The 125,794-nt window shown below is 55.6% G+C and overlaps 1 protein-coding gene across 7 annotated transcripts; it reads right to left on the minus strand.

The window, feature by feature from the left end:
- Positions 1-11,421: 11,421 nt before the first annotated feature.
- Positions 11,422-101,119, minus strand: SCN5A (sodium voltage-gated channel alpha subunit 5). Of its 7 annotated transcripts, none has more exons than XM_036267567.1 (29): positions 100,979-101,119; positions 98,289-98,298; positions 84,000-84,325; positions 81,686-81,804; positions 74,170-74,259; positions 72,662-72,790; positions 65,950-66,041; positions 62,623-62,853; positions 61,145-61,208; positions 59,829-59,970; positions 59,118-59,315; positions 57,999-58,178; positions 57,055-57,426; positions 51,887-52,016; positions 50,773-51,011; positions 44,011-44,184; positions 41,894-42,247; positions 37,489-37,926; positions 35,979-36,137; positions 32,932-33,052; positions 32,022-32,176; positions 23,910-24,083; positions 21,010-21,132; positions 20,284-20,565; positions 17,327-17,380; positions 16,616-16,753; positions 15,907-16,011; positions 14,526-14,796; positions 11,422-13,103 (listed from the first exon to the last, which is right to left on the minus strand). In XM_036267567.1, exons 3-29 carry the CDS (start codon positions 84,270-84,272, stop codon positions 11,881-11,883), a joined length of 6,030 nt encoding a protein of 2,009 aa, XP_036123460.1. In that variant the 5' UTR covers positions 84,273-84,325; positions 98,289-98,298; positions 100,979-101,119; the 3' UTR covers positions 11,422-11,880. The 7 variants fall into 7 exon arrangements, with proteins under 7 accessions (XP_036123460.1, XP_036123458.1, XP_036123463.1 ...); XM_036267565.1 differs by having other exon boundaries at positions 35,979-36,140; XM_036267570.1 differs by lacking the exon at positions 65,950-66,041 and adding an exon at positions 66,165-66,256 and having other exon boundaries at positions 14,622-14,796.
- Between the last annotated feature and the right edge of the window lie 24,675 nt (positions 101,120-125,794).

A 125,794-nucleotide genomic window follows, 5' to 3' on the forward strand; every position in this document is an offset into this window, starting at 1 on the left:
GCCCTTCCCCCATGGGGCAAGGAGACGGGCACCCTATCTGGGTCTCCAGCAACCTGGTTCACACTGTTTGTCCCACCCCGGTGATTCCCTGAGGCCCTCCCCTACCCAGCTTTCAGGCCCACCCAAGCTGTTTCCAGTGGCTTTACCATAGAATTGGCCTGTCTTGGCTCCTGCTTCAGATTTTCCCAAATTCTCTCAAACAAGCAGCATCTGGCCACAGCGAGCCCCATACTTCTAGTTAACTGGCCCCGGGCCTGGCACTAGAAGCATCCAGCCTTGGTTCATAGCTTGGCTTTGCCTGGGCACCTCGAAGCCCAGCACATGAAGCAGACATCTGCAAATCGCTTTATAACTTATGCCTGGTGGCCCCGGGTAGAACACAGGCAGTGGCTGACCTTGCCCTAGAGCTAGCATACCCAGTGGACAGCTTCAGGCCACAGCTAAACACCACCACCCAACCACCTCCACAAATGACACACTCAAGGAGTGAACTCAGTGGGTACCAGAGCCCTGCTGAAGTAAGTCTTGCTCTGTGTGGTGGGCCCTGCACAGCTGATCTCAAAAGGTAGTCTGAGGTTAGTGGTCAGTGAGCACAGCCAGTCCTTGCAGCTGATCAGCCAGTAAATCCCTCCCATTGATGTGCCAGCAGGATTCACAATTCAATTATAACAGAAGGGAGGACAATCCACACAAGGGGTGCACCTTGAGGGCCCAGCTGGGGTGACTAGGGAGGCTGTGCCAGTGTATCCTACAGGACACCTACTATAATAGGCCCCCCTAGGAAGCCCAGGAGACATAGCAACTCTACCTAACACATAGAAACAAACACAGGGAGGCATCCAAAATGAGGAGACAACGAAACATGTCCCAAATGCAAGAACAGAACAAAACTCTGAGAAAAGAACTATATGAAATGGAGATAAGCAGTCTAACAGATACAGAGTTCAAGACACTGGTTATAAGGATGCTCAAGAAACTTAGTGAGAATTTCAAGGAACTTAGAACATCAAGGAACTTAGTGAGGACCTGAAGAGCATAAAAAAGGACCAGCCAGAAATGAAGGATGCACTAATTGAAATAAAGAGTAATTTACAGGGAATCAATAGTAGAGTAGGTGAAGCCAAGAAGCAAATCATCAATTTGGAATATAAGGAAGCAAAAAATACCCAATGGGAACAAAGAATCCAAAAAAAAAAAAGAGAATAGTGTAAGGAGCCTGTGGGACAACTTTAAGCATACCAGCATTCACATCATGGGGGTGCGAGAGGAGAAGAAAGAGAGCAAGAAATTGAAAACCTAGTAGAAAAAATAATGACAGAAAACTTTCCTAACTTGGTGAAGGAAACAGATATACAAGTGTAGGAAGCACAGAGAGTTCCAAACAAGGTGAACCCAAAGAGGTCCACACCAATTCACATCAATTGAAATTTAAAAGGTTAAAGACAAAGAGAGAATCTTAAAAGCAGCAAGAGAAAAACAGTTAGGTACCTACAAGGGAGCTCCCATAAGACTGTCAGTCGATTTATCAAAACTTTGCAGGCCAGAAAGGAGTGGCAAGAGATATTCAAAGTGATGAAAAGTAATGACCTACAACCAAGATTACTCTATCCTGAAAAGCTATCATTTAGACTTGATGGACCATATAAAGAGTTTCCCAGACAAGAAAAAACTAAAAGAGTTCATCACCACCAAATCAGGATTATATAAAATGTTGAAGGGTCTTCTTGAAAAAGAACAAAAATATGAACAATAAAGTGGCAATAAATACAGATTTATTAACAATGGAATCTGCAAACAAAATGAGCAAGCAGAACAGAAACAGACTTATAGATACAGAAAACTTTTTGTTGGTTGCTAGATGGGAGGGGGTTAGAAGGATGGGTGAAAAAGGTGAAGGAATTAAGAAGTACATATTGGTTGTTAGACTAAAGAACCTCAAGGGAAAGGGGGAGGGGAGGTGGGAAGACATAAACCAAAGAATTTATATGCATATATGCATAACCAATGGCATTAGTGTGAGAAAAGCAGGAGGGGCCTCTCTTCTTGGTCAAGCCTCCCTACTCCCCACTGCCCTTCAGCTCCTCCCCCAGCCTTGCACATAGAAGCAGCCTGGTTTCTGACCTTCCAGGAAAAGGGGGTACCGCCTGAGAGGGGGACACTTGTAATATATTCAACAATAAAGATAAGTTTTAAAAATAACTAATCAAATCATGCATTTAAAAAGGGTGAATTTTAATTTATGTAAATGATATCTCACTGAACCTGCTTTAAGTATAGAAACAGTGGGCTGGAGAGGGTAGAAAATAGGATGGTCATGACTGTCTCATTGCCAAGGTGACATTTGAGCAAAGCCTTGAAAGAGAAAAGAGATGCGATCTCTGGGGGAAGAACATGGCAAGCAAAGGGAATCGCGGGTGCCGAAGTCCTAAGGCGGGCGGTGCTCAGCCTGGGCGGGGACCAGCGAAGAGCTGGTGGGGCTGAAGTGGAGTAGAACATGGCCGTAGAGGGGCGTGGTCAGGCACCGGGGACGGGGGCAGATCGTGGGGCTGCGTAGGGCTCCAAGTGCAGTGGGGACCTCTGGGAGTTCAGAGCATAGCTGTGACATGACCCCTTTGCCCTTGAACAGACCGCTGGCTGCTGTGTTGGAAACGGTCTGGGGCAGGACTCATTAGGAGGCCTTTGCAAGAATCCAGGCAAGAGGTGAAGGTGGCTCAGACCAGCAAGAGGCAGCAGAAGTGCTGAGAAGTGGCTGGACTTGGAATATATTTCGAAGGCAGAGCCAACAGGATTTCCTGCCGGATTGGATGTGGGGTGTGAGAGAGAGAGAGAGAAGAGGCAGGGATGACGCCAAGGTTTTTGGCCTGAGCCACTGGAAATGCAGCCAGGCACCCCTGAGGGGGCCGTGGACCAGTTTTCACTGTCCCCAGGGGCCTGTGGCTGAAGTCAAGGCAGAGTCAGAAGGGAGGGGCTCCTGTCTCTGGGGTTCAGGGAGTGGGCTGCACACACTGGTTATTCCATTACCCTTTATTTATTGGCCTTATTGGCTTTTGTCATTTCCTCATTGTCTCCTGTCCGGAGAGAAGACTATAAATGTGATGGATTGACACAGGATACAGGAGGCCCAATTATTGCTGTTAAGCCGGACTCTCTTCTTGGTCAAGCCTCCCCACTCCCCACTGTCCTTGAGCTCCTGCCCCAGCCTTGCCCGTAGAAGCAGCCTCATTCCTGGCCTTCCAGGAAGAGGGGGTGCCACCTGAGAGGGTGAGTGGCACACAGATGGTCCCCCAGAAGACACAGCTCCAAGGACCACTCATGGAGGCAAGCTCAGACCCCCGGCCGGTCACACCTAAAATCCCAGCACCTGTTCCTTGGGCTCAGGCCAGAGGCTGGGCGGGGAGCAGGGTGGGAGATAGGACATACTACCTGCTGGTCAGCCCACCCGGAGGGGGTTCTGCTTCAACCTGTACTGTGAACTTCTGGATCCCAGCTGGCCCGTCTCTTCACAGAGGCTGGGATGATGGGGCTTTTCTCTCCAGCAGCAGGTGCCTGGCAGCTGCCCGAGGATGCCAACCCTGTGAGCTGGCATGGGAGGAAATGCTTGTCAGGGTGGTCATTACACGTGCTGGGCTCAGGCTGGCCAGGCCCCACCTTGACTTGGGACACCACAGGGGAGTGGTACCCCCAGCAGGGCTCCCAGGGTCCCTCTGATAGGGATAGCCCTCCCCCCAGAGCTTGGCAGCTGCCACCCTTTGAGCGTCAATTCTGAATGAGGTCCCCTCTGGCCTGTCTGCCTGCCTCTGTCCCTGGGAATGTCCTGAGGCCCCTGGTCCAAGTGGGTTGGGACAGGAAGCTTGAGGTGGTTCCTGGGATTTCAGGCAACTCCTTCTGGTACCGCCCCTCCCCCTCCCTAAAGGGACTTTCATGACTGAGCCTTGAGCGTTTCTATGCAGATGAGGAAAGGGGCGGGGCCTCAGAGGACAGGAAGGATGCAGATAGAGAGAATCCAGGTGAATTCGGTGGACCAGGAACTTGACTGGGTTGTCTCTTCCGCAAACATTTCTGGCTCCTAATCTGTGCCCCGCACTGGGGTGTGTGGGGAGCGTGGCTCAGTGGCCCAGCTCTCGATGCGAGGGCCCGCCGTGCATGCCGTGGGCTCTGAGCCCTCGAGGTGTGGACGTGTGCTGAGCACAGCCGGCCCGAGAGGCACGGGGGCAGCAGACGCGCTCCTGGCTCCGAGCCCTCGGCGTGGCCTGGCGGCTCTGTGCTCCCCGCTGCTGCCGGTCCTGGTTCGGCCTGTGGGAGCGCCCGTGCTCCGTGCCCTGCCCCTGGGGCCGCTGTCAGGGCTGGCAGGCGGAGGAGCTGCTGGCACGGGGCAGGGAGCTGCCAGTGCTGCGGCCCCAGGGTGACAGCTGACGTCTGTCCAGGAGCATTTCTCCCTGCCAAGGGCTGAGCTCCCCGGGCCACATGCCTTCCCGCTGACACCAGAGCCGATGTCCGTCCCTCACAGAGCTGCCCGCCGCCTGGACCCCGGCCTCACCCCAGAGTGGCCAGTGACAGCTGCGGCGTCACTCTGAGCACAAAGTCCGGCTTCTGTCTCCCTCCAGACGAGCCCGCCACGGGGGCCACCCCAGACTTCTTTGGCTCCTGGAACAATGGGGAAGCCGCCAGGCTGGCCCAGCCTGTCCTGGAGCTTGTGAGAGAGGAGGCTGACCCTTCCCCTGCCTCCTGTGGGTGCAGCCTCCCCTGCCCCCCCCCCCTGCAATGTCACTGAATCGCCACCCATTGTCCCAGCTTTAGTGGTTAGTAGAGCACACAGACCGTCCCCACGTGCTTTCATCCTTTTCCCGATTTCTAGTAAGAAATGTATTTCCCGACACGATCCAGGTGCATCCAACCAGGATTTAAGTGCAGCCGAAACAACAGTTCCACAGAACAGCATGCCCCCTCCCCACGTAGGATACCCATCTATTTTATTTTATTTTTATTATTCTTATTTTATTTATTTATTTTTTTGGTACGTGCCCCTAGCGGGAACCGAACCCGGGACTCTCTGGTCCGCAGGCCGATGCTCCAACCGCTGAGCCAAACCAGCCAGGGCTATTATTCTTATTTTTTAAAGTTACTTAAAAAAATTTTTTTCTTTATTGATTTTAGATAGAGACGAAGGGAGAGAAAGAGAGAGATGGAAACATCGATGAGAGAGGACATCGATTGGCCTCCTCCTGCATGCCCCCCACTTGGGGATTTGGCCCACAACCTGAGCATGTGCCCTGACTGGGAATCAAACCTGCGACCTCCTGGTGCATGGGTTGACACTCAACCACTGAGCCGCACCGGCCAGACCAACCCAGCTATTTTAAATTCTGATATTCTTTTAAAAAAAGCTGGCCTTGGCCCACTGCACCCAGTGTGGCCCCTCGAAGAGCCCGGGTCTGGTTGGGAAAAGACGGCTAAACAAGCGTCACAGGAGGTTAAAATGGACGGCCCCTGCCCCGCTTCTTTGGTTAATTCTCACCTGAGGATATTTTTCCATTGATTTTTAGATAGAGTGAGAGGAAGGATGGAGAGAGAGAAAGAGAAACACTGGTGTGAAAGAGATACTCGATTGGTGGCCCCCACAGGACCCCGGGGCTGGGAACCTACAACCAAGGTAGATGCCCTTGACTGGGAATCAAACCCGCGACTCTTAGGTTCATGGGCTGATGTTCTAACCACGGAGCCAAACAGGCCAGGGCGTTTTGATGGATTTTTGAAGAGAGTGGAAGGGAGGAAAGGAAGGGGAGAGAGAGACACACATCGATTGGTTGCCTCCTGCACCTGCAACCCTTTGGTGCAAAGGCCGATGCTCTATCCATGGAGCCACACCAGCCAAGGCCCTGCCCTGGTTTTGACCAAAGGACTAAAACCTCAGGTTTCAGGACACCAAACAACAAGTCCCTCCTACACAGATTGCTTATAAGGGAAACGGCATCAGACATGGGCCTGAAGTCACATCAAGTCACGTGTACTACGGAGTTGGAGAGAGCAGAGCGCCTAGGAATCTGTTGGTTGGTTTCTTTGTAGAAAACTGTCCAGGCCCTGGCCGGTTTGGCTCAGCGGTTAGAGCGTCAGCCTGCGGTCCGGAGAGACCCGGGTTCGGTTCCCGCTAAGGGCACGTACTTCGGTGGCAGTGTGTCCCCGGCCCTGGTTGGTCGTGCGGGTGGCAGCCACTCGATGTGTCCCTTCACGTCGATGTTTCTCTCTCTCTCTCTCTCTCTCTCTCTCTCTCTTCCTCTCTCTCCCTCCCACTCTATCTGTACAAAAAATGGAAAAATAATCTCGGGTGAGGATAAAAAAAAAGAAAACTGTCCAGAGTCCAGGGCCTGTGGACTCCCTTGGGGAAGGGCCTGCAGGTGGGGCGGTGGAGAGAGCAGGCCGGCCAAGGGGGCTCCCGGGGGCTCCCAGGGCCTCCCAGGAGAGCTTTGGCACGCGGGCGAGCTGGAGGACTGGGCCTCACTCGGCCTAAAACAGCTCGGGTGGACAGGGGACGGGGTCCTGGCTCCGGCTCTGGGACTGGAGAGAGGGTCTCGGGGCAGACGCTCTGCTGGGGACGGGGACAAGTGCTCTGGGTACTTCCGTGGACCCGATCTGGCAGGCCGAGGGCTGGCGTGTGCCACAACCGGGCCACTTGCAGGACTGAGGGCCTCGGCAGGAAGAGACTGGGGTGCCCAGAGGCAAAGGAAGAGGTCCCAGGGGTACCCGGAAAAGAGTGCATCTCCTGGGCTGAAGGATCTGTAGGGGGGATGCCCAGAAGGGAGTCTCCCCAAAGCCCACAGGTGCCTGTATGAGAGTCTCCTCTGGCCCATGTGGCCTGGGAGGAGTTGCTGCCTGGCCACCCTAGCCCCCCTGGTCAGAGGCTGGATGCCCAAGGGCAAGGGGGCTGGGTCTATTTACAAGGTAGCGCGAGTGTCCTTTTTACCCAAGACTGAGCCAAACAGCCACCGGATCAGCCGGGTTCTCATCCAGGGCCAGCGGAGATTATCTGCTCTGAGTAAAGCCAAGAGGCACAGGGAAAGACAAAAATAAAGGTTGGGTTCGATGACACCAGGGGTCATGTTTGCTTACACATGGGCTTTGCAGGTGTTTGCAGCGGGAAGTGACACGCACTGTGAGGAGGGAAGTCCAAGGGTGGGGCGATCGATGGGGGGTGGTCAGGGAGGGCCCCGGAGGGGGGCAGTAGGATGAGGCCTGCAGGCTGGGCGGGAAGGAGAAGTGTTCTGGGAGGCTGAGGGGGAGAGCCTGGCCCTCCGAGGGGTTAGAGAGATGTGGGTACAAGGTGCTGGGCTGGGGGCCCTGGGAGGGGTGTGCCTTGATCCCGAGGCAACAGGGCTTCATCCAGGAGGCAAGGACCTTGGATGGAAACATTCTGGTAGCTGAGTCGTTTGGGATGGCTGAGGTTGGAGGAAGGGAAGCCACGAGGCAAGGCCTCGGCCAGGGAGCAGCAGCAGGCTGCCAGTGAGGGGTTTGAAGACGCCGAGAAGGTAGTGCCAACGGGCATGGACCGAGCCAGCAGGCGAGGGAAGCTGGCACTGTGGGGGACCTTCACCGGCAGGCTTGGGGGCGATACGGATGAGCTCAGTGTTGGAGGAGTTGGAGGTGTCGCTTGAGGGCAGCCGATGGGCTCCGGATGGATTCAGGACTCTCCTCTAAAGCATGGCCGGGGCGGGAGCCTGTTTCCCGCTCTCTTCCCTGCCCGGGGCCTGTGAAAGCTCCGTCACTCAGACACTGGACAGTGTGCCCCACAGAGGCAGTCCGAGAGCCCCAGGAACCCTGGAGAGGAAGAGAGGCTTCCAGAAGCCGGCTGTCCACGGAGTTAACTGTGGGTGGACGGGACCACGAGACGGCTCGGCCGCAGGAGGCTTCTGGTGGGGCCCAGGCAACAGCGAGGCAAGGGGCTGAGGGCTGGGGGGAGGGGAGGGCCCGGAAGCCAGCAGCAGGGGGTCAGGTGTCACAGGCCCCAGCTTGGGACACAGGTGCCACCACCTGGCTGTTCTCCATGACAGCTGCCCCTTCCCACAGCCCCCTTTCCCAACCCTTCCCATGGTGTGAGCCCCAGATCGCAGTCACCCCCTCTGCCGTGCCCCGGACCAGAGTCTGGAAGGCCCGGCCGGTGTGCTCTCGCGGGTGCAGACGGCTTGCCCAGGCCGCACTTTCCCGGCCATTTCCCTGGGAAGAGGGTGCCAGTCCCGCGTGGTCCTCAGGCCCTCACCCCGCCCTCCCAACGCCCCCGCTGTCCAGGTGGCAGAGCGGGGCTCCCCACAGGCTCCCCGGGCCTCGGCAGTCTCAGCACACGAACAGAGCCCAGGCCAGGTCAGGAAGCCGTTTATTGGTTTGTTTTAAAAATATGTATCTTATTTACACACGCGGTGTGGTGAGAAGTGCTCAGTTAGTTCAGACAGCAGCTGGCCCTGGACATTGGCCCCTCCCTCCTTCTGTCCCCTCCTGCTGGTCATTGTGCAGTTCTAGAAAAAAAATGAGCCACACTAAAAGCTGAGGCGTCAGGTCTAGCCTACCCCTGCCCTCGACCACACCGTCCACAGCCACTGGTGTGGTCAGCGGCCAGCCCGGGCACCTGTCTCAAGGCTCTGGGGGCTGTCCACACAAAACCAGTCCCTTCCGGCCAGCTGGGCTGGCAGCCCCACCGCCTCCGAAGCCGCATTCCTGCCCACGCAGGGAGGGTACACGCTTCGCCAAGCCCGGAGAGCAAAGCACAGAGATCTACAAAAATAAGATTTCCACTCGGAGCAGTGTCACTGGGACAGTTAAAATCATGTCCCCCGCTGGGCTCACAGGGAACACGGAAGCAGAGGAATCGCTGGGGGTGGGGTGGGGCTGGGACTGCCACCCGGGAACCCGGGGTGACAAAAACTGTAATACTTGACTCACTGGCCCTGCCACGAGCTCAGAACGTCCAGCCCTCTGACGGCTCGGAGAGGTAGGTTGGGAGCAGCCAGTTCCCGTCCCGGCTGCCCCGGGAGGGGCCTGTGAGGTTGGGGGCCTGCTGGAGGGCGGCCTTGCTGAGCTGGAACTGGGCAGCCGAGCTCCTGCAGGCTCCGCCAGCCAACACTGTCACTCAGGGTGACAGTTCTCCACATCAAAAGATTTGCATATGTTAAACAGGATTGTCAGCAGCTGAGGAGGCCCCCGGGGTAATTAGACTGGAAAAAGTCTTTTTCCCTGGAAAAAAAACCTTCTCACAAGACCTGTGGGACAGCCTGGACCCCCCCGCCAGTCGGTCCTGCGTGTGGGTGCCACCAGGACCCCAAGCTGAGCCAGAGGGGCTGGTCCAAGGCCACACTACTCCTTCCCAGGAGTCCACGGTCCATTCCCCCAGGGCACAGGACCAGCGTGACCACCCCGAGGCCCCTTCCCTGCACAGGACCCAAGCTCCCCTCCCTGCTCCCATGTGGCTGCATCTGGAGAGGCGCGAGGGCCACACAGAAATCCCCTCGCCCCCACGTTCAGAGGCAGAAAGGTCTGGAGAACCCTGGCAAAGATAGCAGGTTCCCTTCTTCAGGTGGGCTGAGGACGGTCCGACTTCTTAGCCCCCACCCCGCGGTGCTCGGCCTCTTCCTGGCCTGCGGGGCAGGGTCTGCCAGGTTCCAGAGACGCTGGGTGCCAGGGTGCGAGCGGCTGCCCCTCGGCCCCTCGGTCTCACGCCACAGGCTTACAGAAGGCCAAGCCGCCTGGCAGAGGAGGCAACGGCAGTGCCTGGGACCAGCCCGAGACCCAGATCCGCTTCTGGGAGCCTTTCCTTCCCGTGGAACTGAGCCTCGGAGGGCCTGCCTGAGGACACAGGGGGAAACAGGACCCTGGGGCGGTGGGAGGCCAGAGTGAGCCCTGCTGGCGAGACCCCACCTGCGGGGCTGGGAGGAAAGGGGTCTCCTTCAGGCTGGGGCAGCCGCGGCTACCTGCACCCACCTGCGGGCAGCTGGCCTCTGGCCTGTGTGTGCGAGAAGAGGGGTCAGCCCTCCTGGCCCCTCAGCCCAAGCGGCTGGGGACCCTCTTTCCACCCCGGGCAGTGCAGGCCCGGGGCAGCCGCCCTGATCCCGCAGTGCAGGCCGGGGACAGCCGCCCTGCTCCCGCAGTGCAGGCCGGGGAAGTCACCCTGCTCCCGCAGTGCAGGCCGGGGGCAGCCGCCCTGCTCCCGCAGTGCAGGCCGGGGGCAGCCGCCCTGCTCCCGCAGTGCAGGCCGGGGAAGTCGCCCTGCTCCCGCAGTGCAGGCCCGGGGCAGCCGCCCTGCTCCGGCAGTGCAGGCCGGGGGCAGCCGCCCTGCTCCCGCAGTGCAGGCCGGGGGCAGCCGCCCTGCTCCCGCAGTGCAGGCCCGGGGCAGCCGCCCTGCTCCCGCAGTGCAGGCCGGGGGCAGCCGCCCTGCTCCCGCAGTGCAGGCCGGGGAAGTCGCCCTGATCCCGCAGTGCAGGCCGGGGAAGTCGCCCTGATCCCGCAGTGCAGGCCCGGGGCAGCCGCCCTGCTCCCGCAGTGCAGGCCGGGGAAGTCGCCCTGATCCCGCAGTGCAGGCCGGGGGAAGTCGCCCTGATCCCGCAGTGCAGGCCCGGGGCAGCCGCCCTGCTCCCGCAGTGCAGGCCCGGGGCAGCCGCCCTGCTCCCGCAGTGCAGGCCGGGGAAGTCGCCCTGATCCCGCAGTGCAGGCCCGGGGCAGCCGCCCTGCTCCCGCAGTGCAGGCCCGGGGCAGCCGCCCTGCTCCCGCAGTGCAGGCCGGGGAAGTCGCCCTGATCCCGCAGTGCAGGCCGGGGGCAGCCGCCCTGCTCCCGCAGTGCAGGCCCGGGGCAGCCGCCCTGATCCCGCAGTGCAGGCCCGGGGAAGTCGCCCTGCTCCCGCAGTGCAGGCCGGGGAAGTCGCCCTGATCCCGCAGTGCAGGCCCGGGGCAGCCGCCCTGCTCCCGCAGTGCAGGCCGGGGGCAGCCGCCCTGCTCCCGCAGTGCAGGCCGGGGAAGTCGCCCTGATCCCGCAGTGCAGGCCGGGGGCAGCCGCCCTGCTCCCGCAGTGCAGGCCCGGGGCAGCCGCCCTGCTCCCGCAGTGCAGGCCCGGGGAAGTCGCCCTGATCCCGCAGTGCAGGCCGGGGGCAGCCGCCCTGATCCCGCAGTGCAGGCCGGGGAAGTCGCCCTGCTCCCGCAGTGCAGGCCGGGGAAGTCGCCCTGATCCCGCAGTGCAGGCCGGGGCAGCCGCCCTGCTCCCGCAGTGCAGGCCGGGGAAGTCGCCCTGATCCCGCAGTGCAGGCCGGGGGAAGTCGCCCTGATCCCGCAGTGCAGGCCGGGGGAAGTCGCCCTGATCCCGCAGTGCAGGCCGGGGGCAGCCGCCCTGATCCCGCAGTGCAGGCCGGGGCAGCCGCCCTGCTCCCGCAGTGCAGGCCCGGGGCAGCCACCGATTCCGCTTCTGCTTTGAGAATGCACTTCCAGCAGCCACGTGCACACCCTTGTTCAGCGTTCAGAAGAGGCAAGTGTGAGGTGCTGCCAACATCCACGGGAAAAACGTTAGTTCTTTGCGCAAGTAAAAAAATATCAAATATAATAAATGTATGAAAGCCCATTCACAACACATACAGTCTCAGTTTCCTATTCCATCTCAGCAGCTGCTCGCCAGAGCCCCGGGCCAGGCCACTGGGGTGGTGGGGCCTCCCGGGAGGGACAGGCGTCCTGAGCGGCCGGCTGGGCCAGTGGCTCCGGACCCTCAACACGGGTGCCCTGGAACTCGGCCTTGCTGACCCACGGGGCTGAGCCTCCTCTCTCTCCTGAAGCTCAGAGCGAGGGAGGCCCAGCAGACGCTGGCTTGGGTTTGCCTCAAGGCAACGGCTGCCTCTCCGTGTCCTGGCCAGTGGGCGAGGCTCACACGATAGACTCCCGGCCCCCGTCGGGGGTCGCAGGACCTTCGCTGTGGCTGTAGTCGGACACCCGCGCCTGGGCGTTATCGCTGGTGGCCCGGGTGACACTGTCATAGGAAGGTGGGAAGGACGTGGAGGAGACGGAGGAGCTGGAGAGTGGGCCCAGGCTCCGGGAGAAGTTCGCATTCATCTTGCAGGCGATGAGGCCCTCCCGCTCAGGCGCGTCCTCCTCGGACAGGCCGCCGCCCTGCTGGCGGAAGAGGAAGGAGGCGTGCTTCAGGGAGCGCTGCAGCAGGTGCCTCCGGAAGGCCCGCTGGATGACGGTGGCCGACACCTCCTCGTGCTTACGCCGGAGTGTGGTGGTGATGGGCTCGTAGGAGATCTTGGATGGGTTGGCCGCCATGAACTTCTCCTCCATCTGGATCTTCAGGGCGTCCATCTCCCCAGACTCCCCTAGGACCCTCTTGGTGAAGGCAAAGAGGATGTCCATGCAGTGGATGCGGTCCCCGCTCACCATGGGCAGGTCCATGTTGATGAGGTTTATCTGGTTGGGCTTGGCGATGCGGAGAGGCTCAGACAGGGCGTCGGCGAAGTCCGACAGGGCCGAGTACTCGATGAACTGGGTGGCCTCCGGGTCGAACTTCTCCCAGATCTCGTAGAACATGTCGAAGTCGTCCTCGCTCAGGGGCTCGGTGCTCTCCTCCGTGGCCACGCTGAAGTTCTCCAGGATGATGGCGATGTACATGTTGACCACGATGAGGAAGGAGATGATGATGTAGGTGGTGAAGAAGAGGATGCCCACGGCTGGGCTCCCACAGTTTCCCCGGGAGCCATTGCTGTTGAGCAGATCGGGGTCGCAGTAGGGGGGCCCCGTGTTGAGGATGGGGCTGAGGAGACCATCCCAGCCAGCCGACGTGGTGATCTGGAAGAGGCACAGCATGCTGTTGGCGAAGGTCTGGAAGTTGAACATGTCGTCGATGCCAGCTTCCCACTTGACGTAAGCGAAGTTGGCCATGCCGAAGATGGAGTAGATGAACATGACGAGGAAGAGCAGCAGCCCGATGTTGAAGAGGGCAGGCAGGGACATCATGAGGGCAAAGAGCAGCGTGCGGATCCCCTTGGCCCCGCGGATCAGCCTGAGGATGCGGCCGATGCGGGCCAGGCGGATGACTCGGAAGAGCGTCGGGGAGAAGAAATACTTCTGGATGATGTCCGAGAGCACAGTGCCTGTGGGAAACAACAGAGACTGTGGCGACCCATGGCATCCCCGCCCCTCCAGCCCAGCGCTGCTGGGTGGGGTCTCTGTACCGTACGGAGCCAGGAAGAGGAGGCCCTTCCAGGAGGACCGGTTAACTGTAAGGTCCTGCTCCCCCCGCCTCTCTGAAGCTCCATTTCTGCTTGTGATTCAGAAAATGAGGACCCACATCTTTTGCAAAGTGCCTTCTGTTCGTTGGTCTTTTGAGAACACTGCACAACAGGGGTGAACCTGGCCCATCTTCCAGATCCTGGGGTCTGAGGCCTGAGGGGACTTTGGCGGCCGTCTTAGACCAGAACTCAGGGCTTTGCCTCCTTGCTACTCAAAGTGCGGTGTGAGGACCAGCTGCCCTGGGATCTCCTGGGCACCTATCAGAAGTGTAGAACCTCAGCTCGCATTTGCACAAGCCCAGGTGGTCGGAGGTTCACGTGCAGTCAGTGCACTCTCCACGCCACGCCCGCCTTGCCACGCCCCCGGCCCCACAGGCGCACCTCAGCCGTCGCGAGATGGCTCCTGTCACCCTCTCCTCTGTTAGCTTCCAGGGCTGACTTACCCTTTGGTCTCTATTGACTGCTCTGGGATTTCTAAGGAGCAGGGATACATTGTACAGCAGAGAGAGTGAAATTAACTTGACTCATGTTGGCCCAAGTGATCTTTCCAGACTCCTCACATAATAATGCCGCCGGCTGCCATGTGTCCAGTGTTTACTGTCAATCAACACTGAGCTGAGCACTTTGTGTCATCCATTAAGCTCTCCTAGTCACCCTAGGAAGTAAGCTGATCCCATCATCCTCATTTTCCAGAAGAGGAAATTGAGAGGTGAGGTAACTGACCCAAGCGGCCCTCTAGTCAGTGAGAAGCTGGAATTTGACGCAGACACTCTGGCTCCAAGTAGAGCCATTAACCGTGCTCTGGTGTGGCCGAGCACTGGGAACAGGAGGTGTCCTGCGGCACACGCTGCACCTCCCGAGGCCTTGGAGACCGCCTGTCAACAGCCCCGTTCCTGCTGCCGATACCCCGCATCCTCTAGTCCCAGGGGGCGCACCCCAGCCCTCGCCCCTGCCCGGGACCTCACTGAGCGTGTCCTGCTGCTGCCCCCACTTCCAACCATCTGCCTGTCACCGCAGCTGCAGCAGCCCTGCCTTAGGCCCTGCATCTCCCTCCGAGTTCACCAAAGCCAGGGGCTGTACACGCGGAAATGTGGACGTCAGTCGCTCCGAGGCAGAGGGGGCAGGGTCAAGAGCTGAAGGGGGTGTGTGGTGTGGGATGGAGAAGTGAGGAGTGCGGAGAAAAGCATGAAGGAGACTGTGTGCTTGGCGTTAAGTAGCAACGCCGGGCTGGAGAAGACACCCGGCCTGGGGAGGGCATCTCGTCCAGACGACTGGTATACCCACCCACGATGGAGAGGATGACCACCACGAAGTCGAAGATGTTCCAGCTGTTGGTGAAGTAGTAGTGCCGCAGGGCAGCCATCTTGATGATGCACTCGCCCGTGAAGATGGCTACGAAGAGCAGGTTGATCTTGGTCAAGATGTTGACCTTCTCGGAGCTCTGGTCGTCCGTCTCCACCATCATGGTCACCATGTTCAAGCAGATGAGAAACATGATGGAGACATCGAAGGCCTGCTTGGTCACAATGTCGAATATGAAGCCCTGGTACTTGTTCTGGAAGAAGGGGCAAAGGCTGGCTCAGCAGGGGCCTGAGCAGCCCCGAAGGCCCCTGCTGTACCTTTCTGCCCAGATCACCCACCCTCTTCGCTGCTGTCTGGTGAGGCCAACACCCACCAGGCGGTCACGCTGAGGGGAAGAGGTCAGGAGCTGAGAGGCAGCCTGGCTGTCCAGCCGAAGAGCTCCCTGGGCTTCAAGGCCCAGCCCCGAGGCTCCCTCTTGACCCAGAGGCCTCCTCTGATGGGCCTTCAGGAGGAATTTCTCCTCCTCTGCGTTTCCTTCGCGGACATTCATTTTGCTTCCCCTTTTGTTCCCACCGTCTGGAGGTTAAATTTCAAGCTCAACCCTAGTAATTACATTGGCCCCCAAGTTATAAATGTCCTCCACTCTTTTCAAGGAATTGATTGTATTTATTCTACTAACTACATTTATATGTGTCTTTAACTGTGAGCCACCCCAGACTATTCTGGGGGAAGAGAGAAGGTTGTAAATAAGTGAAAACATCTACACGCACAGAACAGAGTATGGCGACCAGGACAGGATCCGGTGAAATTGATGAACTGAATTAAAAAACCAGGGCTGCCACTAACCAGCTAGTGATTTGTGTTGTCACCTAAATACTCTGAGTAATTATTGGCCCCACCCCGCTCCAACACACACGTGTAGAAAACGGCTTCATCAGGCAAGGGGGGCAGCTTGGCAGAGGACTCAACACCCCTCTTCGCCGCACGCACCAGGGGCTCTACCATTCAGGGGGTTGCAAGGATGAGGCAATGCAGGGGGTAGGTAGAGGCTGTGAAGACCGTCCTGCTCCCCTGGGGAAACCTGGGCCCTTGCAGGGGAGGAGGGGCTCACTAAGAAGCAGATGGGTTTCTGTGGGAGGGGTGTGCCCTGGTTGCCACGGCCTTCTCGTGCCTTCCTTCCTGTCTCTATGAGCCTGCGTCCTCTGTGAGTGGCCAGACTCCTAAGATGCCCCTCCTTTCCTGGACGGGCTGGGGGCCTCCGGCTGGGCCCAAAGACCCTGGAGAAGCCAGGATAGTTGATTGTGTGGCTCCCCCTGCCCCAGCCGATCCTTCCCACTCTTGCTGAATTGGGAGCTATGCTCACCAGGGGCCGGGGGATGGGCTTCTGGGGCTTCTTGGAGCCCAGCTTCTTCATGGCATTGTAGTACTTCTTCTGCTCCTCTGTCATGAAGATGTCCTGGCCCCCTAAGTGCAGAGAGACAGGAACCAGACTCATTTTGGGGTTCTTAGAGGCGCCAGCATGGATGGCACAGGGACCCTGCATCAATAATGAAGGTGCCAGGGCCAGCCCCCTCCTCACCTCCTCTCCTGGAAGAGCAGAGCGTTTCCTATCCTGTGCCACAGGGTCCTCCCCAAACCTGCTTTCCAGGGTCCCTGTCCCCATTCACCCGAGATCTCTCTGGCTTTGTGCCCTGCGCCCACTGTCTCCCCTGCCCAACGTAGCCAGGTTGGAGGTCCTCCCTACCTACTTAGTTTACCTGCAGACCAATCGCGGCCCCTCTGATGGAGCTCCAGGAAGACCCTGGCCCCTGCACAGGTTCTACCCACTGGCCCTGATCAGGGACCAGGTACCGAGTCTCCAGCCTCATCCAGCTTCTCTCAGGAGCCTCGTCTCTCAGGCAGACCAGGGCAGGCCTGGGCATGTTACATCATGGGCACACCCCTCTGCCCCCCACTCCATCCAGCAGAAGCACGCGGAGGACCATCCTCAACAGAAAGCCAAAGTGGGTGCAGGAGCCAGAACCCTTGGCACCCAGCCCTGCCGGCCCAGGGGGAGCCTGCGCTCTACGTATCTTTTTCTTCTGTTGGTTGAAGTTGTCAATGATGACACCGATGAAAAGGTTCAGGGTGAAGAAAGACCCAAAGATGATGAACACGACAAAGTAGATGTACATGTAGAGGTTGTATTCCCACTGGGGCTGCTCTTCATACTGAGGGGAGAAATCAGACGGAGATCAGACAGGCAAGCAGCGGGCTGGCCGGGGTGTCTGTTCTGTGGGAGAGGGGCACCCAGGGGAAGGTCATCAGCACAGGTGTGGGTGGGTGGGGTGAACATGGGAAGTGGATGGTGACAGGTGAGGACAGCAGGCCGGCTGGGCGCAGGGCAGGCCCTGTGCCACCACATGGCTTCTTTCCCTGGGCCATTGGGATGTCTGAGAATATGGGGCATCTCTCAGTCTCCTGTGACCTGTCAGTGAGGACGGGTCGGTACGAGGACAAAGAAGAAGCTTGATCTGTATCTCCGTTGCTTCCACCCTATCCTCCTGGGGTAAGACTAAGATTCAAGTAAACTACAGTGAATTCCATGAGAAAGGTGTTTGAGAATTCTGGGGACTCCTTGGGCGATCCAGGCCAGGCCTGGGCATTCCAGGGGGGTTCAACTGCAGGTTGATGCAAGCGACCCGGCCCTCGTAGGGTGGCCTTGCAGATGTGCACCCTGATTCTCCAGTGGCCAGGCAGCTGGGAGCCTTCAGCGCCTGACTTGGCGGAAGAGGCCAACCTACCCCTCTGGAGTCCACAGCTGCATACATAATGTCCATCCAGCCTTTAAATGTTGCCTGAGAGGAAAAGACAAGAGTAAGAAAATCATTGAGCTCTGCATCGACTGAGCAACTAGGGCTCCTGTCGGGACAGGTAAGGCCAGGAAGGAGCCTCCTTCAAGGAGCCAGCAGCCCACCCCGCCCCTAGAGCAGTGACCAAATGGCCAGGTGGTCCGGCAAAGGCCTTGTCCAGGGCTGGGCGTGCGGGGAAGCCAGCTGAGCAGACGCCCCACGAAGGCCACGCAGTGTAGGAATAGCCTCTCGGTGTTGGCCGAGGGACGAGCGGAGCCGGGCGGACGACGGCCCTCCAGATCCACACTCATGTCAGACTCTAAAACAACACGGTTCTGCGGCGGTGGTAGAGACACGAGGTGGGGCTTGAGCCCTCCGTTCCAGCCTAAGGTGGACCCCGGTGCTGACCTGGTCCCTTGTCACGCACCTCGGAGAACCTTGTGGCTTCCGCTCCACAACCTTTCAAAGGAAGTCCCTAAAGAATCCCAACCTCCCCTTGGACTTAAGGTGGGGTCCCTTGCCAGGGGTCCCTTGTCAGGGGTCTGTGAGTAAATGGTGCCGACGTAGAAAAAAGAAAAAAAAAGCCCCGAGTGTTGGGTTCACCGATTTCCCTGTGTAAATCCTCCCTCCACGGCCGATTCCAGTTGCCGACGTGCGGCCACTGAACACGGGCACGGAGTCCATGGGGAGCTGGGCCAGGAGCAGAGCACGAGAGGGCTTCCACGGTTCGGGCATAATAGAGGTATTAACCTCAAGAGCACAGATGATACTAAACGGTTTCATTTGGTTTTAATATGATTCAGTTAATTATATGTTTATAAAATACAATTTTTTTTTCTTAATCCTCACCCAAGGACATTTTTCTATTTCTCTTCAGACAGAGAGGGAGGAAGAGAGAGAGAGAAACATCGATGTGAGAGGGGCACATCGACTGGTTGCCGCCTGCATGAGCCTGACCAGGGCTGGAGACGAACTGCAACCGAGGGACGTGCCCTTGGCTGGAATCGAACCCACGACTCTTAGGTCTGTGGGCCGACGCTCTAACCGCTGAGCCAAACCGTCCAGGGCTAAAATGTAATTTTTTTTTTTTTTTTTTATCCTCACCCGAGGACATTTTTCCATTTTTTTGTTCAGATAGAGCGAGAGGGAGAGAGAGGAAGAGAGAGAGAGAGTAACATCGACGTGAAAGGGACACATCGAGTGGCTGCCACCCGCACGACCAACCAGGGCCGGGAACAAACTGCAACCGAGGTATGTGCCCTTAGCGGGAACCGAACCCGGGTCTCTCTGTACCGCAGGCCGACGCTCCAACCGCTGAGCCAAACCGGCCAGGGCTAAAATGTAATTTTTAATAATAGCTTGCAAAATATCTGGCTTGAGCACACCATGGCCATGAGACAGGGCCCTGGTGCCGGCCGCACTGTCGGCCCCTGTCTGGGCAGCCATGAAGCTTCAGGGTCCGAAAGACAGGCTCCGTGCTGAGATCAACTGCCCCGCGGGGCTCACCGGTGTCCTAGGCCAAACCCAATCCCACGCCCAGCTTCCTGTCAGGGAGCAAGCTGCTCCACACAAATGTTGCATTTCTGAGAGTTTTTAAGAGGCAGGCAGGGCAGATGGGGAAACTGAGGCTGCTGCACCGAAGGCAAGCCATTTCAGCCCCGAATGCCACACGGCCCTCACTGTGCAGGGGCCTGGAAATGCCTTGGAAGCTTCTGAGGACCACCCAGGGCTATGAGATGCCGCAGCTAAATTCCTCCCCGCCACTGTGTGGTTCTGTCTGGAATGGAAGGCAGTTCTGGCTACAAAAGGGGTCTTTCCCCACAAGTCCTGACATTGAGCGGGCCAGGCCCAGGGACCGGAGCTCTGTGGGTGTGGCTCTAATCCTGTTCTCCATGAGGTAGTCCAGGAGCGTCTTTGGAGACGGCTGCTCCTGGGACCTCGGGAGCGGGTGGACACGGGAGTGCACGCGCTTGGTTCTCAAGTGAGAGTCCCGCTGAGTTTTCCTCTGGGGACTAGAGGCAGGTGTCTGAGCTGAGGCCTGGGATAGCAGGAGAAGCAGGCTGCAGCTTCATGAGTTGTGGTTCTGTGTGCGGTTCTGCTGTTAGGGCTATTCGTCAGTTGATTTTATGGCACGGCTCTGGCTGGTGTGACTCAGCGGTTACAGCGTTGGCCCGTGGACCGATGAGTCTCGGGTGCGATTCCGGTCAAGGGCTTGTACCTCGGTTGTGGTTCATCCCCGGCCCTGGTTGGGGTCGTGCAGGAGGCAACCGGTTGATGTGTCCCTCTCACGTCGATGTTTCTCTCTCTCTTCCCCTCCCTCTCACTCTACCTGAAGATAAAATGGAAAATATCCTTGGGTGAGGATTAAAAAAAAATGATGGCATGATATTCACTAACGGCACCGTCCTCACCAACCAGTGAGAACTTTGGAAAGACTGGGCAAGCTGGGTGAGTTTAAACATCACGCACCTTGCACATCAGAGATGGAAGAAAATCTTTTTTTACACAACACAGGGGATACCACTTGTAACAGAGGGATGGCCAGAGCCACAGTTTTGCTAACAGTTCAGGGTGTCTACGGTCTTCCACTTCTAACCTGCGCCAAACTGACCGCGTGAGGTCAACCTGACTGCTGGCTGGGACGTTGGTTCTGTCATGTGCTGAACCCCAACATTATGGGTCTTGGAGAACATGGCGTCTGCTCCAGAAAGGGAGATCTGGGGACGTCCCAAGGAGCCCTTGGCCCGCAGCCAAGTCTCTGGAGAACCTTGGCCCCCTTTGGGCAATGTGACCCTCCTTTAATAATTCAGTGGCCCCAGTGGCCCTGCTCCCCACTCACATCATGGGTGAAGGAGCCTGTTGCGAGAGAACCAGTGGGAGGAAGGAAGTCCCTCCTCTCTGAGACTTACCACCTGCAGGAGGGCCAGGTACCCAGCCCCCACGTTGTCAAAGTTGACTTTCACCTTGGTCCAGTACAATTCGCCGGTCATGTTGAAGGACTCACAGTCGCTCTTGTTGTTCACGATGCTGTAGTTTAAAGGCAGGTCCCCCTCGGTCTGGTTGATGCACCTCCCAAACTTCCCCGCGAAGAGGTTCACGCCCATGATGCTGAAGATGAGCCAGAAGATGAGGCAGACGAGGAGGACGTTCATGATGGACGGGATGGCACCCACCAGGGCATTGACTACAACCTCAAGTGGACAGAGAAGAGACTCAGCTCCCGGGGGTGTCCAGAGACTATGCCCTATTCAAGACACTCCCCAGCCCCAACCTGCTGACTCCCTCGCCACAGGTCCTTGTGGGGAGGAGGTGCAGACCACTTCCTGTCCCCAGGGAAGGGCGACCCACAGGTCCTTGTGGGGAGGAGAATGACAAAGAAACACACACCGTTCTCTTTGCACCCCAAGTCTGATGCAGCTGCAGCACATCTGCCTTTCTCTTCTTGGCCCTGCCTGAATCCAGGACTTTGAAACTTAATTTTCACCAGGGTAGTTGAATATGCCAGGGACGGATGGGAATGGGCCCTGGAGACACATTCTCTGAGCTAAGTTTCTGGTTTATCTGCGGGTGGCTGCTACTGGGTTGGGGGTGTTCTCCCCTAAAGTGTGCCCCGGGAAGGCAGCCGGTCCTCTTACCCTCATGCCCTCAAACCGTGACAGGGCTCGCAGGGGCCGGAGGGCCCGCAACGTCCGCAGCGACTTGATGGGGCCCATCTCGGAGAAGCCCAGCGTGTTGGCCACCAGGCTGATCAGCGAGACCTGTGGGAGGCACGGGGAAAGTTCTGCACAGAGACAGGCCTTGGCCCACCCGAAACGGCGGGGAGTGAGGGCCGGCAGGCCTTCCCCGCCTCCAGTCCCCACGGGCCCGTCTCCACAGCCACAGGCCAGCCGTCCGGGCCCGACACTGGGGCAGGCGCCGTGTCCTGGCCGAGACACACCTTGACTGAGCCTCCAAACCACCTTTGGTGTGGACGAGCAGGGACGCAAGGCCCGTGTGTTTTCCTTTAAGTCAAATTCTTGGGCCTCTTTTGGGGGAGGAAGGACTGTCCTGGGTTTGAGTCTGAGCAGACAGGCTCTCTCGGGGCATTTCCCTAAGGCCAGGCCTGGCAGCCTCCGGACACCTTCAAGAAGGGAGGCTTCCGTGGAGATCCTGAGGCAAGGGGATCCCTCTGCCCCCTCTGCCCCACTCCCGCATGGCATTTCCTTCCCGAGGGCTTCGTTCTAAGGCTCCACGGGCATCCAGTCCCTCTTTCCTCACTGCTGGCCGGGAACACGGCTTCGATGGCCTCCCGCCTGACCGCGCATGCAGTCACCACTGAGAGCACCTTGGCGCTCAGGGCAGCCTGGGGGGGCGAGGAGCACGGGCAAGGGCCTGACTGCCACAGCCCCCGCCCCGGCTGGGAGCACCTGCAGGAGGGGGCTGGGCAGAGGGGCACCCCTCGAGGATGCCCAGCTCCCGGTCCCCATTCCCCGAGAGGTAGAGGGGCCTCTCCCAGGGGCCAGTGAGCCTGCCTGGCTCCCAGCAGGCCACTCCCGACGTCTGCTCTTCCCCACCTGCCCCGCCCAGAGTCCCCCCAACTCGGCGACTGCAACGCCATCCCTCCAGCTGCTCAGGCCACAGCCTTGGCGTCATCCCTGCCTCCTCTCTGTGTCTCACGCCTCACATGCCACCCATCAGGATTTCCTGTTGGCTCTGTCTTCAAAACACATGCGAAGTTCAGCTATTTCACACCACCTTCATGGCCACCGCGGTGGCCGGGCCACCGCCACCTCTCCTCTGGATTCCGCCACGGCTCCAGCTCGTCGTCCTGCTGCCACTCGGGCCACCCCTCCCACCCACGGGCGATCTTTTCATAACATGAGTCAGTTCATGTCGTCCTCCTGTCCCAAGCCCTGCACCGTCTCCCCATTTCATTCTAAATAGCCCTGTGTTCCAAAGGCTGCGCCTTCTGCCCCATGCATCTGGTCTCATCCTGCACCTGCCGTCCTGACTCACGCTGCTCCAGCTGCTGGCCTCCCTGTAGCTCAAGGGTGCCAGGCACACTGACCACAGGACCTTGGCACTGCCGTTCCAACTTCTGCTTGGAATGTTCTGCAGACATCTTCCTGGCTCACCACAACGTCCTTCAAATCTGCTCAAATGTCCCCTCAGCGGGCCCTGCCAGCCCATTTAAAGTTGTGACCTACTTCCCCTCCCCTCCCCCTGCCCCCTGGCCTCCCAAACCTCCTGGCTTCCTTTTGCTTCATGGTTCACATCAGCTTCTCACGTAATATAAAATCGGCTTCCTTAGTGTTTTATTGTTCCTCTACACTGGCAGGGTTTTCGTCTGTTTTGTTCCCCAAGATACCCAGCGCCCTGTCCATAGATGCTCACTAGTGTTTATTAAAAAAAAAAAAAAGCATGAATTGTCCTGAAAACATTGTTCTCCAGACCTGAGGCCTGAAGACACCCTTTCCCACGAGGCTGGGCTGGGGGTTGGGGGCAGCATGGCCAGCGTCAGAAAAGCTGGATTCCAACACTCACTTCCTCCTGCTGACCTTGGCGAGGTCCCTCCCTGCTGTGGGCCTCGGTTTCCTTCTCCACAAGCTGCCTGTCCAGTCTTGGGCCTGGCCTTAGCTGAGTCCCCAGGTGGCAGGGGCGGGTGTGGGTGGGCCTAACCAGAAGTCTCCACGGACTCCCTGGGGCCTGCCCTGGGACAGTCCCTCAGGCCTCTGAGTGGGGGGCTGGGGTGGGGCCTCGGGAGTCCCCTCCCTCCCTCTCTACTACCCCCGCACCCCTCACCAGAGCATTGGCATCCTTTCAGCCACTGGGGTGACAGAGAGAGGCTGCCCACAGGCCCAGTGGCCTGATGTCCCCACGCACACTCCCATCCAAGGAGTGTCTCCCGCCACAGCCGCTTGAGGTTTGACCTCTGCCCTGCCTGGACCTTGGCCAGGCTACTGGGCACTCTGAGTAGGGTGTGGGACACAGCAGGTGGGACGACCTCCTGAGCCTGCCCAGTAGCTCTTCACCAACCCGTCCCCCCTGGCCTTCGGCTCACGCTGTCCCCGGTGCAGACAGCCTCCTCCAGGCTCTTATCTGGCCACGTGTCCAGCGCCTGACAGACATTTCACGATACGCTGTGGTCTGTGCATGGTGCAGGCTTGTCTGCCCCGTTCTGGGGGGCTCCACTCCGGCCCTGGCTCACCCCCCGCCTGTGATGCTCTTCATGGCTGCACAGGTGGGTCTAGTCTCCCCCAGAAGCCAGGGCTCCTGAGCACATGGTCTAGGTCTCCCTAAATTGGGGGTTCTGATGGCAGGGCCCAGGACTCATGGTTCTCCTCTTCCTCCCAGACTGGGGACCTTGAGAGCAGGATCCGGGTCTCCCTGTGGCCGCAGAATCCGGCCTCCTCTCCCTCCGCCCACCGCACGGCACAGACGAGTGTCTCTATTCAGCCCAACTCCTGCCCGCCTGTCACCCTGTCCCCCTGTTGTTTCAACCCCACTCACAGCAGCCATGGCCTCCCCTGCCCCTGCCCCTCGGGGCGGCACTCACGTCCACGATGAGGAAGTCCAGCCAGCACCAGGCGTTGGTGAAGTACTTCTTGAAACCGTAGGCCACCCACTTGAGCAGCATCTCCAGCACAAAGACGTAGGTGAACAGCTTGTCGGCATATTCCAGCAGAACCTTGATGGTCTTCCGCTCCTCCAGGTAGATGTCCTCGAAGGCCTGCGGGCCAGGTCGGACAGGTGGACATGACCTCCTGGGCACGGCCATCCCACCCTGCTAACTGGGAGGGCGGGGGACAGAGCGAGACGCCTAGTGGAGGGGACTCCTCCCTCCAAGGCGAGCGGGGGACGCCGCCCCAGGCTCTCCAAGGGCGTGTGCCGTCGGTGGGCCAGCAAACGACCTCACTCGGTGTGCGGACAGTGTGCAGTGAGAACTTCTGCCTTTACACTGAAGAACAAGTCTCAGTTCTGGGCTAGGGCACCTTAAAGACCTTTCTAGAACTTGCGGATCTCCCATTTTAACAAGGAGGGAGGGTGTTCTGGCTCGGCTCACAGCCTTCTGCAGGAAACAACATCAACCTGTTTTTTTATTCTCCTTTAAGCAGTTACCTACTTTTCATAAGAAATAATATTGGTTTCCAGTTGCCATAATCATTAGATGTTTTCCTTTATAGTAAGTTTATTTAACCAAACACAGTGAGAGTTGATCTAAGGCAGAGCCTCAGAGAAATGACAGTGAAGGCAGCGTGGCTGTGGGGGTCAGGAGACACAGGAGCAGACACAGGCACACCTCCGGCAACCCTCAGAATCGAGGCGTCAACGTTTCTAAAATGCTAGAAGCTTTCTCCACCTCCTCACTCCTGCCTCAGCCCAAATTCCTGGGCCAACGGCTTTCTTCCACCTCCAGCCTTCTGATCGTACCTGCCCCGCCCAGGCACTGCTCTGCCCAGCATGTGCTCCCGCCCAGGCCCTGCTCCCGCCCAGGCCCTGCTCCCGCCCAGACCCTGCTCCCGCCCAGGCACTGCTGGTGCCCAGCATGTGCTCCCACCCAGGCGCTGCTCCCGCCCAGGCGCTGCTCCCACCCAATGTGTGCTCCCGCCCAGGCCCTGCTCCCGCCCAGGCCCTGCTCCCGCCCAGGTACTACTCCCACCCAGGCCCTGCTCCCGCCCAGGCCCTGCTCCCGCCCAGTGTGTGCTCTGAGCCTCCCCATGTAGACAAAAACCTGTCACAGAGCCCTGGAGGCGGCCTCCACCTGTGGCTCTGGGCTCCCTGTCCGACCGCAGGGCCACTTGAGCTGCAGTGGCCCAGGTGGACAGTGCTGTCCCCAGCGCCCGAGCACACTGCCGAGGCGTACACATGGCTAGTCTGCTCAGTGTACACGGGACAAGAGGGTAACTCAGGTCCCAGCATGGATGTGGGGAGTTGCTCAAGAGAAGCAGTAGGTGCCCCAGCCGGGTAATTCAGTTGGTCAGAGAGTCGTCCCAATACATCAAGGTTGCGGGTTCGATCCCCGGTCAGGGCATGTATAGGAATCAACCAATGACTGCATAAATGAGTGGAACAAAAAATTTGTTTCTCTCTCTCTCTTTCTCTAAAAAAAAAAAAAAAGAGGTGTTTTTTTTTTCTGGTTATAAAAATGTGTGCTTTTTATAAAAAAATAAATGATATAGAAAATAAAAGGCACCTCCAATGTCACGACATTCCAGTAACCACTGCTAACATTCAGCAAACATTCTTTTCGACACCCTGTGTGTGTATGTGAGCGTATACTTTCATAAGATACACTAAATATTCTGCTTTGAAATTTTTTCCACTAAACAATCTTTTGTGAACAAGTACTGACTCAATGATGTGATTACATGAATCTCATTCTTTTTAAAGGCTGCGTAATATTTCATTATTTGCATATACTACTGTTGATCTAGCCAATAACCCAGGCAATGACCATTTCTGTTGTTTCCAATTCAGCCCTAGTAGAAACAACAGTGCACATCGGGTCTGGTCATCTGCTAAGGATGCATTTCTAGAATTGGGGTGAAGATCAAAGGTGTACTTTGGTGTGATGGGGAGAAGGGCCTCGGAAGGGGTCACCTAGAGACACTCCCTCCACAGTGCGTGGAGGCGCCTCTCTCCTCACCACCCCAACCTCACTGGTGGTAATTCTTCGTCCCTCTTCCCAGCCCGACGGATAAAAACTGTACTTTGTTCCATTTTAAATTATTTTTTTACTAGTGACTGACATAGTTTCCTGGGATATTTGTTGTAATGTTCATCTTCTTTGCTTATTTTTTTACTTGAGTGTCTGGTGTATTTGGGGACATTCTCTCTTTATTTGATACACTTTACCCTGGTCGTGTGTCTTTCCATCTCATTCCCTCTTGTTTACCCTACTGAAGTTCTACACTTCATCTTCACTTGTTATACAATTTACATAATTATATCATGTGTTATGATTTCCACCTAGGAAAACCTTTAGCATCATGTTAAGAAAACCCTTGCTACCCTGGCTGGTTTGGCTCAACGGTTAGAGCATTGGCCTGCGGTCGAGAGAGACCCGGGTTCGGTTCCCACTGAGGGCATGTACCTCGGTTGCAGTTTGTCCCCGGCCCTGGTTGGGTTGTGCGGGAGGCGGCCACTCGATGTGTCCCTTTCATGTCGATGTTTCTCTCTCTCTCGCTCCCTCCTACTCTATCTGAACAAAAATGGAAAGATGTCCTTAGGTGAGGATAAAAACAAGAAAAGAAGGGTCTTTTTTTTTGTAGCCTTGGAATAAGCAAGGGCTTTCTTTCTTTCTTTCTTTCTTTTTTTTTTATCCTCACCCGAGGACATTTTTGCATGTGTCTTCACATAAAGCAGGAGGGAGAGAGGGAGGAAGAGAGAGAGAGAAACATCGATGTGAGAGAGACACATTGAGTGGTTGCCAGCCACATGACCCCAAGTGGGGCCGGGGACAAATTGCAACCAAGGTACGTGCCCTTAGTGGGAACCGAACCCGGGACTCTCCAGTCCACGGGCCGACACTCTAAAAAACCTTCTGGTTTCATTCTTTTATATTACACTTTTAAAAATCTAATTTTGGTAAAGAGCAAATATTTTAATTTTTTCTTCAGAGTGACTGGTCAACTGTCCTAACACTTTATTTAAGAATCCACTTCAAATCCACAGATTAGAAGTCAACTTTTCATATACTACCCTTCGTGTCAGACCTCTCCCTACAAGGTTCTAATTCTCTCTATTCCTGAATTAGTACTATATAAATTTTCCTGGCCATTTTTAGTAATTTTCAAGATACAATTTGGCAATGTTTTGTCTAGTTCCCTCAAAGATGTTGGAAATTTGTTGCTATTGCATTAAGTTTATTAACTGTTTTAGGAATTAATACACAGCCTTCATACCCAAGACGGGCGTGTATTTATAGGATATTTACCTATTTGTCTCCTACATTCCTTAGCAAAGTTTGATAGTTTTCCTCATGTACCTCTTATTCATATGTTATATTATTCCCACTTATTTTGTTCACATGCCTGGCATATAAGGAATATTTGAGAAATGTTACTGTGACTAAGGTTTCTGTTAGTATTAAACAACAGCAGCAATAATTCTTTGTATATTTTATGACTGGCCATAGAGTGTTTTTAATACGTTTAAAAATTTTTTTAGACAACCATTATCAAGTAATGATATATTTCTATTGTTATTAGCTCTTGTTTTATACTTGACTATATTAACTTGAATTCTTCTGTTTTGCATAGTTTTACTGTATGTTTAATTTTCTTCATTAATTGCACTGGCTAGTACTTCAAGGTTATTGTTAAGTAAGGAACAACAGCTCAAAAGTTAAATCATCCTTTTTCTTATTTTTGACTTTAATAAAAATGTTTAGGTGTTTTACTACTAATGATGATAAGTTAGTTTGAAAGTAAGTTTTTAAAAATAAATGTTTTTATTTATATTTTTACTGAGAGAGGAAGGGAGAGAGAGACAGAAACATTGATGTGAGAGAGAAACATTGATTGGCTGCCTCCTGTATGTCCCCTACTGAGGATGTGCCCTGACTGGGAATCAAACCAAGACCTCTCAGTCTGTGGGGCAACATTCAATCCACTGGGCCACACTGGCCAGGCTTGAAAGTAAGTTTTTAACTAAATTAAGGAAATATATCTTATTTCTATTCTTACCAGTTTTAAAAATCAGGAATCTGTTGAGATAATTTTTTATCTTTGTCCTATTTGTGTAAATAGATTTTCTAATATGGCATCATTTTGATATATATATTTAGCTATGACTTTTAAAATCTCTTAAATATATTGCTGGTGCCCTGGCTGGTTTGGCTTAGTAGTTGCAGCATTGGCCTGCATACCAAGGAGTTTCAGGTTCGACTCCCAGTCAAGGGCATATACCTTGGTTGCAGGTTCAATCCCTGGCCCTGGTAGGGGTTGTGCAGGAGGCAACCAATCAGCATGTCTCTCTCACATCAGTGTCTCTCTCTCCCTCTCCCTCCCTCCTACTCTATCTAAAAAATCAATGAAAAAATATCCGCAGGTGAGAATTAAAAAAAAAATTATATATATATATATTCCTGGATCCTATTTGCATATATTTTAATATTTTTGTGTCACTATTCATAAGTACGGAATATGAAAAATGGTCTATAGCTTTCCTTTTTCTATTCTTAAGGTTTTAAAAATAAGCCGTATTTAGTTTTCATAAAAAGAATTTGTAGACTTTCTATTTGTTTTCATACACTAGAATATTTTAAATAGGACTGGAATTATTTTCCTTCTTAAGAATGTGAAAGATTCTACCCTTGGAAATGGGAGTTTTTCTATTTGATTGTTTTACTCTGAAATTATATCAGTTTTACTATTTACTTTCTAATTCATTAATTGATGTTTTTATTTTATTAATTACTTCCTTTGCTTTCCTTAAGATTATTTTGTTGTTATATTTCTAATTTATTGAATGAAATAATTAGTTTACATTGTTTCTATTTAATAATAAAATTGTTTAAGTCTATGAATTTTATTCTCATTATAGCTTTGGCTGCATGTCACATGCAATATTCTCAATATTCTTATTTTCTAGTCCCCCACCCCCTCTCTAGTCATAGTTTCCTTCTCTACCTCTATTTTTCATTTCTTATTTTTCCAGATTTTAGGTGGACATAACTGGTTGAGTCATAATGTTTGATTTACAACACACTGTCAACTTTGATCCATGTATAGTCTCTTTATTTAATTTATTTATTTACTTATTAATGTAATGAGTACCCATGAACCTACCAGCAAACTATTTTTTGTTTGATCCAAGGTTTATTTAAAAATGACTTTTACATTTCTAAGGTTTTGTTTTTAATCTTTCTACTTTTGCTATATCTAGCTGTTTCCTTATCTATGAAATAGGCTTAATAATAATACCTACCTTATAGTCTTATTATGAGAATTAACTAAATTAATGTTTGTAATGTGTCTACAACAGGGTCTGACACACAGTGAGTGCTGTTTAAATGTTAACTATTATTTTTATTAACTTAGATCAATTATACACACACACACACATAGATTTAGATTTCTCATTGTCTTGTTCTTTCTATTTGATTTGTTAAGAAGTAATGGGAGAACTGGCAGGTGTGACTCAGTTGGCTGGGCATCATCCCATGCCTGTCCAATTCTGGGTCAGGGCACAGGCCTGGTTGTGGGCTCAGTCCCCATTAGGGGGTATGCAGGAGGCAGTCAACAGATGTTTTGCTCTCACATCAATTTTTTTTCTCTTCTTCTCCTTTCCTCTCTCTCTAAAAATCAATTAAAAATCTAAAAATGTGAAATTCTGCCCGGCTGGTGTGGCTCAGTGGTTGAGCGTCAACCCATGCACCAGGAGGTTGCTGGTTCGATTCCTGGTCAGGGCACATGCCCAGGTTGTGGGCCCGATCCCCAGTAGGGGGTCTGCAGGAGGTGGTCAATTGATGTTCTCTGTCATCAATGTTTCTATCTCTCTCTCCCTTCCTCTCTCTCTAAAATCAATAAAGGAAAAAAATATTTTAAAAACATGAAGTTCTCCTTACTCTCTCATCATTCACCTTGGGCTCTTTTAAAAAATAATTAATAGAAGTGACAAAATGTCCCTGTACTATTGCACTGCTGCCACACTCCCTCAATGGTTCTTGCTTTACATAAGTGGTATGCAATCCTAAGCAAATATATTCATAATAGTTATGTTTTTATATAGATGGAAACCTCTCTGTTTTATCTCAAGCTTTTACCTTGAATTCAACCTTGTTAAATATTAACAAACAAAAGGACTCTGGTTTTTGTTGTCATTGTTTTCATTTGCCTGATATATCTTATTATTTCACTTTTAATATTTCTGAGTCACAGTGTTCTAGGTTTGTCATTTGAGAGCAATAGCTAATATTTTTTTAAAAATCCATTCAGAGTCCTTTTCTTTTAAAAGATAAATTTTTTCCAGTTACATTTATTATTAAAACACATGTTTGGTCTTGCCTCTGCCATATTATTTTCAGTTTCCTGACTTAATGCTTCCTTGTTGTTTATTTTTCCTTGTATCTTTTCTTGTAAGATTTTTTTTTTTTTTAAATTCCCTTCAGTAGTTTGGAAGGGATATATAATCTGCTTTCTGTTAAACAAGTTTATAACTTTAAATAACACTCTGAGACTTCTTTTTCTCAATATATCATTGACTCTTTTTTTTTTTAACAGTGCTTGGCTGTCTACCCTGATTAGATTCATCTTTGCTTGCCAAGACTCCTCCTCACTTATGTGAGGCTGAGCTTTTCCTCCACAGCCCAGACTAAATGGCTCTGGCTGCCCTTGTTTGCGGTTGTTTAAAAACAAAACTCGTTAACATATTGTCAAATCATCCTTCTCTGAAGTCTGCAGAGATTCTGCTCCAGCTGCCAATGGTAAAGCAGCATGCAGTCTGCAAAGCATGACTCCGGGCCAACTCCAGAGCAGGAGCGGGGCAGTGCCGGGAGGACTGGGCGGCCCAGAGGGTTAGAAGTGGCAGCCACAGAGCCTCCCCGTGGCCTGCCCCTCAGGAGGCACAGTCTTGGGTCAAAGTAGCCTCTCCTACTGTGCAGTCCAAAGCATGCCTTGTTAGTTACTCATTCCCCAGCAATATTAGGTGCTTGCTCCCCCGAGTCTGGAGTTTCTGTTTCTTCTGCCTTCTTGATCATCCCTCTCCCTGCTCACCAGCCCTTTCCAGAACCCTCTCCAGGGCTGTTCCATTCCTTCCAAGAGGGATCTGAGAGATCAGAGCTGGGTGCTTGGGAGCCATATGAGGGCATTCCTGGAAGGCCTCACTGCTTCCTTTGGCTCAACAAACTTCCCTGTCCTCCACAGTCCAGTTCCATCTGCTTCCTCCAGGAAGCCTTCCTGATTGCTCCAGTTTCCCTGACCTCACATCATTCTGAGTCATCTACTCCATTTTTGTTCAACTTTCTTGAGCTGATCTCTGACTCTCACACTTGCTGAGTCTGACTTCCCCAACTAGATGGGGAACCCCTGATGCCAGGGCCAAGGTCTCTTCCTTCTATTGCTCCCCCATGGCTCACAGAAGTAGATACAAGGAGAGCTTGGAAGAGATCTATTGAACAAATGCAAGGTCAAGACAGAGATCTGGAATCCGATACTGCTGCTTATGGGTGGTGGGGCCTTGGGCAGGTTACTTAACATCTCTACAAAAGGTGGTGGGATGAAACGTCATCATGTGTGAGCTGTGCAGCTTGATCTCTAGCCCTGGAAAACCCGGAGTAGGTGGAGCCACCACTACCGTCTCAGCCAGCATCGTGAATTGCACTGGCTCAGCCTGATGGAGCTCCTGAGTGGTGCTCAGGGGTGTGTCACCGAGCTCAGGTGTGGGAGGCTGGTGACCTGTGACCTATACCAGCTACGCTCTGTGATCTGGGGAGAATCACTGCCCTTTCGTGAAACAAGGGGGCCTGGGCAGACGGCCTCTGTGAGCGCTTCCTTCTCTGTGCTATGGATGTAGAGAGTTTGTGAGATGATTGCTGACCTGGGGCCTGGGAAAGTGCATTTTCAGCAGAGGTTCTGCCCCAGCTGCTGACCTGGCTTTTCACCTGGAGACTTGTCTTCCCCCCACCCCTCCTCTTCCATCCCTCCCTGCAGCCCCCCGAGGGTACCAGAGCTCCGCTGCTGAGCAGGATCATGAAGATGATGAATGTCTCGAACCAGCTGTGCTCCACGATGTGGTAGCAGGTCTTGCGCAGTCGCCACCAGACCTTCCCTGGGGCCTGCGTGGTGTCCACAGTGCAGCAGGGACAGCGCCGAACACAGCCTGTGGGGAACGGGTCGGGGTCAGGCCCGGCGCAGAGCCTGCGAATGCCCACGTCTGATGGCCGAAGGGCTGGTGGTGGAAGGAATGACTGAGACAGAGGGTACAAGGACGGGTGACGAGCAGGGCAGCCGCGGGGCGGGGTCGTGGGGGATAAGGACTGTGGTGCTGTCCTGGGGGCCCACACTGTGCAAAGGCCAGATGGAGCGAGCCCCCAGGGCATGGGAGGAGTGGGCAGGGCAAGGCTGGGGTTGGATGGGCTCTAGCTTGTCCTCTGCTCATCTGGAGACCCTCCTCTTGCTGGAATGTCCCAGAATTCCCTGGGCCGCGCTGTCCCTGGGCCTTCTCCATGTTTGCAGTTTCTGAGCCTTGGGAAGGGTGGCCAATCCCTCATTTTATCCCCAGCCACCTTCCAAAGATACCACCAATTCACCATAACAACTCCTGATGCCCGTCACCATGGCAGGGCCTGCGGGCACCGGGGTGGGTTGGACTCAGTCCCTCCTGCCGCGGGCACACAGTCATGTCACAGCCCAGCGCAGTGCCACTAGTTCTTGGTGCAGCTGACCCACAGCTGCCCAGCCCAGGGACTGCTGGCAGACTGGCCGTGACTGAGGAGCCCCTAGGGTCCCGATGGATGGGGAGACAGGGCAGGCAGCTGGGCCCGAGTGGGTATAATATGAGCCCCATGGGGATGCTGGTCCCGCTGGCCCTCCAGCCTGGGCTGAGGCAGGGGCAAAGGGCCACCAGGGAAGGACCTTCGGTGAAGCAGTCCTCTGGGTCCTTGTCGTCCTCGCCGAGGTCGGGGATCTGCTCCAGGAGGTCAGCGGTGTTGGTCATGTCCGCCGTGCTCCCCTCAGAGTAACTGTCCTCGTGGGCCTGTGGGCGGGAGCGTGGGGCAGGGTGGCAAGAACATGAGTGTGGACACGCAGCAGCCTCCAGTCTTCAGCCCAGAGTCTGGGGGAGCCTCGGGTTCCTGAAGGGGAGGTGCCCAGACCACCCTCCACTGCACGGCCGGGAAACCTGAGCCCAGGAAGGATGAGAACCTGCCCCAGAGGTCAATAGGGCTGGTAGGAGCTGAGCTGAGGCCGGACCTGGGGGCTTCTGGGTCTATGGTTCTGGTCTGCTGGGGCCTAGGGCTGGGGTGCAGGGATGTGAAGGCATCTGGGAAAATGCTGGGAATAAGGCATTCGTCCAGCTGGAAACAAAGCAGATATGGGGTGGCAACGCGGACACACGCTGGGACATGGACAGAGTGGCCGCTTGGCACAGGCGGAGGACACAGGCATGCCACACCCAGATCAGGGTCAAGACCAGCACCACGGGCACACGTAAGCACAAGGTCCGACATGCAGAGAACAGGTCAACATCCATCCGTGCTTCTCGCCCAATCCGTGTGTGCGCTGGTGTGAGGCGCAGAGCCTGGAGTAGGAGCCAGAAGGTGCTGGAACACTGCCTGCCCGGCCACGCAGGGCTCTGCTGCCTTGAACTCGCTTCACCTGACTGTGGAGTGTGCACACAGTGTGCCCTGTGAGTGTCCGTGTGTGCACGCGGTGTGCCCTGTGAGTGTCTGTGTGTGCACTGTGTGTCCGTGTGTGCCCTGTGAGTGTCCGTGTGTGCACGCGGTGTGCCGTGAGTGTCCGTGTGTGCACGCGGTGTGCCCTGTGAGTGTCCGTGTGTGTACGTGGTGTGCCCTGTGAGTGTTCGTGTGTGCACGTGGTGTGCCCTGTGAGTGTCCGTGTGTGCCCTGTGAGTGTCCGTGTGTACACGCGGTGTGCCCTGTGGGTGTCCGTGTGTGCACGCGGTGTGCCCTGTGAGTGTCCGTGTGTGCACTGTGGGTGTCCGTGTGTGCACGCGGTGTGCCCTGTGAGTGTCCGTGTGTGCACTGTGAGTGTAGCGCATCGGGGGCCGCAGTCCAGTGCTGGCGCTCTGCCCGGTTCCCTCCGTGAGGTCAGAGCACCCATGTCACCCACAGTGACACTGGCTCCCTCTCCGGAGAACTGACTCTAGCTAGGACGCTGCCATTTCTGGAAACTGCATGGGGGTTACAACTAAAGCCAGGGCGGCGGACACCCGGTGACTGATGGATACGGAAGGAAGCGAGCTGAGGCTGGACGCCAGCCGCCACGCCTGTCTGAGCTGTCACCTCCACCTGGTCCTGAGAGCAGCCCCTCAGTAAACCCTCTGCCCAGCAAGCCCGCGGCAGGCTCTGCCTCTAGAAGCCCACCTCAGGCCAAGGGTGGTGGGGCGGCGCTTCTGTGAAGGAAGGGGAGCCTCATCGGCCTCAGACCCTGTCTGAACCCCCAAAGCCTCAGCCCAGGTGGCCCGCCTTGTTGCTCAGGCCCAGCCTCCACTCCGAGGTGTGCTGGTCTGAGGTCTCGTCTCTGCTCCCCAATCTGCCTTCTTTCCTCCTCCTTCCGTGACCCACTGTCCCCAAGTCCTCTTTGAGATGCAGCTTTAACACTGAGCTTTGCGAGGGGACGCGCCGAGTCTCGGGAAGGGAGTGCGTGCTCCTTGGTGCAGGGTGAAGCCACGGCCAGGGTGGGGCTCCGCTCGGTGGTCCCCGTGGCCTGTGAGTCCCCCCCCCCCGCTTTGTTGTGGGGCACTGAGCTGGAACGGCCCAGCAGGGGGTCTTCGCCCAGCTTTTCTTTTCAGACAGAGCAGCTGCCGGAAGGATGCGGGCTGGTCTCGGGAGGACACGCTCTCACGATCCACTGCAGTGCGATGACAGGGTCCTTCTCCCAGGACAGCCCAGCCCACCTCCCTCTCCCTTTTATGGGGTCCAACACGAACTGATGTGAAGGGAGGAAGGTCACAAAACTTGTCCAAAGGTCAACATTCCAGCAGGAACGCCCCCCTCTCCACGCCGTCCTGCCCTCGTGTCTTCCTGTTCCCACGTCTTCACGCTGCTCTCAGGGTGATGGCCCCACCGGGCCCTCACTCCAGCCCTGGCCTGGACCCCCGCAGCCCCAGGGCCCCTCCCAGGACGCCGACAAGGCAGAGGAGGAATGTTCTCCCGGGCACGTCTCAGCTGCTGCCCCGAGGGCTGAGGTCGGGCTGCAGGACACTGGCCCCCACGCGGCCTCCGAAGGGGCCCCCACCTTCCACGGGGTTGGGCGTGAGTGGGAGCGGGGACGGGGCGTCGCAGCGGTGCCACAGTCTGTTAGCTCAGGGGTCACACACACGAATGCTTGTGGGGGCCAGGCAGGTAGTGAAGTCAGGCAGGGGGCCCAGAAGCCAACCAGAGAGCTCCAGCCGGAGGGCCGTGGCCACTTGTCCCCAGCAGGGCGCTCTTCCAATTTCTTTAAGAGAAGCCAGATTTTTTTTTTTTTTTACATAAAAGCGCCCAGGTTTTAAATGTTGGCAGCCAGTTCCAATTAAAATCCTTTTTGTGGTCAGAACAAACCCTCCCGCGGCCTCCCACCTGCGGCCCCTGCGAGAGTCCCGGTAAGAAGCAGCTGGTGGCCAGGGTACCAAGAAGCCAAGACCTTGTTTCCAGAGCTCCCCAAAGTCCCCTGGGACGGGGCCATTCACGGGACAGACATTTGCCAAACAGGACCAAAGCACAGGGACTGGGTGAGGAGGGGGAACACGTGGAGGTTGGGTTAGTCCTGCGTCACGGTCCTGGGATGCCTCCTCTAGAATCTCCCCTTGGCTCTGGGCCCCACGCCGTCCCATCCCTCCCTGCGTGGTCCCCTCTGCACACAGGTCTCCCACTGCCCGGGACAGCCGCTGGGGGTCCCATCAGCCTGGCTCCAGCAGGGGGCAGTGCCCTGCTGGCTTCGGGGACCAAGGTGTGCGTTACCTCACTGCACCCTGGGGCCCGGGGCTCTGCTGTCCGCTGCTGACGCCAGTCTGCCCGAGCCGCACTGGCCTGGGCCTCGGAGGAGCCGGTCTCTGACACCCGGCTGCAGGCCCTGGGCTCTGGAAGGGCCTCTGGGCCGCCGGACACAGGCTGGGGTTCCTGCTGAAGAGACCTCAGCCCGTGAGCCCCCGGCCCAAGTGTTTCCAGGGCCCTAGCCCTGCCTCGGGCCTCACCCATGCCTCCTGCCCGCTCACGGGGCCCATTTCACTGAAGATCCTCCCTCAGAAGCCCCGAGTGGGTGGCTGGGAGGCTCCTGGCAGGTCCAGGTAAAGGGCCGATAGCCAGACAAAGCCTCTGGGCAGCCTGGCATCCATCTCCCCCTCTTCCCACTCCCCGGAAGGGTGCAGTTGGGCCGCCATGCCCAGCTCCCATGTGTGGTGACTCCACTTTGAAAGGACATGATAATTTTTCCTATGCGTTCCCAACTTGCTTGCACACGCACATGTGTGCACATATCCCTGTACACACACACACGCGTGCACACACACAGGCCCCAGGGAGCCAGAGCCCACAGGTCAAGAGAAGCCAAGGAGAGGGAAAAGGAGGGGCAGTCAGTCGGAACTCCACCGTGTGCTGGAGCACCCTGGACATAGCTGGAAGCTGTGGTCTTGACACCAACGCCCCCTCCCCCCGCGGGCACCGTCACTGTCCCACAGCCTGACCGAAGGGCTGACGCTGGCCTCTGGGACCATAGGAGGCAGGAGGCTGTGGAACCAAGTCTGAAGCCTCAGATCGAATGCCACGCGGGGGAGCAGCCGCTCTTCACAGCCGGGCCCACCGGGCACAGGCCCAAGGAAGCGGCCAGAACGAGCCCAACTGAACCAAGAGAACCGCCCTCATTGCTGGACCTAAAGACCAAGAAGAAGCCTCTGAGCCTGGCTCGGGCCACGGGGAAGCTGAGGGAGCGGCAGGAGGGACTGTCTCTTTGGTCCGGACTCTGGTCCGAAGTGTTAAAAATAACAGGTTGGGAGATAAGATAGTGTTGTCTCTGACACCTGCCATCTTCGGGAGGCTTATTTTTAAATCTCAGAATTAGCCCTGGGCCTGGGAGGAGGGGAAGGGGCAGTCAGAGGTCAGGAGACTACACTCTTCCCGCACTAAGACATTCGTCCTTGGTCGTCCTGGAGGGGGACAATGGTCAGAGTGGGGTCAGGGGCCAGGCGTCCTGGCTGTCGCAGATGCATGAGCATCTCCTAGCAAGCTTCTCTTGCTGTGCCTCAGTTTCCCTTCCTATACAAATAGCTGCCCATGACCAGCCAGGGGTTAGATCATGGATCCTGTCCTGGGCCGGGTGGGGCGCTGGTCTCAGCTTCTGTCAGCTGGGGGACTGCTGTGGCCGTCTGGCGGGGGCTGCTGCTCTGAGTGAGGCGGGGTGCCCTGGGCAGCAGGGCCCTGAGCCCCACAGCAGTAGGTGCCGCACACGAGTCGGGGAAGGGGGTGGGGCGCTCACCTGCTTGCTGGACTCCTCCTCTGTGCCCAGGCTATTCTCCTCGTCCTCCTCCTGGTCATCTGTGTCTGACTCAGCCACGGCAATGGGCACACACACGGGCTCGGGATCCCCAGGGGTGCCCTGGCCCGGCCGACTGCCTTCCTCGAACCGTGTCTCCTTGCGGGCCGGAGCTGCCTGCTCTGCCTCTGCGGGCGGCGGGGGGCTGGAGGTGGCGATGCAGCTGGGCAGCTGGCCCCGGGCGGCCAGGGCGGCGGGCTTCTGGGGCCGCTGCAGGAGCCCACAGCAGAAGTCCCAGGTGGTCCGCTTGACGAAGCGCAGGCCCCGCTGGATCCGCGCCAGGGCCAGCTGCAAGTTGTTCATCTCCCCGTCCTCGTCCGGGGCCGTGAGGTTGTCTGCACTGAAGGAGCTGAGCAGCAAGGCTAGGAAGAGGTTCAGGACCTGTGGGGACAACGGGGCAGGCTCACGCCACAGGTGCTCAGCCTGGGTCCATGATGGGGAAACTGAGGCCCATGGACCTGAAGGACAGCCGCAGGCAAACAGCCCTAGTCGGAACCTGGGCCCTGGCCCTAACCCCCATTCCCCTGAATAGAGAGTCTGGCTGTGGGAGGAAAGACACCTAACCCTTCCTGCCAAGGTCTCAGCGTGAGCTGTGGCGACACACAGACCCAGGCCTTTTGTGTCCTGGCCCAGGTTCAACAGGAGGATCACGGGTCATCCAGTGTCAAAGCCTTCAGATGGGGCCTTCTGCCATGGGAGTCACCGGGTCAGTGGGGTCAGGGTGAGCACGGGCTGCTCTTGGGGGTCACCGGGGACAAGACAGAACCCCACCCAGAGAGGGTGGGGCTTTCCTGGGGAGGGGTGGTGCTGTGCCTGAGTTTCCCACTGAGGCCGGCTTACCACTCAAACATCTGGGGCTCCTGCTGTGGGCCTGAGGGTGCTGACCCCACCCGGCCTGGGCTGCCCGGGCCTGGGTAAGGCAGGCGGGAGGAGAAAGCAGCCTGTGTCTCCAGATCTGACTGCGCTTTCCAGGTGAGCCCCAGGGCGCCCTGAGCACAGAGGGGCAAGGGCCGGACAAGAGCCCAGGCAGACGTGCTCAGGCATCTGGGACTCACTGCCGGGCCGGGCTACTGAGCCGTGGTTGTGGCCAGGTGGTGAGGGGACGTGGATGGGTGCTGTGTGGGACCAGACAACTGGAACAGGGTGAAGGGACGTGGGGCTGGTGCCAAGGGCCAGCCTGGATCCAAGGCCACAGTGTTTCAGGGAGTCAGGGGAGGGGCCGAGGTCTCAGACAGGCTAGAAGGCATCGACTAGGGGTTAAGGCTTTGAGACCCCTTGGGGAGGTTTGCATAATCCCTCTGTCCTTTTTAAAATGTATATTATTGTTGAGAGTATTACAGATACCCCCCACGGACCCCCAATAATCCCTCTGTCTTCGAGAAGTCTGGATTACTCCTGGGTAAACCATCTTGCAAGTGTGACGTGGCAGCTTTTGTTAAAAACGAAAACTTCTGCTGAGTGACAAGGGGCTTAGTTCCATCTCCCAGTCTCCTGAGGGTTCAGTGAAGATGGTGCTGGGCTCCTTCCCACATGGGTCAGACCGGCTCAGAGCATCACCAACACGCCAGAGACACCCGCCGCATTGGGCATGGAGTCTCCTCCTCCCAGAAGGGAGTTGGGTTGAATGGGGCCCCTACAGCAGGGTGGTGTGGAGGGGGGTGCACAGTTCTCACTGGAAATGCGCTCTGGCTCTGACCGCGCTCAGACACACCTGTCGCAAGCTGGGCAGGAGCATTGGGCCGAAAGCAGTGGGTAAGGTCGGAGTGCAGGCCTCAGAAACTGGCCTTTGGTTTAAAGAGCAGCACACATGCACGCGGACAGTATGGAAGGGTTAAGAAGCAGGACTTTCGGATCCTATTTCTATGGAGAAACGATCACAGTTGACACCTGGCAGCTCTTTTGTGGTCGCTGGGGGCCATGTGGTATGATTCAGAGCCGCTGTCTGCACTCTGGCCTGGCCTGCCTCTTCCTGGTTGCCCACCTGCATCCTCCCCCACTGCCCTCCCCCACACCTGGCCCACCTCCCCGACTCCAGGCGTCTGGGGCCGAGGCTGGGGCAGGGCAGGGGCACCTGGTTGGCCTCATCTACCCACACAGGACACTCGGGCCTCCCTTGTCACCAGCTTCAGAAGTTTGTCTTCTTCCAGCGCTTTCCCTGTCAATCACGCTGCTGTTCCGCAGCCCCTGCCTGATCATCACTTCCCATTTTAATGGCAATTGCTTCCTCCCACGCCCGGCAGCAGCCCAATTCCTGAGGCAGCCAGGGCAGGGGAGGGGGGCTGCGTGGGCCGATGCTTCCCTCCCCCAGCAGCCTCTAATCTTCTCGTCCCAGACAGATCCGCTTGGAAGCAGGGCTGCGTGTGAGGACAGCTGGGCCTGGCCCCGGGCTGAGGGCCCTGTGCCCTTGCACCCTCCTCGGAACCCAGAGTCTGGTGGCCCCAGGGCTCGGCCAGGGGCTGGTGGGCAGCCGATTTGAGGAGCTGGAAGGGGGTTGTGAGGCCAGCCAAAGAGCTGGGTTCCAGTAGCTCTGTGCGCAGAAGCCCTGCTTCCGCTCTGGGCTCCTCCACCGGGGGAGCTGAGGGAGGCTGACCCCACCGCGGCCTGGGCCTGCCCTGGCCTGGTTAAGGCACATGGAGGAGAAAACAGGCCGGTCTGGGGAAGGGTGCTAGAATCTGCAGTCCACAGTACTCTCACCACCTAACACCCCTCCATGAGCCGGTGTGCCCCTCGGCGGCCCGCACTCTTGGGAGCCAGGCCATACAAGTGTGATGTCTGAGCATGTGGGCCACCTGTATACCCAGGAAGGTGGCTCCATGTCCACTGTGGACACCGACTTCTCCCTGAACCACTGCCTTGCCTCAACCTTGACTTTTCCAAAGGCCCTTCTTTGGCATGTAAATATTGATCTCTCTCAGCTCCGGAATTTCCCACATTGTAAAGGCACATTGCACTGGCCCTTAACGGACAGGTGGGCCTGGAAGCAGTGGTCTGGGTCCCTCCCGACAGGACAGCAGGACTCCCTCCACAGCTCCCCAGGGGACACATACGGCTTTCACAGGCCCCTGCTCACCTGGACCACAACCTACTTGCACCTGTGTTTTGCTCACCCTGCTCCTTTCCTCTCTGGCATCACCTGTCTGATCAGGTCTCTAAATGCTCCTCCAGGAAGCCTTCCTTGATTTCTAGTTGGAGGGACTCAGCACCCACGAGCTCCCGTTAATGGCTCTGATCATTCTGACCAGTTTGAGAGTTATCGCATGCCTTTTTGAACTCCCCACTTCCAGGCTGGTGAGCCACGTCGAGGCTAGTCACCTCTGTATGCCCAACAGTGTCTGGTACAATATTTTGCATGCAACAGGGCTCAGCAAATGTCTGTTAAGTTGAATTGAAAAACCATGTGATAAATAATTGCCAGTGAATGACTAATAAAATAATGGGTAGATGAGTAAAGAAATTGGTGAATATAAAATGAGTAAATAATGAATAAGCAGGCAAATAAGTGGGTGAATTAATGAATGAACAGATGAGTGATATGAAGGGGGGGGTCAATAAGTGAGTGAGCAGACAGGTGGATGGATAAATGAATAGATGAATGGAACTGGTGAGTGAATGAATGAGTGGGTTGACAGATGGATGTGGGTGGATGAATGAGTGGAGAAATACATGAATAAGTGGAAAGATGGGTGCTAGATGAATGGATGAATGGGTGGGTATGCAAGTGAATGGGTGGGTAGATAAATGAGTGGATAAGTAGGTACTTATGTATGAATGAATGGGGTGATGGAATGGATCAGGGTGGCTGGTGTATAGATAAATGGTTGGGCGATGAATGAATAGACTGATAGAAAGTGAATGAGTAGATGAGGATTGATGGATGGATGGCTGTGTGAGCAAATGAATAAATGGATATACAGTTTTGTAACTGAGTAGATAGATTAATGGAGAGGTGGACAGGTGGATGGGTGAGTTGGTGGGTAATCTATGAGTGGATGGATGGCTGAACAGGTAGATGTTTGGATGAATAGAGAGAGAAGAATAAATGGTAAGGGAATGGATGAAATGATGAAAAGGCTAAGTGGGTACATTGGAGGTAGATGAATGGATGGATGAGTAGATAGATGGAAGGATGAGTAAATGAGTAGATGAATGGATGGATGGGTAAATAGATGGATAGATGAGAGATTGATGGGTGAATGGCTGGTTTGACAGACAGATGGCTGAATGAATGAGTGGATGGATGGAAGAACAGGCAAGTAAATGAAGAGATTGATGATTAGGTGAATGGGCAGCTGGTGGATGAACGGATGAGTAGATGAATGTGTGTGTGTGAGGCCATTGGCCAACTTACCACAAGGTTGCCAATGACCATAACAAGCAAGAAGACCAGCAGGCACAGTGACTGCCCAGACACCTCCATGCAGTCCCACATGGTCTCGATCCACTCGCCACAGAGGATGCGGAAGATGATGAGAAAGGCATGGAAGAAGTCCATCATGTGCCAGCGGGGCAGGCCTGAGTCACTGATGCGGTACCTCAGCTCTGAGTAGTTCTTGCCAAAGAGCTGCATGCCCACCACAGCGAAGATGAACACGATGATGGCCAGCACAAGCGTCAGGTTCCCCAGTGCCCCCACTGAGTTCCCGATGATCTTGATGAGTGTGTTCAGGGTGGGCCATGATTTGGCCAGCTTGAAGACCCGCAGCTAGAGAGGGAGGGGTCCTTGTGATAGGCTCTGGCTTCTACTGCCCAGGGACAGTCTTACCTCACCCCTCCAGCTCTTGCCTGAAAACCCAGTGGGCCCTTGAAAGTCACTGACACCTGTTCCTCTGGGTTTTTCCAAGAGCACATATTACTGTTTCTTTCCACAGCCTGAAGGTGGCTTCAGCAGGCTCTGTTCTAGGAGTCAGGTCAACAGCTTCAGCCTCATCTCCCCCACTTAGCCCTTCTCTTTGTCCTCACGCCAGCCTCCTACTCCCCTTGGTCTCACTTCCAGGAGCTTCTTAGATTTGCTCAACATGGAATGTCCTTCTGCCTGACCCTTCATCAGATACCCTTCCAGGTCAGCTCAGACTCTCTGACTTGCCCGCTCACCTCCATTTTCCTCTCTCTTTTTTTTTTTTTATCCTCACCCGAGGACATTTTTTTTTTTTCCATTTTTTGTTCAGATAGAGTGGGAGGGAGAGAGAGAGAGAGAAACATTGATGTGAAAGGGACACATCGAGTGGTTGCCACCCGCACGACCCAACCAGGGCCGGGGACAAACTGCAACCGAGGTACGTGCCCTTAGCGGGAACCGAACCCGGGTCTCTCTGGACCGCAGGCTGACGCTCTAACCGCTGAGCCAAACTGGTCAGGGCTCTCCTCTTAGTTATAACAGAGAAAGGAAGCCAGTGCTTAGCATTTATTGAATACCAACTGCGTCAGACCATGAGCTAGGAGGAATCAACTCATTCAGAACTCCCAATAACCACATGAAATTGGCATTCTTATGACCTCCTTTGACAGATGAAGAAGCCAACCCTTAAAGGTAGAGTAACTTGTCTAAGTCCCTTGGCTCCTGGCAGAGGAGCTGGGATTAGAACTCGCGGTCTCGGCTTTCTCTGCTGCTCCCACCAGCCTGCCTTCCTGAGCCAAGAGCGCTCAGGTCTCCTTCGGGAAGCCTTTCCTGCCGACCTCTAGCCCATGTCTGGACCTCTCAGGTATTCTGAGCTTAAAGCACGGTCCACGGACCAGGAGCTCTGGCATCAGCTGAGACTTACTGAACCGTCATCTGTGGTTTACCAAGATCTGCAGGTGATTTGGGTGTGCATTGGTTTCCAGAATGCAGAGTCTGGAACCAGCAGGCGGAACCCCAGTGAACTGTCAGCAGGCCTGGCTCCCCCTGGTACTTGCCATGTGGCTTTGGGAAGTTGTCTGACTTCCCCTGAACCGCTGACTTCCTCCACCTTGCCTCTTCAAAGGGCCCTGCTTTAGCATTCAGAATTTGATCTCTCTCACTCTGATATTCCCCACGTTGTAAAGACACACGGCGAGATGCACGTGCTTTGACAGAGAGGTGGTCCTGGAAGAAAAGGCCTGGGTCCCTCAAGACAGGACAGCAGGAACTCCCACCGCAGCTACCCAGGGTGACAACCTCTCTAAGTCTTAGTCTCCTCATCTGTGCAATGGGGATACAGTAATACCAGCCCCCTCCCGGGATGCTGTGAGGACTAAAAGGGTCACGCGAATCATGAAGGGCTTTGCAAGTCATCAGGATGGCCACCCCGACTGCTCCTCTAAGGGGTATCTCCACCTCTGCACCCGCCACCCCATCACCAGCTCTGGGCCTGGAACCCAGGGGTGTCTAGCCAATAGCTGATGGGTGGAGGCAGGATGGCTCAGAGTTGGGGTGACTAAGTGGTGACCTCGAAGGGGGGTGTGCTTCGGTGCCCCGGACCCCCCCCCCCAGGGGGCCCAGCTGGGTACCAGGCGGAAGGAGCGCAGCACTGACAGGTTGCCCATGCGGGACAGGCCCAGCTCCATGAGGCTGAGGATGACGATGATGCTGTCGAAGATGTTCCAGCCCTGCTGGAAGTAGTAGTAGGGGTCGAGGGCGATGATTTTGAAGGTCATCTCTGCTGTGAAGATCCCTGTAAAGACCTGGGGAAGGAGCGGGAGATAGGGGTTCCCCGTGTTTGGGCTGGAAAGACCCTCTGGCTCTCTGGACCCTGCCTCCTGACACTTGCTCCAGCATAGTCTCCCCTCTGGGCTGCCAGCTCTGACTGCACCCAGGCTTCCGGGGGGGCTTGCCTGGCCATGGTCTGGCCCCTTAGGCACACCTCTGGCCTCATGTCCCAGCCCTCTCTGCTGCTCACCAAGCCTGACCTGCCGCCCTGTCCTTCGAAAGGAGCTGGGCCAGCGAGGGCTCTGCAGAAGGCTTGGTCTAACACCTGTGGGCAGGGGACCCCGGACTCCTTCCAGTGAGGGACGCCACGGGCCGCACCCTCACTCCACACGTGACAAATATATGCATTCCCACAACCCTGTGGCTCCAGACCCTCGTCCATGCGGTGCCCGCTCCCTCCTCGTCCACTCGCTGACTCTTCTCGCTGGAAGAACTGGCCACCGTTTCTTGAGGGCCTGACTATGTCCTCAGAGCTGGGCTGGAATGCTTTGCATATGTTGTTCCTTTTCATCTGTCCAACAATCTGACAAGGAAGGTATCATTGCCCCCATTTTACAGGTAAGAGAGGTCAGGTGACTTCTCTTGGGTCATGTAGCTGGTAAGTTTGGGAACCAGAGATGAACTCAGTGCTGTCCTTCAAGATTTAGAGCCACCACCTCTCCTTTCTGGAGACACTCCCGAGGTGGGCAGAGGCTGAGCTGCCCAACCTTGGTCAGCAGAGACCCATGGTCAAGGAGCCCATCCTGTGGTGCGCCAGGAAGCATGAACATGGCCAACTGCCCCGAGGTGTGCCTACCCTGCGATGTTGCTTCAACGGGAACATGGTTCCAAGAGGAGGGGCTGTCCCGTAAGTGTGTGGCTGGAGGGAAGTCAGAGTGTTCACAAGGCCTTCTGGGCCATGTGGAGGGGCTGGGGCTTATCCTGAGGGCTGGGGGAGGCACTGAGGTCTTCTGCAGGAGGGCTGAGCTCAGAGGGCCAGGCTACCCCTAGGGAGAGTGTCTGACCTGCAGCAGCTGTGGGGGGAAGGGTAGAGGTGAGAGACATGGCCATGGCTGGGGTCAGCAACCAGACGGGGGTCACCTTGCCACTGGCATCTCCCGAGGGGATCTGCGCTGGAAGAGAGGCATCTGTCGGTCGCCCTAGTGCCAGCCCTTTCCCACTCTGCTCAGATGAGTCCCCGTGGTGGTCGGCAGGGGACTGCTGTTGGCCCAGGATGGCAGGGGGTGGGCACCCTTGCCGTGTTACACAGGGCACCACACACCCGCCCAGCCTCATGACTTTGGTGGTCTTTTTAGTGCTTGTGCCAGAGGAAACTGTTCCTCCCCGGGCTGGGGTCTTGAGGGAGGGAGAGTCCCCGAAATCCTCCCGCCTCAGCTCAAATTCCTGAGCTGCCCTAACAGAGGAAGAGGCACCCTTGGGCTCTGTCCCCTCCCAGCACCCAAGCCCCCTTCCGGGTTCGGTACCCGTAACTTTTTCATGCTCTGACCCATCTCCTGCTACTCTTCTAGCCATCTGACCTCCTCGTTTCCTCCTCAGGGCCTTTGCACTTGCTGCTGTTTCCCTGAATCGCCCCCTCCCCCCTCCACAGGACTCACTCCCTTCAAGTCTCTGCTTAAAAGCCACCTACTAAGCGAGGCTCCCTGGCCCTTAGCATCGTGGCCCCTCCTGCCACACTCCGCATTCCTCTTCCTTGTTTTATTTTCCTTCGCTCGCATGCCCCCGTCTGACATCCTGTGTGCGTAGCTATGTGTTGTTTGTGGAGTCTCCTCTGGGATAGACTGCAGCTCCACAGCAGGAGGGACCTTTCCTGGCTCACTGGAAAACAGTGCCAGCCCCTTCCTGTGTGCTCCTGGGGCCCGCCTGACAGGCTCCGGGTGCTGAGCTCACTGCGGGAGAGGAGCTGGGGAAGGAGCTCCTGCCTCATTCGCAGGCTCACAGCTATTTAGCAGCAAGTGCTGATATTAGGTGGCTCTGGAAGTCAGGAGAGAAAAAGCGAAGCCCGTGGGGAACGCCTTTGGGGAGGGGATAAGCAAAGGACCACGGGCGTCACCTGGGAGCCCCTGGGGAATGCAGGGTCTGGAAGCCTCCAGGCCTGTGGAAGCGGAATCTACATTTTGACCGGATTCCAGGAGATTTGAAGTTTGAGAAATGCAATTTTTAAACACTGGTTCTCAAACTTGGTGCACTTTGGAATCACCTAGGGAGTTTTAATAGTACTGATGCCTGGGTCCTACCCCCAGCCACGGAGCTGAATTGGACTGGAGTACAGCCCAGATACGGAGATTTAGAGAGACTTCCTGGGTGATTCTAATGTGTGGCTAAGCTTGAGAACCTCTGCTTTAGAAGAACATGGATTTTGTATCAGATCTCCTCCTTCCAAAGGACCCCCCTAGGCTTTCTGAGGCCACTGATCTGCGCCGAATGGTTCAGGGTGAGCAGAGAAAGGCAGCCAGACCCGGTCCCCAAGCCCAGTGTGCCACTGTGTGACTGGGCCCGTTTCCTCATCGCTCTGAGCCTCGAGTGCCTTCCCACGTCAGATGGGGATAACAACAAAACTCCACAGGAGGTTTCCGAGAGTCAGAGCTAATGGACGTAAAGTGGGTGCTCCCGCGAGTGGGCGATCGTTGTTATCACCGGCGGCGTTGGTTATGACTGGGCAGAGCGGCCGACAGCTCCAGGCCCAGGCAGGGCTGACTCCAGACACAAACACGGCGAGATTTATAGGGTCACTGGGACCTGGCAGACAGCTGTGAGCCTGGGGACCCGCTTCCCCTGGCTGCCGGCAGACAGCCCACGGAACCACGGTGCTGATGGCGGCTGCCCAGGCAGGGGGTGGACTTTGGGGAACCGTGCATGTGTCTGTCCACACTGTAAACTTGAGTTTGAAAGCATGCCATGCTGTGAGTGATCCTTCCATGCCAACTAAATAGGACCTACAGCTTCTTTTTTTCTTTTTCCTTCTTTCTTTTTGAGCAGTTGTGGGCTCCACTGTGCCGACGCTGACATATACTGCTGGATGAGCCGCCGAGAGAGCTGTTAACTAACTCCACGCGTGTTTCCCTACACCCACGCTCATGCAGGGCTGAGGCAGGTCGCACTGTTGTTTTACTGAACGATCCTTTGATTTTTGTATTTCTTCTTCTATGATATTGTCTGTTCTATCCTTTGCTTATTTTTTCTATTAGGTTATTTTCCTTTTTTATTGTTGCTTATAAATATACTTCATATATTTAGGGTTTAAATCTCTTTGCCTACTGTATGTATTGCAACCATTTTCCTGCTTTGTCATTCACCTTTGTCACTGTATTTCCTAAAATGACTAAATACCTTAAGCATCGGAGAAGCATAGACTAATATAATGAACACCTTTGTATCTACCATGAACTCTGCCCACTATTAACATTTTGCTATATTTAGTTCAAATCTTGTTTGAGTTTTCCTTACCAGATAATAGCAAAGACTTAAGTAGCATTTACTAGATGCCAGGCACAGTACTACTGGTGCTCTCCACCCATTGAGTCGCTTAGTCATCACAATGACCCGAGGAGACAGGTGTTGCCCTCATTTCACAACCAGGGAAAGTGCGTCACTACAGAGAGGTTCGCCCACCGGCCCAAAGGATGGAGCTGACGTTAAACCTAAGTACTTCAGCTTCTGCCTCGAAGTCTTAACCCTGTGCCACCACAGGTGAAACCGAAGCCACTCCATCCTGAACTTGATGTATAGTTTTTCCATGCATTTTTTTTATAGTTTCAATATATGTGACAACAGTATATAGTCTCTTTGCATTATTTGGAGCAGAATAAATTTTGATCGTGATGTACGTGTTCTTGTTTGCACATTCCTTTTATTTTAAACATCATGGTTATGAGATCTATCCCTATGGATACATGTATATGTATTCATTCTCACTGTGGACAGTTTTCATTGTATGAATACACCATAATTGACTTATCTATTTTTTAATGGATCATTGGACATTTATGTTGATTCCAATTTTCCCTACACCTACCAATGCTGCAAAGAACTTTCTTGTATGTGTCTCCTTCTACAGACCTGTGAGACTCTCTAAAGAATATACATGAAATTGTTAAGTTACAGGGTATGCGCATCTGTGATTTACCTGACTGCACAGCAGCTCCCTGTGATGGCTGTGCCAAATCCACGCTCTCACACGTGAGTTCTCCCTGTTTCACACTCTCGTCAACACACGGACATTTGTTTTTGATTGGCTTAGGGGTGAGAAATAGTATCTTGGTGTCGCTCCAATTTGCATTCCTCTGTTTCTTTTCATTCGTTTATAATCATCTGGGCTTCCCCTTCGTGATCTGCCTGTCATTTCTGGTTTCCACGTCTTTCCAGCTGAATACTTTTCACGGGATCAACTTCTAGTTTATGGCAGTGATTTCACTTTGTTTTACCGTGTCCTTTATTCATTTCATGGGGATTTTACATATTAATATAAGTAAACTTGTTAGTTTTCTTCCATGGTTTAAACTCTTTATGTTGTTGAAGAAAGCCTTCCCAACCTCAAGATATTTTGCTCACTTTTGTTCTAAAAGCTTAAACATTTTACTTGATCACATTTAGGTATTGGATCCAATTCCCCACAACTAATGAACGAGTATGGTGTGGGGCAGGGATCTAAAAGTATTTTCTTCCCTATAGGTAACCATTCTGCCCAACATTATTTATTATCAAGTAGTCTATCATTTTCCTACTGATTTATAATGCCATCTCTGTTATTTATCAAGTCTCCCAATACTATTTCCCATTTCTAAGTTCTCGATTCTGCAGCACTGGTCCAATTTTCGTCTTTGCACCAACACCATAGTGTTTTCATTACTTATAATATATCTTTTTTTTTTTTTATCCTCACCTGAGGACATCTTTGCATTTTTTGTTCAGGTAGAGTGGGAGGGGGAGAGAGGAAGAGAGAGAGAAACATCGATGTGAAAGGGACACATCGAGTGGCTGCCACCCGCACGACCAACCAGGGCCGGGGACAAACTGCAACCGAGGTACATGCCCTTAGCGGGAACCGAACCCGGGTCTCTCGGGACCGCAGGCCGACGCTCTAACCGCTGAGCCAAACCGGCCAGGGCACTTATAATATATCTTAATACATGTAGGGTAAATGCCCCACCGTAGTCCTAATTTATCTTGACAGACTTTACTTTTCCATATGAATTTCAGTATTTCCTTTTCAATTCCCATTTAAAAAATGTGTTAAGATTTGATCGGAATTACGTTACATATCTAGGCTAACTGGGGAAGAGCTGCCCTGTCTCCGTAAGCCCCACCCGAGGCCCCACACAGGGAGCCCCACAGACCGAGGTACAACTCTCCCTTCTGTCACGTCTAAAAGCGGAGTGACGGCAGTGGACTCACATTCGTGGAAGGATTTGGAGAGGTCCTGTAGAGAACCACCTAGAGTCCTGGATAAGGGCAGTAATGACCGAAGACAATCTTCACACCCTCAGGGGTGGGAGACCTGCCTGCCTGGTTGGGGCGGGCGTCCGTGCAGCTGGACAAGGCAGGGCTGGGTCGAGTAAGAGAGAGGTAGATCCAATGACTCCCCTTCCTCTCCCCAAACTCGGGGATGATCCCAGGAGCTCCTTCTGGAGGCCTCGGGGTCTCTGCCAGCCTTGCCTGAGGATCCCATGGGGAAGGGCTGACTCTGTTTATCTGGACAGAGACAATCGGGCTCTGTCACCCAGAGTCAGGACACAGTAGCTACATGCCTAGCTCTGTCACCGTGTCACCTCTCAGGCCTCAGTTTCCCACTTTATAGTGAAGAGGTAGGACTTGATTTAATCTCAAGAGAAAAAAATCAGAATTAGAACCCAGACATTCTGGCTTCCAGGGACAGCCTCTTTAAGAACAACAATAGTAACCACAGCTATCATTTATCTTTAGTGCTTATTGCTTATCAAACTCTGAGCCAAGTACATTACACATATTATCTTATTCAGTCCTCATTAGCTTCCTATGAGGCTGATATTGTCATACTAATTTTGCATTTATTAAATTCAACAAATATGTTTTGTGCCAATTACTGAGCCTAAGTGATTTGCTTGAGGTCACATATGGTTAGTAAGGGCTGAGTCAGAGTTCAAATCTGGCTCTGCTTAATCACTCACTGTACCCAGCTACCCACCTACCATCCCTCCCTCCCCCCCTCTCCCTCCTGCTCTCTGTCCAACAATCCACCCATCCTGTCCTCCATCCAGCAAACACTGGTGTTCACCTACGGAAGCTCTGGCATACACGCCCCTCCTCCATCTACTGTTGCCAAATCTCACGTCCCCACACATTTCAGGCCCAACCCCAACTCCCTTTTGCTTTCTAGCCTCTGGGCATCTTCATTAACCTGTATCCCCAACCTCTCTCTCCTAACTACATCTCAGTTCCTTAAAAGCGGATCCTGAAACTCCCTACTTCGAAAAGTCCTCCGCGATGACGCCCACCCTTGGGAGCTCCCTCTGCGCTTGGGCCCTGTCCTCCCTGACCCACGAAGGCCAGGACGGCTGGCCGAGAACCCTTCAGCCAGGATGCCTTACCAGGTTCCCGACCTGCAGCATCTCCTCGAACTCAGCTGTCATGTCGTAATGTTCCAGCGCCATGAAGAGCGTGTTGAGGACGATGCACATGGTGATGGTGAGGTCGGCAAACGGGTCCATGACCATGACCTTCACCTTCTGCTTGATGGACATCCACAGTGGGCAGCACTCCCAGATCAGGTAGTGCTGGGCGAAGTGATTCCAGCATGGCGGACACTTGCGGTGAGACTCCTCCAGCTCTGGGGGGACAGCCAACGAGCGGGTTTGCGTTTGTCGACTGATTCGTACCTAACTCGTGGGAGTCCGGAAAGACGTCTGCCTCAGCGGGGACATGCAGGGCTGTGCATGCAGGGCGTGGCGGAAGGGGCAGGGAGCAGGAAGGGTGGCCTGTGTCCTGACTCCCTGCCTGGAGATGAGAGAGGGGGCCACAGGGCCAGAGGCCAGGGTGGGTGTGGGGAGAACTGGGACAGGACAGGTGAGTAGGCTCTTTCAGAAAACAGTCCCGCACAGACCTGGGGACAGTCAGGGGAGGACAGACTGAAAAGGAGAAAACATTTCAGACAGGCAGGTTCAGATAGGAAGGACACTCAGGATAGATGGGACAGGAAAAGACGTGGACATCTGGGCGGTGCTAGGACAGGTCGGGGTGGGGCCTGGGACAGGCTGGAAAAATGTGAACACCTATGGGACAGGAGGAAACAAGAGGGGTTCCAGGTGCAGACTGGACTGGACGTGGGCGGCCGAGGGGGGATGCCTGGAGAAGCCTGTGGTTGGCGTGGGAATGACGGGGATGGGGTTAGGGCAGGCGTGCTTGGGACAGGATGGCGCAGGCAGACATGGAGGTGCTCGGAGACTGATAAGCACCTGGAACAGGCCAGGACACTTGCAGGGATGTTTGGAAGAAACATGCATGCCCCCCGAGAATGCCCCGGAAAGAACAAGCTGACAAAAAAGGAAAAGCCACCGTGGACAAGGCACACAGACTGAAAAGCCTGGAACAGCCGTGGGAGGTCCAGGGCCGGCCAGCAGCTGGGACGCCTGGCTCAGGTCAGGACGACGACGAGCGTGCCTAGACTACACGTGGGCAGTGCGTGGATGACACCGGGGTGCTGACCTTCCAGCGCGCTGGTGAGGACACTGACTGCGCTGAGGGCCCGCTGCCGCTCTGGCCCCTCGATGCCGTCCACGCACGGGGCCTGGCGGGTCAGCATCTGGGGCCTGCCCGGCTCCTCCGACGGAGTTGTCTGCGTACAACCAGGACATATGCGTCAGCCTGGGGACAGGTGTCTGCTGGACCTGGGGCAGCTGCTGGGCCTGGGGCAGCTGCTGGACCTGGGGCAGCTGGCCCAGACTCGGGTGGGGAGGTCACCGGAAGACAGGATGGGGGTCTTGATGGGACACAGGGTGCTGGGCTTCTCTGCTCCTCCCTTCCTCCCAGTTAACAACCCCTCCCCCCCAATCATTATCTCCTTCATTCTGTTCTTCACCATCTCAGCAGTGGTAATTCTTTTTTTTTTTTTATCCTCACCAGAGGACTTTTTTTCCCCCATTTTTTGTTCAGATAGAGTGGGAGGGAGAGAGAGAGAGAGAGAAACATTGATGTGAAAGGGACACATCAAGTGGTTGCTACTCGCACGACCCAACCAGGGCCGGGGACAAACTGCAACCAAAGTATGTGCCCTTAGCGGGACCCGAACCTGGGTCTCTCTGGACCGCAGGCCGACGCTCTAACCGCTGAGCCAAACCGGCCAGGGCAGCAGTGGTGATTCTTGAGTGTGGACAGGAACTACATGACCAAGTTCTATTAACCGGATGCTGTCGTACACGTTCGTCCATGCACAAATGATCTGGGAGCCTTAATTGACCACAAGCTCCCTAGAGTCAAGAGCATAAAGAAGCTAAAAAAAAAGAATCTACCACGCTCTCAGGTGACATTGAGGGCAGCAGAGAGCACTGTGCTCCGGCGTGGCTGGCGGGAGCTTCACGGAGTCAGTTTGGCTCTTTGTACCAAGAAAATTGTAAACCGACTCTGCAGTTCCTCCTCTAGTAATCTACCTTCATAAATAATTATACACGTGCACCAAAAATATACACGCAACGACGTTCACTGCGGCACTGTTCCTGATACTGTAAGAACAAAACAATGAATCAATAGGAAGAATTTTAAAACCAATTATGGGTACAACCTGACTCTGGACTCTGATCCAGACCATAAAGAGAACGGGGCAGGTCCATGCGTGTTCCCCTGGGAGCACTTTCGGGACAAACAGTTTGATGGGAAAACAAGAAAAAGACTTGGGAGGCGCACCCGGAACCGGTGAAGCGGCCTATCTGGGGAATGGGCCTGCGGGGCAGGGGAAAGGGGGGAAGTCCCCTCCGACTCCTTGCACTTCGGCACCACTGGCTGTTTCCAACGTGCTCGCGTCGCTTCTGTAGTGAGGGCATCAGGCCTGCAATGAGCTGTGTCCTGATGGAGGCAGGGGGCAGCTGCATCCTCTCGGCTTACTTAGCACTCCCCACGGAACCGGGGGCCACAAAGGCTTCGCGTCAGCACAGCCCTACATAACGGCAGTCTGAGCCCCTGCTCGGGGCCGCTGGGGGCTCCTGGCTGTTCAGCATGCAAGAGCGAGCTTCTATCATCTCTATAGGTCACAGGGAAGATGGGCCTGGGCTATCCCAGGTGGCAGAGTCAGGGTTTGGGGTGGGATCCAAATCCATCTGGGCTCAAGTTCAGATCAACCTTTGCAACTGGTGGGACCGCCCTGAATTGTTGCCTAGGGAGGTAGTGAGCTCCCAGTCATTGGAAGTATTCAAGCAGAGGCACCTGGGAGGGCTGAGGTGGCTGGTGTAACAGTAGTACCCTAGGTACCACTGGCCAGCTAACCTCACCAGCTTGTCTTAAATTCTCCCAACCTCTCTTCTCCTCCTTTACTGTCGGTGATATTGCGAGTTGTCATTTGGCACATAGTTACTCTTTCCCCTTCCACTGTGGGTCAGTCCGCTTCCCTGTCCTATTGGCGACTCGCTTGCGTTGCCCAGTGGAGTGTCAGTGGACACGCTGTGAACATGTGTGCATTAGCCCTGCTCGGTGCTCCAGCACCCGAAATGCTCCACGGAAAGAGCTTCCCTAGGGAGCTGCCACTCCTTCGCCTGGGCCTCAGCACAACGACAGGAGGAGCAGCCTGAGTCTAACCCACAGTGTGGAGCCAGGCCAGTGTGAAGTCTGAAGTGGAGATGCCCAACCGAGCCCAACCTAGACCAGCCAAAGCACCATCAACCTGCAGACATAAAAACTTGAGCATGAGAATAAAAACTTGTTTTTAGCCATGGACTTTGGGGGCCGTTTGTTACACAGCATTATTGTGGCACTAGCTGACTGATACACTGTCCCAGTGCAAGCCATCATCATTTCTTTCCTAAAACCACCACAAGAGCCTTGTAACTGGCCTCTTCTCTTCCCTCTGTCCTCTACTCAGCAGAAAGGGAGTCCTTTAAAAATCAGAATGTGATATTCCTCTGATCAACAATCCCCCCCATCTTATTCAGAGTAAATCCAAACTTTTCTATCAGCTACAAGGCTCTGCAGGGTCCAAATCCTGACTCATCAAACGCATTCCTCTTTCCGCAGGTTCCACCACACCTGGTCTTGCCCGGCCCTCTCATCCCTTGAACATGTCTCTTCAGAGCCTTTGCACTTGCTTCCCCGCTGCCTGAGACACTACTCTCCCAGGTCCTTGTGGCTGGCTCCCTGCAATCATTACCCTGTCCATTTTAATGTCACCTCTGCTGGAAGGACTTCCCCGATTATTCTAACAGATAGCCCCCACCGCCAACCCTCCCCCTAGCAACTTTCTACAACACGACCCTTGTTGCTACCTGGAAATATTGATCAGTGCGCTACCTGTCTCCCTGACTACAGTGTAACCTCCACGAGGCCAGGGCTCTTGTCTGCTTTGTTCATTGCTAAAACCCTGAGGCCGCAAACACGGCCGGGCACTCAAGGCAGCCAGCGGGCACTGGACACATCCCTGGGAATCAGGAGGCTTGGGTTCGAGTTCCGGCTCTGCCCTTCGCTTGCTAGGGAAGGAGGATGAGTCCGGTGAGTGGCTGTGCAGGGTGCCGCCCCGGCCCCTCTGGACTTCCGGGGCAGGGATTCCCACGCAGGTGGCGGACAGAGTACATCTTCAGCCCTCCCACTCCAAATCCGGATAAGTTAAACATGAGCTGTCTGCTGGGGTGGCCCTTCCTCCCCGCCCTCCCATGTTGAGTAAGCGCCCACTGTGCGCCTGACACTGTGCTGTGTTTTGAGACTAAAACTGGGCAGAAACATCTCACTGGGAACCAAGTAGAAGCCAAGAAGGCATTCCCAGGGGCCTACAGCCGGCTAATCTCTTTAACTTCTCCATGTCTCCGCCTTGGTTTTACTAATTCCTTTTACTTTGCAAATGACCCCCTCGGCCATGCTAATCCCTTTAAGGTTACAAATGGGCCCGACAGAAGTGAGAACGGGTGAAGTCAGAGTTCCCGGTAATGAAGTGTTTGAACTTGGAGTCCTCCCTACATGTGCACGACAACGAGATGATTTTCTCCCTAATGAGATTAGGAAATTCTATTAGCTTCCAGGCTGCCGACCTGATTCCACAAGGCTGAGGCTCTAGGGCTGGACACGAAGGGGGTCTGCAGGCCTTGGGATTTGGGGTTCCTGCGAAGTCAGAGACCCCACCCTGCAGGTGATGGCCAGAGGCCTCCCCGGACCCACCCAGAAGCTGTTGCCGGCTCCCAGTGGGTTCCCAGCACCTTGTCCTTGGCTTTCTGCTTCGGAGGAGTGTGAGGGCCCCAGGCACCCTGCCATGTGCCCCAGCAGTCTTCATTTCTTCCTGCTCAATAATTACAACAACAGATACTACTAATAATAATTACTGGGACATGAGGCAAGTCCTGGTCTAAGCACTGGGCAGGCTTTAACTCTTAGTCCTCAGCACGCCCTGCTGCCGTGGATACGAACTTTATTTTCCCTTTACAGACGAGGGGATGGAGGCCCAGAGAGCTGCAGTACCCTGTGCTGGCTCACAGCCAGAGCAAGGGTATGAGAAAACAGGCTGTTAGGCCCCAGCCATTCCTTCAGCCTCAGCGCCACCTGACTGCTTCCTGTCCTGTTGTGGCTTCCTCAGCAAGTCTGCCCCCTGCATCTTCCTGTAGGCACGGGGGTCTGAGCCACCTGTTTGCCCTTTGCCTGGTGGGCTGCTCTGGGCACTTTGTTAGGGGGGCAGGGGTCAGCCAAGACACTCCACGGCTGATTGGGCAGGCATCAGCCTGTCGTGGGATCTGCTGACCGAGAGATTAAAACTCCAACTCGTCTTTCGTGACTGGCCTGTCCCTCCTGGTTACCTCTTGACAATAACTCTCACTCCTCTTTGTTCCCTGGGTTCCAGACACACCGACCTCATGGCATTTCCTCCAATAGACTAGGCTTGTTTCTGCCTCAGGGCCTTTGCACTTGCTGTTTTCTAGGCCTGGAAGATGCTTCCCCCAGATGATGTAATGACAGTATGTTCTTATGATGTTATCACAACATCAATATATTCATGCATCTCCTAATTGCTTTACCCATATTAGCCCATTCATTCTTGCAACCTGAGATGGGTATTTTTAATCCATGTTACAGATGAGAGACACATGGAGAACTAAAGTAACTTTCCCATGGCCGTCCAGCTGATAAACCGGATATAAACCAGTTTGTCTCCAGAACCTGGGTGCTCCCCACTCTCCTCTCGTACCCCTCGGAGTTTCAGAGAGCAGCCTGGCTCTCACCCTTGCCTCCTTCCTGTCTTTGTGTAAACACCTCCTAGCGGTGGGGGTTCCTTTTCCCTCTTCTCTGCTTCCGTCCTCCCACAGGACTTACTACTTGGGCGAATATCGAGCCACCACTTCTAATGTACTGAAATATTTCAAATTTGGTGAATAGTTGTTGCCCCAAACCTGGTTAGAACCTTCTTGCCACTCAACCCTTCTCCCAGGAGCCGCTGGGTTGCCCAGGATCCAGCAGGTCTACAGGGCTAACACCTGGCACACACAGGTCCCCCAGGACACTGGTCCTGTGCCACCTCGGTAGGCCTTACCAGATGCTACTTAACTATCAACCCTGTTTATCATCACAATGCACCCCGAGAACCCCGCACACTAGGTGCTCAGTAAACACTTGGTAAGTGTTTTTGGGCGCGGCCCTGGTGATGAGTCGGGACACCAGCTCTGCCCTGGTGCTGCATTGTGGGGCTGGCTTACCGTTTCTGGGGGTCGCTCCAGCATCACAGGGCGGAGGAGGTGGCTCCCTGGGGAGGTGGCCTCAGGGTCACCTGCCTCCAGCAAGGACACCACCCCATTGCAATCTACAGTGCTGTTCCTTTTGCCATTGAGGGCGTGGCTGGGAGCTGACATGCCGGGACCAGGCTGTGCCTGGGCACTAGGCCGGCGCAGGGGCCAGGGCGCCAGCAGTGACGTGCGGTGGCTCTCGCTGTCCCCCGCTGTGCTGTTTTCGTCATCAGCAAAATCCGTCTCCGAACCCGTGTCTCGGCGGCGGAAAGTGAAAAGGCTCCCACGCCTGGAGTGTGGCTTCACGGAGGTCCTGCTGAGGCCAGGGGTGAGGCCGAGATGGTTCTGAGGGCACAGGGGGAGGGGACATGACCCAGACAGCCCACAAGGGCACCCGGCCCGTCTCCTGGGTGTGGCCCCAGCTCAGCGGCTCGGAGCACTGGGGGCTTTGGCGCACTGAGCCAGCTACACGGCCTGGGTGGGCTGAGCCGGGGGTGCTGAGGGAAGGGGTGCAGGGCTGGAGCAATCCTGCATCTTCTGGGGTCTTTGCTCACCTGGGCATGAAGGTGGGGCTAAGGCTGTGAGGGGGGAGGAGGCAGGAGGGCTCCTGCAGTGTAGACAGGCCTGGCCCAAGCGGCCATGCGCATCTTTGGCGTCCTGCCAATGTACACTATGGAGGGTGTCCCAGCCCAGCCCAAGGTGGGAACTTAGCTGAAATTGGAGATATTGTAACACCCAGACCTACCCCATCCCACTGCCCAGGGCTACTCCACTCGGGAAACAAGAAGGGCTGGCAGGAGCTCAAGGATGCTCTCCTTGGGGGGCAACCATCGGGGATGTGACCTCCAGGGGCCTAGCATGGAGGGCTTCTGATACCAGAGCTACCCTAAGGGACCAGAGTCACGGCTGGGGACTACCATTGCTCTGGGGCCGTCCTCCGAGTCAGACTTGGGGAGCCTGTCCTCCCCATACTCCTCGGTCCCCGAAGACATTCGTTTTCTCCACTTGCTCCTTTTCTCATGGGTGGTCACGGGGGCCAAAGGGGACATCTCCAATGAGCTGCGGGACACGGTGTCCACACCTCTGATGGTGAGGGCCTGGAAGAGGGGGGAGAAGGGATTTCTAGGTCACTGAGACTTCACGCGGCCTCCGGCTAAGACGACCAGGTAACTCTCAGTGGCTCGGCTTTTCCCGCCAGACTTGCACACTTTCTCCCAAACAAGGCATCACGGAGACATGAGCGCAGTCAACCCAGAGCGTCTTGAGAAAGATCAGGGTCCAGGGAGACAGACAGTCGTGGCTGATGTGGGCAGCTCCTGGAAGAGGGCAGTGTGGCCAACAGGTGGAGGGGTGTTCATGAGCAGAAGTGATAGAACTAGAGATTAGAGGATCTTCTAGAAGGTTCGGCCAGCCAAATGGGTGCTGGGGGCGGCGGCATGGGGTGGTGAGGAGAAAGCAGACATCCACAGCCTGGTTCCAACAGGCTTGTCTACGGCTCTTTCCTGAGCTGGCTCAGGCCTCCAACCTGGGCCCTTTCTCTCTGCCCCACCAGAAGGTACCCCTTGACCAGGACAACTATGTCCATGGACATGTGGGTCTTTTATCCAGAATGCACCTTGCTCACAGGCAGCAGCTTCACCCAGCAGGCACCACACTGATCTACCAGGCACCGCACCTCCAGGCACCTGCTCACCCAGCAGGCACCACACTGATCTACCAGGCACTGCACCTCCAGGCACCTGCTCACCCAGCAGGCACCACACTGCTCTACCAGGCACCGCACCTCCAGGCACCCGCTCACCCAGCAGGACCTGCTCACAGGCACCGCACCTCCAGGCACCCGCTCACCCAGCAGGCACCACACTGATCTACCAGGCACCGCACCTCCAGGCACCCGCTCACCCAGCAGGCACCACACTGATCTACCAGGCACCGCACCTCCAGGCACCCGCTCACCCAGCAGGCACCTGCTCACAGGCACCCATAGTCCGGCGAGGGCCTGGCCTGGAGGCTCCTTGGCTGCACCGTCCACCCACCTCCTGCTCTTTCTTGAGCATCTCCATGGCCTCCTGGAATCGTTTCTCCTTCTCCTCGGTCTCAGCGATGGTGGCTTGGTTTTGCTCCTCGTAGGCCATGGCGACCACAGCCAGGATCAGGTTCACCAGGTAGAAGGAGCCCAGGAAGATGACAAGCATGAAGAAGATCATGTAGATCTTCCCTGCGGACCTCAGGGTCTGGAGGAGCAAGGGGGCAGAGGTCATCCTCACTGGGGCCTCTTTGGGGCCACGGTCATTGTTTATCCAATTGGCCTCGTCTGAACGTGCCTGTTCAATGGCCACAGCCTGGAGAGGGGCTAGAGAGTGTCCCCCCTATACAGGGGCGTATCCTAACCTACAGAAAATGAGCTACACACAGGGGGTGGTGTCCCACCCATAGAGGGAGGTACATTGTCACAGTCAACAGAGGAGGTGCACCTACATAGGGTGGAGGAGTGTCCCACTCACGGAGCTCAGAGTCCTATACAAAGGGATGGGTACTTGGTCATCAGCAAAAAGAAACTCAGCAAAAAAGGAAGTTTCTGTTTGCTGAGCCCCCAGCCCTCAGATGCAAGGGTCCCTCGTCCCCGGACCCGCAGGAGCTCTCGCCAGTGGAGAAGCTGCTGGGCCACTTCAGGCAGGTGCAGCCGGGGCCCTGGTCTGTCCTGAGCCCGCTCCCGGGGTCCCGCGGCCGGCCGGGCGCGCACGCACCTGCTGGTACAGGCGCTCCCAGCAGTCCTGCGTCATCAGGCGGAAGAGCGCGAGGAAGGCCCAGGCGAAGGAGTCGAAGCTGGTGTAGCCGTGGTCAGGGTTCTCGCCCGCTTTCAGGCACCGGTAGCCCTCAGGACATGTCCTGCAGCCAGACATGCAGACTCTGTCTCGGGCTGTGAGGGGTCGTCTGCCCCCAGACCCTTGCCGGGCCTGGCTCATCTTCCTGGGCAGCCCGGGTGAGCCTCATGACCCGAGTGCCCACTGCTGGGTCCTGCCTCCACGACTTCATGCCGTGCCGCCTCCTGCCGGGGACACTGTCTCCCCCTTTCTCTGCCCATCTGTATTCCGCTAGGCTTAAATCCAGCCTCTCGTGCCCAGAGACACACCATCCCTGCTGTGAGTTGCTCTCCCCTCGCAGAGCAGGTGCTGAGGCCCGGCTCACAGCTCTCCCTCCGCCTGCCTACCCCTCGGGGAGCGAGCACAGTGCACACAGGGGAGCAGGGGGCTTGGCTGAGCCGAACAGGACGGAGCCCGGGGCACAGGCTGGGCCACGGGGTTGAGGAGGGATTCTGGGGTGGACGGGCTGGGGCCTGGCCATGTCCACAGGACGTGTCCATGGGCACAACTGTGTACTCAGGTGCACTGGGCTGGAGGGCAGCCTGTCCCGAAGAGGGAGCAGTGGGTGGATTCATGCGTGCTTGCCAAGCACGAGGGAGAAGGGGCAGGGTCTCCGCAAGGGGGAGGGTCAGCCAAGGGGCCTCTGCGCCTTGCTAATGTCCTCAGCCCCTGACACAATCTCTCAGTGACATGAAGGGCTCTGGAAGTCCATACTCAGAGATGCGGGACCAGAGCCCCACAGAGCACCTCCCCCACCAGGGGAGCCTGTGTGTCCCCTCCCCCTGGTGCGCACATGACCGCTGGGCAAGCTGGGCACACGGTCAGGCTGCTGGGGGCGGCCCTCCTCACTCGGACCGATGGCTGGATCAGCAGGGCGGGCGTGGACACCGAGCGGGAGGAGCAGCCCTGGAGGGCTACCGGAAGGGAATGGAGCCGGGGTTGAGGTAGTAGGGGCCCCGCAGGGCCTGCAGGGCGGCTCCCCAGTCCTGGCCCTGTTTCAGGGCTCTGTTTACCCCTCACAGCTCTGTCCTCCCTCTCTCCACCCTCACAGCGACCTGCCCTGCAGTGGCAGAGGGCTGGGGACGCTGCCAGGGCCTGGCCTCGCTGTCTCCGGGTCAAGGGCAGGGACTGACAGCAGCCGGGAAGCACCAGGAGACTCCCCGCGGGGCGAGCGGGCCCTGGGGGTGGGGGCCACATACCCGGCGTCAGAGCTGTTCCCACACAGTAACACGTCGGAGGTGCCATTCTTGAGCAGGTAATTTTCTGGAAGAGAAACATCCAATGGTGAGGGGCGTGGTGGCCCAGGCCCCTGGGTGCCTGCCTTGCACTCAGGGCTTTGGAGAGGTGGACACATGGGTGGTGGTCTTCCCACCTCCCTCTGCCCCTGACCTGACCCCACCCTGTGTCCTGCCAGGCTTGAGGCAACTCCGGCGACTTCCCTGGCCTTCCTCCTCCTCCTCAGACATTCAGCTGCTAGTACCCCGAGTACTCAGAAGTCCCCACAGGCAGCCTCTGCACTTTGCTTACTGCCATTCAAAGGGCCAAGCAGGGTCAAGAGAGGTCCTGAGCCAGGGGGCAGGGTGTGGGCAGCCAGCTTGGCTGCTGAGTCACCGTGTGGCCTCAGCTACTGCCCAGCTGTCTGGACCTCCTTCCTCGCGCAGAGGCTGGTGGAGGTGGCGCCTGTCAGTCTCCATGGCCACAGTGTGGTCTCCTCAGACAGGGCTGGGGCTGGACCAGGTGAGACACAGGACCTCTGTTCTTGGGGCCACTCGTCATTCCCCATCACTCACCACTACCTGCCTTAGCCTTAGTCGGCGGTCCTCAAAGTGCGGTCGCCGGACCAGCAGCATCAAGCATCAGCGAGAACTGGTAGAAATTTATCTTCCAGAGCGCCCCCCACCCCGATCTACTAAAACTCCAGGGTGGGCCCAGCGGTCTGTTTTCCGAAGCCCTCCAGGTGACCCGGTGCACACGGCGTTTTGGAACCACTGCTGTGTGGCCACCGCTGACCCAGAAGCAGATTTCCTCGTTGAGGTTCTGTTTCTTCTTCCCAAGTGGACTGACTGCTGGTGGACGTAAGAGGCCTGACCTATGTAACAGCCTCAGGGTTCTTGTGGAATGTGGCCTGCAACCGTGTCTCCCTTTGGTCCAGACCAGTGGCCAAGACAGGTGCTGGCCCCCAGCCCGGAGCATGGAAGTGTCACCGGGAGCAGTGGAATGAGGGGGCCTGGACAGTAACTGGGCTTGTCCCCTCCCTCTCATGGGGTTTGGGGTGCACATGTATGGAATTCACATTCAGGCAAGGAACCCCAAAGTCAACTGAAAAGTCGCATGCCCACCAGGTGGGGCCTCCACGCTGAAGCCTCGTGGGCTCCCCCAGCTCTGCGCCCCCCCCTTTACCAATCTAACCCTCCTCTCTCCCGGGGGGGTGGTCTCCTCGCCCCTCCCGACACTCTGGGGTTGGTCCTGCCTCAGTCTACACGCTGCTGCTCCCGTCGCCCTCCATCCTTCCTGACCTCAGCGTCATCTCCCCACCCGCCTGAGAATGCACAAGGGCAGGGGCTGGGGTCCCTGAGACACAGCTGCATGTCCGGGGGCAGGCGGGGTTCGTACGGCCCTGGAGGGAGGCCTGCCCTGTGGCCAGGCCTGTGCGGGGAGCGGCCCGGGCTGCACACACCTGAATCGTTGAGGTAGAGGTCCAGCGAGGCCCAGACCAGGCCGTCGGCCTCCACGGAGCCGTTGGTGCCGTTGAGCTCCGTGAAGTTGCGCACACACTTGTGCCTCAGGTTGCCCATGAAGAGCTGCAGGCCGATGAGGGCGAAGACGCTCAGGCAGAAGACTGTGAGGACCATCACGTCGGCCAGCTTCTTCACAGACTGGATCAGGGCCCCCACGATGGTCTTCAGGCCTGGGGGAGGGGACAACGAGCAGGGGGTCACCCTGGGCGGGGGCAGGCCCGAGGGGGTGCTGGGCCAGGTGGGCGACCATGAAGTGGGGGCAGAGTGAAGGAGGCCTCTCTTGGACTTTGCAGACCCAAGTCCCCCTCTCCTTGGCTGAGATTCTGTCCTGATCCCCTGGGGCAGGAGTCGTCTGTGTGTGTTTCAAAACGCCCGGTCCTCCTTGCTCTCCAGTAGCCACGCATGTGAACCGGGTGTGGGAAATGCTGTTTACTTGACGAGGCAAAGATTCAAAGTCTGTCCCCTCTTTCGCTCTGTCCCCAAGGTTACCAGGCCTGCCCCTTTAGATGTACCTACAGGAAGGAGATTGAGGTTAGGCCCATTCAGGGACAATGGAGGGGCCGCAGCCTTGATCCTGGGATGGGGAGAGACACAGCCATTCCTGGTGGTGGATCTAATTCATGTGCGAGGGGACGGGAGGGGAGGTCTGGCAAGGCCAAGGTGGGTCATGTCCTAAGGGGCCTGTTCTGGCTGGCCTGCGTCCCTTTGGGATAGGCTCCGGGGCAGGGGAGGGGCTGCCTGGTTGCATTTTTGTCCTCTGCCCTGTGCCTCCGGGACCCGACCCTGTCCACCCCGACCCCAAAGCGGAGAGGCTGTGATCTGTTAGTTGCACAGCCCAGCTCCCTGCAGAAGCCAGCACCACACAGCAGAGTGAGAGAGAAGCATGTAGACACGTCTGGTCTGACACGTGAGCTACTGCCCTCTGAGGGGTTCGAGCACAGCAAGAGCGAGGGGGCTTCTTTGCCCGCAGCAGGGCCCTGCCCCTTCCCCCGCCACCCCACTCCACCCCACCCGACCCCACCCCACAAGCGGCCAGATCTCAGATTATGCTCCATCCATCCATTGTCCAGCCGGTTAATGTGTTAGGAGCACCCGTGGTGGCTGTGCCTGAGGCTGCTGAGCCCATGGCCCGGAGACAGGGAGGCAGCGATGGGCAAACACGGGAGAGGGAGTCCCAGCCATGGTGCCACTACTGCTGCCGCCCGGGGCGCAGGGGCACTCAGCGCTCTCTATGGAAATCGTCCTGGCAGATGTTGGCAACTGCCTGGGCAGCGGGTGGGCCTCGCAGGGGACTGGGCATGGGGTGGTGGTGGCGGGATTACGAGCCCCTTGTAGTTCAGACCCCTCTTCTCTAGTGGAGGTCCTGGGGCCCCTCCGTGGGTCCTACACTCTGCTCTGCCCATAGTGGGGGGACAAAGCGAGGGCTGGTGGGCAGCAGCATGCACCCCCACAGGACTCTGCCCCAACTGCTGGGCTAAAGCATCTTTGGCCTAAAGTGTTCAGTTCAAGGCCCAGCAGGGCACCTCCTGGTTTTTGGAGACCATGTCCGTGGGGACAATAGGTTGGTGAGCACAGACCAATCCCTTTAATGCTTCTCGTATCGGTGACAGAGTTCACTCCGGTGAAATAACGGGATTCTTTCTGAAAAGACCCAGGAAGAGCTGAGTCCTGGGGGACCCAGTGAAAAGTTCTCCTGCCACTGAAGTTCTAGCAGGCTGGGCGAAGAGCTCTCAGAAACCGACCGTTCCTACCCCTTCCCCACATTATGGGAAAGGACACCAAGGTCTGGAGACGGCCAAGGCTCCAGGGCTCAGGGGACACCTCCTCCAGGGAGCCCTCCGGAATACGACCAGAGCATTTTCCTAATGACCACGTTCAGGGTCTGGGCTATGTTTGATAGGCTTCCTGGTTTTCTCCAGGACAGAAACATTTTCCTTTGTCAGCCTTTCTTACAAAATAGGCTGGGACACGCCTTTCCTTCACTGCTACGGTCCGTGTGCTCTTCCTCTCTCGTGAGGCGTGTGCTGTGACGCTCTCCCTGGGGCCCTAGGATGCAGACCCGGGCTTCCGAGCACGTATGTGTTTGTCAAGGCAAAGGACACCTGTCTCAATGGGGCAGCTCCATAGGAGGGGCTGGGAACAGGCTGTCCCACTTGCTACTGGCTCTTAGCAGGAATCTGGGCCACTTGTGGGGGACAAGGGGCCCCTGTGCATATGCTGTGGTGGGTTCAGAGGCCGGGAGGAACATCCTGAGGCCCGGTGTGAGCACAGCGTAAGGGGGGCTCCTCTCATAAGACACCTAACTCCACCAGGGGGAGTCTGAACACCTCCAGGGAGCTCAGAGCAGAGCCCCCCCTCCCCCCTGGGGACACAGCCAAATGCAGACCACGGGACCAGGACCCACGAGCTTCTCAAACCAGGAGCGGGTATTGCCGTGTGGTTCACCGAATTCTTCCCTCAGCTCTGACCCTCTCCAGATGCGTGGCGCGCAACCAGTCTCTAGCGGCCTTACCAGGAGCGCCCTCTTCAGAGAGCCGCTGCACTCTGAACAGGCTCTGGGACGAGCCCCGGGCATGGCCCTCTGGGCTCTGAAATCATCGTAAGCCTTTTGGGAGCTTTCCCGAGTCCTGGGGCTGACTGACTTTCTAGAGAAGCATCCGGCCTTGGGAGAGCTCTGGGAACAATTGCCAACATCTGTCAAGGAGAATTTCTTCCTGAGGCTACCATGCGCGGTTTGCTACACCTCTACCGCACCATGCAGCGAGGGTGTTAGACGCCAAGGCCCGATGACACCTGTCCGCAGAGTACACTCCGTTTCACAAAACGGGGCCGGGGCTCCGGTCAGCAGAGGGGCCGGGAGGCAGGAGCTGGGCACTCGGCCAGGAAAGACTGGGCTGAGTTTTCCTGTTTGGTTCTGGGTGCGCATGTGGTTTCCTCACTGGAGGACGATGCTTCAGGCAGAAGCATCTCACACACGAGCTTTAGCCATTCGAATCGCTGAGTTCAGTCTGGGAAAGACATCCCGACCTGGGGGAGAATCTGGGTCCGCCTGGGACCTGCCATGGGTGCTCTGTGTCCCCTGGTGTCTGAGTGCGGGCTCTGCAGGGATGGGCACCTGAGGCCCGTTCCCGGCTGACCGCTCCCACGCCCGGGCTCGGCAACGGTATTCTGGTGACAGGTACATGCGAGGGGCCTTCCTGAGGGTCACCATGACGCCCAGGTGGCTGGCAAGTCCCTCCAGCCTTGGCGTTTAACCTGGTTTTCACCTGAAATGACTGATATAGTTTTCAGGGCCCGGAGGACTCGGAAGGTGCGTAAAGCTGAGACATTGCCCAGGTCCACAAATTCAGTTGTGTATCTGTAACAAGGGAAAGTCACACACGAGACAGTGACGGCACGCCAGGGGGGACACACGGTGGGGGGGAGACAGAGAGAGAGTCACTGGTCACTGAGATCTGAGAGGCAGACCTGGACAGCTTACCTGGGATAACTGAAATAGTTTTCAGAGCTCTCAAGACTCTGAAAGTGCGAAGAGCCGACAAATTGCCTAGTTTTATATTTTCTGATACATACCTGCAGAATCAAACCACAGTTATTGGGGATCATAAAGCAGCACCTCAGCCTGCCCCCCTGACCAGCCCTCTCCCCCAGGGAGGAATGTGGATGGTCCAGGGCCTCCCCTAAATTTTCTCCCCGATCTCAACCCTCCTGACACGGGGACCTCAGCCAGGGTGCCTTGAAGATGTCCACAAGCAAGCCGCAGGCAGCTCTCTTGGTGATGTCCTGTGAGTGACCGGTGCCCAGAGGCAACTACTCTGCCGTATTCTCTGACACTGGGCACCGTGACACAACACGTGGCAGGGTGTGAGGCTGGGGACACAGCAGAGCGAAGAGGAGACTTTTCCAGGAGGCCCTGGCCAGGTGACAGAGGAAGCAGGTGGGCTTTTGAGCCTGGGTTTGGTCTGCACCTTCCACGGTCTGGATCATCCGCTTGTGCCTGGCTGCTCCACACCCTGGGGCCCTGGCGCCCCAGCTGAGACCAGCCCAGGAGGGTGTCTGGGTGTCTGAGGGTTACCCACTTTCTCCTCCCAACCGTGAGTCTCCGTGAGGAGTGGTTCCGGAGTCCCTGAGTACCTGATGCGAGGAGCAGAGTTCTCAAGGTGACTCTGGAAGACGAGAAGGGAGGATGCCTGACATCCGCCTCCTCCTCTGCTCTCGGGCAGTGGACTGAGATCCGCGGGAGACTCCAGACCCTCCCCCACGAGTCCACCCCAGTCTCACCCCAAGACGCTACCTGACCCCCAAGGATGGCCCTGGGTCTCCACAGTAGGAGTGACCTCCGTGGCCTCCACAGGCACAGGAGGAAGGAGTCCACTCTGGAGGGCACGTGTGGATGGGCCACATGACCAGGATGTCTGAGACTGGGCCACATGACCAGGATGTCTGAGACGGGGGCACAGCGTGTGACCGGGGCCATTGGGACAATGGCAAGTGACTTGTGATATTTAACCAAAGGCTCCGCATCCAGGGTGTCTGACATTTAACCGAAGGTGTCTGGTGTTTAACAAAGGACAGCAGCCTCAGGCTGTCTGATGTTTAACCAAGTGTCTGACTTGGTGTCTGAGTGATGTCAGACCCAGGACGTCAGCCCAGCGACACCGGGTGGGTGCCAAGGGTGGGCTGGCAGTGCGGCTGGACGCTCTCTGCCAGGCAGTCTGGTGACCAGGCCCCTCCACTCTGCTCGGAGCGTCTGCAGGGAAGGGCTCAGCAGGCTGTGTCCTGGGGTCAGCAGGGTCCAGTGGGGTCCAGTCCTAACGACACTGGCTGTCGCCAGCCTCCTCTACGGCCACTCATGGGGCCTTCCATCTTCATAGGCCAGTGGACCACGTCGGCTCCCTCACTCCATCCCTTCAGAGACGGGAAGTCAGCAGGACTTTCCTTCTGGTCATACCACAGATCATGCGATTTCTACTCCATCCCGTGGACTCATTTCAGTTTCCAAACCTCCCTCCACGGCAGCAGCTGGGTGCAGCCCTACTTCCAGTGGGGAGCGGAAGTCACCTCCCTTGTTCTGGCCCCTATGTGTAATGAATTTGCTCCAAGCTCCCTCCCAACTATGGCTGGTTATTCTATTCTCGCTGACGGGTCAGACCCTCCAGCCTCTGGTCCACGTTCTTCTCAGGCTTGGACTCTGTCCGACAAGGTGCGGCCGCAGGACGGTCAGGTGAAGCCTGAGACACCGCCAGTGTTGCCACCCCACGGAAGTCGTGGCTCTGCTGCTGGGCGCACGGCTGTGGCCTGGGCCACATGTTTCAAAGCTGTCTCTTCCCATGACAGAGGTGGGTGGAGGACTACGTAGATCGGAGAGAGGCCCAACTCTCCCTGCTTCTCCCCTCCTGCCCCTTACAGACCCTGTCTGTCCCGAGTCTCCAGTGAAGTGGATCCGCCTGTCTTTGCCTGTCCCGGGGTGGAACCTGCCTCCCCGCCCCTTCAGGGTCCCCAGCACAGGCGGGACTTGCCCTCCATTCGTCACTTGCCCCTGAGCAGCTGGTCCTGAGCACAGAGAAGCTGAGATCCCAGTGTCTGGAGGTGTGTGCTCCCCCGGGAGAGGGGCTGGTGGCTGTGTGTGTGAAGTTGGGAGCAATCCTGAGGAGGTGGGAGTCTCGCAGGTGGGGTAAGGGCTGGGAGAGGGCATGTCTGTGACCATGCGTGTGACATGGGGCTACTGCCTCTTTCACTGACTCAGAGCCTGGGGGCCTGGCTGCTGCGCATGTTGGGGCCTGAGACTTCTAGGGAGGCCTCCCTTGGGGCGTTGGAGTGGGGCCAGGCAGGAGAGAGCCCTGTCTGTCGAAGGGCCAGCTTCAGCAGTGGTGGGTGGGGCTGGGGTGGACCCCTGCCTGTCAGGCCAGCAAAATGCTCCTCCAGGCCATTCTACCTTTTCTGCCAGGGCCAAGCTGCTGGGCAGGGGCAGAGGCTGGTCTGGGGTCGTGGGTTCCGACACAGAAGGCGCATAGGGTGTGGGTGAGAATCCCACCTCTCACAGCAGCCTCGGTGCAGAGGGAGCCTTTCTGGAGGCCGAGGGGCCGTGAGGAAGGGGAGACCTGGCCTTCCGGCTCCACCCGACTTGCTGGCTCCCCCCCATTCTACCCAGATGGCCTCCTGGCTGCTAGGCGGAGGGTACACTCGGCAGCTAGCTACTGTGTTGATTGCCACCCTCTCCTCTCTGCCCTCCCCCCTTCCCCTCCAGGTTTGGTTTCCATAACAACCCCAGAAGGTGGGAGGCTGTGCTAACTAGCAGGTAATGCCCAGCTGGGAGGGGCCACAGGAAGAGCTCTGGCTGGAGGGCTGCGGCTGAGCCTGGTGGGCTTCCGGGCATCCGCTCCAATCCTCCGATGTCCTCTGCAGCAGGTGGAGGTGGGGCAGGGATCAGGCCGGAACCTGGCCAGGAACCCCAGCCTTGGGGTGCCTCTCGTGGCTATGAGCCGGGGGACTTGGTTTGAGTCCCAGCATTGCTGCTGATTTATTCTATAATTTCGAGCAAGGGCAGGCTCTCTCTGAACCTCGGCTTCTCCATCTATGAAAAACGGAGCTGGGGAGTTTCATCGAATACAACTTTTCTGCCACTTAAGACTCCTTTGATTATCCTGAGAGCCCCGTGTTATTGAACCATTTTGGCTACAGCAAAATGCATTCCACTGCATTACCAGGGCAGTAATTAATTGTTTTCATAAGGCAGAACCACTGTCAATCAAAGCTGCCAGGCCAATCCAGTCCAGGGCACAAAGCTGACGTTCCAGTGGGTTCATGCGGCCCCAGGGGGAGTGAGCGTGCTGTTTCTGTCTGGTGGCCCCTGAGGCCCTGTTCTGCTTTGTCACCCCCGGTTCTGGTACAGAGTGAAGGCAGGCAGGCCACACCTGCTCTGTGATTCCGAGCGGAAGGAGTGGTTTCCCGTGGGAATGGAGAATGCGATTCTCTCCTGAGATGGGACAGGAGGACTTGCTAAGGGCCTGAGGTCATGCAGAACATCCCCAAAGTCATGGCTGAAGACAGGCCAGACAGGCCCCTCCTGCTGTCAGACAAGGGGCCCAGGGCAACATCTCTCCCAGGGGCAGGGGCATCATTCCCATGAAACTGTCCTGCTCAGGCTCCAGGATGGGAAGGTGGGAAGGCTAAGGCAGCCTCTGTGTCCTCCTGCCGAGCCCCCTTCCTGTGACCAGGGCTCTCAGGTCCATGGGTCACTGTCCCTCCCTCATGCACCCTGGAGTCCGGGCCCAGTGGCCACACTCCTCCACTCCCAAGTCAGTGCAACCTCCTGGCTTCCGCTGTCTGTAGACCTCATGTTTTCAGCTGATGATCCTGCTTCTTATCACTGAGAAAAATAGACGCATTCAGAAGAGAAATTTCTTCTTCTCTCATCACTGACTCTCCGTCCACATCCATCTCCAGGTGAAATTCTGCATTCCCTACCCTCAGTGCAACGCTCCCCTGGGCCCTGGATTCCCACCCCTCAGGCCAGCTCGAGGGCTCCCATCCTGCCGTCCCCCCCTCCCCCATCATCCGCCTTCCCCTCTCCTGAATGTCCCACCCACCTGCAAAGGCCTCCCTTCTTTAAACACCCCGCTCACCTACCTGCCCCTCCGGCTAACGCTCTATTTTTGAACCTGTTTATAGCAAATCCTACAAAATCGATGTTTCTACTTGCTCTGCCTCTCCTCCTCCCTCTCTCTCGAGCCCTCTATAGACAGGTGTACGTCCTCCACTCCACCAAAACCTGTCAAGGTCATCGGTGGTATTCACAGTGTTGGTCCAGTCTTGGCTCTCGCCTTCCTCCGCCGCCTTGTGGTATCTTCCCAATGCAGTCACATCCCGCCGCTGGCTCTCGGGACACTCTCTCTCGTGATTCCGTTCCACCCACCCTGGCAGGTTCCTCCAGTCTCTTCCCCTTGATCCTCTTTGTTCCTGACCCGCAGACACCGGGCATCCCAAGTGCCCAGGCGGCTTCCTTCCTCTGGCTACGCTCCCTCCTGGATGAGTTCATCGGGTCTCCGGGCTGCAAATACCATCTGCATCCTGACGGCTTCTGAATTTACATCTCCCCCTCGGCCCTCTAGCCGGAGTCCCGACGGGCACATGCCATCGCCGACGTCCTGTCTCACCCTGGCTGCTTTCCCACGTGACACATTCCAAACTGGCCTTGATTCCCTTCCTCCCTCAGCCGGCTCCTTGTCCACTGTCCATTCAACAGATGGCGACCACTCGCCCAGCCGCTCGAGCCACACACCGCCTTGGGGTCTCCGTCAGCCCCGTCCTCGCCGTGTATCCAGACCCTGACCACGTCGCTCTCCCTCTCCACCGGACCCTGGTCCCAGCCACACCTCTCTCCTGCTCCAGAAACAGCCCCTAACTGCCCTGCTGCTTCACCCATCCTCGCTCGTCTGTCCGCACAGAGGCAGACGGTCTCTGCGGAATGAGACCACGGCGCTCCAGCTCGCTCCTCCGGTGGCCCCACGGCACTCGGCTCTTCCCGTGGCCTGGGAGGCCGCACAGCCGGCCCCGGCCCCTGCACCCCACTGTTCTCAGCTCCGCCCAGGCCCACATCTACACCGGATTCGGGGCGAGAGGTCGCCTCTCTCCGAGCCTGTTTCCCTACCTGGCAAGCGGAAAAGCGCCTCTAGAAAGAGAGGTTCTGATGCCTTTTCCGACCACTGGGTTCTCTATCCAGCTTGTCTGAGGTTGTTTTTTCTCTTCCCTCCTTCAGAGCTCGGCTGAGCTCAGGGCTGCTCGTGTCCGGGGTTAAAGAAAGACTTTGTGGCCCTGGTCGGGTAGCTCAGTCAGAGTGTTGTCCGATACGCCAAGGTTGTGGGTTCGATCCCCAGTCGGGGCACATACAAGAATCAACCAGTGAATGCATAAATAAGTGGAACAATAAATCGATGCTTCTCTCTCTCCCTCTCCCTTCCTTTCTCGGAAATCAACAAACAAGACTGTCATAAATAGGTCAGTTCTGTGAATCTGAGGATCACAGAAAGTGGGCACTGAACCGCACCTCGGCTGCCACCGAGCCTGACGCTGTCCTCTCCACGTGGGGACGCGGAGGTTCTGCGAGGCCGGGAGTGTAACCAGGTCCACTCCCTGCCACGGGGGGTGCCCAGCACTGTGCGCACCGGCTTCTCCACACACCTCCGGCCTTCAGAGGGTTTGATGGCGGAGCCCCTGACCACCACCCCTGCTGGGAAGGCCTGCCGGTTGTCTCCAGAACATAGCACCCGACGATGAGACTCCAGAGTGGCATGCCTCAACCAATCCTTCAGCCAGGGTCTCCTCCCAGGCGAGGGGGGACCTGAGCCTGCGTGGCCACAGGCCAGGGGTCACGTTCACTTCCTGGTGGGCTCCCTGTGTGTCCTTGGCGTTAGTTTCCTTATCTGTCAAACGGGGATAAGGAATTCCCACACAGCCCACCTCTTGGGCTGGTGTGAGGACCGAGGCCAGGTGCCTTAGAAGGTGCCAGACGTGGAGTCCGGGCGGGCAGAGCAGACCCGGGGGCCTGGTGCAAGCTCCTGGGGTGCTGCTCCCTTCTCCAGGCTCCTCTGTCTCTGCACTGGGGTTCACTCTAGTCACTTGCAGTCCAGGTCGCGTTCACAGTGGTCCAGGGGTTTGGGGCTGTGACACTGGCTTTCCTCGGTGGAAAGGGCAGAGGGCCCTCAAGCAGGTCAGTGGTGTCCCTCAAGCACAGCGCTGCTGTGGGCCACCGACGAGGCAGTGGCCCTGACGGCCATGGCCCGCCTGAGTGACTGTGGCCCGTCTCTCCCCACCAGGATGAGCGGAGGGTCTCCACCCTGCCTTCCTCCCGCGTGGCGGCGGCGGGCGCCCTACGGCCCACGCCGGGCGGCAATGGGGACAGCAGTGGGGAGGCCGGCGGGGCTGGGCACAGGGGTGCCTGGCGGGGCACAGCACAGCGCCGCGGAGCGGGGTACTTACGCCATGATGATCACGCTGAAGTCCAGCCAGTTCCACGGGTCCCGGAGGAAGGTGAACGCATGCAGGCAGAAGCCCCGAGCCAGGATCTTGACCAGAGACTCAAAGGTGTAAATGGCCGTGAAGGTGTACCTGGGGGAGAGAGGACGGGGCTTCTCAGGCAGGCGGGAGCCTGCGGGCCAGGTCCCCAGGGCCCTCGAGGGGCCCTCAGACCAGGCTCTCCCGGGGCCCCACGGCAGCAGGTGGGAGCTGTTCCAAACCTCCAGCTCACTGACCCATCTTCCCAAAGGCAGAGAGAAACAGAAACATCGATGAGAGAGAACATCGACTGGCCGCCTCCTGCATGCCCCCTGCTGGAGATCAGGCCCATAACCTGGGCATCTGTGCTGACCGGGAATCGAACCGGCGACCTCTGGGTGCATGGGTTGACGCTCAACCACTGAGCCACACTGGCCGGGCACTTCTCATCTGTTTATTCAGCATTGTGCCTGCCATGTGCACATCTGAACCTCCACCTCCTCTCTGGGTTGTCTCGATATAAGAAGACCCTCCACCTGCCTCCTCACCCCAGGCATATGGTGGCCACTGGGTCTGCCCCAGGGGACCTTAAGGACACCAGTCACAGCCCCTCACCCTTGTTTGTGGGTCCTCAGCAGCTACTGAGGAGAGCATGGTCCATCCTCAACCACCCACAGGGTAAGTGGCTACAGACGTCTACCTTGACCTTGGACAGGGGATTGATATTCTGACACTTGAGGGTGGATGGGGGCTGTTCTCTCTGCCTGGGGTGGGCTGAAGAATCCCAGATGCCTGGATGCTGGGACTGTGGCCCGAGGGCTAGAACGGGAGAGGCCACACCATGTCCTCTCAGGTCGCAGCAGCCGAATGCAGGCCCTGGCACTGCTGGGTCCTGTGTGAACAGGGACAGTCACCAGGCAAGCCACTTCGGTCTCCTGAAAACAGGAGCCAAATGCGCCAAGGGCCCTCCGGGCTGCTTAGCGCCTGTGGGTAAGGTACCTTCGTTGGGAAGGAAGGATCTAAAACCGCGAAGGGCTAGAGGAGGCAGGCCTGGGGGGGGCAGCAGGCTGGTACTGACGTGGGGTCGGGCAAGCTACCTCCCAGGTCTCCGTGTCTCCTAATCTGTCAGACAGGGACAGTGGCTGTGAGGGTTCGAGACAATATTTGTTGTCCTATGGCAGTGCCAGCCACGCACTAAGTGCTCAGTCAATTATTATTATTATCGTTATTATTTCAGAGTCTTCACCAGTGCCGACAGACCTCTCTGGGAGAAGCTGAACGCCACTTGTCCCTTCCTTCCCCGAAGGCACAACTCAAAGCAAGAAGTTGGCAGGAACGAGAGCAGCCAAAGGGGGGGCTGGGCCAAGGATCCCCCAGGTGGGTGCGACCCTGAGCCTGGACCCAGACTTTTTAGGGGTGACTTTAGGGGCCACAGAATGGAAGGGAAAGGAAGGGAGGGAAGGGCCGGCTGGGGAGGCCCTGAAGATACTCACTCGACATACTTGGTCCAGGGCGGGGGGTCGTGCTGGGTCATGAACACACAGTTGGTCAGGATGGTGCACATGATGAGCATGCTGAAGAGCGTGGGCCAGCAGTCAAGGAAAACCACGAGCGGGCACCGGCCAGGCCGCCACTGCCAGACGGTCCAGCCACAGCTGCCCCATCAACGAGACAGGGGCTCCAAGAAGACACTGGGGCTGTGCCCAGTCCTTGCCAGCCTCTCCCTACCGAGGCTGGCCTCTGTCCCCTCCTTGGCACTGCAGCTGGACACGACACACAGATCCGCACCTCTGGCAGGTCCCCTGCAGGGTCCCCCCTGGAGGCAAGTGAGGAAGGGCCGCCCCAGACCTCGGAGGCTTTCACGGACGGCCCTGTGGGAGCACTGCTCAGCCACGGTGGGGAGAGATGGCGCTGAGACTCTCTCAAGGGCCACTGTCGGAGAGGAAGGCCATGGTGCGGGGTCCGAGTCCCCTCCCCCACTTCTATGGGAGCAGCCCAGGTTGACTTCTGTCCTACGACTTCTCTGAAGGGTTCTGCTGACGAAACTTCTGCACTGTTAGGACACACTGACCGTGGGGAGGCAGGGGGCTGCTTCCTGCATCTGCACATGCTCTTCACTCTGGTCCTCCTTCCACCCACTATGTGCCCCCCCCACTCCGAGACACCCCCAGCAGGAGCACCCCCAGCACCTTAGCACATAGCTGCTCTCCGACTGGCAGTGCCCATCTGTCCTCAGACAGCAGGGGAGATGGACAAATGCTGGGACCATGTCTCGGGCATCTTTCTGGGCCGGTGGCCTTGAACTGAACTGCCTCAGGCCTGGTCTCTGGCTGTAGGTCCCAGCTGCTGCTTCAGGGGGGTCTCCTCAGCCTCCCTCACCTGTGAGATCTACAGTGGAGCAAGGGACAGACCCTGGGGCACTCCCCAGGGGCCTGGCCTGGGACGGGGATACTCTGCTGACCTCACAGATTCCCTCTATAGCCAGAGAGGAGGCTGGGCCTCCTCCTCCCTGCGGCTGCCCCCAGGCTCCCCACCCCGCCCAGGAGCTGCAGTAATTGAGCTCCAGGGGCCTGCCTCTTGTCTCCCTCCCACAGCTCCACCCGCCTCCACACCTGACCCAGCCTGGCAGATGGGGAGACGAAAGCAGTCAGACTGGAGATCGGCCGAGCTGGGGGCTGACTTCTGAGCGGAGGGGCTGCCCCAGCTGGGGAGAGGGGAGGCCGCTCTGGGAACCAGGTGGATGCTCTCCCCGCCTGCAGCCCCCCTAGGGAACCTGGGGAATCACCCCAGCCTACAACAAACTCTGTTTCTCATCTGGGATGAGAGAGATCAGGCTTTGGAAGCCCTTTTAATCAAACCAGAGCTTCTCAGCTCACAGACCATGGCCCCAGGAAGCCTGGACTGCTCCCTGGCCAGGGGACACCACCCTGGGCGCTGGGTCCCTCCCTCAGCTAGGTGTCTGCATCTGTCTGCCTGTGTGGCGGTCTCCACGTCAGGTCTACGTCCATCTCCAGTTTTCAAGGGCAAGATTAGATACCCAACTCGGCGTCCTCTCCCTCTCCCTCTCCCGCGGGTCCCCCACCTGGGCTCCATGCCGCCCTCACTCACCAGGCAGTTAACAAGCCCCTTGACCAGCCTTTCTTCATTCCCACAAATCCACTGCTAAGCCCTCTACTGAGGGTCCCAGATGTCTCCAGAAATGTGAAATGATGCTAAGAGCAAAGCCTCCATAAAGGCGCCCTTCCTGGGTGCCAGGCTCTGCTCTCTGCATCCATAAACGAATTCAATGCTCCCACCTACCCATGCGGTGGGCACCTGGTCTGCACTTCGCGGCTGAGGAGACCAAGGCACAAAGAGGCTGAGCTGAAGGAGACCCCAGTCGGTAGAATAACAGCCCCCTAAAGACAACCATACTCTAATCCCTGGGAACTGTTACTGTTAACTGATAGGGCGAAGGGACTTTGCAGGTGTGATTAAATTAAGGTTCTTAAGAAGTGGAGATTATCCCGGATTTTCTGGGTGGGCCCAGGGTCCTCACAGGGTCCTGAAAAGCGAGCGAGGGTGGGCAGAGAGCCAGCCTGGGCGCGACGCGTGTGAGAAAGACTCCGCCAGCTGTCACGGGCGTTGAAACAGGGCCCCGGGCCAGGACTTCACGCAGCCTCTCGAGCTGGAAAAGCCTAGGAAACAGATTCTCCCCCGGAGCCACCAACCGGGAATGCAGCCGTCTTGATTTTAGCCCGGTGAGAACTTTTTGGATTTCTGACTTCCAGAGCTGTCAGGGGGTCACTTCGTGTTGTTCGAAGCGGCTAAGCGGGAGGTGATGACTGTCGGTTCCAACCTGGCTAATGGCAGAGCCCAGCTCAGCCGTGGCTGCCCTCCCCTGACCCCCGCCGTCCGGTCTCTGCACCGCGACCCCAGAGGTCGCCTGGGCCGCTCCCCTGCCTCCAGACCGAAGAGCTGGCTTGAGTCACACGGCTGTAGGCCCTCACCCACCGGGGGGGAATGTCAGCCCCCACCGAAAGTGTAAGCAGCCTGCCACGCAGGAGGAGTGGACTTACTTGTCATTTTTTTTTTATCTTTTATTCTCACCCGAGGACATTTTTGCATTTATCTTCAGATAGAGCGGGAGGGAGAGAGGGGGAAGAGAGAGAGAGAAACATTGACTGGTTGCCACCCACACGACCCCAACCGGGTTGGGGACAAACTGCAACCGAGGTATGTGCCCTTAGCGGGAACCGAACCCGGGACTCTCTGGTCCACGGGCCGACCCTGTAACTGCTGCGCCAAATCAGCCAGGGCCTACTTGTCATTTTTAAGGACAACTGCCACCTGAGCATGAGCGCCTGGCCCTGTGCGGAGGCCGGGAGGCCCTGGAGCCACCGAGCTGCCCTGAGATAGGATGTTGTAAGAAACCAGAGCTGCTTCTGGCTGGGCTTCCTGGAGGAGGCATGTACAGGCCCAGAGGCTGGCCAGGCTTCCTCTAGCGATCAGTCAGCCCTGTGGGCCATGGCAAAGCAAGGCGGGCTGAGGATGGGAGACCTCTCCTGGCTGGGGGGGGCGGGGGCGTTCATAGCTCTCACTGAAGTGCAGGAAAGGCCCTTGGTGGAGAGCAGCAGGGTGGACAGGCTGCCTTGGACCAGAGGACTCGACTGGACACAGACCGAGGTGAGCTGGATTCTAACAGCAAGACAAGGAGGAGCCAGAGTAGACAGCCTGCCAGCCTGGGTCCCGCAGTGGGACATGACAGGGGCTGCCTGTCTGGTTTTGGCTTTTCCAAACACAGCAATAGCCCAGGATGCAGCAGACTCTAGTCTCTGCCACCTGACTGCTCAAAACCCTGCCTGGGTCTCCTGGCCTTGGAGATGACCCTTCCACTATTCTCTGCCACTCCTGTGTGTGTGCGTGTGAGAGAGAGAGAGAGAAAGAGAGATCTCTTCCTACCTAGACTGAGCCTCTAGTCCATGGGACTCTGTCTGCCCAAAGCATCCCAGGTTCCCCATGGAGCCCAGCACACAGCCAACAAGAGAGATGAGTCAGGTGCACTCCTGGCCAGCACACAGCCAACACGAGAGATGAGTCAGGTGCACTCCTGGCCAGACACACCTGTTTGCACCGCCTGGTTCTTTCAGGCCGATGACTGAGCTGGTCCCATGTGTGGGCAGAAGCAAAGGCCAGCTCTCCAGGCCAGAGCTCGGCTGAACATCTTCCATCCTGTCATGTCATTGTCCCCAAACACCCACTCCCAGCCTCGTGATTAAAATGCCAGCAAGGACTGCCTGCATGGTCGTGGGGAATGCCGGAAACTCAGGCCGCCTGTCTGCAGTCAAAAACCTCCCAGAGGGAAGGGACTGAACGGTGGGGGCATTTTCATCGATTTGTGCTATTAACTGAGCACACACATACACACACACAAACATGCGGTCTGATTGCCCATTTGAATCTGCCAGAGAAACGTGGGAGGATTTTGTGAACAGATCCTGTGCACCCAGGAAAGCAAAATGCCTCTTGGTGTGAACATGAGGACTCTCAATGTGACTGCAGCGGAATCTGGAGTTCGCCTGGTTTCTTTCCTTTATCCTAGCAGGAACACATCCTGCAGTATTTTAACAAAAATACACAGGAAAACAAGTCAACATGCCCATGCTGGCCTTCCGGGCACCTTCCCAGGATGCACTGCCAGCGTGGGGCCCAGAGCAGAGGTGCTGAGTCAGCGTGCACTTGCTAACTCGTCCCCGTGAGCGCCTGGCTTGCTGCAAGTGAGCCGGTTTCTCTCTTGAGAGCGGGGCTGCATCCCTGTCCCCTTTTAAGTGTGTCTTTGCCCCCCCTGCCCTTTCCAAAGGGCCTGGCACAGGCCTCTGCCCACTGAGGACTTAGATATTGAAATGGATATAAAGATGTAAGCCAACCATGGGTATAGAGTTTCAATTTTGCAAGATGAAAAAGTTCTAGAGGTGTGTTGCACAGCCACGTGCATCTAGGTAACATTACTGTACTGTACACGCTAAAATGTTTAAGATGGGCCTGGCCGGTGTGGCTCAGTGGTTGAGCGTCGACCCATGCACCAAGAGGTTGCTGGTTCGATTCCCGGTCAGGGCACATGCCCAGGTTGTGGGCTCGATCCCCAGTGGGGGACACGCAGGGGGCAGCCAATCAATGTTCTCTCTCATCAATGTTTCCATCTCTCTCTCCCTCTTCCTTCCTCTCTCTCTAAAACCAACAAAGAAAAAAAAGAATAATGAAAAAGATGATTTAAAAAAATAAAATAAAATGGTAAGGACATTTATATATATTTTCCCACAATAAAAATGCAAGCAGAGAGAAAGTTCATAATTCAACCCAGGAAATCTGTGTGCATTAGACATGCACCAGGACTGCCAATGGGAGGGGGTTTCTGCTTGGGGTGATGACTTCTATAGTATGTGCATTATACCTTGACTAAAAAAAATGCAAGGAAAAATCACAGATTCCTAGCCCCACCTGGGGACCGCGGTCTGGAAAGGGCTAGGAGTCAGCAGTTCTAACAAGTGTTCGTTAAGACCGAGGTGGCCCTCACCGACTGGCATTTGGAAACAGGTGCCCCAGGGCAGTGTGTTCAGGAACCCTGGGGCCTGCGCTAACACAGGTTGGGCACAAGATTCGGCAATTCCTACAAGATCCTCGTGATGCACATGCTACTGGTGGGTGTACCACACTTTGAATGACAAGGCTCAGGACACAGGAGCTGCTCCCTAACCCCATGGATCTAGTGCCCCCTGAGCCCACTAAGGGGCGCTGCTGAGGGCCTGCAGTGCTCTCCCATCCACCCAGGCAGTGGAATGCCAAGGCAGCAGCTAGGAGCCCCGCACAGGGCCTCTCCCCTGCTGAGCCACTTCCCTGGGGTGGCTGTCCTGAGAGACCCAGGCTGGCCGGAGCCTCAGGGCCAGTTCTGTGAGGTGGGGCCAGACCCTCACAGCCTCAGAACCACTGCTCAATGGACCTCCGGGGTCCCCACAGCCCCCTGGCCCACCTGCCTTCCTGGCCTCATCAGCCCCACACCCCGCCCAGGGCTGTGCAGGAGCCCCGGGGCTGCGGCTGCATCTCTGGGGGCTGCTGCGGCTGCCAAGCAGCGCTGGTTGGTTAGATACCAGGAGGAGAGGCCCCAGGAGGGCGCCAGCAGGCTTCCAGGGAGGCCACGCCCTTGGAGTGAGGCTGAAGTCGGGCTCAGAGCAGAAAGGAGGCTGGTCTGTCCTCCTCCCGCGCCAGCCCTGTGGGTTCTCACCAGGCTGAGACAACTACTCTGTAGCTGTCTTATCACTCTTAGGGGACTATAGAACTCCCCAGGGGGCAAGGACAGGGTCTCATTCAGCTTAATGACACCACCCAGGGTGCCCAGCAAAGTCCCCGGCATCTACAGGGCTGCAACCCGGGGAGGAATGGCTGAGAATAAAACCTAGAACACCCTTGCCTCACAGAGTGCGACGCAGCTGAGACTGGCCGGCTGAGTACACCCTCCCCACGGACGTGCCTGCTCACCCTGCTGCTGCGGCTGCCAGCCCGAGTGGGATCTTCCCCGGACCCACGCGTGTCTCAGCAACCACGGAAGAGCCAGGACGAGCGGAGGAGGGGGGAGAGTGTGCAGGCAGAGAGCAGATTCAGCACGAGCCCCTCCAGTTAACCCCTGGGGTGAGGACTGGGCACGGGCCCAGGTGGACAGAAAGTGGCGCCAGGAAGGAGCAGTCCTCACCCTGCCTGGACAGGAAAACCCGAGCTGGCAGCACTGGTCTTGGCCACTTGTCTGCCCCCCGCCCCGAGGTTAATGGGTGAGGTCTCTGCCTTGGCCATCCAGACTGGGCAACCAAGGGGACCTGCGGGAGCGCCACCGGGCCAGGCCACCACACCCACGGCTAATCACACCGCTGAGCCCAGCAGCGTGGATTCCATTAACAGCAGAGCCAGCTGCCAGTCACAGGGAGGCTGGCCAGGCCGCCGGGCAGAACAGCCGCTGTGCCTCGCAGCCAGCACCCGGCCCTCCAAGAGGCTCTGTCCGGGGGGCGCCGCCTCTGAAGCCTGGAAGGCAGCCGCGGCGGGGTGCTGGCACTCCACCCCATGGGTGGTCCGAAGACCGGCGCGTGTCCCTTGGGGCATGGCAGCTCTCCGCTGCGGCCTGCAGCTTCTTCAGCCTGTGGTTACATAACTGAACGCCAACCAGAGTTCTCTGAGACACTCAGAACCTGCAAACATTTTGCCAACACCTCATCAAACAGCCTGTGCTGCCTCTCTCGAAGATGCCCTCATGCAAGGGACCGGAGGCCTCTTTACTGCGAGGTGGTTTCTCCTCGGAGGGGCCTGGGCGACCTGCCCGAGGTCCCTGCTGTGGGCGGGAGGTGCAGGGCTGAGAGGGTGCCGTGGGAGGGGACACCTGCAGCCAGTATCGGGACCCAGGGACACCGACAGGCCTCATGTCTTCCAGGCGCTCGGTAGCTTGGCTTCTAGGACGTTTCTCTCCTAAGGATCAGAGCAGGGTTTCCCAAACTTTCAAGTGCCCAGGAATCTGCTGGGACCTTGTCAAAATGCCGGTGCTGCCCTGGCCAGTTTGTCTCAGCCGTTAGAGCATCGGCCCAGGGACAGAAGGGTTGCAGGTCTGATTCCCGGTCAAGGGTACACACCTGGGTTGCAGGTTCGACCCCTGGCCTCCACTGGGGTCACGTGGGAGGTAACCAGTCGATGTGTCTCACATCGATGTTTCTCTCACATCAATGTTTCTCTCTCTCTCTCCCTCTCTTCCACTCTCTCCAAAAATCAGCGGAAAAAAATCCTTGGGTGAGGATTAACAACAAAAAAGAAATGCAGGTGCTGACTGGCAGGTGTGGGGTGGGGGCTGAGACGCGACATTTCCAACCCGCTCCCGGGCTGATGACGGTGCTGTGTTTGAGGTCTGGCCTGGAACTGGCACGACCCTCAGCCCGAACGCCCTGTCCACCCTCCGCGGGGCCCAGAGGGCACACGGCAGGGCCTGCCCGCGAAGGATATGAATGAACCAGAATCTTCACGGCCGCTCTCCGGATGGGGTGGAAGGGGCTGAGGACGTACAAGGCGTTGGTGGCGCTGAACCGGAAGATGGTCTTGCCTTTATTCAGCACGATGAAGGTCTGTGGACAGAGAGCTGCTTTAGGGGGGGGCCTAGGCCCTTGTGGAGACAGGTTTGGGGGGCAGCCCTGGCTAAGGGGTGGCCTTAGGGAGGGGTGCGGGGGCAGACATTCAGCAGGTCCGTGGACGCTCACTGGGTCAGCATGGCTGGGGTGGGATGAGGTCAAGTTTAGGAGAATGTCAAGGGTAGGTGGGATCTAGCTTAGTTTCAGAGTTACTGTCCCAGCAAGAGGGGCTCTCATGATCCTGGCCGAGCTGCTCTCACGCAGAGGCCGGGACCCAGCCGATGCCCCTCCGTTCCCTCTGAACCCTCCCGCCTGGTGTGGCTCCCCCACTGGACTCACGGGGCAGTGAAGGCTAAGGGGTGAGGAGTGGGGATGAGGGAGAGGCAGACCCCTGGGACCCTGTCTCCCAGAGCCCGGGACAGATGTCAGCCTCACCCCATGACACAGCGTCTCCCTCTGGGGGGAACGTGAGCAGCCCAAGGTAGACCCTTCCCCAAGCTTCCAGAAGACACGGGCTACACAGCTCGGTGGGAGTGAGCGTCGTGGCCGAGCAGCACATGAGTGGGGGGGGCAGCAGCCGCGCCCCTTGCCCAGCGTACGTGGCACAGCCCTAGGGTCTTATTCCCTAGGGCAGTGTTGCTGGTGAGACAAGGTTCTGTGGAACCTGGGTGGGGGGACACGTTGACCAGCAACAGCAGGGCTGGAAGTGCCGCTCGCTGCCTGTGCTGTGTGGGGCTGCGGGCGGTGCAGCCGGCGGTCAGAGAGGAGAGGCAGGTCAGAGACCAGAATCATACCTGGGCCACGGCTCAAGTATTCCTGGTCACAGGGACAGAAGAGTGTGTCCCTGACTCCTGCCAGGCACAACTGCCACCAGCCCCCAAACGCTCAGCCCGGCGGTGACCACTCTCCACTGGGTCCCCTGCTGTGACACCTGCCTGTCCCAGCTAACTACAGCCTGCTGGCCGCCTGGACTGGCCGCTTCTTCCTTGCAGCCTGACCAACCGTGACCTGAGCCCACCCACCCTGACTAATCCCGCCTTCCAGCCTAACTCTGACCCTGAGTGACTTGAACTGGAGGAAGCTGGACCAGGTTCAAGGGCTCCTCTCACACCTGTGCACACAGACCCGGTGGCCTTCCCTCCACCCCGGCCACTCGCAGGAGCTTCTGCATGGAGACCATCTTGCCCACACCCACCCTCAGCCCTGTGTCCCAAATGCAGCCTGGAGCACAGCCAGGCGCCCAGGGACACACACGGCACTCACGCCTGCCACGGACTACACTCGCCCTGTGTCTGTGCACCCGGTCGTCTGCGCCCCTGCTCCCTCGGCCCTGCGCTGAAGGTGTAGTGTGGGCGTCCCTGCCCTCGGTCCCCAGTTCACTTTCCTCCAGCAGCGAGGCCTGAAATGTGGGCAGCGGGTTGGGGGCCAGGCCTCTGCAGGAGCCTTGTGTGCCCGAGGTCTGGCTGGGTGCAGGGCTGGGCATTCAGTCCTGAGAGGTGAGGTCAGGACTGGGGACCCAGATGGAGGATTCACCTTCTGGATAGAAATACTGGGAGGGAGCCTGCCTCACCCTGTCTAGTGGACAAAAGCCACTGCCTCTTCCTGCACTCAGGAGGGACAAAGGCGGAACAAGCCCTCCTCACCCCTCACATCCCCACAGGCCGTCTTGGTCCCACTACCAGCCCTAAGGCCCAGGGCGCTGCTGCTGAGGCCTCGTCGGGGCTCCCCTGACCCCGCCAAGGCCCAAGTTCTCTGAGCGGGCTGTGAGGCTGTCCGCTGTCCCTCGTTAGGAGAGGGGATCATATGCTGTGCCCGGGCTCACACTCAACTCAGGACAGGACTCAGGGCCTGCTTCCAGGTCACACACACCATGGGGCCAGGGTGCAGGGCTCCTAAGGTGAGATCTAACCCAGACAATTCCCAAAGCAGGTTCTCCAGAATGAGGCAAAATGGTCATGGTGGCTGCTCTCTTCCTTCAAAGCACCGAACAACCTCGGCCGCATATTTCTAGCCTGTTATTCCGGAACTCCAAAATAAAGGCGATTGGAATATAGATCACCAATGACTCACGCCTCCAAAGCCCAGAGAAGCCCACCCCAAACAGAGCCCAAGGTGGTGCAAGGCCCTCCCCCAACCGCTGCGCCCACAGGCCAGCTGTGTGGAAGCGTGGGCAGGGGTTGGGTGGCAGTCACCTTTTGGGTGCTATAGAAGGGGTCCAAGTCCTCCAGGGGCTCCCCGAGGAGCTCTCGGGGCGGGTTGCCATAGAGATCTGGAAGCTTTTTGGAGGCCTGCAGGTCCAGCTGGGGCCGGAGGGCCTCCTCCTCGGGCAGCCCGTCCCGGCTCTCCGGCAAGGCGGCCGAGCCTCGGGCCTGCTTCTCCGCCAGGCGCTTCTCGATGGCCGCCAGGGACTCCTGGGTGAACCTGCGGAAGCTGCTGGTGCCCGGAGGGAACAGGAAGTCTGCCATCTTCTCATCCTGCTTCTGGGGCCCGGGCTGTCCCCACGCTGCCTGTGGGGAAGCTGGAAGACACAGACACCAGGCCTGACCCCACGCCCAGGGCCAGAGCGCAGGGTGGCCAGACCTGCTAGGGAAGGGCATGGTCTGCAAAGATGCCCCCACACCCCAGGTCCCCAACTCTGCAGGCACACCGGGTGGGTGCCCTCCAGGCTGTGGGGTGTGCAGGGCACCCGCAGGGGTCCTTTCCCATCCGATGAGCGAGCCTGAATGCAAGTGGCAAGAGCGATGGTGTCACCAAAGCCTCTTCTTTCTGCTCCACTCAGCACAGAGAAACCCACTTTGAGACACTTGCACAACTTTGTGACACACTGTGGGCTGAGAGAGACACCCCATGGCAAGGCTGGTCCCGAACAAACGAACAGGTGAGGGGCAGGGGCATTAAAAGGTACCCCGTGCAGCCCTCCTCCCAAGTCTGTCCCTTCTAAAGGCAACCTTGGGGCCTAGGAGGGTGATCAGATGCCGCCTGGGCCAAAGCCCACCTCTGGGCTTCTTTTCCAGGCAGACCCCCAGCCAGTGTGTTAGGATCGCAGGGTGGGGGACACTGTTCTCCCCACGTGCCATGGGCCTGCCTGGGGGAGGGGCCCCAGACTCCAGGTGGGGCCTGGCGGTGCTAACACCCGGACATAGACAGGGGCTCCATATCTGCCTGGAGACCCAGGCGAATCCTGTGGCCTCTGGAAGCAGCTGGAGCTGCCATCCAGATGCTGGCACCTGGTGTACACAGCTGCCTGGGATTCCTGCTGCGAGGGTCTCAATGAAATCCCCAGGGTGAGGCATCCTCGCACAGACGGAAACGCTGGAGGAGCATCTCCGAACCTCAGGCCTCCACTCGTCCCCTCCTCCCAGTCTGAACAAAGAAGGACTGATTCCAAGCGACAGCAGAACCGGAGAACGGTGACCACTCATCCACCAGGTCGTCCAGCCGGCACACGTGTGTGACGCCTAACCGGGGAATGTGGCCCTGGTGGCCTCAGATGATCCAGGACCCGGCGTGAACATGCCCATGACACAGCGGCCCAAGAATGCGCTCCCGACTGTCCCACCAAACAGGATGTGGCCGGCACAGCCCCTGACGAGGACACCGGGAAGCGGTGTCGTTAATTACATCAAACCCGGGAATGGCCAGGCACCAGCTCAAGAGGGCAGGGTGGACACCTGTTGGAGATCTCTGCCAGGACAGAATCCCTTTCCGTCAACCAAGGGCCAACTCTGCTTGGTCTTACTCCTGCGGAACATGCCACCCACGAGCCCAGGGAGCTGCTGCCCTGCCGAGCCCTCCAGGAGCGCAGCCCCAAGCACTGTGGGTGGCTGTAAACTAGGCACCTGGCCAGATGGCAGGTAAACAGCGAGCAAACACAACACAGGCAAGCCAGCCTCGCCAGGGCACCTCTGGCCCCGGGGGAAGCGCCGCCTGGCACGTGCCAGGGCAGGTCGAGGAGGACCTTGAGGTCCCAGGCTTTGAGAGCCACCCTATCCTTTAGTCTCTTGTTCTTCCGCTTCATTCAAGGGAAGTTAAAGAAACACCTTTGTTGCAAACAGCAGGCGAGGGAGTAGGTTTGCCTCTGTGAAGGCATGTCTCTGTCTACCCTCCGTCTCTGAAGGGGGCGAGCGCGCTGCTCTGCGCCAGATGGGACTGGGGACTGTTCCCCTTCGCTTGTGGAGATGCGGGTACTTTTACACCTCCTTCTTTGTACTTTCCTCAGTGCTTGAATTATTTATGAGGATCGCGGATTGTTTTTACAAAAACAATAAAATCATTATTCTTTTTATTTTATTATTTTTTGAAAGCGCACCTGGATGCGGGGCAATCCTCTCCGTCATGAGCACTCACTAGACCTGGAAATCAGAAACCTCCTGTTTGCTTGGAAGTATTTCCTAAAAACAGTGTCTCTGCCTCTGTCCCACTGTGTCCACCTGTGTCCACACGCCTGGAACAGTAACGGAGAGACTCGTACACCACGGACCTGCAGAGGCTCTCCGGTCCTCACCTGTGTGTGTGTGTGTGTGTGTGTGTGTGTGTGTATACACCATGGACCTGCAGAGGCTCACCGGTCCTCACCTGTGTGTGTGTGTGTATACCACGGCCCTGCAGAGGCTCACCGGTCCTCACCTGTGTGTGTGTGTGTGTGTGTACACCACGGACCTGCAGAGGCTCACCGGTTCTCACCTGTGTGTGTGTGTGTATACCACGGCCCTGCAGAGGCTCACCGGTCCTCACCTGTGTGTGTGTGTGTATACCACGGCCCTGCAGAGGCTCACCGGTCCTCACCTGTGTGTGTGTGTGTGTGTGTGTGTACACCATGGACCTGTAGAGGCTCACCGGTCCTCACCTGTGTGTGTGTGTGTGTGTATGTGTGTGTACACCATGGACCTGTAGAGGCTCACCGGTCCTCACCTGTGTGTGTGTATGTGTGTGTGTGTACACCATGGACCTGTAGAGGCTCACCGGTCCTCACCTGTGTGTGTGTGTGTGTGTGTGTGTACACCATGGACCTGCAGAGGCTCACCGGTCACCAGTGTGTGTGTGTGTGTGTGTGTGTGTACACCACGGCCCTGCAGAGGCTCACCGGTCCTCACCTGTGTGTGTGTGTGTGTACACCATGGACCTGTAGAGGCTCACCGATTCTCACCTGTGTGTGTGTGTGTGTGTGTGTGTATACCACGGCCCTGCAGAGGCTCACCGGTCCTCACCTGTGTGTGTGTGTGTGTGTGTGCACGCGAGCTCACACCAGCACATATGTCTATTCTAGTAAAGCTGTTTTATTTATTTAGAAACATTTTTTAAATCCTCACCTGAAGATATTTTTTCACTTATCTTCATATAGAGTGTGAGGGACAGAGAGAAAGAAAGAGAGAGAAACATCGATGTGAGAGAGACACATCCACTGGTTGGCTCCTGCAACTGAGGTACGTGCCCTTGACCGGAATGGAACCCGCGACTCTTTGGTCCAAGGGCCGACGCTCTAACCACTGAGCCAAGCTGGCCAGGGCTAGGTGTTGTTTTTGTTTTTTTTTAATACTCACCTGAGGATATGTTTTTTAATTGATTTTTTGAGAGAGCGAGAGAAAGAAAATCAATGTTAGAGACATCGACCAGTTACCTCCCATACATGCCCAGACCGGGTATCAGACTCGCAACCTAGGCGTGTGCCCTGACTGGGAATTGAACCTACAACCTTTTTGGTGTACAGGACGACACCCCAACCAACTGAGCCACACAGCCAGGGCAGTAAAGGTGTTTTTAAAATTTGTACTGAAATCAACTATTCATGCAGATTGGTGTACGGATCCTAAGTGTACAGGTGGGTGGATTTCCATAAACTGAACACACCTGGTAACTAGCACCCAGGTCAAGACCTAAGCTGCTCCCAGCCTCTCAGACTGGGGTTCCCCTCCCGGCACTAACTGCCTTCCCTCACCAGGGTAACCACTCTCCCACGGCTGACTGCACAGGTTAGCTTTGCTTGTCTGTGCACTTCAGGGCTCCTAACAGGCTGCTGGGCGGGGGAGACGGGGAAAGAATTCGAGGGGAAACTGAGCCTCGTAGCATTTCCTTCCATAAAGAATGTAGGTGGCGACATAGAAGGGTTAGCGGTCCCCATGGCCAACAGACACTGCGCTTCCTCCCTGCCCCATTACAGGTGCGGCAGGTATCAGAATATCTTCAATGCCCATCAATACTTCAAAATTACAATGCTCATCAGACCCATGCTAGATCTTATTACCTGATACATTAATAAAGAGGCCTGATGGTGGGGCCCTGGGTCTTAAGAAGGGTCTTGTGCCAGCTGGCCCCCCGCAGAGCACCCAAACCCTTGGGGGTGAGTGGTTGCTGAACCCAGACTCCAGAGGAAGTTCCCCACTCCCCAGCAGCCAGGCAGCTGAGGTCCCAAAGTAGAACCGGCAAAGGTGTCCTCTGGCCCCGCAGGCAGCTCCTGGTAGGCGGGCAGGATCCTTTCTCTCCCCCGTTCCTGCACCTGGCTCAGGCCGTCCCTCCTGCAGCAGCCCGAGGCCACACCCTGCTGTGGCTGAGGCTGGCTGAGCCCTGGCTGCAAGGGTTCTGGTGACGCCAGGGCAATGCAGGGTAATGAGGTGTCTGGGGTGGTCTGAGGACGCTCCAGGCTCAGGCCCAGCCATACCCTTCAGGCCTGGGTCAAGTTCCCAGCTTTCTGGGGAGGACCAAGCTCTGGCTGGGGAGGGCCAGGGGACCGCTCTTGTTCCAACATGCGGGGCGCATGGACCTGATTTGACCCGAAGACCACAGGACACTCTGCCCCTGCCCAGGACAGCTTCTCCCCTGGCACTGGCAGCTTCCTCCAGCGGACCCTCTCCCGGGGCCAGTCTCCTATCAGCGTCACGCAAACTCCAGGGACCCCTACTCCGCCCTGTCCCAAGTCCTTCGGCTTCTGGTTAGTGGGTACATCTCTCCTTCAGTACTGCTGGCTTCCAAGGATCAGCAGTAGCAAACTGTGAGGTCTCCTTTTCAAACTGGCTCCCCCTGACATCCTTTCCTCCGACACCGGCCACAAGTCCGACCCCCACCAAACATCACGGTCTCCATGCCCAGTGTCACTGCCTGGGGCAGACCTCCCTGTGCCAGCTGGGACCACACGGACCCCACTGCTACCCACATCCTCCCCCTTTCCTTCCAGCCCCCATGTGCGCCTGCCACCACTCCCTGGCTCAGACGTTCCCGAACACGTCCCCTGCCCTGCGTGACCGCAGAGTCCCCTTCTGCTCCTCCAGGACCCCGCCTCTGACCGCCCACCCACACGGACCTCACACTGACCTCCCTCCTCTGGGCCAGAGGCTGAGCCCTGCCTGCGGCCCTTGACCCCTTCCTGGCCTCCACTGCTCCCTGACAGTCCATCAGGGAGTCTGGCCTCGGCAAACCACAAGCCTCTTCTTAGGACAGTCCTCCCGCCCCCGCACCTCTGAGACACTGGCCTGAATGTATGGTTATTCACATCAGGGCAGAGATGCCATAGGGGGAGAAAATTGACTGTTCACACCCGAAAATGGACCCCCCTTGTACCGTCTCTTCCTGAAGGGGCACACGGCTGGTGCTCAATCAGTGGTGGTGGTAATGCCCTGACCCAGAACCCCACAGCCTGCGCAGCGGTCGGTACTGTCCCGGTGAAGTGACGCTCGAGACTTCCCCAGTTCTAGCACTAAAATTCCTGCCTCCAGAGACACCCTTCGTCCCACACAGACCAGGACACCTGGTCCTCCTAGGCGTGAGGAGGGACCCAGCCCTTCCTGCCCACTCCCCTGCCAATCAGAGAGCGGTACAGGCAGGCGCCCTGAAGTCAGGTCTGGCATTTTGGTCGCCTTGGAGTCAGAGCCTCGGGAACACAGCAAGCAAAGAAAATTCTTTGCCATGTAAATTTATGCAAAGCACCCTGTGGGAGTGGCTCCCGGGCTTCCTAGAAAATCTCGGAGGGCTGGCCCCTCTCCTGCCCTGCAGACCGGGGTGACCTCAGGCTGGGGCACCCACCGCCCGGCCACTCATTCCACCTGGGCCCCGCCCTGTGGCCCTGCCTTCCGCTTCACCTTCAGGGAGAGGGTGTGGGTGCCCTCGAGGCAGGGGCTCGCTCCCAACAGGTGGACAGATGGGCACTAGGAGTGAATTCATTTCTTCCTTGAGAATACGTTAAAACTAATTAACATCTCAACTTGCGGACTCATCTTATTAATTGAATGATTCATTAAACATCTAATCAGCACCCACTGTGTAGAGGGTACTAGAAATGACATCATAGAAGGCTCTTCTTCCCAGGGTGATGGATCCCACATCAACAGGCAATGACGGGGAAATGAGGGAAAGCCATCAGCAAAAGGGCTCCCGGGGGCTCGGAGGGAGACGTCCACTCAGTCTTGCTGAGACGGGCAATGAGGAAACGCCCTGGCCACAGCGCCAGCCCTGGGTCTCCCCCCCCCCCCCGCCACACACACACGGCTCCCTGCCGAAGGTCCCGGTTCCTAGGCAGGGTACGGAGGTGGTTGGATCTGTGGCTTAGAAGCAAGACCGCTTGTGTACGTGGTTCCTGGCCACTCACTTGCCATGTGTTCCTGGGCAAGTTCACTGATTTCTATCTACCTCAGTGTTCTCATCTCTAAAACGGGGTTAGTAGCAGACCTTACTCTACAGGGTGGTTTTGAGGCACACATGCATTAGTACTTGTACCTGCTGGCACACAGGAAGCGTTCAGTGGATGTCACTGGATATCATCGTTGTGGTTACTGTCATTATTTTTCTCCTGAGAGATCCAACTCAGAGAACCCTTCTTTGAAAAGCGTTCCTTGCTGCCCCTCTGCTGGCTGGCCCTCCCTTCTCTGTGTTCCGGGCACACTGGCATTCCCACACAAGCTTTGTCACGGGGCACAGTCATTCTTCCATACCTGCCTCTCTGGCTGTGCCCGAGCTCCCCAACACGGTCTAGCCCAGCAGAGGTGCCTATGTGGGTCTGGCGAATGAAGGAATGAAGGAAGGAAGGAATGAGTGCCAGACTGACCTTCCTCTTGCCAGCCTCTAACTCACACTGTGACCTTGCACAATGTCATGCCCCACCCCCACCTTCCCTCACCCATGAGCAGGGGGAGGGTCACCCCAGTAGGCTCACGTGCTCATCACGGGCCAGGGGCTGCCCTAAGTGTGGACCACTCTTCAGCCTTGCCACAACCCTACGAAGGAGGGGTGCTATTACCCGTTTTACAGATCTGATGCTGAGGGGTTAAGTAAGCAGCCCCAGTGTGTCTGCAGCCAGGCCTGCGAGACTAACCACTCACGACCTCACTGCCTCTGAGCGCGCGCAGAGCAGGGACGAAGGGTCATCGCTTACCTGTGGCCCGTCCACCTGGACCCAGTGTGTCTGACTGAGAACTACGGGGCAGCCCTGTGGACATCCTCTAAGGCTGGTCCTCGCTCCACACAGCCTGGCCGTGCCCACGAGTGGGCAGATGCTCCCAGGGAGACACACCCAGAGTCAGCGGCTCCCCAGCTCCCCTCCAGCTCCGGCACTGCCCTGTCCAGCAGGACAGTCCCTCAGCACACGAGGGCGAGCACTGGGAATGTGGCCGAGACCATCCAGATGTGCGGCCGGCAATCCACACCAAATCCCAAGGCTTAGTATGATAAAGAATGTCAACTATTTCATTCATAACGTTCAAATACTGACTACAATGGACACCGGTAATATTTTGGATATACTGGATTGAAGAAGATAGGTTAAAATTAATTTCAACGGGTTCTTTTTACTTTGTAAAATATGGCTACCGAAAACCCCAAATTGCTTGTGCGACTTGCATTCTATCTCTACTGGATGGCGTTGCCGGAGTTCCAGCCACCAGGCTCCTCCGGAACCTCACACAACTCCACCTGCTTTGAGGCTGGGTGGCCAGCTAGCTGGGGGGTGGGGGAGGAGAGAGAGCAGGAAATGCAAGGGGAGGAGGGGCGGGGGATGGGCTGAAGGAGACTTGTCCTCAGCAGGCTAGAAAGTGGTCACCCGGGTTTTTGGCAGTGGCTGTGGGTGGTTATGCAGGCTCAAGCCAGGCTGGGATGGTGGAGGGTGGGGGAAGGGGTTGAGGTCGACAGCATGTTTCAGATCATCCCTCCCACCCAGGCAATTGTCTACACAGTCCTAGCTCTCTGGGGGTAAGGGCCTGGACAAAGGCTCGGCAGGGGTGCCAGCTGGTGCTCCCGGCCTGTGCATTCAGGTCCTTGCTCCCAGATCAAAGGCGCGTCCTTGTGCGGGGCCTCAGCTAACCAGCTCCCTGCGGCTCCACTCCTTCGAGGCAGCACAGGCATTAACCCTGTCCAGTCCGGAGCCCAGGCTTCACGAAGGGGGAATCCTGAGGGGCTTTCCTTCTCTCGTCCCCACCCCCACCCCCAGCACAGGGAGAAGTCTTGCAGAATCACCCCCATCCCTGCCGAGGTTCACGCCCACCCCAGAAAGCCGGGGATGCCCTCATTTACATACATTTGCATCTCACGTATTCCGACACTCAGGCTGAAGCCTAGGGGCACTCAGCCGACAGAAAACCCCACCGCCTCCCAGGCAGGGATGCAAGGAGATCCCCCGCCCCTCCAGAGTGCAAGGTGAGGAGACCTGGCATGGGGGTGGCCCTTTGGCCTGAGCCCTGGATTCAGCCCAAGATTCCTGCCTTTTCAATACCCCCGCCTTCCATAGTAAGATAGGGGTGGGGGGCTTGGAAGCAGCTCATTAATTTCACCAAGTGTCCACCCGTGTGTTTCGGTGCCAGGCCTCCACGGGACACATGGCAACCCCTTCTCCCCAAGCCCAGGTCTCCCGGTCACCCCTTTGCTGCTTCATGCGTAGGGATCTAGAATGTTCTGCCCAGTGGCAGGGCTGTCACTCAAGACCCAACGCTGCCCCCGGGCCCTGGGTCTCCAGGCTGTGGACCCAAAAGATTGGCTGTAGTCCCTGATTCGAGGGAGATACATTCCGGGACCCCCAGTGGGTTCCTGAAACTGCAGATCGTACCCAACCCTGAATATATGATGTTTATTCCTACACACATACACCTATGATAAAGTTTAATTTATAAATTAGTCACAGCAAGAGAGTAACAACAATAGCTCGTAATAAAATCGAGCGATTGTAACAATATTCTGTATCAGGAGGTACGTGAATGTGGTCCCTCGCTCTGAGAGCCGATCTGATAACTGTGACTGCTCCTGAGTGACTAACAGGTGGGTGGCACACGGCGGGGAGACGCTGGACAAAGGGATGATTCACACTCCTGGTGGGACAGAGCGGGATGGCTTGAGATTTCATCACACCACTCATTTTGGTGCGCAATTTAAGACTTATGTATTGTTTATTTCTGCAATGTTCCATTTAAGATTTTCAGACTGTGACCACAGGTAACTGAAACCGTAGAAAGTGAAACCATGGGTAAGAGGGATTACCATACTACTCCCAAAAGTTAGAGAGGTGGCTCCGTAACCCTGGGGCACTTCTGCTCCGAACACCAGGCCATCTAAACCCATGCAGTACGCACATGGGGTCAGAAAGGTGCCCACTTACGGTCCAGGAAATGCCCTTCCTGGCACACAGGTGCCCACAAGACAGCAATCAGCATCCTCAGTCCCTCTCTAGCCCAGACTCCTGTAACTGATTTTTCTTAATACCTGGGCTGAAAAAAGACTTCACAGGGAACTGTGCACTGATGCCATGGCAACCGAGGTGTTTACAGGGCACCTACTGTGTGCACTGAGAGCCAGAGAAAATGCCCCCAGAGAAACCTGAGAGGCCTACATATAAAGTTTCTTTGCCCCCAGAGGGAGATAAACCAATCCACCAATATACAAAATCTATGCCACAAATGTTCATGACAGAGGATAGCCGAATGTACAGCCCTTTTCCCTTAGTACTCTTTTAAATTGGGGTATAGTATATATACAAGAACATGCACAGATTCTAGCCCGGCTGGTGTGGCTCAGTGGATTGAGCAGCGTCCCATGGACCGAGAGGTCCCGGTTCAGTTCCCAATCAGGGCAAATACCCAGGTCATGGGTTTTGGGCTCGGTCCCCAGGGGCAGGTGTGCAGGAGGCGGCCGATCGATGTACCTCTCTCACATCGATGTTTCTATCTCTCCCTAAAAATCAATAAAAACATATTTAAAAAAGAAAAAGAAAGCGCAGACTTTGGTTGTACAGTTGGGTGATTTTTAACAAATGCATACACCTATGTAACTGCTACCCCAAGTAAGCTCGTAAACATTCCTGTCATCCCAGAACGTTCCCTTTCCAATCAGCTCCTCTGATTTCTATCCCCGTGAGCTAGCTCTGCCTGCTCTAGCACTTCACACACACGGGGTCATAATGTATGGGCTCTTGAGTCAACTGTTCTTGCTCAACACCACGCTGTTGAGATTTTCACTTTGTGTCTGTTGGTGAGTGCATCTGAGTAACCTGTGCGATGCGCTGTGTGAACACCAGTGACCCATCGGGGCCAAGTCTTAATTCAATCATGGAGCCAAGGATTGGAAGGGGCCCAAAGCCCAGCTATCTCTGGGCATGATCAGCCCCCAGGGGATCCTTGGGGAGGTTTTTCTCTCCTTCCCTCAGACATTTCCTGAAACAGAAGCTCAGCAATTATACATCTATTAGGCCCCCAGGCCCAGCACGTGAGTGGAGGCTTTCCCTGGGTTTCCAACTGTGCTTGCAACTAGCTGCCGCTTTGCTTCACTGACAGCCTGTGCTGCATCCGATCAAGCGCCGTGGGTCCTGGGCTGCCTTGCACTCGGTTTTGGAGGTGGTGGGCAGGCCTCTGGCCCTCCGCCTCCCTGCACCCCCACACCAGCTGGGCCTGGGCCTGCCCAGAAGGGAATGGACTCGGGACAGGGACCTTCCTGGGAATAGGCCCAGAGGCAGGCAGCAGTGCTGGGCAGCAGAGGGAGGGTACCTGGGCTCCGAGGGGCTGGTTTGGACCACTTTCCAGCTATCCGCCTGGGTCAATGAGGCTGGGCTCTGCCGGCCATGCAAGAGGTATTGATTGAGCTGGGCTGGTCCCTCCAGGGTCTGGCCCTCCCACCCCCCAATCTTAGATGGTTTAGGGCACCTCCCAACCTGGCCTGGATGGGGACTGCTAATGTAGTCTGAGAACGGGTTTGGTGCCTGCAGCCACGTTACTTCTCCCCGACCTGCTGTCCCTCTGAAAACTGCCTCCTCAGCCAGGTCCTTCCTTCAAACAGGCCTTCGAGGAATCGATACCCGCCAGAAAGGCATTGACTACCCTCCTGGTGCCAGGAAGAGCCTTTCTACTGTTCAAAGCCGTTCCCAGAAAGCATGGTGACTGCCGGGGCTAGACCTGGGCGGGGCCAGACACGGGCCCAGGGCTGCCTGCATCCCTGTGTGACCTTGAGCCCTCGGGCGGCCAGCACTGGTCCTTGGCTTCCCAGGGCTGTAAGAGGGAGTCGGAAGCCCTTGGAGAGGACAACAGCGGGATCTCCAAGTCGGCAAGGGACCTTCCCCAGGTCCACACGGACGCCATGCCACCAGAGCAGCTCTGTCCTCCTACTAGGTTATTACCCCTGGGGGGATTCGACTTTCCACTGCCTCCCTGCGAGACTTAATCAGGGAGAAGAAACTGATGAAGAGAGAGAAAGACGTCTAGCCTCAAAGCAGAAACATTCACTTCCCATAACAGGATGGCAAACACTATCTGATCCCTTTCACCTTTGACATTATGTGCATCTTCCATGGCTGGGCTCCAATCCCACCTCCTCCAGGCAGCCTCCCCAGGCTGCTTTGGGCCACACTAACCTCCCACCAGGAAGGCGGAGCTCTTGACTGCAGTCTTGCATTTTCTCTATCCTGGGCAGATCTCTCTGGGCCCAGGGGAGAACCTGAGAGGCCCCGAGGCCCCGTGGTATCCTGTTCTGCCTACCCAGAGTAGTAAACAGTGAGGAGAGGAAGGAACAATAGAGACTGATAAACTGTCCCACTGGACTCCGGCTTCAGCAATCACAACTAAAGATTTGGTTGCGCTTGGGGCACACTGGATACCCCTCCAGGAAATGAAGTTGGAGTTGGGGAGGCTGTGGGCACACCCAGCTCCCCAGCCATGGCTGTGACTCTGCAGGGATGGGGTGAGGGTGGCCCGGCAGGCAGGGGAGGTAACACAAGTTTCAAAAAGAGTCCATGAGTCCGATGGCTCCAGTGTTGTGCCAGCCTCAGTGTCTGCCACCTGCAAAGCCTGGTCCTGGACTCCCTCCCCCATCTGGGGGTCTCAGGCCCCATAAATTGACATGGGATCTCTATAAATAGCACCCATTCCATATTGATCATCTTAAAAAGACACGGTATGTTCTAGGCCCACAGAGAGGAGCGTTGTATCTAAATATAGTAGCATCCCCAGGAATCACTGCCAGCCTGAGTGGAGTGGTGTGCATAACCAAAGGGGCAGTCGGAAGGGGCAGATGACCAGGAGGTGGGGGTGGAAATGGAGGCAAGGAACCTCTCCATCCTTACCCCATTTCCTCTGCTCTAGCCACAGCAACCAACCTTGCCTTGGAAGCTTATTCCTGCCCCAGGGCCTTTGCACTTGCAGCTCTCTCTTTACAAGACATCCTGTCCTCAGACCTCTTCAGGATTGGTTTTCTTGTTACTTGGGTCTCAGCTCAGTCTCCTCCTCCGGCCAGCCTGTCTAGAGCAACGCTCATCTCTCCATCACATCATCCTGTTTTATTTCCTTCATCACACTGGTCACAATCTAAAATTATGTTCTGTATCTATCTGTTGAGTAGCACCCAGTCTGTCTTCCCCCAATAATATGGAGACTCCTTGAGAACAGTTATTATATCTGAATTGTAAACCTTCTAGAATCTTCCACGGCACAGAGGAGGTGCTGAATGTCCTGTCCAAGCTCTCCCCCACCATCCCTGGCTGAACGCTGCCTCAGGCCAGTCGGGGCTGGCAGGAGTGGCATCCAGGCCAGGCTCAGTCCCCAGCCCGGCCACCCTTGTGACTGCTCCCTGCAGTGGCCAGCCTCTGCCCACAGGCTGCCCCTGGCTTCGCCTGCTCGGCCTCTGAGGATTAGCCACGGCCTTTTACTCAGCCCTCCACTCCCGGATACCGACCTCATCTTGTCCCCAAACGCTGCTTTCTAGAACACTCTTCCCTCCTCAGAGCTAGCTCTCCTCCCCTTGCAGCCCCACCTCCAGCAGGAATCACAGTTCCCGCCACGAAAATCTCCCTCTCCGAGATTCGTGGGAAGAGTCATTTCACCCAGGCCTTCCTGACTGACCCACGGGACACACTAGAGCAACGGAGACCCTCCTGCATACCTTGAGCTCACAGGCCTCCAGCGCCTCCCAGTGAGGAAAAGGCGTTGTCCCCACACGCACCTGCCCGTGGGTGCCCTGCAGACACCCGGGGCCTCAGTGTCCACCCAGGCTCTCCCTGCAGCGCCCCCGACCCTACCCCTGCCAGCTCCCTTCTATCTCTCCTCCCTCTTAAACCATCGAACTCCTTGAAAGAGCTGTCTGCACATGCTGTCTCCACGTCCTCACCTCTCACTCCTCAGCCCTCTCTCCAAACCGACTTCCACTCTCACCAGTACATTCGTTCATTCAGTCGACCATCTGCCTGTGCCGGGCACACGCTCGGTGGGTGTTACGAGGAAAACTTCTGTTGTCTGAGACACCAGTACCCTCACCGATCATGCTCAATCTAAGGGGCATTCCTTTTTAAATTATGCATTCCTTTTTTTTCAATCTATCCATGAACTTCCTTAACTCTCTCAGCAGAAAGAGATGGGAGACTCCCTTCCTCTGGGACAGGCACCTGCCTTGCTTTCTGAGACACCTCCGCTGCGGCTCCCACCTCTCTGCTCCTGCCCAGCCCCAGGTGGACTACTCCTGCCTCAGTGGTTAGACCGCCTGAGCTCTGGACTCCGCCCTCTTCCCTCGCGTCCTCTTCACCACATTAGGATTCACCTGGGTGCTTTCAACACGGCTGATGCCCAAGCCTGACCTGAGTCACATGAATCGGAATCTCTGAGGTGGAGCCTAGGCACAGGTGTGTTTTGGTTCTTCAGAGCTTTCCAAGTGATGCTAACGTCATCAGGGTTGAGGACCACTGGTCAGCATTCTTGCTAAAGTAGCTCATTCACTGCCGTGGCTCCAATGACCAGCCTCTGAGGATGACTCCAAGTTTCCACGTCTCCTTCCTGAACGCTGGGCCCTTCCCTCCAACTGACACTGGATGTCGGCACCTCCGCCCCCCCACCCCCCGGAAATACTACAGATTCCAACCAGAACCCTGAAGCATCCAGCACTGGCCTGTGTCTTCATCAGGCTTGCCAACCCAAACCCCACCTGCCCATTCCCCCTTTCACAGTGTCGTCCGGCGCAGTGAGGTTCACTTAATGAGCAGTCTAAGGATGGAGAGTGGCATCTCCCTTAACAGAGAAGGCAGGTTCTATCACCTGTGTAACCTGCTGGTCCCTCTCCTTCAATTGTAAGGCTTTCGGTGGCACCCCTGGTCTGCACTGGAGAGGTAGGATAGCACAGGGCAGAGATGCTGACACCTGGGCTCGAGCTCAAGTCCTGCTACTTAGAGATGTGCGACAGTGCATACATTACTATGGCTTTCCGGGCCTTCAGTTTCATTACCTGCAAAATTGCCATTATGGTCCCTACCTCCAGGGTTGATGCAGAGATTCAGTGAGATGAGCCTTATAAAGTGCTAAGTGCTCAGTGCTCCGCCTGGACGGCAGACAGCACTCAGTGAATGTTAGCTATTCTTAGTACTATTACTGAGGATAAATTCCTAGTTCCTGAGCAGAGCTCACAAAGGCCCCTGGGATTGTGACGTTGGCTTTAGTTTCTGCTCTCCTCTCCCTCATAACATGGGACCTAATGAGTCACTGAACTAAGAATTGTGCTGTTTCACATCTCTGTGTACTGCACATGCTAGTCCTGATGGCTGGACTGTACCTTCTCCACCTGGAAAGCTCCTATGCATCCTTCAAAACCCAGGTGAAAGGTTATAATCTGTTAGATAGATACCCTTGACTCTCCTGGCCAAAGGTAATCACTCCTCTTTCGAATGGGCCATGGGGACACACTTCTATCATTGCACACCTTTTCAATAATCTTCCCAAGGGTCAGCAGGAATTAGCTCCTGTGAACAGAACAGAGAATGTCATGGACCACAGTCCCAGTCTTCCCCCAGGACTCCCTTCTTGGATTGCCTGAATACCAGTCTCCCCGACTCCCTTACTCCAGCTGTCTCTAGTGCCTCCTACCACTCCTCTGAGCTCGATCTGCATGCTGAGTGAGTCAATCCTGGAATTTTTTCAGAGGACCCCCAATCACCACGCAGAGACTGGGCTAAGCACCCCAGCTGCCCATGCCACAACTGGGCTGAAGGCTGGTTCTTGGCACCCAAGGGCCAGCTGCCCTTCTGCTCAGATCCTTCTTGGTCAGTCCCAGGTCAATTTGGTCCCCAGACGTTGATCTCAAGGAATCTTCACCGTGAGTGGTGCCCCAAATCCACTGACTCTCTAGGTGACCTTGTATAAGTCCTTGACCCACTCCCACTCTCGGTTTCCCCCTGTACAGTGCGGTGGTGAGAGAGTTGGGTTAAAAGCTCAGTGAAGCTCATTTCAGTACAGGGCTGGAAATTCTAGCATGCAATCTGCATTCTGCACTCTGACTGTCCCCTGACCCTCCACTCTTGTGATTACAGCTTGGCCTGAGCTGCTGGCCTGTGCCACCCTCATTCCACCTTCCAGTTCCATCCCCCCACTCATGTGCACCTGCCCAATTCTAACTGAGAGGAACTGAGGGCAAGGAGATAGTTGGAGGCAGCAGCAAGGGCCTGGGCCATGGTGGCCCGAGCCTCTGTCGCTCAAGGTCCCTCTGGATGGTGAGAATTCCGGAGAGGGCTGAGGTACTTTGGCATGGTAGGATCATATGATGTGCCTGTCTTCATGGTGCCGTCTAGGCTCATGGAGGCTTGGGGGCCTCAGGAGGTGAGGAGACAGCTGGGGGAAGGGAATGCTGGCCCAGGACCCCGAGAGGAGAAGACCGATTCCACCATCCCGGCTTGGTCTCAAGGCACTAAGAAGAGAAGACAGACTTCTGCCACACCTCGGCCATGGCTTCCTGATGGGGCTCTGCGCTGTCCTCCAACAGGTGTTTCAACGCAGGCGGGCCTTGGGCCAGGACCCTGTCCCCAGCACTCCCCCCCTCCCCCACGACTACTCTCCATACCTCCAGCCCCCCACAGGGCAAGGCACCTCCACTGCCTCCCAAGGCGCCACCCAAGACACTCAAATAACAAGATGTTCAAAGGACAAGAGCCGCCTCCGTCAGGGCACGTGGGTCTGCCCGGGTCAGAGCCAGGAGGGCAGAGAACGCGCCCAGTCCCAGCGCACAGAGATCTCCCCGGTGAGAGCGCACGCACACCTCTCCGCCTCCAGGGCGCAGGGACCAGATGCCGCCCCACTAGGGCGTCAGAGGGCACAGAGACCTCGTCGTGGTCGAGCACTCAGAGACAGAACGCATATATTGACATCTCTCCCCGCTCAAGGCGCACAGATATCGGTCCTGGGCAGGACCGGCAGAGATCTCGTCTCAGAGAGGACTCCCCGAGCGGACGGCTCCGCGCGGCCCAGAGAAAGGGGTGCCTGGCCCCCTCCCCCATCCCCAGCCCTGCTTGGTCAGCTCCCCGCTCGCCAGAACCACACTCATTGCGCGCCTAGTCGCCGCTCTGACCTTGGGGTCTCCGGCCTCGGGAATCCGGGTTCCAATTCCCTGCCTTCCCCAGCCTGCGCCGGGTCGGGGGGCCGCCGGGGCCGCAGCGCCCCCTCCCCCGGCCCTCGACAGCGCTCTGGGAAACCCGGAAGGAAAGGGAAGGGGAGGGGGCGCGCGGCGATTAGAGACGCCCTCCCCCCGGGGATCCCCTCCAGCCAGGCTGATCCGCACCCCTTCTTCTCCTCTCCCCACCTTTAGGGGCAGTGATGGGGGAGGGAGCTGCCGGCGGACCCGGGGCAGGGAAGGGAGCGCGCAGGGGCTGGAGGCTCCGACCCTCGGGGAGGAAAGTTGGGCGGCGGCAGGCGAAGGGTGCTCGGGCCGGGCCGGGACTGCCGGGCGCGGGGACGCTCGTTCACCTGCTGGCCCCGGGCTGGGGCCCCCGGCTGGGTGGCTGCTCCTCGGCGCGGACTCGGTTCGGCGCGGGGCGCGAGGCACTGGGCGCAGGCTCAGCGGCCCCGGGGTCGCGATCCCTGCATCCCACGGGCGCCGCCGCCGTCTCGGCTCCGCCGCTAGTCTCGGGCTCCGGGACTCCGCGGGCGGCGCGGGATCGGGCTGGGGGCGGGGTCGGGGGCGGGCCCCGCCTGGGCTCGGCCTGGGGCTTGGGGCCCCGGGCTGGCTCCGCCCCAGAGCGACGCGCCCCGGGCTCCGCACGTGGCGCTCCGCCCGCTCAGAGGGAGAACACCTCGGCTCTCGCCCGGGCACGCACCCCCACACTGACCCGGGGGCGCCCTGCCACAGCCAGGCGCCCACGCGGACACGGACAGACGCAGGCGGACACTGGCACACAGTGGGGTACATCCACACCGACCTGGGGACGCTTTGCCACAGACAGCCACCCACGCGGACACCAACAAACATTGGCCGGAGTACAGACACACATCCTCACTGACTTGGGGACCCTCCACCAGACACCCTCCACCGCGGACACGGACACTGAAACTCACCCCGTGACACACAGACAACGGTGCTGAGACAAACATACCCGACATAGGCACACCTGCGCACTGACACAGACACACAGTGACACACAGACACCCACAGGGACACACAGGCAGACACATCATCAACACACACTGTCACGGAGGCAGACACTCTGACAAAATCAGTGACACCCACGTGACCCAGACATACATCCACTGACACACTGACAGACATACACACTCACATAGTATGAACCACATTCTCCTAGACACACACACAGAGTGCATACAAGTCTGCATAATGGTAGACACCTCTCTTGACACACACCGACACACACGTGCTGATGAAAACACACACCCTGACCAGAAAGGACACAATCAACACACACAGACAACTGCCCTGAAAAAACACATACATTCACCCTGTTGAGCTACATACAACCCACACCTTGACCCATGGAGACTCACATGCTGACACTGAGGTGTACAGACACCATCTCTCACAGGGACACAGGGATCCGAACACTGACGGTGATTGCTCACACACCCAAGCTTACCGTCAGGGAATCATATCCAGGAACACAACTGCTTGTTTAAACAACACAGGCCACCACCAGCTTTTGCCCACAGATCAGTAACATCATTGGAAGGGATGGCATACATTACCCTGCATCGAGGCCCAGGAGTGCAGGCGTGCACACACACACACCTGCGCACGCACCCGCGCACACACGTGTTTCTTTCCCAGCAGTATTTTACTCTCTCCTGACACGTCTTCAAGACTCCTGAAAATAAGAATTGTTCTTGTTGGGTAAAAGAGTATTGAGGTCTCAAAGGGCACAGAGGTGCTGTGTTTGAGAGGTCAGAGGCTGTGACCTGCCTTCCGTTATTGGGATCTTGGAGGGGTTACCAGGGTACCATATTCCCTTTGGGACCTTGTGTAGGGCTCCGGGGGTCACTGGGTGCCTTACATATACATTAAGGAGCTATCTATGCTTGCAGGAGGGGCCTGAATCAGGAAGAAAATCAGTCTACAGGAGAGTCCAGGACACAGGACCCTCTCTGGCCCTGAATCTGATTGGGTGGCTGAGGATAGATGAACCGCCTGCTGGCCGCCGGCTTCTAGCACCCTGACGGGCCTCAGGTTGGCCAGCATCTCCCACTAGCGGCCAAAGCAGGTAGTGCAGACAATGTCCAATTTTCACCCTGGGGTGTGGGTCGGCCTTCCCTGGCTCACACCTCCTGGGTGGGAGGAGAGTAAAGTACAATTGGGGTCCTCCCTGAGGCCTTCCACCACTGGCGTCTGGGTCCCAGAATGAAGATTGAAACTTGCAGACGGACACTGGGCCCAGAGGGAGACTGAGCTAGACGGAGTCATTGGGGGTGGGCGGTAGAGATCCCCCTACTGCATCTGCAGCTAGCAGAGGTGGGCTTCACATTCGTATTGAGTGCAGAGCACTGGGACGGTGCCAGTAGGAGAGGTGGGCTAAGCCTTGTGAATCGACACACACCCCAGATTTAGATGAGAAGCCCCTGAAAAGTAAGAACCAGAGCTCTGACCCCGGGATATTCCGCCAACATATCTGGAGGTCTGAGAAGGTCCAGGGAGGCAGGAAAGGGCAATGGGCCTGAGATGGGGCACTTTGTACAAGGAGCCTTGGCAAGACCTGGGCCACTCCCTTCTCCTCGCCAGACCCCATTTAATTAGGGCAGGAACATGCATTCAGCAGTCAGAGGACAATGAAAGGTTCCTCAAACCAGTGTTTCCTTTATCCCACCCTTCCCCTACCTCAGGGTCAAAGCTGGACTAAACACAGTGTCCTTGTGCATCCACGCGGGACTCCTCTCAGGGATTCCTTTCATTTCTTCCTCTGCGACCATGACCTCACTGCCCCGTCCCTCCCAACACTAGCCTCTGCTCCAATAGGTAAAGCAGGTCTTTGCATATATACACATCTTAGTACAGTGCTTACTATTGTTGTTCGTGCCTATGTGTTTTCTGTTTTTACTGCCCCGGGCTTTCCTATTTGTTTTACTTCTATTGCACTGTAACTTACATATGGAAAAGTGCATAGACCGTAAGTGTTCAGCTCAAGGGTTGTCACTAGTGGAACACTTCCAATAATCAGCACACAGGTCAAGAAGCCAAACATCACCAGCACCCCAGAAATCCCCTTTATGCCCTCTTCCTGTCACCACCACTTCCCCCGAAAGTTAACTACGGGACTCACATAGAATTCCCCGTGGTAGTTTTGATAGTCACTCAAAGGCAATCATATAGTATGAACTCTTGCATCTGGCTTCTTCTGATGAGCTTTAGGTTCATGAGATGCATCCATATTGCTTGTAGTTTTAATTCTTTTGTGTTCACTGCTGTGGAGAATTCTGCTGGGTGACTATACCATACTTTATGCATCCATTCTACTGCTGATGTGTTTTTGGTAGTTTTCAGTTTGGGGTTACTGTGACCAGCACCACCATGAACATTCTACTATGGGAATTTTGGTGAATGTATGTATGCGGTTCTGCCAGGCACACACCTGGGCATAGAATGGGTCACGGGAGAGAGTGTTTGCTCTAGTAGACACTGCCTAGCAGTTTTCCAGAGTGGTTCTACCAACACATAGTCCATCAGCAGCAACCGTATGACAATTCTTGTTCATCTGCATCCTCCAGCTCTTGGTATTTTTATCTTGTTCATTTTAGCCACTTCAGCAGGTGTGCAGAGGTTTCACATTGTGGCTTTAATTAGCATTTCCCTGATGACTAATGAAACTGAGCACTCTGTCATGGTTTATTGGCCTTTTGTGTGTATGTGCTTTTCATTTATGCAAATGGGTATTGTTGCAATTTTCATTCTTGTTCTTATCTTTCTCCCTCAACGCTCTGCCTTTAAGCTCTGTCCCTGTGGTGTGGAGGCAGCTAGCTCTTTGCTTCTGACAGCTGCAGGGTGATCTGTGTATGTGCCCACCGAAACTCTGTGTCCCTTCCCCTGGATGGGTGGTAGGGAGGCCTGAAGATGGCGAGGGGATGGAACAGTCATAACTGGCTTGTGTTTCTGTTTTCTTCACTCTGTTAATGATGGAGGTGGGGGCAGGTGAAGAAGCAAGCCGATTCGGGGTTCAGAACCCATAAACACTCGGGACTAGGAATATTAGAAGGCAGTGGTGCAGGTTGGGGTTGAAAATAGAGGGATGGTGGAAAGCTCCACAAAGGCCTGTAGACACGGAGACCCCCCCCCCCACTGGGTTCTGGGAGGGGGGGACTGGCAAGAGTGAGGAACCTTACAGAGAGTGAGGGGATCTAGTGGGACCCCTGGCTTCCTACTTCTGCTAGGTGCCAGAACTCTGGCAAAGCATTGGGGAACTCCACATTGAGAAAATGACCAGCCCAAGAGAATAGCCCTGGGATTCTGGGTACCCACCCAACCACCCCCACTGTAAAGCTCACTTGTCAAGGAGCTCGACTCGCCCCACATTCATTCCCACCCTCCTGCTCCTGGACTTTCTCTCCTACGGAGGCTCTGCCTGCTAAGTAGTTGCCTCTGCAGTTTGCCCTGTGCTCAGCGCTGGCCACATGACCCAGTAATGGCCGAGAGGCAGAAGCAAAGCTTCGCTGGGGAGCACCACTTTCCTGGTTTCGGGACAGGAGCAGCTGGCTTAACTCTCTTCCCTCTTCTTCCTGCTGTGAACGAGGGCACGACGCTTGGAGCTGAGAAGCAGGCACATCCATGAGGGTAAGGCCAGTAGGCTTGCCGATGTTGGCCCCATGGCAGTGACCGCAGAGCCCACACCTTCACGCTTCTCTTCCATTCTCCTGTGAGCCAATGAGCCGGATGCTCTGCAGTTGCCGCCAGGTCGTGTTGGGTAGGGAGGCATCTGGAAGCCCAGGTGCTCTCAGGGCAAACTGTTCACCAGCCCTTCTGTTTTCAGCCACACCCGCCTCCCTTTTTTCACGGGGACCTGGTGCCTGAGCCCCGGACACTTTCCAGGGGTTTGGCACCTCTGTGGGCACTTGGAATGCAGCCTTCCCTGCTCTGCTCAGCAGTTACTGCCCAAACTTTCAAAAAGTTCTCATCCCATCTGTTGTTGCCTCCTCTTCTAGATGTTTCTGTCCTTGCAGGGTTTATGCTTTCAAAATTATTTCACTATCGCCCTGGCTGGTTTTCTCAGCGGTTAGAGCATCGGCACACGAACCAATGAGTCACGGGTTCAATTCCGGCCAAGGGCACATACCTTGGCTGCAGTTCGTTCCTGGCTCTGGTTGGGGTTGTTTAGGAGGCAACCAGTCGATGTGTCCCTCTCACATCGATGTTTCTGCCCCCGGCCCCGCCCCTCTCTATCTGAAGATAAGTAGAAAAATATCCTTGGGTGAGGATTAAAAAAATATATATATATATAAAGTTATTTCACTGTTATTGGGTGAAATTTCAAGAGATGTCTTCAAATTCATTATATTTGTAAGAAAGTCCGTGTTTCAGATTCTACCTCAGATAGATTTTGTTGTTGTTATTAATCCTTATCCAAGGATATTTTTCCATTGACTTTTAGGGAGAAGGAGGGAGGGAGAGAGAAAAAAACCTTGATGTGAGAGAGACACATTGATGGGTTGCCTCCCTCACAACCCCAACTGGGGCCAGGGATCAAACCTAGTATGTGCCCTTGACCAGGAATTGAACCCACAACCCTTCGGAATGCAGGCTGACACTCTAACCACTAAGCCAAAGCAGCCAGGGCTCAGATAATTTTAAGGAGTAATCAGATGCTACCCTTGTTGGTGGTCAGGGTTCTCCTAAGGAGACACCTTTGCTTTATTTTGAATGCTTGAGTAGTCAAAATCCTCTGTCTTATGAAGGGCAGAGAAAAAGAGAAATGTATTCATGGTCAAAGTCAAGGACATGACCTGCTTCCAAAGGGAAACGATTCCCCCTTTACACCTCCATGATGGTCAGGCTAATGCTCTTACCTGAGGGACCATTGCCAGTTGGACTCTGCTATCTCCTACGTATGCTCTCAGCCTCAGTCACAAACACACACCCCCTTGCCTCTGCCAGCTAGCTCCCCAGGAGCCCAAATGATGCTGGTCTCCAAATGAGGAAGAGCCTCCAGTCCCTCAAGACACTTGACTGCCATCTGCTGGAGAGTTGAGAGAAAAACAGACCCAAATCTCTGCTGACCAGAAATGTGCATCAGCCCCCAAGATTGTGTGAAGCACAACTGTACGTGGCAGACGGCTCCTGCCTCCGCCCATCCCATCTCCTCCTAATAAAAGGTTGTCCCTAACCCATCAGCTCTAGCCGTGGCAGTGAACTAGGGAGCGGGGCGTGGAGGGTGGAAAGTTACATCGGATTTACCACTTTTGTTCCCGTGACCTTGGATTAGACACATAACCTTTTCGGACCTGCCTTAACTCACATACAACATGGAATAGCTATAAATTCACCCCATTGAGTTGTTGAGAGGATCAAATGGATAACACCTGGGAAAGTGTTTGAAATAGAATAAATATTTTACAGAACCCGACAGTAGTGCTAACTAAAGCCTATCCACGCTTTGCCCTCGTTTGGGTTCCCTAGAAACAGACTCTGAGATGGAGATTTGCATGCGGGAGGTTTCCGGGGAGTGCACGCGGGATCAGCATCCCTAAGGATGCGAGGGAAGCAGGATGGGGCAGAGGGAGAAGGTGATCTTCAATGCAGTTGTGACAAAGGTCTCAGCCACGCCCACAGGAAGCTCTGGAGCTGGGTGACCCCTTGGAGTTGGGCCAAATTGAGGCCAGAGGAAAGTGAGCAAGCTTTTCTGTCCCCACTACTACCAGTCATTGGTTGTGGGCTGCTCCTGCGGGGTGGGCATAACCTTGGGCAAGGTGGTTGCTGTGGGGCTAGGGCAATGCCTGAACAGGGGCACTCCCAGCAGCTGGAGGAACAACAGTACGTGGATCCTGAGAGGGGCTCTGGGCAGCTCACCGCAGTATCCCCTGTACTCTTGGTTGTGTACATGAGGAGTCTGTATTCTTGTTGGATACAATATGGCAGGTATAAGAAAAGAGTCAAAGGTGGATTCTGCACACTGAGGGACTTCCTGGGTCTGGGTTTTGCAGAATAAGAAGCACCAGACTGCTGCGGTGGGGGTGGGGTCTCCCGGGCACGATCTCTCCCACTGACAGCTTTGCCTGACGCAGCATATTGCAGAGCAGTTCCCCAGCTCCACCTAGGGCAACCTGCTCTCCCACCTCCCGGGGCATTCCACAGAGGACGCGTGGTCCCCCTGAGTTCTGCCACCTTGATAATGGTAACATGGTTGCCCTGTGTCCTGTTATATTTTAGATCAGTGCAATGGCGGAGTTGAGGAAGAGGTTCGTAGGCTGCCAGCCGGAGTTTCAGCACCTGAATGCCGCCCAAAGATGTTTTGTATTGGGGGTGTGTGAGGGATACAGTGTATCTACCGGTTTGCAATACTGTGAATGTCTTTAGCTGGGCCACGCACTGTCCAGGTCTCTGCTTTCCACCCTTCCTTGCTGTATTATGCTTATGAACATCACCTGCGGGGCCCTGCAGGCGGTTCAGCTTTTCTCTCCTGGGCTAGGGCCAAGCAGCTCCACGAGGACTCTGGAGCCCCAGCTGTGGTCCTGTGAGGACCAGAAGTGGGTAGTTATGATGGGAAGGCTGGGACGGCTGGGCTCTGGGCAGGCTGTGGGTTGGGCCGAGCAAGCAGGTCAGGGGCAGGAATGGATTGAACCTGGTGGGGAGGAGGAGGCTGGTTCTAGAGGAGCTGGTGAGCTGTGCTCAGAGCTGGAGACCCTCACCCTATGGGCACTGTGCTTGGGCACTGAGTTCTCACCGTAGTTTTATTGTTGTACCTTTAAGAAGCATTTTTGTCGAGACATACCACATGGATGAATCTCAAATGTGTATGTTAGGTGAAGGGAGCCAGCCTCAAAGGTTATATATGCTACATGATTCCAGTCATATGGCATTGTGGACAAGGCGAAAGGAAAGGAATGAAACAGATCGGGGCTGGGCGTGGAGGGAGGTTTGGGGTTGAGTACGAAGGGGCAGCGTGAGGGAGAGGACCTTTTCGGGGTGGAACTGTTCTCTGGACCATGGTGGTGACATGACTCTGTCAAAACTCCTAGAAATGTACAGCAAAAGGAGGCATTTTCTGGAATATAAATTGAAGTGAAAATTTTAAAACGGAAAAGGAAGGTATCTTTACCTTTTTGAGCAGAAGCACTTCCTCAGGGTGCGTGAGCGTGTGGGCGTGTGGGCGTGTGGGCGGGAGAGAAGCAAGAGGCAGGTGTGGTTCTGGGAGAGCCGTGGTCCGAGGCGCTGTTCCGAGCCCCGGAGAGCTGGACCCGGCCCCGGGCACCCGGTGTCCCCGCTCTGCTGCACTGCGCGTGAGCTAGAACCAGAGGCTCTGGTTGCCCAGAAACAGGGGTCGTGGACTTGGAGATGAAAGACTGTTTAATTTTTGGTTCTGTTCCGTTTTGTTTTCCTGGTCAGACATTTCCTCCCCCAAGCTGCTGTGGCAGAGAAAAGGGGAGGGGGCCAGGGACTGAACCCTGGGCTCATGCTCAGGAAACCTCTGAGCCTCCGGCTCCTGCCCCTCCCTGGTACCCACAGCTCCCTAGACATGAACACCTCAGGGGTACAGAGGAGGCGTGGATGTGGGGTCTGCAGCTCCAGTAGACTCTGACCGGAGTGCTGAGCAGACTAAGTGCCAGACTCTTCCGGCCTCAGTGTCCCCATCTCTGAGAGGAAGCCTCTTCCGTTCTGCAAGGACGCGCACAGTGAGGCAGGAAGAGGCTCACAGCTCCCCAGCCTCCGAGGAGGGTCCCTGCCCACCGCCGCCTCCCTCACCGCCGCCTCCAAGCCCGCACAGATCCTGGCCGACCCTGGCTGGCAAACCGCCTACCCCACACCACCTGCGCTCCAGAGAGAAGTGCCTGAACAAAGGTGCCAGACCTGACAGGAGAATTCAGAAGACTTTGTAAGGAAATTGTTTTTTTCGCTGAAAGTCAATGCTTCGGGCCAGGAAATGCTCAGAACTGGCAGCGACTGACAAAAGCTGCCTCTTGTCTGCAAGTGCATCAGCTTCGGGAGAGATAAGAGGCAGCGCTGGAGTGCAGGCTTCTCAGTGAACAGTGACGGGGACACAAGGGCTGCTCCCACTCTCGCCTGCTCAGCCTGGCCGGGCTGCCGGGCACAGGGCTACCACCCTGGCCCCGCCCCGCTCCGCTGGTGGGGGGCAGGCCCAGGGCAAGGAGCGGCCTGCCCAGGGCCTGTAAGTGGCAGTGGCTACTGCTGGGGCCCCAGGGGGAGAGTCTGGGGACCTGGCGTCTCACATGTGCACTGTGGAATGCAGCCTCCTCTGCTGAATGGAGGCAGCTTGTCATCGCTGAGGGAGGCAGACAGCAGCATCCCTGTGGCTCTCATTCTGGGAGTGTTGGGGACCAGATCGGCTGCACTTCCCAGGGAGCTTGGCCTCACCCTGGGACAACACCGGGGCCACACTCTGATCAATGGGCCTTTTCAAGGGACTTTAACTGTGAGCACTGGTTTGGCTTTTGTTCTCTCAGAAAACCCCACTGAAGAGCTCTCGCCCACCCCCAGGGTCCAGACCTCAGCTGGAAGCCCTTTATCTATAACCCCGGGCCCCAGCTTGCATGCCCCTCCCAGACAGACAAACATCTAAGAGACACCTTCTCCTGTCCAGGCCTCTGGGAGTGAGCAGCAGGGAGCGGCCCTCCATCTGCCTCCTGGCTCACAGTCTGGTCTGCACCTGTTGGACCACAGCAAGGAGGAAAACAAAGCTGTTGATGCTTCTGACACCACCCAGGCTTGGCTGTGATGGACGCAGTGGGTCAGGCACCAAGCCTCCACTTTAACATCCTTCCAGTGCGCCTTTCTGTGCCCAAGGCAGCAGGTTGGCAACTAGATTTCCCAGGCTCCTTTGCATAGAGAATTCTAGCTTTGGATTTCAGATCCACCAAGTAGATGTGCTGGCATGAGGTTTGGATAGCAGGGGCCTTCCTCCTGGTGCTTTTGGTGGTACTACTGGCAGGCGCGGTCGGGGAGGTGTTGGGCTTTCCTGTGTCAGCGTCCAGCGAGCCGGGACTGGACACACGGCTCTAAAGAGGCGACCTGCCGCGGTGACAGTGGTGGATTCAAGTGGCTGCCGATTCTTTGGGAAACTCCACCACGAGCGTGTTTAACTCCCTCTGAAATCTGGGCTGTCCTGGGGCTTGCTCTGACCACAGAATTGAGCAGAAGTGATGCCGTGGAACATCTGAGGTCTGCAGCCAGCTTCTGCTTCGTGTTTTGGAACTTTCCCTCGGAGGTCAAACACCCAAACAATCCGATCGAAAAAAGGACAGAAGACAGGAACAGACATCTCGCTGAAGGCAAAGCAGGTCCCGAGAAGATGTTCAACCTCATTAATCATTAGGGAAATGCAAAATAAAATCCTAATGAGGTAGCACTACCCATCTATTGGAATGGCTAAACGACAGAACAGGGATAAGGTCCATGCTTATGAGGGTGTGCGGGACTGAAGCACTCGCATGTTGTCGGTGGGGATGCAGAATGGTGCAGTCCTGCTGGAAAATGGTTCAGTCCTTAGAAGAGTAAACATCCACTTATGTGTGAACCAGCAATGGCATTTGAATTCGTCCCTCTGGGCTGCTGTAAGAGAACAGCGTGGACCAGGTGGCTGATAAACAATAGCCATTTATTTCTCCAGGTTTTGGAGGCTAGGAGTCCAAGATCAAGATGCCACCAGGTTTGATGTCTGGTGAGGACCTGCTTCCTGGTTCACAGAGGTCTGTCTTCACTGTGTCCTCATGTGGTGGTGGGGAGGCAGCTCCCTGGGGTCTCTGTAAAAGGGGCACTAATCCCGTTCATGAGGCCTCTGCCCTAATCACCTCCCAAAGATGTCACCTCCAAATACTGTCATACTGGGAATTATAATTCCACCTGTGAATTTTGGTGGGGGGCGGGAGGGCACACAAACATTCAGGCTATGGTAGCACGCTAGGACATTTATTCCAGAGAAATGAAAACTTGCGTTCATACACAAACCTGGATAAAATGTTCATACCAACTTTTTTTTCTTTTTTTTTTATCCTCACCCGAGGATATTTATCTATTTTTTGTACAGATAGAGTGGGAGGGAGAGAGAGGAAAGGAGAGAGAGAGAGAAACATCGACGTGAAGGGACACATCGAGTGGCTGCCACCCGCACGACCAACCAGGGCCGGGGACAAACTGCAACCGAAGTACGTGCCCTTAGCGGGAACCGAACCCAGGTCTCTCCGGACCGCAGGCTGATGCTCCAACCGCTGAGCCAAACTGGCCAGGGCCCAACTTTTTTTTCTTAACACCTGAAGACTGAAAACAACCCAGACGTCCTTCAGTGGGTACATCGCTAAACAGCTGTGATGCATGTATGCCATGGAAAGCTACTCAGCAGTGAAAAATAACGGACTGTTGCCTGGCCGGTGTGGCTCTGTGGATTGAGCGACGTCCCAGTCAGGGCATATGCCCGGGTTGCAGGTTCGAGCCCCAGTGAGGAGCGTGAAGGAGGCAATTGATCGATTCTCTCTTTCCCTTCCTCTCTCTCTAAAAAAATTAATAAAAATCATATTAAAAAATGGACTATTGATATACACGATGACTTGGATGGACCTCAAGGGAATTGTGCAAAGAAAATCAATTACATATCAATCAAAGATTACATACTGCACGATTCTATTTATATAACATTATTGGAATGGCAAAATAATGGGGACGGAGAAGTGATAAATGGCCGCCAGGGTTTAGGGGGGAATGGAGAGGGTAGTGACGATGCCTGTGAAAGGAAAGGAATCCTGGCAATGACATTGCTCTGTGCCTTTACATCACTGTAGAGATCACTGTAAGTAACGAACTTGCATGGAACAAAACACACCCCCACAGAGACACACCCACAAGTGTGCGAAATCCTGGTGAGATCTTAATAAGATCAGTGGGTTGGGTCAATGTAAATTTCCTGGTTGTGATATTGTACTACAGTTATGAAAAATGCTTCCATTGGAGGAAACTAGATGAAGGGCATACAGGATATCTCACAATTCTATGCGAATCTACAATGATCTCACAATAAAAAGTGTTTTTTTAAGTGAGTCTGAAGTCGGACTCTGTGAAGAAGTCTGATCTTAATTATTAGTTTTGCTTGCATACTCTATTGCATGTATTCATAGTTCTATACAATCCATATTTAAAAATCTAAAAGGGCAATAAGTACAAAGTAAAAATTCTAAGTGATAGGGAAAAAAAAGAATCAGGAAAATATGATGAAAAGATCAATGATTTACCTTCCCACCGTATTAATAAACATTAACATTTCTGATGTCTGAGTGGATGATGAAGTGAGGACACCTTCTACACTTCTGGTATACTTTGATTTTACCACTTTGGAGTATAGACAACCCTTCAGGGCATGTACCTTAGAGAAACGTTCACATATATGCCCAAGAAAGTATATAAAATTGTTCTGGGCGGCATTGTTTTTTAAAATTGAAACAGTGTACATGTTCACCAATTGGAAATGGCTTATTTAATTGTGGCATATGCATAAGGTGAGAATAATTAACAGTTACATGAATGATGACGTCAAACAATCATGTTGACTGAAAAAGTAAGATGTGGAAAGGTACATGAACTATTGTGCTGTTTATGCAAATTATACAAACTACCCATGATTCCTATTATCCATTAAATAAATGTATGTGATATAAATACCAAAAACTCAGCAAGAATATACGTGCTCTAAATTTATGATAATGATTGCCTCTGGGAAGGGAGGAAAGAGAGTTGGATTGGGAAGGGATACAAGGGGCACCTCAATTCATCTTTAATGTTTGACTTCTTTCAAGAAGAAGAAAAGAAACCAGAAGCAAATGTGATGGCTAATGATTGTGAAACAGGTACAAACACTGTAGGCATAGATCGGAGTCTTTGATTCAATTCCTCCATGTTCATAACAATACTATGAGGTGGGAGGAATTATCATCCCTTTTTGCAGATGAGGTAGGTGAGACAGAAAGATTAGCCAAGTCGCCCAAGGTCCTCCAGTGGGTAGAGTCTGAATCAAACCTCCACCACTGAAGGGCCAGCATTTGTCATTCGGAGAGGTGGGTAAATGGGGGTTTGTTTGTGGAATTGTTCTCTGTCCTTTTCCCTATATTTTAAAGTTAGAATAAAACTTAGAAATAAAGAGGTTCCATCCAAATCAACCAACCAACCAACCAACCAAACAAGGGGAAGTGAACGGAGAGAGCAGGTCTAGACAAATCTTTAGCTGACTTTTGCCGTGAAGCAGGGAGACAGGGCAGATGCGGGGAGGGGGAGAAGGGAGTGTGTGTTTTAAGAGGGGAACTATAGAATATATCTGCAGGCTGGTGGGGTGATAACCCTGATGATGAAGGGGAAGGGATAAGTATAAGGTAGATGAGGAGGTATGTGATCTGGAGCACAGAGTGACTTTTGATGGGAGCAGAAACTCTTTTGTCATGTTAAGAGGAGAAAATGCAGAGAATACACTCATAGAAGCAAATAGATTCATCTATTTGCTGGTGGGAAAATGTCTGATAACCTTATTCTTTTAGTAAAGTGAACAGGATGTTAAATTGTAAGTGCTGATTTAGACACTGAAATATAATAGATCTGACATGCCAAAGTAGGTGCTAGACCCAGAAGCATATTTTTGAAGAAATAGTTATGACTCTGAAACTCCACCATGCTGAGGGAGGAAGGAGGAAGGCTCTCAGAAGGAAGGTGGGTTTCTGAGGATGGTTCTTTGGTGGGAGGTGCTGGAGTGTCCTGAGACAGTGTATAGAAACCTGTCCCCACCTCCACTGGGGAAGTGTTGTGGGTGGGTGGCCTGTCTTTTATCTGAACCTTTGAGGAGGACTTGAAGAAGCCAGCTTCAGGACCCCTGAGGACAAGATGTAGTGGCTGGTATTTGACCCCTGCTTGGGACATTGAACAGCTGAAGATGGGCTGCCCGGCTGCGGGCAGAGAAACTGATAGACGTGCCTCCCAGAATTTGTCAAGGTAAAAGGTCTGTGAGTGTCGTGCATCAGATGTGGGTTCTGAGGGAGGGGGAGAGGGAGAGGGAGGGGAGAGGGAGGGGGAAAGGGAAGAGGAGGAAGAGGGAGGAGGAGGGGAAAGGGGAGGGGCGAGTGAGGGGGAGAAGGAGGGGTAGAGAGAGGGAGGGGGAGAGGGAGGAGGTGGGGGAGGGAGGAGGAGGAGAGGGAAGGAGGAGGAGGAGAGGGAGGGAGGACGAGGGGGAGGGAGGAGGACGAGGGGGAGGGAGGAGGACGAGGGGGAGAGGGAGGAAGAGGGGAGGGGAGGGGCCAAGGAGGGGGAGGGGAGGGAGGGGAGAGTTAGGGGAGCGGGAGAGCTGGGAGGAGGAAGGCTGAGTGGGCCGGGAGCTGGAGGAGAGCCGATGACTCCAGATGCAGGGACTGCAGTCAGAGATCTCCAGGAGTACGAGCTTTCAGATGAACTCGCAACAGCTCCCAGCGTCATCTTTAAAAGTGGGCCAGGCTCAGAGAGCAGGAGAACTCTCCAGTTCCCTCTGTTCCTGCATGAGTAAGAGAGACGTTTAGGAGAGCGGCGGAGATGAGTGAGTGAGCAAGCGACCATGCCCCCCTCCCAGGGCCCGCAGCCCCCTGCCGGCCTCAGCTTGAGGGAAGGCAGGAACCAGACCTCTGAATGGAGCTGGAAGCTTTGTCTGCTACTATATAGGGCTGCTATTCTAATGATCAATCAACTGTGAAGTGATCAATGGACTTCTTACTACATGAGAGTAATAAAAAAAAGTTATCAGCCAATCCAAGATGTCATCCAGAAGTGTCACAACTTCTATCCTGAATAAAAATGAGGTTGCATCATTGAATGGAGAAGAAGTTAGAGCTGGGAGCATCAGCTGAGCACTGAGGAGGGAAGAAGGCAGGGTGGGAAGGCTTAGAGACCGGAGGAGAGACAACATTTGGCCGAAGACCATTTTGGTGGGTAGAAAATGAACTTTTTAGAGAAGTACAAGAGGACCGTTGGGCAGTATTTAAGCCCATCCGAAGCTTGTGGTGATGAAATTGGAATGAGACCAGTGACTGGAGCAGGAGCAGAGGATGTAGAAATTTGGGGTTAACTGGAGCAGTTCAAGGTTTCACCAGACATGGGGGATGCAGGGAGCAGGTGGCAAAAGATTTGAAAGTGTTTAGACCATGACGTCAAAATGAGTGAAGGGAGAACAGACGTAATGGGAAGTCGAAGGATTGAGGAAGATGAAAGCATTCGGAGAATTATTCGGGGGGAGTCATGTTGAGTGTGCTGGATAGTTGGCAAAATGATGAGACCGGTGTTGCTAACAGTGGTGACAAGGTCCTGGATCTGTCCACCTGAGTGGGCAGTGAATGTAGGGAACACCGGATCGGAGAAACCTGTGTCCTGGCTGAATCACTCCGTGCCTGAGGACAGGGAGAGGGTTGGGGACAGTGAGCCCGAGGCCAAGGCATTCATGAAGGGTGGCGAACCACCCCATCCTGTGAGTGCGGAGGACACCTCAGAGTTCAGTGGGCGGGTCAAAGCAGTGGTCCTCCAGGCCAGAACTGAGATGAGTCAAGAAATTCGTCCGCGTGCAAAGTGAAGGAGGCAGTCACGCTCAGGTTCGGGCCAGTGGAAGATGAGCACCGGGAAACGAGTTCTTCCCTGATTTCGTGCCCAGCTCGCTTGCCTCACTCGCATCCGCACCCTGGTAGGCAGCACCGGAAGGGACAGCACCGTCCCTGTTCAGGGGGAGGAGGTGAGCCTTCTCCTCAAGTGTCGACCTGGAAAAGGCCAGCATGAGCGTGTGGGAGCTCCTTGGATGGGGAGACGGCGTCAGCAGCACAGCTCCGCAGCACCGAGGGCAGCCCACGATGACTGTGGGCACTCGAGGAGGAGATGCTGCCAAATTCAACTGGTCAACAACTCCTGGGGTCTAAGATAACTGAGGAGTCTCAGGCAATAAATACGCGGCTGAACATCTGCTCTGGTGAGCGCCAGCTGTGGCACCGTGAGGATCTGTGGTTTATGCAGCAGCCACGCTCTTCCTGCGCTGCCCCGCCAGTGACTAAGGATGGTGGGCACCGGGGCTGAGCCACTCCCGGCCCGCAGTGTCCTCCGCTGGGCAGTCTTCACTCAGGCTTTCTCACGGCTGCATTGCAGTCCGAGGCTCTTCTGCTGACTCCTCTCCCCCCTTTCATTCCTCATCAGTGTTTCCACCAGTAAATCTTTGCACGTCTAGTTCTGACTGTCATCAGCTCTTGGAAGATCAGGATGGACACAGTGGTCCTCTCCCCACCGTGGCAGGTTGGTGGGAGCGGTCTGTGTTGGTCTGCAGGTTGTCTGTGGGACAGACCTCGGGAGGGATTTGGAGAACTGGTTGCTATAGGGAGTGTTTGAAGAACTGGTTGCTATAGGAAGTGTTTGAACGGGCAGGACGGAGACACCTGGCAGTGCTCTCTACATGCTCAAGGAGATCCCCATCCAGAGAGATTTAGAACTTGGTGAAGCATGGGGCAGGCTCTGTCCAAAGAATGGATAGTGGGTGGGTTAGGTGGATGTCACAGTGCACACGTGTGATGCCACCGGAATGCAACCGGTGTTTCGACCCCTTGTTTACGGGTGTTCAGGAGAGAGCCTTGGATGCTCATTGACTTTTATGGGGTGGACAACAAGGGGGAAGCCAAGGAGTTCCTCCCATAGTCTGCTGCTCTGAGCGGCACAAGCCAAGCTACTTACTGACTGATGGCCACTTAGCATAACCCCATGTGCCAGGAAGAGGCACCGAGACAACTTCTGGGCAAAGTCCCCGCTGGACCGTCTTGTTGCGAACTGCGACATTCCAGAGTAGCCCCTACAGTACCCTGATGACGAAGGGGCCGCAGGCGGCTGTGGACTCGAGAAGCTTGTCAGTTTACAAGATGCAGTGCGAAGCTTGTCATTAACCTCTTACTCATCACAATAGTTTTGAAGGGGAGGCAAGGACCCACTGGGTCTCCAGGCACTTGCCAACAGCATCGAATACTTGATAGTCATTGAGAGGGTGAGGAGAGGAGTCTCACCTGCCTCGTCAGTCAGAAGCAGGTGGGTGATGGGTAGGGAACTGTGAGGGGGAGATGGCAATATGACGTCTGGATGGGACCCTCACACACCTCACATCAGGGGAAGTGAGTCCCCTCCTGCAGAGCCCAGGACAACGAGCCTGTGGGCGGCACAAGAACGCAGCGTCCTCATTCCGAGTAGGATAATGGGAATTCTACTTAATTTGTGTTCCCCCAAATCAGGAGCTGAGACAAGGCTTTGGGGGAAGGTAGTTTATTTGGAAGGTGATTCCAGGAGGCAAAAGTAAAGGAAGAAGCAGGGAGAATTAGCCAAGGAAGGAACAAACTGGAAAAAAAAAGCTGGGTAGTGTTGTGGGCAACTGGGCATAGGGTGAGCTGGGAGTCACCTAGGGTACAAGAGCCAAGGAGCACTTACCCTCAGGTTTGTGGAAAACGGGCCACAACGAGGGATCAGACTTTGTAGCGATTCTCTGAGACACTGGACTCAGAATTGTTCCTCCACGGCATGGGAGGCTGGGGTATTTATTTACCTTCCGAATCCTGTGCCCCGTTGGCTGAGGAGTGTCCTCAAGGGTGTCAGCATCTCCCCTCCCCCTGCACTTCGGGCTGCTGTGCCTGTGTGGGAAAAGCCCAGCGGCTTGGGCGAAAACCCTGAGACGGAAGAGGTGTATTGTAGGGTGGTGCGAGGCACCAAGAATATCTGCTACAGGGTCAAAAGAGTAGGATCCAAGCACGGCCTCACCTAGTGGGTTTCGGAGGAGCGGCCATGTCCAGGGAGGACCTGCACGTGGTTGGATGCTCCTCTGCGTGTGAAGCACAGTGTCAACCACCCGAGACCTCTCTACTCAGCGGGGAAGGGGCAGCAGCATTGTCCTTTGTGAAGACTACCCTGGGACACAGTGTGGCAGGAGGGGCTCTCGAATGTCTCTCCTTTTATCTCCTTCTTTAAGTGGGCAGAGAGAGCATTTTTATCTCCAGCAAACCCCCTGATGGCTTCAGCAGGGCTGGAATCAAACTGGAGCCCTCAGCCCTCTCGCCCCACGCTCGGTCCAGAGCACCACACTGCTTAGACTGTGCATAGAGTGTTTCCTGTGGATCATTTGCAGACATTTTCAGCTTCCAAGTGGTTCTGGGGCTCCCTGTTCTAACCACCAGAAGCATCATTATTCAGCAGACACACACACATGCACACGCCTCTATATTGCTTTATAACACAATTACATCTGGAAGCAGGAGCAGCCACATTTTAAATAATCAATTAATTCAGTCCTGGTCAGAAAAAAAAAAACAAAAATGAGCCCTCTGCATGCATGCCCCTTCGGAATTTCTTATCTCTGTGCAATGAGTCACGTTGACCGACTTTAGCTGCTGCTGTTTGGTGGCCAGAACCGGTGTTTCAAAGGGTCAGCAGTTGACATAAACTTTCTTGTTACAGATGTGATGCCCACAGGCAAATCCTGCCTTTCTCCCCTGCGCTCTCTTGAATGATGATGATTCATCTGGGGCTTCTCAGGAAAGCACACTTCAAACGGATTTCCACTTCAGGGAACGTAGGAGTAATTTTCCAGAGACAGAGTGTATTGCAGATATTTGGGTCCTAGGGAGAGTTTTGTCTTTTTTTTTAAACTAAAAATATTTTTTATTGATTGATTTTGAGAGAGAGAGAGAGAGAGAGAGAGAGAGAGAGAGAGAGAGAGAGAGACATTGATCTGTTATTCCACCCATCCATGCATTCATTGGTTGATTCTTGTATGTGTCCTGACCAGGGATGAACCTGCAAACTTGGCGTATCTGGATGATGCTCCAACCAACTGAGCTATCCGGCCAGGGCCTAGGGAGCATTTTTATCTGGAGGAAAATGACTTGAACCTGTCACCAAAGACAACAATGGAAGCTGGGACCCTAGTCCATGCTGTGGGGGTTCGAGCTGAGCAGACTTAGTGAGTGCCTTTAGTCAATGTGCTTGAGATGCTTAAAAATACATGGTGCAGGTCCCCATTTGCCACCACCGCCTCCCTAATCTCTCTGCCTCAACTTTGGCCTCTTGTCAATTGTCGCTATGGCCAGGGGAGGTTTACAAAGCAAAAATCCAACTCATAACTTGTAATACTCATGGGGCATTTTGCCTGCCCACCCTACTTCTTCCTTTTAGTAACAAGTCTCAACTTTTTTTGGGGGGGGTGGATTGTGGGAGTGGTGGGAGGAGAGAATTGACTGCAGTCTTGTTGGCGCTATCAACCCAAATGCCCCGCCTTCCCTTGCTCGAGCTGGGCCAATCAGCTGCTCTCTCTTTGGAATTTGCATCTTGACTGGACACTGGAAAGGAAAAAAGCTGGAACTGATGGGTTCTGGCCCCACAGGAAACGTTCTGTTGGTGCTGACCACTCAGCGACCTACCCAGCCTTGGCTGCTGTCCTTGCCGATAGTCCAGCATTTAGTTCCATTCTCAGCTTCTCCAGAGTCTTCCAGTAAATTCCTTTTATGCTGGAACTGGTTTCTGTTTCTTGTAACATATAACTCCCCTGCCACAGAAACTGATACCTGGAGAGAGGTGTCATATGAATAGACCTCAAAGTGTGGCCCTGGCCAAGCTGGGATGGGGTGGCATGCTGAGAGTCTCCCACCCCAGATCTGAATCTGGAAATTTCTATTGTGCTTTCAGCTGTGGCCTTCTGCATCTGGAGACTCAGAGGACCTGCTGCCTGTAGCTGCAGTTTAAGAACGTCCATAGAAAAACCTCTAGGATTTGGAAGGTGTGGGCTGCCTCTTGCAGACTTAGTGAAGGCACACAAAGAAAGACCAGCTTGGCCGAAACCGGCCCACACGAAAGCAGAGAGGGAGGCCTTTCTGGCTGAGACCTTATAGTCTTATGCCTTGGAGAGTGGAAAACAAATTTCCATCCCAAGCTAATATGGGTGAAGAAGGGGCAGGAGGGTGGGAACCACGGTGAGCTGAAGCCAGCTCTTACTGGCTCAAGGGACTGTGCCTGTCTCTTTCCGATGCTGCCTTCAGGGAATGTCACATGGATAGCTTGCCATGGGCCATGGTGGGAGGGTTAACATCAGCTAAATCAGGAAATGCTACAAATCAGCACCCCGCCCCCCAAAAACAGCTAATTGTTAAACATTTACCAGGATCCGAAACATAGATGGGGGTGAGCATGGGAGCTGTGGGAAGCCTGAGATGCCCCCGCCCCGAGGATCCTGTCTCTAACTCCCCACAGGGCAAAGGAGACAAACTCCAATGGACACAGCAGTGCAATGGTGTACCACCTGGAACAGGGGAGGTGAGTTTTGCTTGCACACGTAAGCTAATTGCTTTTTCACAATATGTACAGTGGATGGCTGAGGGGTAAAGGAGGGAAAGACATCTATTGCTAGTGGGCAGTAGTATCCAGAGGGCAAGACATCTATTGCTAAAAGGCAGTAGTGCCCTGGCCGGTTTGGCTCAGCGGTTGGAGCATCGGCCTGTGGACCAGAGAGTCCCGGGTTTGATTCCTGCTAGGGGCACACACCAAAAAAAGAAAGAAAGAAAGAAAGAAAGAAAGAAAGAAAGAAAGAAAGAAAGAAAGAAAGAAAGAAAGAAAGAAAGAAAGAAAGAAAGGAAGGGCAGTAGTATTCAGTCCCAAGTCTAGAGTGAAGGTCTAAAAAATTGGTAAAATGCAAGAGAGAGAAATCCTACTCGTGTTTTCAGGGAGTTGTTGCCAGAGAAACTTCAGTCCAGGCAAATAATGGTTCATGATGGCTCACACCTGAAGACCATTTCCAGGGCCCACTGGTGCCAACAGGAAGTTCGATGAGCTGGCCAGTCTTCAGAAGGGATCTCTTCCCAGGGCTCCTGTCCCACGAGGGAGGAGGACAGTGGTGAAGAGCTCTCCCAGGAGCAGAACCAAGACATCCCTCCACTGTTTGTCAGGGCGGGTGGTACATCCACTGTCAGGGCGGTACATGCTCCAGGGGACGCCGTGGATTGGCACTTCTGAATGTTCTTTTAAAAAAAATCTTTGTTATTGAATGTAGAATGTATTACAAATGTTCCTCATTTTTCCCCCATTGACCCCCTCCTCCCCACTCCCGCCCCCCTCCCGCCTTTTCCCACACTATTGTCTGTGTCCATTGGTTATGCATATAAGTTCTTTGGTTTATTTATTCCCCCCCCCAACCCCTTTCCCTTTGAGGTTTGTCAGTCTAGCATTGATTTTTGTACTTTTTAATCCCTTCACCTTTTTCACCCATTCCCCCAACCCCCCTCCCATCTGGCAACCAACAAAATGTTCTCTGTGTCTATGAGAATGTTTCTGTTCTACCTGTTCATTTTGTTTGTAGATTCCATTGTTGATAGATATCTATTCATTGCCATTTTGTTTGTTCATATATTTTATCTTTTTCTTCAAAAAGACCCTTCATCATTTCATATAATAACGGTTTGGTGGTGATGAACTCCTTTAACTTTTTCTTGTCTGGGAAACTCTTTATAGGGCCATCGATTCTAAATGACAGCTTTGCAGGATAGAGTAATCTTGGTTGTAGGTTCTTGCTTTTCATCACTCTGAATATTTCTTGCCACTCCCTTCTGGTCTGCAAAGTTTCTTTTGAGAAATCAGCTGACAGCCTTATGGGAACTCCCTTGTAGGTAACTAGCTGCCTTTCTCTTGCTGCTTTTAAGATTCTCTCTTTGTCTTGAACCTTTTTCATTTTGATGATAATGTGTCTTGGTGTGAGCCTCTTGGGTTCATCTTATTTGGGACTCTCTGTGCTTCCTGGACTTGTATGTCTGTTTCCTTCACCAAGTTAGGAAATTTTTCTGCCATTATTATTTCAAACAGGTTTTAGATTTCTTGTTCTCTCTCTTCTCCTTCTGGCACCCCCAAGATGCGAATGTTAGCACGCTTGAAGTTGTCCCAGAGGCTCCTTACACTCTCCTCATTTTTTTGGATTCTTTTTGCTGTTCTGATTGGGTGTTTTTTGCTTCCTTATATTCCAAATCGATGGTTTGCTTCTTGGATTTACGTTCTCTACTATTGAAGCTGTGTAAATTATTCTTTATTTCAGTTCGTGCCTCCTTCATTCTGACTGTGCATCCATCATTTCTGACTGGTCCTTTTTTATGCTCTTGAGGCCCTAAGTTCACTGAGGTTCTCACTAAGTTCATTGAGCATCCTTATAAGCAGTATTTTGAACTCAGCATCTGTTAGGTTGCTTATCTCCATTTCGCTTAGTTCTTTTCTTGGGGTTTTGTTCTGTTCTTTCCTTTGGGACCTGTTTCTTTGTTCCTCATTTTGGCTGCCTCCCTGTGTTTGTTTCTGTGTATTACTTAATGAGAGGTATGGGGCTCGCGGAGACCAGATGCTGCTTGTTTGGAGAATTTAGGAAAAACCTGAAGCAGGATCCAAGACAGGCCAATCCTATGGTTAAGGAAGTGGCAACAGCTTGGGTGGGCCTGAAAGTTGGGTGGGGCGGGGCCTCAGGGAGTCAGCAGGGCGGGGCTACCAGTGTGAGCCAGGTTGCTGGAGTCCCAGATATGGTGACTGTCTGCTGCCCCAGGGAAGGGCTCACCAAAGGAACAAAGGCCTCTGACAGCACGTTTGTCCCAGAGAAAGCCCCCTCTCCAGCCCTTGCTCCAATGCCAAGCAGCTCAGTTCTTCCCTGTGTGTCTCTGGTGCCCCTCAAGCTGCCCACCCCCCCACCCCAAGCTTAGAGGGAGAGAGTCCGAGTCCGTGCGCAGGCCCTTTAAGGAGCTGCCTGGGGCTCCAGCCGCGTCAGCTTCCCTTTGCCTCAGTTCCCGCCGGTTTTTCCAGCCAGAAGTGATGGGGATTCTCTTCTTGGCACTGGAACCCTGAGCAGGGCACCTGGTGTGGGACAGGGACCCCTCAGTCCTCAGGAAGGACCTTCTCTGCCGAGGTGTCCTCCTGATTTTTATCCGCCACACGTGGGTGTGGGCCCAGCCCGTCCCCTCCGCCCCTCCTACCAGTCTGGATGTGGCTGCTGCTTTAATTCCGTAGCTGTAGGACTTCCATTCAGCTTGATTTCAGGCGGTTTTGAATGATGGTTGTTCTGTAGTTTAGTTGTAACTTGGATGTGGTTGAGGGAGGACGCGATACCGCGGTAACCTACCCGCCGTCTTGACCGGAAGTCCTTAGTGTTGTTTCTTAAACAGGCATTTTCGTTGAGCTGATATGTTTATTCTATCTATTGTCTACCAGATGGCTAGCCTTTGAGTACCGGGCCACGAGCAGCTACCCAGAGGGTGATCAGTGCTATGAATGTGGCAGGTAATTAGATTGGTCAGGGAGGACCTGAAGAAAGTGTGGGCATGAGCTGTGTGGGTATATTGGCTGAGGGAAAAGCAAGTTCCAGAGGCCTGGGCACGGAGGCAAGGGCATGCCTGTGGTTTCAGAACACTGAGGAGGACAATGTGGCCGGAGCACAGAGAATGGGTGGGGGAGATGAGTCAGAGAAGAGTGAGAGCCAGACTGTGTAAAACCATTGTAACGACGTCTACTCCAAGTACCACTGAGCCATGGGCGGATTTCGAGCTCTGGCTGCTGCTGGAGGAAAATAGACTGTTGGGGACAAGTGTGGTAATGGGAAAATCAATGGGGACTATTGAAGTAGAGGGGGGTTACTTTGATAAGGTTGATAGTAGTCAAGGGAGTAAGAAGTGGTCAAATCCTGGATTTACTTTGAAAGGAGAGCTGACAGAATTTGGCGATTCAAACATTCTTGACTTGCAGCTGGGTGTAAGAATTGGACAAGGCTCCGGATTGTCTCCTTTGGGAAAAGGGGGTTGCAGTTTTATGTGGGACAGCCCCAATATGTTAGGAAGGTGCTTTGATATTGTACGTGTGTTGATATGGGGCCACTAAAGGGTGGAACGGAGCGGGCAGCTATTGGTTTAGCCGGTTCATCATCTGTTCCCTCTTCTTAGGATACGGAGCTTTTTCACGTGGGACCTGCTCTCAGCCCCCGGCTCTCAGGATGAGCAGGTGATGCAGAAATGGCCATTGTGCTGTGTGTTCTGGGTACAACGTATGCGTAGGGGAAGAGATGTGATATGATGTGGGCCAATGACACGACTCACTGCAAATTTCTGCTGGAATCCTTGGGAACGAGTCAAGCTTTTCTTCTGAGGCCACAGGGGTAAAGGACAGAGCCTGCTTGAGAACTTACAGAAGAAAACACAGCCGAGAGGGGGAGAGGTGGCATCCTGGTGACATCTTCTGAGCTCCTGAATCTAGCGCAGCCTGAATCCAGCGGCATCTCTGGGCTTCCTGTTTAGTAGATGAAAATATTTTCCTTTCTTTGCCCCATAAACTGATTTGGGTTGGATCTCTGTCACTTGCAACCAGAGCTGATATCCGGCGTAATGAAATATTTCTGTACTGATTGGTAGACAGCTGCTGCCGTAAGTGCCCTCTCCCCGCCTGCCCAGCTGCCCTGGTCCCTCCTTTGGGACTTCCCTCTAGATTTCCCCTTGATCCAACAATGGCAGACTTAGTCCCTGGCACAGCAGGGGGCCTCCGGAAGCCTGCGGTAGCAGAATGGTCCCTCCGGGAAGGTGCCCTGTTCCAGGCAGGTTGTTAAATGTTTTATTTATTATTATTGTTATTCTCAGCTGAGGACATTTTTGCATTTATCTTCAGATAGAGCGGGAGGGAGAGAGGGAGGAAGAGAGAGAAACATCGAGTGGTCACCACCTACATGACCCCAACCCAGGCCAGGGACAAACTGTAACCAAGGTACGTGCCCTTAGCGGGAACCGAACCCGGGACTCTCTGGTCTGTGGGTTGACTCTCTAACCGCTGAGCCAAACCAGCCAGGGCAGATTGTTAAATGTTTTAATATCACCTATGATACCATCCAAAAAAATAAAAAATCATGGGGATACAAAACTTGGTCCCCATTGTGATCATATTCTCCTTACTCCCTACTCCCTGAGGTGCTTGCTTCACTATGATTTGGTTAAATTTCTCAAGCTTCTCACCCCCTTGCACATCTCTCGTGTCTTTTGCAGTTGCTATTCCTTCCTCTAGAATTTCCTTTTTCTGTTACCCTTCATTGAACTACCCCTCCTTTTACAACTCAGCTCGGAGAACCAAGTCCAAGACAGAA

This window comes from Molossus molossus, unplaced genomic scaffold, assembly GCF_014108415.1.
Source record: "Molossus molossus isolate mMolMol1 unplaced genomic scaffold, mMolMol1.p scaffold_m16_p_18, whole genome shotgun sequence".
NCBI classification, from domain to species: Eukaryota; Metazoa; Chordata; class Mammalia; order Chiroptera; family Molossidae; genus Molossus; species Molossus molossus.

Coding starts and splice junctions, on each gene's coding strand:
- SCN5A (XM_036267565.1), bottom strand. CDS start 84,272: ATGGCAGACTTCCTGTTCCCTCCGGGCACCAGCAGCTTCCGCAGGTTC. Junction 51,012..51,886: donor CCTCACCAGCGCGCTGGAAG/GTCAGCACCCCG, acceptor CTGTCCCCCCAG/AGCTGGAGGAGTCTCACCGC. Junction 24,084..32,021: donor TGCTCAGCAGCGGAGCTCTG/GTACCCTCGGGG, acceptor CCTGGCCCGCAG/GCCTTCGAGGACATCTACCT.